This window comes from Rhea pennata, chromosome 4 (genome assembly GCF_028389875.1).
Source record: "Rhea pennata isolate bPtePen1 chromosome 4, bPtePen1.pri, whole genome shotgun sequence".
NCBI lineage: Eukaryota > Metazoa > Chordata > Aves > Rheiformes > Rheidae > Rhea > Rhea pennata.
In genome coordinates, this window is record NC_084666.1 from 8,342,676 (window position 1) to 8,474,072 (window position 131,397).

Here is a 131,397-nt window from a genome sequence, read left to right on the forward strand (position 1 = left end):
GTAGCAAGAATATCAGAATTATCTGCAATAGTGCAGAAAATCAGAAGTGTTCAACAAATATGCCCATTCCCTGTCTCCTGTCTCCTGTCTGGGAGAAAACAAGATATTGTGTCAATATCATAAGGAAAGGATGAATACTTTTTGCTCTAGCCATAACCAAACTGATGTAATATAGCAATTGGTGAAAAACCGCATTTTAATATTAGGACATCCAGATACCTTGCACCAGGATTACTAAAAGAGCTACTTTGGAGACTCTCTCAATGCTGATTTTACTAGAAGCTGCAGAAACATGAAAGAAAGCAAATGTTACGGCAAAGTTTGGACAGGGTAAATGAGATGATCAAATAGGTATTGGTCAGCTGGACATTGGGAGTAAAAACAACAGAAAATTTTATACAAGATTTAAGTGATAAAGAATTCAAGAAGGTACTGTAAATAATAAAATTTTGCAAAATTTATGGAAAATGAAGCTTCTAAAAATAACTTGATATCTTTTTAATGGTCTTTCAAGTTATATCAGTTTGATAAAGTTTCTCAATCAATAAATGCAGAATTTTAAGGTATTTGGCATAACAATCTCTCATAACAATCCATACTGTGATACCTTAGCCTCTACAAAAGACAGAGACAGTTAAGACCCATTACTTCGACTTATGTTTATCTCCAGAAAGAATGAAAATAATAAGCTTTCACCTCCAAATCAGAAAGATTTGGACATTAATAAAGTTGACTCAAAATTCAGGCCTATGTTCCTTGAAAGTACATTTGCTTTCAGACTGAGAAAGATGGATGTGGTCATAATTAGAGATGGTAACATTTGATATTATTTTTCATTGAAAATTACCAATTGTAATCTGTAAACTTTTGCTTAGTGGTGGTGATACAGTAATATTTTTGCCAGTATCATATTTTAGCGGTTGCATAAAGCTTTGCAGCAGTGTGATCCAGAACAGCTGTGGAAACCCAAAGTTGATCTGAGATACTCCTTGCCACTCTACTTTTATGCACACTTAACCTCCAAAATAAATAAAGTATTTGTGAAAAAGTAGAAAATAAACACCCCGTCTCATCTGATTTCTCCTGAAATCAGAAGCAGCCATGAAGCACAGTCTTGGTGAATATCCGAAACATTTTTCAGTCTGTAATTTCTTTGCTGAAATAAGGCGCATTGAATTCCTTGAGGTGAAGAGCCAAATTCCCCTTTTTTTCCTGAACTTTCTGAAATAATCTGAACACATGCTCAGCACGAAGATACTGCCGGCCCAGATGGAGCATGGAACGGCAGGTTACCGAGTTCAGGAAATGACTCGGGTTCATTTTGCCAGTTGCTTTGTGCAGTTATTTCTGCATTTTCCAACAGACCTTTTACCATATGGAGATTAAACTCACTTTCAGTCTTCCAACCCTCACACCTGCTTTAAAATTTGCTGTGATTTAAGGAGTGGGATGGAACCCACAGGTTAGACACATGTATACTTAGATATCCAAATTCCCAGCGTAGTCAGTAGAGACATAGTCAATGCACTCAGTGGGACCTGCTAATTTCACACATAAATCAATGTCTGCTTAATAAACAGTACAGGGAGAAAAAAATACTGACTCTAGCATTTCATCAACAATTAGAAAAAAAACCTGTTAGCGTGTCAACAGTCAGCTATTTCTGTTTGGTGACCATCAAGCACTTCCCGATGAGACGTGTTTGTCAGCTGCTCTCATCTGGGACAAGTGCATGATACAGATGTATATTAATTTTAAAAAACAATCAGATAACTTGACTCGTGGATTAAATTAGAAGGAATCTCATGGTGGATCTCAGACACAAGATTATCTTATTCATACATGCGGTGTGAGCACATTTTCATCTGAGTCAGTGTTTGGATTTTAACGCTAATAAGATTTAGTTAAAGGAGATGAGTACATTTTTAAGTGTGTTGACAGTCTGTTTGCCTTGCTAGCCATGCCAATAGTCAAATACTAGCACCTTACAGTCTTCAGGTCTTCACCCCAGACATTCTTATTCAAAGCACCTATTTCAAATTCTTCAAGTGTTCCTCAGAGCCCTACCTAATCTTTGCATCCGAATGTCATTTGTTCACCTGATGCACACACCAAGTGGGACATTGCTTGTTCACCTGATACACACAGCAAGTGGGACATTGCTAATTGACCTACTTAACAATACAGCATTGCAAGAGCCCAAGATACTTGTTGTCACAATGTTTGATAATATAAATATTCCCTGGAATAAAAATGAAAGCATTTATTTTGTTGCACTGAAATATTGGATCCTTACTGACCTTTTTCTACCCAATAAAAATTATTAAAACTGGAAGTGTAGCATTTTTTAATGACTTTCATAAAAAATATTATCAAACCTAAATATATTACAGAAAGATATTGAGCTGGACGTAGGGTGCAACAAAATCTTATAGTCCTAGCTCCTATATCCGTGTCGGAATTCTTCGGGATTTTGGCAAGAGCCAAGGGGCCTCCAGTTGAATCTCAGTAACCTGAGGCCTGTTATAAACCTGGCCCGAAACCTTTGAACAGCCGAAAGCAGCCTAGACCCTGTTCCCTGGGGTCTTTGCTGGAGCACGATTTGCCCTCAGCCGAGGATGTGTCCTGCTCCACCCCACTGCCGCCAGGCGCAGCTCCACCTTTCAAAGCCAGCCAAGACCACTCGCGTCGCACGCGGCCCCTTGCCCGGGGCTGTCCTTTTTTTTTTTTTGGGGGGGGGGGATGTGCGCCTATTTGGCCAGTGCCCTGGCCCCCTTTCCCCCACGGCCGTGTTAGCACGGTCTGCACATACAGGGACTGCAGCCCGAGCGCTCGTTTGGCACTTCAGACACCCAGCACCTGTTGTGGAGGTTAACAGATAGCGACAGGCATGATCGCAGCCTCGGCAGAAGCCTGAGCCTGCCAGCCAGCCGATTCTGCTATTATTTTCAAGACTTTTTTTTTCCTCACATGCACATACCCCATCGCTTTGCAAGACGGCTCTGCAGACAGCTGCAACCTGCTCCGTTTCGACGAGACGGACACATTTTCTCCTCTCCTTCCCATGGCTCTCCCTGATGCTCCCTGCCAGCTCCTCCGGCCAGTGGTGCTGATCCTCAGTGCAGGAACAGCACCCAGGTACTCCAGCAGCTCTTGTCCACCTGAATTTAATCGGAGGCTGTCGTGCAAGGGGAAGGCACCTCCTCTGGCCTACACGCCACCTTGATGGGCGCTAAGCCCCATGGCCAACAGCACTCCCCTCCACGAGGGCAGGAGGGTGAAGACCACACCATGATGCTGGCTGAAGTGGCCAAGCCTAAATGTTCCCACTACTAGAATGTTCTTCCTAATTTCAGTGCAAACAACTTTTTTATTTTTTGTCCTCCTAATGGAAGCACTTTGATGAAGGTCCTGTTCCCAGACAACCTAGGCCACTCTCTTGTGCAGGACAAGAAAAGGAGCCTCAAGATGTGGTTTAGCACCAGCTGCGGTTGCCCCCAGCCTTTGCTCCCGTCCTTCATGATACACAATTTTCCGGTGTCCTCTTCTACAGCCTCAGCAGGAACACTGTCTCTCGCCATCATGATGTATGCATGAAACCATTGGCCAAAATTTTTATATTTTCAACATTAGACTTCTGAGAACTTCTATCTAGAAGCTCATTTGAATTTTTCAGTGCATCATTCTGATTTCATTTGAGAAAAGAGCACTTGTCCTAACCCTAACCCTCCCCTCCCTGGGGTGAGAGGAGAGGGAGAGGGTTCAAAGACATCCCTGGCACTAAGGGCATTTAAAGTCTCTCTCTACTTCATTATTCTGACCTGAACTAAGTAGCACGGGCACTGAGCTGGAGTCCTCGCCTTGGGGTACTTAGCATATACATTGCAATTGAATTCCCAACATGCAAAAAAGGATTGAGTGTGGTGGGTGCAATCTGGAAGGGGAGGGAGCGGAGGACAAGTTGTTGCTTCATGAAGCAGAGGCGGTCAGCTTTTTAAAAAGATCTTGTTTTTTTCCCCCAACTTAGCTGAAAAAATCAGCAGCTATAAATATTCATTTAAGGGGTCATTAACTCTGCTGCCCAAAATAAAGCGAACATAGCGGCGTTGAAAAGAGCTGTGACGAGCTGACAGAGTCGGCAACGCTCCTCCCCGGTGAAAATGCATTGCTCGCTTCCACCCGGGCCGGCACGCATTTTCCAAACGGTGACACGACGTGGATGCCCCCGTCCCAGCAACCGCCACGCCAGGCACGGCTGCAGCAGCGCAGCACAGCGGCGCGGGCAGGGCTTGCCTCTTCGTGGTGGGAGGACGTGGGCTCAAGATGCAGCTAGAAAACATGGCCCTGCTTCCCACTGCCAATGTACCGGCATTAAAAAAAAAAAAAAAAAAAACTCCTTCAAGATGGGGTAGATGAGGAGGCCGTAAGGCTTTTCTGCTTGCTCCTGGACCCCCGTGCAAGACAGAGTCATGGGGCAGCAGATCAGCCTGACTAGTGGCATCTGCTACCTGTGCATCACATGTGGTGATGGCCCGGATGGGGACACAGGACCCAGTTTGTGACCTTCATGACGAGAAAAGTTAATTTAAAGGGAGTTTGCCTGGGATACGCACCAGCCCGCAGGGCGCAGTGCTCCCTTGGAGGCGAGGTGCCGACAGCCCTGCCAGCAAAGGGGATAGCACGAGGTGAGGAGGTAGGTGCCAAGTTCTCATTAGCCTTTCCCAGCCATAATGCTGCTGCTAAATTTATCCAAAATCTGTTCCCGTCTGTTTTGCACATCACGCTCTTCCCTCTCTCGCAAGGCGAGCTGAACCCGATACATGCTCCAGGCTATTTTTTTAAAAAAAAATTTCCCCTCCTGCAGTCTTTTCACCTGGTGACTACACGTCGCTCCAGAATATGCCCATGACTTCAGAGGACAGACCTGCTGTCGGGCACGGCCGGGGCAGCCGGAGAGAGCCAGCCGTGACTGTGCGTAGCAGAGGCCTGACGGACGCAGGAAAGCTGCTGATGTGGTGCACCAAATGTCTGCAGGAAGTGTAAAAATGTGCATGCTGCACAGCTTTTACATAACACCGGGCAACGTAGCTTTTTCGCTAAAAATAAAAGGCTGTGTTTGAACCAAAACTGTTCCCGGAGAGAGGCTAACTTCACTAATGCAGTTTGCGCGAGAGGTGATAAAATGCCTGTAATGGACTAAATTCACCAAGTCAGGAGGAAAATTAGAGAGTTTCATTTTGTTCAGCACCTCGCTTGGGATGGGGAAACCTGTTCCTCCGCTGCGGCAGGTCTGAATCTGTGTCCTCCACATATTCCCCAAATACTGAATGACAGAGCCACGGCACCAACCGAGATACAAACCTGCGGCAGAAAGATGGGGATCCAGAGAGGACGCCGTCACCTCTGGACCACACAGCCGTCCCTTCGTCTTCCTGCAGTTGTTCTCCGACTGGCCTCCCACCCGGGGAGCCTGGCTGGGGTCCTGTTAAACACACCGGTGCTCAGATGACCACCTACAGCTTCTTCCTGCAGTTCTGACCGAAGACCAGGGCTGGGGACATTGGAAAACGGTATTTCCAACCATCACCACCACCAAAGGATATGGATATATCATCCTTTTCTTTTTTCAGTGTAGTAGGGGAAAGCGAACCCATGCAAAGCAAAGAGATGATCACCTAAGCAATTGCTTTGCCTTTGCCCGAGACTGGAGAGATGAAGAAAAGTTGTCTGCCTAGAGCTGCTGTGGCCTCAGCCATACGACGGGTCGATGAAGAGCAATGAAACACCCCATCAGCTGAGCCCAAACTATTAAAAACAAACCAGTGATGCCATATGAGATTTCCCCATATCACATAATCGAATAAAATCCAAATTTCCATTCCTTTTCAAATGCACTAATGCCATTGCCATGACGCATAGGGGAAGCATCGGGAAAGCTGGTGCAGTAAAATAAGCACCTGGAGTTTAGCTTGCATACCAGTGCGGGCTCCTACACTGCATGGATTGTGGGCTACTATCCATTTCATAATATTTCTTTTTTGTGTATTAGAAGCAGTGCTTTTAGAAGCTTGAGAAACAATATGTTCACATAACGCCTTTAACAAGCACTATTAGTCAAAACATACTACTGCATATTGCTAATGTTATTACACCACCATCATCTAAAAATTACATGGTAAGTCCTTAGCAAAATAAAGAGACAAAATACACCTATATTCCACACTGGCATCCAAAACTTCTCATTTGTCAAAGCCAAAATACTATCATGATCATAAGATTTCTGAATGAAATCTGAGCTGACTGGTTGGGAAAATGCCAGATAATTTTATTTCCTTTCAGAAATTTTTGAGGAAAAAAAAATAATTTATCTTAGAAAGCCTTTCTCACTTAAAAAAAATCTGTTAAAAAATAAAAAAAAAAAAACAATTCAAGCTACATATGACTCTGTCAAAGCAGTTTGTAGAAGGTCTAACCCAAAAGAAAGCAGGGTTAGAACCTGGGTGGCACAGTGCTTATTTAATGAAGGTAATCTGTAATGATGTGAAAGAACCTGCTGCTTTTGCAGGAGTCATTTGTGGCCTGAGCTAGTCCTTTCTTCTTTCCTTTTTTTTTTTTTTTTTTTTTTTTTTTTTTTTTTTCCTGGTTAAGGTAACTCTGTGGTGACTCACATGTTCTCCAAACAAAGCCACATTGGGAGCAGCCCATGCCACTGAGTACGGTTCCTCTGATGTGTCCAACAGCTCCCAAACATCATCCAACCCAGTCCTGTCCACACCGATATCTCCATCCCAGGAGTCCTCTGTTTAACTGCTTACATTTAAAATTAGACAGAGAAGAGAGGAAATCTCCTTTTTCTTTTCTTTTCTTTTCTTTAGAAAGCCTAACAAATATGAAGGGGAATTTTTAAAAACCTCCTCCTGCATGATATTCAGTGTTTGCAAAAGGGAAGGTGAGACTCTTTGGCACTACGCAGGCAAGTTTGTACAGTAACCGCACCGACACCTGGGCCTTTTCTCCGTAACGGCTTAGTACATTAATGCTCAACCACTCACGGTGAACCTGCAAATGATTTAGAGCAGCTGCTCAAGATAAACGACTGAAACCTTCACCCAAGAATAATCTAGAAGAAGGTTCACATTTCTGATTCAAAATCTGTTCTTGCCATAGAGGATAAATGATTTCTGTCATTCAGAGCTAGAGCTAGCTCTGCTTACAATAACCTGTCAACAGGAAAGCAGAGAAAGACAATTGTATTAGTCTTTCAGTCCCTGTGCATAAAAGTGTGGATGGATTTCTGGACGGTTGCTCAAATACCAGCTTGGTACCACATGTGCTTAAGGTGCTAGATAAATAAAGCCACCTACATCACTTATGCGTAAAGGAAAATGGTAGACAGCAAGAAAAACCTCCTTGGACCTTCAGAGGAGGGTCATATCTCAGCTAAAAGCTCTCTGACGTGTGACTGAGAGCACTGCCACACCATTGAGTGGTTTCTCCATCACATTAAGGCTGTGTCCAGCTCTGGTCTGTGCTTGGGAGAGCTCTGTGCAGACAGGCTGATCCCAGCACAGGAGGGAACAGCGAGAGAGCATCTGCTACCTGCACTCTTCCCTACACAGCACTTTACACCTGGAGCACTACAGAGCAGTGCTCGAGGCAACGCTGGCCTTCCCTCGAGGTGGAATATCCTCCTCACTTCTCAGCCATGACTCTGCAATTGGTAGGGCCAGACTTGCCCATGCTCCCAAGGACATTCCATATATATTATTTTTAAATATAGGGAGGTGACCTACTCGTCTGTCATGGTGCAGCTAACTGATGATTAGCCAATTAGATTGATCTGAGTGTCTTAAACAGGATGAAGACAGCATTTAAGTAGATCACAGACAAAAATAGAAAATCAAAAGGACCAGGCAGCTATTTTGATCTAGCCTTTGACTGTAAATGGTGTGGCTGATAGCTGAGACCATTGGCTCCATTACAAGTAAAAGCCCCGTTTGGAGTAAACATATGAACTGACTCAGATAGATTAGTTTCTGTTTTTTCCACCTTTAAAACTGTCTTACTATGAGAAATACTCTTAACAGGGTCTGCATTGCTGTATCCCAAGGTTCCTTACAAGGGAAGCATTTAGCCCCTCCTGCCCACAAATACTTCTCTTTCATGTGTATCCAACTATTGCTGCATCCAAATGTATTCAGATGTTGTTCTTTGACTCAGAACACCAGTATTCATATATGAAAATGCAGCCCATATTTTGTAGCAATGTCACAAGACCAGTTCTCAGCAGATAAGATTCCTGCATTAACCCATATTTTGGAATGCAATGTCCAGCCTCTGACCTCTCTGACTTAATATTTATCTCCCACTACAGCATTTGAGAAATGTTAGTGGCCTCTTTTTTTTTTTTTTTTTTCTCTCTCTTTTCCCCAGCCAACACCTGTGAGAGGGAGGGAGGAAAGTATTACTGTGTCTGTTTAAGAGGGATCACTGTTAGCAGAGACAACCTAAGGTCAAGGTTGTCTGAAATGTCTATGGCCTAGACAGAAATAGTTCTTCTGGGTGCTGCTGAAGTGCTTTAACCACTCACTGAAAGAGGCAGGAAAGTTGGTCACATTTTTTTGAGAAGCTAAACTTCCCCTGGTATAGAAGAACGCTTCACCTAGCAAAAACATCACAAGACCTAGTAGGTGGAAGCTGAAATAAAACTCTGAAATAGACTGTAATTTTCCCAGCTTTGAGGATAACTAAACTTATGGTGATCTTCCAAAGATAGGGTAAACTCTCCATCATTGTGAGTCCTTCAGTCGAGGGCAGATGCCTTGTTCAAACTGATCTGGAAGCTATAAGTTTGATGCAAAATTATATCTCATGGTCTATATTATGTAAGAGGGCAGACTGAAAGATCATCATAACCCCTTCTAGCCTTAAAATTATGACAGATTAGTGTCTTTTATAGGGATAGCTCTTGCTCTGAGCAGATCCTAATTATTTCAGCATTCAAGTGTTTTGCTGCTGGCTCTGATAGTATTTGCTGTTCCTAACATGCTGCCTTTCAGTTCTTTATCTTCAAGAGAATGCCCTGCTGGTAAGGGCTGACATGAACTTTGTTCTCCAGTCACTATTTTATCACAACAAGCATTGGATTCATAAATGGACTGGATACCCAAGATAAGACCATAAGAGCAGAGTATCAGTTTACAGCCTCGTTCTCAAGACAGACACATCCCAGAAACACCAGCAGAATCCATGGAGGAAATGTTTGCAAAGTACTTCCTGTGCTGTTTTGCTCATATTGCTCTGACATGTCAAGGATACTTGGGTACCTGTCTGGGAGATTTCCAAACAGTATCCAGGATGCTGGAACTGGTGCTTTAGTAGATGACGTCTCTTAATATGTCACCTTGGACTGATGTCCCTTGAGGAGAAACCTATTATTAGAGTCCAGCCTAATTACAGAACCATGCAATTATTTAGGTTGAAGGGACCTCTGGAGACCCCTACTCTAACCTCTGCTTGAAACAGGGTCAACTTCAGAGCCGTCTGCTCCAGTTTGCAGTATCTTCAAGGATGGAGAGTCCCTAAACTAAAACTACTTGAAAGAGAACAACAAGGATGGAGGCAGACTCTTCTTGGCAGTACTAAAGGGTAGAACAAGGGGCAGTAATAAAAGGTAGAAGAAGAGGTTCCCAAGTTGCAGCATGATAGATTCAGATCAGCCATTAGTACAAACCTTTTCACGAGGTAGAGGGTTCAGCTATGGGATCCATATTTGGAGGGGAGGAGGAAACTTCACCCTTGGCGATTTTCAAGACTCAGTTAGATAAAAACAGAGTTGGATTGACCTCATGCAGATGACAGCCTTGCTTTGAAAGGCAGGCTGGACTAGAAACCTCCAGAGGTCCCTGCAAACCAGTGTTTCTATGATTATATGAAATCAATAGATCAATGGATTGATCAATCAGCATAGCTTTTGTAGAGGTAAGTCATACCTCACAAATCTGTTAGATATGTTTGAAGGATTATCAGATGTGAAGGTCATAGCAGATCAGTTGATTCACTGCATCTGGGTTTCCAAAAGCTTCATCAGTTGACTTCTCTCTCTCTCCGTAAAGGCTCTTAGATAAATGATAATGTCATGGATTATCATAAACACATATGAGATTAAGGCATAGGTAATTAAAGATAGGCATAAATAATTATATGTATGCACACATACAGATGTGTGCATATGCGTATATGTATGTATACATGAACATACAAACTTATATATACTGACATACATAATAGATTTCCTGGAAAGTCTGCAAAGAACTTGTTCTGGAATCTCAGCTGTTTTTAGTAGAGTCACAATGACCTGGGAAGGGGCGAGCAATGAAATGACCACGTGAACAAGTGCTAAAAATTACCCATGATTTTCAAATATAAACCTGAACATGAATAATTGCTGAAGAGTCTTATAACACTGAGTGACCAGGCAGTGAAACAGCAGGTAAAATTCAGTATCAATAAGCACAAAACAAAGGATGTGAGAGAAATCATGCTAGTAACACACGGGAAAGGGACGAGAGTCATGAACAATTGTGCAAAAATTCCAGCCCAGCAGCTTTGCAAAAGATAGAGACAGTGACAGGCATTATCAGGAAAGCACAGCAAACAAAAGAAAAAAATCTGTTGCACATACACAAATTTTGGGAATTTTGGACAGCCCTGGTCAATCTATCTCAATAAGGAAATAGCAAAACTAGAAAAAGTTAATGTGAAGGGCAACACTGAGCAGAGCTCTGGAATGACATCTGTAGGCCAAACGATGGCATCAGCTCTTTCGCTTGGAAAGAGCTGACGGAGGGATGCGTCTTAGGATGCAACGATATCTGAAACAGCAGGCTGCTGCTCTAAGTCTGTCAATTTGCAGGTTTAATTTCCCCCAGCCCTGACTTAGGGTCCCTACAAAAAGCATGACTATTCAGAATTCTTACCAGCACACTCAGACGTCACCCATAATTTCCGCAGAGGCCAGGGCAACTAGCAGCCCGAAGCCACTTAGATATTTCATTCAGAGATGGCCAAATTATATGTATGTGACAAGCTCTACCAGAAACCCATTTCAACTTGCAGACGTAGACTGAGACAAGCAAAGAGAGCAGAAGACAGAACTCCAACTCACAGGTGCTCGCAGATGATAAGAGTAAACGAGAAACAGTTCAGAACAAACTGGGCCTTTCACACCAGCATGCCCCATAATGTGGCTGTAACAACCGTTTGTTCTTTGAGTGGCGTCAGAAACTGCAGGGATTCCAGTTTAATGCCTTTACTATTTACTTATAAATAGTATCAGTGGGTAGAAACTCCTAGTTCCAGTTTTGTATGGGAACAAAACATTCTAGGAGTCTCCACTCTCTGTGGAAACATCAACACCAGGGGACATGACTGGTTCAGCAGCTTGGAGGATGAAGTCTGGGCACTGAGAGCAGCAGACAGATAAAATATATTTCATGTGCCACATTGGGTCTGGTGCACAAAACGTGTCTCACCTGCAGCCATTTCTAGGTAAAGAGGAAGTAAAAGCAGTCTGCCCCTTGGATCGAAAAAGCCTTGCTCCTGGTCTTGCATTGCTGCAACAGGCAAGGACCTGAATGGCCAGAAGCTTTTGGGATACTTGGGAAAAGTCATTTGTGGATTCCAATGGTAAGTGGACAGAAGACAGTCCTTTCTAGAGAGACATTCATACAAAGTGTTACACACACTGGAAGATGTATGATATAAGCGATAAGAGCTAGCATGCCAACCTAGTTGAGTAAAGTAGCTTCCACCTATATTCAAGCCCAGATTTCCAGACACCAAGAGAAGAAAAGGCCCTTGACCATAGACTTCTTAGTTTGATGAGCATCAGCCAAATGGATTTGGGCTTCTCCTCCTGGTATAATTACTGTTGAAGTCACAGAATAGTGCTTCTCAGCAGCAGTGCTTTACCTTTGGCATCTTACAGAGTAACAAAAAAAGGGTAATTCACAATTATGTGCCCTGCATCACCAAGCAAGCTCTGAAATAACGCTAAAAAACATATTGTTTTTGAGTTTCAGTTGTGCCTGACAGGTTTCAGAAACCAAAACTCAACCACACAAAGCTTTGCAAATAGAGTGACAGGAAAGTTGGCCAGCACCCAAGCCCATCCTGACAGGGGAAACTGGCACAGCTGTTTCTGAAAACACCTACTCAGTTCACCCATGCACTGAGTAGTTTTACAACTTAGTCAGTAACCACCTCGCCCCCACTGAGTTGCACATGGTCTATAATAATCTAATGATGTGGCTATCTTTAGCCAAATGCCTTACAGAAATGCAATGGATCTAAACCCTCACAAACCCCTTTGGGGTCTTATAAAGGAGCAGAAGAAAGGAGCTATGGAAGGAAAACTCCCGTAGCATAGTTTAGTTTTTACAGAGGAGTTACAGTCCTCTGTGTAAGTGGTCCCAAGTGATAAAGGTGAATTACAAAGAGTGAGCTGAAATATTACAATACCTGAAAATAGCTGCTGGAAGCTACATTTTGCAGTACTGCCCACTGGCAGGAGCTCACCCAGGTTGTGAGAAACCAGAGTTCCTCTTTCTTCTGGAAAAGATTCAGATCCCCATGCCTCAAGAAGATGTCTTTAACATTGGGGCACTGGCACATCAAGGCATATCCTGTTGAAGCTGACCCAACAGGTAGCCAAGGCTCATAGACCCAGAAAGATGCCAAGTGGAGAGAAATGAGACCTGGCTCAGCAGAGACCTGGCTCCTTCTCTTGCTCCAGCTGGACATGATATCACTAGACCACATCTCCTGTTTTCAGGACAAACTCTGCATCTCACCACTCATTTCCTAATCCATCCATATTTTTCAGTGGCCTGTTAAATCTTAAACATCCAAGAAAAGATCACTCAAAAGAGTACCAACTCTTCTCTTTGATTAGGAGATCTACTTAGGGCTGCTTGCTGCCGTGGAGCCCCTTGCCCCTTCACAGAGGGACAAGCCTCAGGGCTGGGAACATTAGCACAAGAGAGGATTTCCCCACCACCTTCTGGCACTTCAGCAAGCTTGCAGTGAGCACAGGAGGCTGCAGTGAAAAGCCGGAGAGAACAGCTGAAATTTGATAAACAAGAGCTTTCCCTTTCCCTGACAGCAGTGACATTATGGAAGAAAACAAAGCAAAAATTAAAGTAAGACTGAGACAACACTCTGCCCTCTGGCTAACCCACCTAATAGTGTTCCCTCTGCTCTTCCAGGCTGGGAAAACACCTGGGAAAAACAGTAGGCCCTGAACGCAAAGCCAGGGTCCTTCTCAGAGCAGCTGTGGTTGTACCTATGTTCCTCTCTTACACTGTGTTTTTGCATACGTTTCAGTTGCAATCAGGGAGTGGGTCCGGTAGATGGCATTTGTTCAGCTGCAAACAGGGTCTGGTTACATCTGTACAGCGAGAGGCGAGCTGCAGGCCTCACCAAGGAGTGCCACATGCTCCTGAAGGAAGAAGTTTTACTTCCATCTGGCAGCTCTTGATACAATAAATCAAGCAGTGCATTGTTAGTTTTAAGAAAAAAAAAGAGAGGAAAAGAACAAAAGATCAGAGCCGAACTGATTTCTGTCTTGTCATCCTCCCTGGGGCTCCTTCCTGTTTATGAAAAGTTTGCTGAAGGCCAGAGATGAGCTTCAAGTACAACCTCTGCTCTAAAAGCCTTGAGCACTTGGGAGCAGGAAATAGTTCCAGCTTGGCAGCATGGAGCCCATCCTTGCCTCTACGTCCTTCCACTAGCTTGAGAATAGAAAAAAAAACTCTCAAAGAGGGCGTGTGGAACATTGCTTTTTTGTCACAGCCCTCAAGCTGAAGGCAAATGCATGCTAAAATTGTGGCATCTAAAAAGATGCAGGGAACCCACCATTCTGGTTGAGTCAAGGATGTTGTGGTGTCAATAGCACATCTAGAAATGAGGCTATTTTGCAATGCAGTCACCTAGCTCAGTGCATGGTGAGGAGGCAGCCTGAGAAGCAGTAACCACATGAGAAGTTGCACTGAAGTCCGTGGGGTTTCTTGCATGAGTGACTCGAAGGGAGCAAAGAGGTCACACCTTAAAGCTGCTGAATTCTTTACAGGGCTCACATGTGAACACTTTTGGCCTATGAACCTTGGGTGTACTGCCAAATATTTATGCGAAGGCTCTTCCCTTTCCAGATTGCATTTGCAAGGAAGTAGCATGGCTATGGCACTTGTAGACTCCTGTTCCTGCAATAAAGGTGTTTATGTAGGGTCCTGGTTTCCGATCTTTCTGAAATAGGTGGTAAAATATTGGTTTGAAATAGGTGGCTAAATCTTGGTTTGCAAACACAAGAGGCTACTTTGCCTTCAGAGCAGGCAAATCTGCTTGTAATGTCTTGACTTATGAGCATAAGTGCATACTTTGGCGAATGCAAGGGATCTGGCAGGTGTGTGCAGAGATCCTGTGGGATGAAGGACCTAAGATAAACCCTTCGCAATGTCTCTATAAATCCATAATCGCTTCTGCCAACTTCAGTATCCATATGAAGAGCAGACGTGCCCTGCGATAGGGATGCCTTTGGCACAACCAGGAGCATGATTATCCTGTTACTAATGGCTTTCTAGGCCCTCTACCCATCTGTTCACATGGACCTTGATGGTTTGAAGGCATTGGCTTTAAACACGAACACAACTGCAGCTCCAAACTGCTTGTACAGGAACTCTTTCCTTTTGGAACCCTAGCACATAACTAAAGCCCAGCAAGAGCGGGGGGGGGGACACACTTATCAACCAAATCATTCAGCTGTGGTGTCTCCCTGTCCTCTGCTCCAAGCTGAAGGCTCCAGACTTGGCACAAGGAAGTCTTTTGAGGAATACAGTCTCCTTGACTGCTGGTTCAGCACCGAGGCTGCCAGCCTGCCCAGCTGCTGATATCCACCTCCTCACTCTGCCAGCAGCACTGGCCTGTGCAAGATGCAGGGCTCAAGAAACATGTACCCCTTGGGCTGGACTGTATCTGCCAATGGAGGAAGGGGGCAGCACGTTCCAGTGAGGAATGTTTGCAAACAAGGTTTGTTTGAAGGTGGCACCTCTCGGGGTATCTCTGCCACCTCTTATCCCTGTAACCTCATGTGCTGGCAGAGCTAATGGGGAAAAAGAAGAGGTTAAATAGCTCTGAGGGAAGGAAAAAAAATAAGAGCAAAAAAGCATTTGCCCAAAGGGGAGCTGAAATGGGCCATGGCATTGCCACCATCTCCCAGCTTACCAGTAAAGCTGAAGCTGAAGAGACCCTGAGGACCATCTCTTTCCTCTCTCCCACAACTCCCGTGATAACCGCTGCCCACAAGAGAAGCAAAGACTTTCCCAAAAGAAGCTGGGTGACCCTCATCCTGCCAGAGACCCTTCTGTTCAAAGTGAACAGCTAAACCTGCTCATCGTCATAGGCTTCTGAGGTCCCCGTTGTAAGAGGTGAGTGTAGAAACCAGCCCCCTGATACCATGGGGAGCAAATCTGTGAACAAGCATGGTTCAAAGGTGCTCAGCCGACCAGCAAGACAACACTTTCCTCCTGACTGCCAGCACTGTGAATGCAGCCTGTGGTCTGAAACCCCCACCCAGGTTGGCACCTGCTCTCAGTGTGGTGCCACTTCGGCTGTAGCTATGGCTCAGGGTGGCTGTAGTTCTCCAACACCCCAATACCTACATACATGCATGGGGATATCCAAGCTGAGTCATGAAGCAAAAAGACAACAGCTCAGCTTTCCAATCCCCAAATGGGTCTCCAAGGTCAGCAGTAAACAACCCACCGAGCCTTGTAAACAGAGCTCATGTAACCAGAGAGACGGCAAAGCCACAGAGACATTTTCAGAGGGCTGAAATATTTTGCAAGCCAGGTCTGGTTTGTGCAGCGCTGGTCCCAGGTTTGTGCCTAGGCAAGGCACAAATAGCTACTCTGACCTACCTGCCAAAACCCAACATGTCTTACAAGCTAGGAGAAGGACCCAGAGGAGATCCTGCAGGGTTCAAGCACTCTCTGCTCCCAGAGCTTGCTGCACAGGTGGGACCCAGTGCTACCTGGGTGCCACTGGGATAGGGAAGTACTGCTCAAAAGAGGACTGAGTTACAGCTGCATTACGCGAAAGATTTCCTTTCCCTTTGCTACATTTCAGGCTATTAAACTCCTCATTTAAACTACACATTTACCTATAGACAGGGCCAGGACTGTCATTTTGAAGGTATTTCTTACCACACAGTTAGCCTGGACTTCTCGAGACTCTCTTCACGGTCATGTCTTCTCCGGACAGATGACCAGCAGCGTGCAAGAGACCCCCTGGTCCCTCCGTGCATGGAGCAAGGCTCTGCACAGCCCACAGGAGCAGCCGTGCTTCCCTGCCCGGGGAGATGAGCCTTTCAGCCACAGAAAGGCAGTTTCCATACACAAAGCCCATAATTGGCTGTGCCCCCGTGGGCAGGCTGGTGCTAAAGGACACTCTTGACCTGGGGTGACATGTCCTACCCGGGCAGCGGCCATGCCAGTTCACTACAGGTGGCTGCAGCAACTGCAAGACGTCCTGAAACTGGAGCCTTTACAAATAGTTAGATAACAGATACGGTCCATTAGTTTGGCAGGCCGACAGGCCTCAGTGCCAAAAAGCCCATCTCTGCTCAAAAGGGACACTGTTAACAGTAACTCAAGAGGATGCAACAGAAGAAAATAAACAACAGTTGAGGCAGTTGGTGTAGTTGGCCAGCAGACGAAAAATAAATTTATGCCAGCTTGTGAATACGGCTGCCGAGCATGATTCAGTGCGTAAATCGTGTGGCATAGAACACGGGGCAGGCAGAAATAAAATTAAGAGACAAAGGCCAGTCTGCCTCTCGGAGAATATCGCACCCCACTACAGCCCATTCGTGCCTGTTTGCTTGCACCCGTTCCTTACATCGCTCATGCGCAGGCTTCCCAAACAGCCGTGATGTTTTTCAGGAGGGACATATGCCTGGGCCACTGCTAAAACAAATATCACTCCCTCCTCTGCCAAAAACGCAAGCAGAATTAAAAGAGAAAAATGTTCACAGAAAATCCCAACCATTTCAAGTGTGCTTTGAGCACCATACATGAATAACAATGAGTGAGCCTGCCATTTACTCCTCTGCAGATCACTTTTAAGATTAGCTTTTGTTCTGTGCTTTGTAGAGCAGCTCAAGTCCAATGGGCAAAAATTCCATTCCCAGGAGCACACGAGAGAGAACCAGGAGCCCTAGGCTGCACATTTCACCTTTACTTTTTTATTCCATGCTATAAATGTTCTTCATGGTCTTAATACACTGAGCCAGTATTGCAGTGAGGCCAACGGTTTGGACACTGTGATTCTGCAGAGGCTATCGATGATGTGAATCATCCAGAGAAAAAAGAGACCTCAACCAGCCTGGACAGGACCCTAGGAAATGCTCACGTAACATTGACTTTGCAGATGCTGCAACTGGATCTTACAGGGAACAGAAGAGAAAAATCCCCCCTTTTCCCGTCCTGACCTGGGTATGAATAAGGCAAGTTAGACACCTACTTATCATCCAGTCCACCTGATGGGAGCTCAGTGGTTTGCAGCTATCTCTATGAAATATTGACCTACCCTTGTTTACAGTAAGCTCCAGTTCTTGCTCATGCAAAGGTCGTCCCAGAGGCAGAAGATCCCCAGTACACTTCTCCCATCTTCACAGGGATGTGCGCATTGCTGGTTGAAGCCAACCCTTTGCAGAGAGTTGGGGGCTTCCTTCTTACAGAGAGACCATAGGAGCATTAAGGAGTTCTCAGGAAGACCTGGTTTCCTTGCCTTTTTCTTCAGATGGATGGGATCATTGCTCCCCTCTGGAATCCTAATTTAAATTGTTCTCCTACATTTCTTAAAAATAATTGACTAAATCATAGTGCTAAGCAGTGAGGTCACTGTGGAAGATGTCATCACTGCAAATCTAAATTCCCTCACTCTTCCGCTTGACTATCTTGTTTTCCTTAGCCATGTGGAAAGATGTTCTCATTGCCTTTCAGCAAAATATAGATGTGAGAACTCTCAAGGGCTATGCCTTAGATAGCAAAGACACTAGCATTTCCTTGACAGTTATAGCTCTAAGACTTAGAATTTTCCTTTTTTTAATTATAGAAGAAATATTTGGGCCAGATTTTCAAAGACTAGTTTAAATCCCATTTAGGCACTGCAAATAAATGGCCTGATTTTTACCCAGAACTGAGAAGCAGAGTGCTGAGCTCTTTGAAAAATCAGGTTGTAAGTATCAGAATGGGAGCTGCTGGAGGCAGATGCCTTCCAACAAACCTTGCCCCAAAACAGCCTCCCGGTCCAACAGAATTGTTCTCCTTTAAAGCTTCCAAAAGAGCTTGGGAAATAATGTCACACTGGTAGCATCAGACAGCTGGAGGGGGTGGGGACCACTGAAATTAATGTTGTTAGATATAGCTGGCATATTTAAGAAAATACATTTTCTTGATAGGAGATGACGCACGCATTCATCAGAACTGAGGTCAAGCAGATCCATAGCAGCTATCGAGCCTGGCCTCTTATGGTCAGTACATAAGCCATTGCCTGGGTTGGATACAACAAAAGCATCAGTAGCATGAGCATAAAGTCTCCTAGTACCTAGACGCAAGGCAATTCAGAGTAAGGTTAATTAACAAACAATTGTGTTTCTTATTTGAAGCCATACTGCTTCTTTAGGAAAGTTGTTTATGGACCAGCACGACTGCACACAAGCACGTGCACGCACTCGCTGCTAGGCTACGTCCAACGGTGGAGAGACGCGGAAGCGTAGCCGTGGCGCTTGGACAGCCCCCCGTGCAAAGTCCCCCAACTGTCTTGCAAATGCTAATTGATGACTCACATGTCCGGGACATAGGTAAGTATCTACTCCCCTATTTTATAGACAGGTCAACTGTTGCATAATGCTAGTTTATGTCACTGAGAAATTAGAACTGGAAGATACACAGTCATTTTCTGTTTTAAGCACTATATCCAGCTCCTTGCATTATGTAACATTACTTAATGTAATGCAACCATTTTTATTCTGATGTTTTACATGTGCCTGTCCTAAATTCTGCTGGCTTTGGTAGCTGTTTGTTCTACATCCATAGCTAGGTGTTTTGTTTATTTACTGGAGCTCTCTGTCATCTGGAGGCTTCTGTCATTTTGGGGGGATCCCCAGCAGCCCTCAGTCTCAACAAAGCACCATCAAGCTCCGCACACAGATACCCAAGGGGACTCTCTGGCCTGAGACTTTGAGAGCACAGAGGGTGTCACTGGGGCAAGCCATGATCTGGACACTCAGATTTTGGTGATTGTCCAGACACACTGACCTGAAACTCAGACAGATCAAGCAAGGAAATCAGTGCAGAAAACAGAGTTCACAGGCAAGTCTATCCAGAAAAGAGCACACCTACGCGATCCCTTAGTATTCATTCTCAGTGCTTAACACATAACTTTCTCCTTTGGAGAAACCCCGCTGATCAGAAGATTTCTAATTCAGTAGACCTCCCTGGGGCAGTGAGTGTGTTAAACTGCATCTCAAAAAGTGAGAGAAAAGGTGTGATTTCAGGGCAGACTCTTGTTGGAGTGACACAACCAGCCACGGCACGTATCTCAGCAGTAGTGCAATTTCTGCCCTTATTTTGGGGTATATGCGTTTTGACCCAATCTACCAGTCCACCAGTTGTTATGCTGGTGCCTAAGGCTAAAACATTATTGTCTGTGCAAGTTACCCTGAGCTTCCAAATGGACACTCTTCCACAAGGAAAATATATTGTGTCTGTCCCAGATCTTCCTTCTGCCTATCCTGGTGATGCTGGAAGAGCTCAGAACAGCCCACAGTTCAGTAAGAGCTGCAAAGGTGGAGGATACACACAGCTTACCATAGGTGCCTCCCTGGCCAGCAGTAGCTTGAGTTATGCAGCATCTTCTAGGTTCCCAGAAGGACCATTTTATGTCTAGACTGGCTCTTTATCTTTTTTTTCTTTCTCCTTATGCAGCCCAGAAGGGGAAATATTAGCCTTGCTGATAGAGAAGCGTGTTTCGTGGAGTGAAAAGCCAGCAATACCAAAGAGGAACATAAGCTCAAGAAGGAACTCTGCTCAAACGAATGCCCTATTGTGAGATAAGTTTTTCTTTTAGCGATGAATCAACATAATAATCCATCTGTAACATTAGATGCATCTGCTTGTATTACAGCAAAAGGCCATCTGCCCATCTGCATATATGTTTAAAATGCTGCTGGGACAGTCATGATGGTCTCTTAATGAAAGGCAGGCAGCAATTAGTACTTAAGTGAAAACATACCCACGCGGTTCTGAACCCTCATTTGCCCTTCCCACTTAAATGCAACAAGTGTTTGTAACTTCTTTTTTGTTTTTGTCCCAGTAATTTATTTTTAAGGCAGGTGGGGAGGAGCAAACACGTCCTGATTCCTGCAGCAGCAGGAGCCAAGTGAAGTTGTAATCAACATATGTCCGGTGTAAGCTGGGCAGCCGTGAGTTAGGAGGGCAAACTGCTCGTCGTTTCCAAAATACCCACCTGCTCGGGGGCCCGGCTGCAGCAAAGCCATCGGCTGCGTGCTTCCATCTGTCTTGACAAACAGGCTGAAGATCTGCTGCAAGCTGGATCGTTTTGCCTCTCTTTAATTCCTTTCTTTCCTCTCGCCTTCCCCGCTCCTAATTGGCGCTCGCTTGGGAGGTGCAGACACCCGCAAAAACAAAGCGGCGCAATGAGGCCAGAGCTGACGCTCCTTGAGCTGCTTCAGCCGAAATCCGGGCCATGCTTCGGCCAAGCAGGCGTGAAGGAGACGGACCTTGTCAGCCCCAGCCACCACGGGGAAGGGGAGAGAGGCCTCGATCCGTGCCGTCTGCCCGTATCGTCTCCCGACAGCAGTGTTTTGCCTTCTTCCAACAGGCAGCATAGTGCGGTCTAACCTGGTGGAAAGACACCCTGTTGGGGCCAGCACGTGTTGTCACCCTACTTTACCATATGTTAAACAGGCAGCAACAAGAATGGTGTTAAAGACATTAACTGAGATATGAAACTGTGCAGAAAACCTGTTTCAGGTAAATAGTACTATAGTTATAAAAACAGCAGCCAAGATGCTGACGGTGCTTTGACACATGGGATCAGGGTCCTGCTGGGCCTCCAGAAAACCAGGTGCGAGAAGGTGCCTGATGTCCTGAGGATCAGCTCCCCACCATGGTGGAGCAGGAGGGCAATGCCAAGGTAGAAGTGCAGACGCGAGACTGGGAGGCCGTAGCGTCCATCCACAGCTCTGCTGCTGGTTACCTCATCAGTTTTAAGGTAGATCCCCAAGGACTGGCTCAAGCATGGATGGGACTCATGCACGGGGATCGCAACCCAAAGCTAGGTATGAGAAAGCGGTGGCAGCTGTGTGGTGACATTGTAGTGTTGGACAAGTAATCAAGAAAGCGGGGTCTTTGGGAGGAAGTCATCTGTTGCCATCCACAGCCAGGAATCACAACAGTGGTCCTATTGCTGGTAAAATAAGAATATTTTTTCTCCTACCTCAAAAAAAGTGGTGGCCAGGAGGCTGAATTATTCCTAGTCTGGAAAGCACAGGTGGCTGCATGCAGTCTCTAGGCAGGAACATACTATGGTCATCATTCATTTTCCTCACTGAGTTACTGAAGTTTTTTAGGGAAACCCTGGATTTCTTTTCTAATCAGATCTCTCATTTCACTTACAAAAGACAAAAAGAAGAGAAAAATAATTGTGATTATAAATACATTTTTACCAAAGATATTGAACAACTTTCACTAGACAGTAAAATCACCCTCAGAAAGCACATTATTTTGCTAATAGCCTGGAACATCTCTATAGGAATCTGTCAAATATTTAGACTGGCTGCTTGCAAAAAGCACTAAAATTAGATGGTAAAAACCATTCACAGGGGATTGACAGCAAGAAAAACATGGATTTTCCAGCGAAAGAGAGACAAATGGAGAATGAACCGGTGTTCAAGCACCTGATGGGACAAAAAGCACCTCCCTTTTCTGGGAAGAGAGATCTCCACCCCGCAGGCAAGGGGGCCTCTGGGCTGCCCACGTGGCAGGCTGCTCCCAGCAGCCACCCGAAGGAGCAAGTGGAGAGGACTGAGAGATGTACCAGACTGCTCCAGCACTTTGGAGGGGAAGGAAGTTGGAGAACATCGCTCCCCACACACCTACAAGTGCCTTCACGCAGCCTCTGCTGCTGCCAAGCGCAGTGAATTCTCCTCCAGGTCGCACCCCTCAAATCCCGTTTGATGCCCTAAAAAGCCGCGCTCTTCCATTTATTTCATCCATGAGCTGCTGTTTCCCATTGGCTTTGGAGACCAGTCTACACACACAGCCACCCGGGACAGCCTTGTCCCTGCTGGACATCCATCTGCGGCAAGCACGGCTTCGCGCTCAGCCCCCGCCGCCCTCCCGGCTCTCCGCTGACTCGTCCAGACCACGCGGTTAGACACTTAAGAGCCCGGCGCTGAGGGGACTAATCGCCGTTCAAGGTTTGCACGGGTGGATTGCCACAGGCTGAAGTCACGGCCGCTGCAACGGCACCTCGGCTGCTGCCGGGACAGAGCATCCCGGCCCTCCCGGACCAGGGTCCCCGCCGGCAGCAGCGTTTGATGGCAACGGGCATCCTTTCCAAGAAGATATGTATTTTTTTTCCTTCTCTTTCCCACTCCCTGGGCCGGTGTGCTGCTCCAGGCAGGTTCTGGTGTCAGCGGCCAGCGGTGCCGCCGTGGTGCCGAGACGGCTGGAAATGGCGGGGAGGGAGCAAAGCCGCGGGATGAGCCTCCTCGCCGGGTGAAGCCTGACCACTTATCGCATCTCGATTTTTTTCTTCCCCCCCATCTCTGTGCCCAATTTCAAGCCAACGAGGAGCGGAGGGTTGGCTGGAGGAGGAGCAGGGGGCTGCGGAAGGGGAGTTACGCAGATGCCGTTTTGCAAAGGCCACCGGCACGGACCTTGGGCATTCAGCTTTTTTTGTTGTTGTTTTCTGGTTTGTTTTTAATTCCCCGTAAGCAACGTGCAGCCCCCTCGCGAGGCGGGCCCAAGCCCGGCCGGCTCCCCCCGCCGGGGCGCCCCATTTGCGTGACTATCGGCGGGGCGAGCGGCGGGCGCCCGGGCTGGGGGAGGATGGGTTAGCCGGCCCCGTCGTGCCGCCAAACCGAACCGAACCAACCAGCACTGGGAGTCGGTCCGCTCCCGTCTGGGAGCTGCTAGGGCCAACGCTACCGTTCTTAACAGCTCTTAACACCCAAGAAAGACGCAAGCCTGAAGGAGCTCAAGGTCTAGATAGCTCCGAGCTGCTCCGCGCGGGCACGATCAAGGCTGACGCCCCAAGCCCTTTCCCGCTGACGGATTAAAGCGCATTCCTCTCCTGGAGAGCAATGCTTTGGGGGAACTTTTCTTGGCACCAGCTCAAGGAGGCCGAGACATAAAGGCCATCCCCTGCAGTTCCCGCTGGCCCCGGCGAAGCTCCACCGATACAGACGCCTTCCTTCGGAAAGAATGTATTTTTCAGACTCCAGAAAGTACTGCAGCTTCTATTTCTGCAGTCCCGACACTGTGCTACACGCTTTCTGGTCTAACCAGTGATCTCCTACACTGGACTTTCCCTATTCAAATCCCTCTGTTTCTGTCGATTTCTGTGGTTTTTCTCTTTGTTTCTGTCCCCATTTTCCTCGTTCACCTTAGACAGACTCCAGTATAACGACATCTGAAATCAGAATACGCGCATTAGGCGTTAGGCACATGCGAACGCCTCGTCGGACTAATTGGACAGTCTCACCCTGGCCGAGATGGCTAGAAGAGCCCCAAGACCAGGCTGCCCAACATTTCCCATAACAAGATCCTGGTTTTAGCCCTATTTTCACTGGCTTATAACTTTGCCTACTGAAAGGTGTCCAGGCTGAAGTTTTTCCATGAAGTTTCTCAGATATTTGCTTAATCTGATTTCTTTCATTTGCTGTATATATGTGTGTGTATGTGTATTTATAACTACATAGATACAGATATATATCTCAGCATTCTTCATACAAACATAAGGCAAAAATACTGTTTTGACCAATTAAAAAAGCAAAAAAAAAGACTTCTCAATCGTTTTGCTAGGAAGCTTTAGCATCTATAGGGACTGAATTTTGGCAGAGTTGGTGTGACCATCACAAAGCTCACATCAGAAATATGCACGTGTGGTTCCTGTGAAATTTCATCCAAATTTGACCTTGCTTTAAGGGCTGGAATAAACACGAGTTTGTACACACTTCCCTGAGTTTATGCAGCTCAGCTCTGAAAACGTATCACATGTACTGAGCCAGCGATGCCAGCACCTTGCTGCTGCCTGGTTATTTCCCCTCTGGTGGATCCGTGTTATCAGACAAGAAGCAAAGCAAAACTAACAGGCTAGTCACAGTAAGTCACACTAGCTGGTAACCGAATCCGCAGAAATCAATGCATTCTCACATTTGTATCTTTTTTTCAACATCGGAGTCGTAATGCGTCCCTTCCTGCTTTAAAAATCCGTGTTAGAGACTCGAAAATTGCAAAGTCCTTCAGAATTAGCGAATAAGAAATGTAAGGGCGCCTTTCTAATTTTAATTCGGTCTGATGCACTTTTCTGCATTACACAAGATTTTCCATTCATACGACTGCGTGCTCCATCTGCCGCAGGAAGATGTCTCGTTCTGCGCGTGGAACGAACCATTCGGAGGACGAAGCAGCAAAATCAGGTCGTCGTATGCTGCACTGCAGCCTCGTTAGCTACAAAAATACCTAAAGCTGCAGGCAGCCCAGGGACGCTCCCTGCCTCTCTCTTCCCAGATCTTTCTCTATCTGCCCGAGAAGCACGTGAGAACGGGGTTTGAGGGATGCCTGTCTGCCTGAGGTTGGAGTGATCGGCGGCACTGAATTTTGATGAGCAATCCCATCGCTACGGCACACACGCCACACGCATGGGCTACAGCGCTGGCTTTTCATTGCTGCAGGCGTCTAACCACGAGCCACAGCTCTGATGCTCCCTGGAAACCCATTCAGACAGTGCCTGAGAAATTCCAGCCTGACGCACGGCAGCCACAGCAAGGGATGGAGCAAGGAAGAAAACAAGGAAAAAAAAAGGCAGCTAAGACAGCTGAATGTGTGTCCTGGAGTATTCTCATACTCTGTACTACTGCTGGGAGGAGTTTAGCTAAGCCTGGTTCAGAAAACGAGATGCAAAAATTTTGAACATCTAACAGAATGGTCTCTCTCAAAATCATATCCTCACTCACATCAGGCAAGCGTTACCTGAATCACGACACTGCACGTCTTTGCCCAGAATGAGATGTCAGGAAGCATTTAACCTTACGGTTCAGTTTTCGTTTTAAGGATACAAAAAATAAAATGCAACGGTTCATGTAGCTCTTCCTGGATTCAAATGACTCACGGGACAGACCTGCAATAGCAAAAAGCATACCCAAGCAGTGCTGCTGGATGGCTCCAAGAAGCTGCAGATAGTGAAGGCACCCTCATTTTTCCCTTGTAAATACCAGCTTTCAACATATCTGTGATTATCATGCTGACCAGATGGCAGTGGGAGCAATAGCTTGGATGATGTTAATTACACACAAAATCCAAAACAACCAGTATCAAAACTCTGAAAACACGAATGAGCTGCTAAGCATATGGTAGCAGTGCTTCTCTAAAAACTATTTCTTTTTTTTTTGGGGGGGGGGGTTCTGTTTTTTGCATTTAACAGCTAGCAAAGCTCTCCCAAGGGATCCAATAATAAGCAGCCACAGCAGCATGGTCCCAGATCCTGGATATTTGATGTCATTTCATCCATAATGCTGAGAAGAAGGCACGTGGAGATGTGGAAAACGTAGCCCTCAACTCCTGAACGGGACCCTTTGCAGTGTGAGCATGTGGCAACAAGTGCTGCTAGCCCAGCCTGCTCATCTCCTTCAGGAACAAGGCAGAAGGCTAAAATAAACCCCCCAGGGAGCCTGCTGAGCTGCCCCAGGTAATCTCTAATGAGACTATGAGTACTCCTGTTCAGGTCCACTGGGCCCGAATGTAGATCTATACCCGAGTACCCATAACCGCGTTTTGAAAATTAACTGTGTAGTATGCAAAATGTACACACTGAACAGAGTAAAAAAAACTATTTTGGGGATATCTGCCAGCCACTGATAAAGACTTTGTCAAACTTGTATGTCGTCACGGGTTTCTGCAGAGAATAGCTTCACACCCAACAGCTAATCAACATCTTCATTTGCAATTTAAAAGCAAATGCAACCTCATTAAGGACAAACTTGCCTGTGACTTGTACAGAGGTAAATACCAAGGATTAGGTAGTCATGCAAGCTTTGGATTGCTTGGTGAACCTGGCCCACCCTGTGAAAATAGCCTTGGATGAATCTGAATACATATTTAAGCACTTCAGAAAGGTGATTTTTGGCCAAACCTGCAACACGGACCTGCCTTCTGGCAAGTGGCGACTCTGAATTGGATCGCAGTTAACAAAGAGCTCACCAGAAGCTCCTCCTGCTGCTCTAGAACAAGGACAGTTATGATGATCCTTAAATATAGGAACATCAAGGCAGACAAGATGGAGACTAAAAGAATGCAATTGCTCAGTCAGGTATTTAGCACCATCCCTACAAAGGATCGTCATTAGCAGTTTAGGAATGCCTTGTTTTCCACAGACAAGGAGCCATCTGAAGGGCTCTCCCATTCCAGTTCATTCAGTGCTTGGCATCACATTCACCCCCATTTGTCCTTTTCTACACAAGCAAGTGAAAAATATCCCATTCTATGTATTTTAGAAAGGGAAAGGCAAGGGAAAGCCTGACAGGCAAGGCAGTCGATGACACCAGAAACTGAAACATTTAATGATTGCTCATTGCTAAAGGATTTCATGAGGTCAGGAACTAGCAGGATTCACAAGGAGATCTAGCAAACAACTTTAGACTAGATAGTCCTGGAAAAAGGTATCTCATCTAGATCTCATTCTCAGCAACAGGGATAGCAAGCATTTGCTAACTATTGTTTTCAGTGCCAGATTCACAAATCCCCCTGATTCTTACTTATTTCTTTAGCTGGGACCTGTACTCAATATAGAAAATGTGCTGTTCCCAGGATGCTCTCATCATATTCCTGCATACTAGGCACACTAATTTCACAGCTGCAGCAGACAAAATTAACTATTTACTGAATTACACCCGGGACCATGCAGTTAAGAGTTCACCCCACATGTCATCAGCACACATCTTTTGCCCATTTCCCACCTAGCTGAACAACTGACAGCCTGTTTGCTGGGGCCTCCATAGGCCCAACCTCCTTTCCGAGCAAGGAAACGACATCATCTTCATTAGCTCTTTTAGGCTTTTTTGCCCTGGCACAGGCACTCTCCACCCAATGCACCCACAGGCTGTAGGTGATGCCAGCCAACATGCCTGTACCCTCTGCTGCCAACACTGCTCCCGACGTGGGGAAATCGGCAGGACTCTCAAGCCAGGTGCTCACTTTTCAGAGGGCTTAGAGCTTCTCTCATCAGTCAGAGTTTTATATTTCACCTCTAGGATTATTTTCTCCTGACCCTTTTGGAAGTCTAGCTCTACACTATCCCCTTGGTGTCACCCCGTCTTCATTCACACCGACTGCCCTTCCTGGTGCTTTCCTTGCCATGCTGTATTCAACTCTTCGTCCTCCAGAACTTATTTACCTTTTAACGTCTAGGCTTGCTTGGAGATGCAAGTCATATAGAACTGTAGAAAAATAGGGTGGGAAAGGACTGTGGTAAGTTAGCTCACCTTTTCCCTTGTCTCCAAACATCAAATGTAGCTATCACTTCTGACAGGTGGTTGCTCTTAATTTGTAGAACAGCTACCATCTCTTCATGCATTTTTTCAGTGATTCTCTACCCTTGTTTTTGTATTAGGCCTTAGGAGAAACTTTCTCTCATTCTAGCTGCAATTTAAGACCAGTCTACTATGTAGTTTCAAACTCATATTCTTTCACTGCTCCCTTACAGTTTCCCACATTTTCAGGATGTCAGTCATGCTGCTCTCCGCTGGACAACGCAGTCATAATGACCATCTCAAGTACTTCTAGGTATTCCTGTGAAACATGGGATTATCTCATGCGCTTTGCCACATATAATCTCATTCCTAAAGTGTTGCCTGAAGCTTGCCTTTCTTCTAACAGCAGGACTGTCTCCTAGATCCCTTTTCTAAAGGAATGTCAACCAGCTGTGCCCCACTCTACATTTGTGTAGTTTAACACTCTCTGCATTCAGCACTTGACTGAAAAGGATCTTGCCTTTCCCCACCATCTCCTCCCTGTCACACCACTAAACAAGTTTCCAAGATTATTTTGAATACTATCTTATCTTTCACATCTCTCCAGCTTCCTGTTGACCACAAATTTAACAAGCATACTGCTTTGTTACCAAGGTTGCTAATAAAAATGAAAGATAAGTGACCTGGAGTAACTCTCACACAGCCCCACGTAGTAGTCTTCTGTTTTGACATGAGGTGAAAGATGGAAGGAAACCACTCCCAGATCAGAGCTGCTTGCAGAGTTGCTCAACCCACTGCCAAATACAATTCAATCTCTAAATATGTTTTCTCTTTTTGAAAACTGCCTTGTATATTTGCCTAAAACAGCCCCTGCGGATTTCATCCTATAATTGACTGTAATAAAGATGCCAAGATTGTCATCTAAAAATCTCTTTTGGGGCAAGTCTTCATGTCTTATGCATGATGCAAAGCCAAAGCCTGCCCGTGTGAAACAAGTTTTAACCAGTAAATCCTTTTATTCGCAGTTCTCATATGGGATTGTATCAAGACCTGCAGATAAAGTGCAGACTTCTTTTAGCAGATTTCTTCATTTGCCAGTGTTACTGCACAGCTGTTCAACTGCTTATTTTGCTGCTCAATCACTAAGAGGCTAAACTAGACAATTGTTACTTCATACTTTCCTGAAACTTGTTCTTTACTACCTAAAACCACTCCTCCTTCCACCTTCTCCCCCGCCACAAAAAGGCTACTAAGAGCTGGTTACCAGAAGGAGATCAGAGTTCTGTGTTGCTATAAGCAGTTACATCTACACCTTAAATAGGAACGCTCTTCCTAGCCTATCCATCTTCCGGCTTCATATTGAATAAAAGTAATACTACAGAAGGGAGCTAGAAAACTTTGCCTTTGAGGCTAGATAATTCAGTTTCTCAGGACCACAACCAGACCATATTTCAGAGGTAGAATAAAAATTATGTGGTTTTCCATTCTTGCCTTAGAATTTATTATTGCTACCCTTAATAAAATCTAAACCTGTTAGCAAAGATAAGTATTTTTTTTTCTTGACAAAGCACTTCTTACCTCCTTTATTCATACCCTACGAAGCACTTTCTTTTTTACTTTTTCCAGGAACTCATCTTTTAGGGGGAAAGGAAGAGCAAAATAGATTGCCACATCAGCTTTCTCATTGCCATTACAGCTTTTAACAGCAACACTTTCAAACAAGTAGATTAGCTTAAGTGATCCCAGTTGTAATATTGGCCTTTGCTACATCCCTGCATTAAAGTTGACTCAGGTTTACTCACCTCTGTTGCTTAATTAAGAATAGACAAAGAGAATTGTTCTGCAACTAGTAATTTCAATCCAGGAGGCAGCTTGGTTGTTCTATTACTCACCACAACTGATCACCACATTAGAGTACCTGGCCCATCTGTGCATACAGGACCTCATTCATGAGCTGTACCTCACTTGCTACTTCTTGAAACCTAATCAGATCTTTACAGTACAGGAAGTGATTCTCAGCTGCCTACAATTTTTCAGATAACTCTGTGCATCTGCATCCCACCACCTGCATGCTCCCTACTACATAGGAGAAGATATCCGGGTAATGAGACCCACTATTAATAGGAGCTTCTGAAAGAGCTGAGGGTCCTGGCTCCAGTAACAGCTCCTTTATTTACTCAATTAGGAAAAAGGGGAATGATTTTTCCGCACAGCAAGTGGAAGGAAGCGAAAGCTTCACTTTCTCCCACACAATATGCATTAACACATCAAGAACTCAACAAGTCTCTTCAGTGCTCTTATACCGTAGTACAGCTGTAAACCAGTATCTATTATGGCTAAAAGCAACAATGATCTGATATGCAGTATGAATAAAAAAAAAACAAAAACAAAAAAGAGCTATTTACTTACTAAGAGAGCTACTCAGGGTTTTCAAATTTTATAAAGATACTAAAATATGTAAGCTGGTTCAGTAAATCAAGGCCAATTCTCATTAGGATCAAAGGTTGGCCCAGATCACAGGGCAAGAGCTGTCATACCTTCTCCAGCCATTTGTCATTTGCTTTAAGACACTCTGTTTTACCTGATTTAAAATATATTAAAATATTTTGGTTTTATGGCACAAGTTACAGTATGAGCTGGCTCATTTAAGCAGACTAATGTGATACTATGATTTAAGCATCCCCATTTCTACCCAATTTAAAACCATTTTCAGATTAATTTCTCCCTTGTAGCTGAACTAACAAAATAAGTGCGTGTTGCAATAGTCTGTAATGAATACAGTATTACATTTGAGATGACTGCAGTGTATGTAATCATGCCTTTGGGATCTGGGGTGAGTTATTCTCCAACTCCCCAAACTAACTTGACTTCAACTTTTTCTTTTCAGATGACCAAAAGTCTGCCCTCCCCCTCCACCCAACACTACACATACACTGTGCTACAGAATCTGCTGCAGACTGTTCATTTTAATTAGTAAAATTCATAAGCAGACACAAATGCAAAGCAAAATGTCATTTTATTTAATTCAAGGACTAGTTTCCTTCTAGTATTGCTGAAGGGATCACCTCCTGGGGAATTGATCATTACAAAGTCCCTGTCTAAAAGTTCAAGTGCTCTTGTACATTCTTTTGAACCACAGAAAACATAATGACCAAGTAGGTGGGCAGCTCCTTGCAGTTTTATCCCACCTAAATTAGCATCGCTTCAGGCTAGAAAACAATTCAAGTAGTAAAATCATGGAAAATGTTAACCTTTAAGGTCACTACCATATTTTGATCAAAGAGTCTTGAATGTATGAAAAGAACATTTGTACATGTTACGAAGTTTTTCAACCAGACGCTGTCAAAGATGGCAGTTAAGTATTTTGGACCAGTTGTCAACCAAATATTTAAGAGTTCTATCTGAAGGTTTATTACTAATTTCATTATGCAATTCACTTTTCACATTAAGCTCTTTAACAAAAGAAACATATACCCGCACCAGAATCACTGTAGACAGATTTAGTTTTATAGAATGCCCTTCTGAAAATTCATTTCAAAATAGAGATGCTTTTTCTCCAGAACTGTAAAAGCCATAAAAATGCAAAATATTTGTTAGGAAATTTTTTAATCAAAATTATTCCTTAATGTTCAAAATAACATTTAACCTCCTACTTTTTTTGTTGTTGTTGTCATCCACATATTGATCAATAGACTAAACAGGTAACAATGGTTCATGTTTTTCCCCCACCTGAAGCATTTCTTCTAACACAAGCCCAAGACAGGCAATACAGAGATTCAGGGACATGGATTATGCATGGCAAAGGTAATCCTCTATCATTTTAATTTAGAACTCTGATTCTAGCACACATTTCTGAGACTCAGTTGTTTTCAATCTGCTCCAGGTCCAAGTCCCCACAGTCTAGAGGAAAGATGCCCTCTTCAGTGCTTTCACAATCACTTGTGTCCTCATCACTTTCACATACTGCAGCTGCTTTCTTATAATCCCTTGCTTTGAAGCTACCTTGGCATGACCCACGATGCCTCACTTCATCCAGCTGTTCTTTCATCGGACTGGAACCAGGGGTGATGATGTTCATGAGATCATTTGAGTCACATGGGGATGACACAATTGTCTTCATTTGTGTGTCATCGTCATCATCTTCATAATCAAGGGAGCAAAGACTTTTGGAATTTTTTAAAGTCTGCAATTGAAAAAAATACATGTTTATATTAACCATGACTGTACAGGAGGAGCAGAATAAATTCCATGAATTCTTGAACAGGTTGACAGTATGTACTCAGAATCAATGTATTATGTATGTTTAAAGTAATCTTGGAAACAGTATGGGGCATGAAGAAACAAGGAAGTAAGAAGGAGTAGTATTTACTTACTTCACCATCTGTTTTTGCAGATATGCAGCATATGTGGATTCTAGTTAGTGGGATTAACTAGCAGTCCCATGTTTATGCAAAAAGGCCTAAAATTTAGTTGATTAAAGCCAAAATAAGAAACTCCAAGTGTCCAATTTGATATCTGAGCTTTCTGGAAAAACTAGAGCACAGTATTTGGTAACATCATTTAGGTCAAACAATTCATTCCTGGTGTCAAGAATTAGCTTCAAGTTCCCAAGAGTGCAGCAGATAAGCTCTCAGGCCTCAACTTGTAGATGGTTAGTCTGTAGTACAGCAACTGGCACTTTTGGATTACCTCAAAGAGGAAAAAGCCACTTCCACCTGAAGTAGCTTGCTCCAATGCCAGACAGCTTAGTTTGTCTTACACTTCAGTACCATTTGGACAAGCGTTCAGGAATTTGAAAACTCAGTCTAAACAAAGTACCTTAAAAAAAGAGAGGCTCTCACAGCTTTGCTTAGGCAAAGGGGAAAAAAACATAATCCATGTGCCACCTCTGCCTCTTAGATACAGGAACGAAATGAGTGTGCTCCCCACGTAACTGCAAGGGAGCTTTGACTAATTAGAATCCCAAAGAAATACTTAAGACATTAGAAGTTAGACTTTACAAATGAGACACTTCTAAATTTCATCTCTTACAAACAGACAGCAAAAGGAAAGGGTGAAGCTGTCAGGGTTTCTCTCAGGGAGAGGAAGAGCCAAGAGAACAGAACTGTGGCTTTCAATATCTTACTGGTTAAGTTACCCCAGTCTCACATACACAAGGCAATTGTTTATTACAGGCAAATTCAGAGGGAAAAAAGATCAACTCACAATTTCACACCTGTTTTCAGCTTTTTCCTCATAATTTGTCATCTCTTCACTAGCGTTTGACATTTGTAGATATAGTCATATGAAATAGGAACATTGCAACATTCACAGTACATTATTCCAGATGTTCTGGATAATCTTTCTACCACTTCACACTAGCAGCCACATAAGCAGCCTACCAATATCTGTTAAATGGCTTTTAAATAACATTTCAAAAATTCAGAGAAATTGGAAATTAGCCAGCCTTGCTTGCATACAACTAGATGGAGAGGGGAGCGAGGAAGCAGGGGTGAAGTGATCTGCCCAACCCACGTGTCAGTGGTATGTGGGACATCTTGCAAACAACCCTACACAGGCACTCTGGAAGTTCATACATCAGATCTACGCAGAAAAATTATTCATTTGAGAAAAGCCTCAGGCAGAGATGAAAAAGCAAGACAAAAAAAGGTGAAAAGCAAAACACACATAGGAGCTTTGGAATTCAGTCATGGCACAGCTATGCTGAGGAGTCATCAGCAGCACTGGAAGGTGAGGGTGGTTCATCAACACTTTTATCTCACCATACCTAGAGAATACTGTTGCAATGCCTTAAGTCAGCATAAAATGAAAACATTTCAGTGCAGATTCTTCATTATTGATCAGAGGAGCCATTTGTTATGCCCATGATGTGCATGGTTCTTCTCTCCAAAGAGTTCTGATATCATTAACTACTCTTATGTTGAAATTAATGGAGTGTTCGCTTATAATATACACTAGATCATTAGCTAGCAATTCATAGATTAAAGGCCAGTACGATCTGAAGGATAACCCAGTTTGCTTGGACAGACATGATCAAGATTTTCTTCAGGAGTTTACTTTATGGAACTCCAAGACTTGTGTCCAAACACCAGCTTTCAGGAAAAAAAGAGAAGAAAGAGTTTGTGACCATAGTTGTATCAGGGAGACGGGGGGAAGCACTAAATTCTTTGTTAGCTAGCCTTAGTTAAAACTCACATCTTATTCTGAATGTGAATAGCTTCAGAACTTGATGACATTGAGTAATCAAAAAGCTGTATCATCAAATTTCTCTTCCCATGAGAAAGACCAGTTCTGATATTAAAAAAAATTCCTGTTTCCACACCACATTTCTACATAGCTCACTTAGAAGTAATGCAAATACAAACAGTTGAGCCCCTTTGTATGACTAAGAGGTGTGAATTTGTCTCATACTTACTCAAAAGCTAAAAAGTATATTTTGAAGTAGAAAGTGTTAAATATTTGAATCCTAATTGTATCAGACTGCTTTGAAAAGAATGCATTTCCTGTTGTGCATCTGTGCATCACATAAAGGACAATATTTTCAGTCCTTTAAATCTTATAGTAGACACTGGAAAGGAGAGAGAACAAATAAAGGAAAGCTTTGAAAGTTCTGCTTTCAATGTTTTAGAAAGGAATTCCCAAGTTCCCCTCCAAAATATCTTTTATTCAATTTGCCGCTAGAAATTAATCCAACCACACAGCTGTCTTTCTGGAAGGTCTGTGTACATAAATGGAAAATTGCCTGTTAGCTGTACTGTGCTGAAACCTCTTGAATAGGAACTTTTAGCTGGTTTCGACACAACAGCAAGCGCATTCAACTGGCTCTTTGTTCACCCACTTGTCACAACCGCACCAAACTAAAAATAGGTGGATTTATTATCTCGTAGCACAATCCCACTTCTTTCACAAGCCAAAGGTAGAAACTGCAATGCATTCAAGCCCTCCAAACAGCAGCTTTACATGTTACGCTGGTACAGTACCACACCTTTCAAGCACAATCGGGCTCAGTGGGGAGCCCACTTGCTCAATGGTGCTCAGTTTATAAAGGATGCTGGATGAACAAGACAAAAGAATCTGCAGTTGGCAATGGATAGAACTCAATCAGCTAAAAGTATTCTTTTGTGCAATAGAAAAAAAAGAAACTCAGTTTTAAAAGAAGTGGGGTGATAGAATGTCTGAATATTAAGGAAAAAAACTTTGTACAGAAGACAATGGTAGAGAAGGAAATAAAAGAAATCTCTCTAGACCCTTGCTATACAAAGCACACAAGAAAGGCCTAAAGTAGCTTGAAAGGATGCTAATGTCTGTACTCTACCAAACCTCTAGTTGAAAAAGCTGCAATACATCACTTTGCAGATATAAAAAGCAATAAAAAGGTTGTTTTTGTTTTCCTAACAAGACTAGAGCATTTGCTACAGTAGTCAAGGGAAAACAGTCACTTGTGTGTTAAAACCTAGCGTATAATGGGGGCAGCAGTTCTCATGCTTCCTCCCCATACCCTCATCATACACCCATCTTCCCGGTCAGCTTGGGAAGGGAAGGGAAGACACAGCTGCGCTGGGGAGGCACAGCTACAGCAGCTGGCACACAGGACAGAGGACAACAGGAGCCACCAGAAGCTCAGCAGTAGTCACCAAGTCACAACAAGCTCCCTAGAGCCACAGGCTTGGGAGGGAAGGGAACTGAGCAGACAAACGAGACTGGACGAAGTCTGACTAGTTATTTGGCTTGCTCTGTCCATCCTAGGACTTTTGCCTGTGACTGCACAACACAAGAGATACTGCTTCAAGAGATCCTACTACGCAGGGATCCTTGGCCATTAAAGTCCTGTATGGATGCAAAGCAGTGGTTGATGTGGCATTCCTCATGCCAAGCAGACTCTTCGCTTTATGAAGCTAGAGGGAGACTTCTAAGGAAGGACTTTAAGAACAAACTTCCACAGAAAACTGGCCTTAAACAGCACACTGAAGCATGCCCTAAACATACCATCATGTGACTGATGTCACATCCTACCACTAAAAGATGTGAGCAGAGGGGTATCATTCCCAATAAACTGAATTTTCTTTATGCATCTAATTATTTGTTTGAATTGTCACAGGTTGTACTGGAAAGATGTACAGTTGCTGTCATAAATCACTACAAATCTCAGCTGGCTGTGCACATTAAAAGATTCTACCAGTCCTAATTCCTGCATCTTCTACTATGCATAAATAAAACAATAGTAAGAAAAAAGTTTGTTATGTAACAGCAGCAAATTAAAGGGGTTTTACAAAAATCTCTGTACATTGGCTTGATTCTCCATTTGTACACTTAAAGCCTACGGAACTGCATTGCCATAAATCTCATTGTGGAGTAAGACTTTTGCCATTTGACTTGTCTTTTACAGCACTGAGCATTTTGTGAACACTTCAGTCTTTCAGCTTTAAGTAGCTTGTAGTCAGGAAGAACTAGAGGCTCAGTGTGAAGTACAGATGACAAGAGGAAAACAATATAGTATTCTTCATACTGTTCTGTGCTTGGAACTTGCTAATATACTCTAAAGCTTTGTTATAGCTTTAAACTCAAAGTAAAGTTGACCAGGAGAGAACTCTTCCCTCCTCAAATGAGGAAGCAGACTTCAAGATGCATGAAGTTCTTAAATTAAAATATCTAAGAAAATTATTTAAATGCAAAACCATTATGCATCTGGAAACTAGATATTTGAAATGAAATCAAAATTTATTTCCTTCTGTCAAGTCACAAAACAAAGCAGTTAACATAAACCTTTATTTATTTATATATTCCATAGAAATAAATTGAAATTCCATAAAATTCCTGAAACCTTCACAGATTAGATTTAGTTTTCCTTTGAATTCACTTTGGGGGATGAACACTGTTTACTTTTCATAGCTTTAAAGTTCTAATTTTTCTGAAAATTTGATTTGTATTTTTAAATTCAAAAAACGTAATTTTTACGTCACCTTTCATGGGATAGGAAATAGGAAAACTGTGGAATCCCAAATATGAATGTGGAAGAGCAAATACAACAGATTTTGCTGTGCAACTAGACATTTAATTGTAATAATCTTTCTTTTCCTCAGAGATAAGATTACTGCTGTAATTTTTACAGTCAGAAAAGAGATATCATATTTGGAAAGCCAAGGACCTAGTTAAAAAAAATCAATACAGGCTGACATACAACAGTATGGCCATGACTTGAAATGGAAGTTGTTCAGCACTTTGTCTCTGCTATATCTTCAAAGGTAATTTTAATTTTTTAGATGTAGATGCCCAGGAAGAGAAGTAAACTGACATCAACTCATTTCACATCAGTTGCTGAACAGCAGAGTAACAGGCTTTCATCTCCCACTAGCCAGACTGTTCTAGATTTAAATATGCAGTTTTCTGGCATAGTCTACCAAGAAAGTTGATCTATTTATTGGCCTAGATTTTTATGCTTATATTCTAACATGTGCCACAGAATCCTTATAAGCTTTGTTTATGAGCTGTAAGAACTTGTGATTTAGCTCAGTTTTTTATTTAGTGCTATTTGGAAAAAAAAATTGTCCTAAGATAGAAATACTTAAGTGAAATGCTAAAGTGGCTAATTATACTCACACCTGCCAGAGCTTCTGAAAGACTTCTAATGAAGTCAGAGAAAAAGATAACAAAGATGCTAGTTAGCATATTAAAGAACAATAAATTGTTCCAGAAATAGTTTGCTCTTGCCATTTAAGTCTTTTTTAAAAAAAACAGTTTGTTCATGCTCTCCACAGAATTTCAATTTAACTATGTATTTTTCTATTCCTTCCCCTCAAACCTACAGCACAGATAAACCTGGTTTGTCCAAAAACCAGCACAGGGGGTTCACGTGACAGCATGTTAACCTTTCTAGAACCAACAGCATTGCTGTCAATCCGGGAGCCCTCGTCAGCGCCCCGTGATTTGTAATCTCTTGAATAACAAGTAGAGACAAGGATATTCGGCATATCAAAAAACTGACAGAAACTACTGGAATAATTTCTTTTAAAGATCCTAAAAAGAGAAACAAAATGGACAAAGATGAGAAGTAGGGGAGAGAGTTTCACCATTTTTCCTGTCATTGGCTTATTGAGTGGTTCACCAGAACTAGCATAAAAATCTGACATCTGTCTTTTATTTTTTTTTTTACCCTCCAAAATACCTGAAAACCTGCAGGCAAGCATAAAAATCTTGGCCTCTTACTCAGAGGCACTAAGTACCAGCCTGACTTTTGTTGTCAAATATAAAACAACGAAGATAAAAGGAGTGTGCGCTACTTAAGTATGAGCTGCTTTTAGCAATGACCTGAAAGTCCTCAATACAGTTGATGACATGTGTCTTTCACAAGAAACGCAAAACAGTGCTTGGAAAGATTATAAACAGGGTATAGAAAAAAGAGATTTTATTTAAGAGGAAAGACTGCAGGAATTCTAGACAATGTGTTCAAGTTAAATTACTTTAAATACAAACTTATGACTTAAACTCTAGCCTTGTGTTACATGGTTCTGTGCTTACTACATCATCATGACTACCACACATACCCATTTGTCAAGCTAAATACTCTACTTCATTAGTGCTCAAGGAGAGAGAAGTTAAAAACAAATCGCCTTCAGTAAGCACCAAGATGCTTACTTTGTTTTCAAGAGGTTTGCACAGACACAACCAATTCTACAGTCCTGGACAGCACAGAGAGCAGATACATCAGGAATATCTTGATAGACTTTGGAGCATTGACTCTCTGAGGACACACGGCAAGAAAAACATGGACATCATGCAAGAGGTTGTACGCAAACAAGCACGTGTCATCCTGTAACAGTGTTTACTGAACTAAAGGATGCAAGGAACTGAAACTCCCATTCAATAGGTTTTGCATCCCTTATTTCTTCATATATAGAGCTGAGGCAAAGAAAGACCAAGTGCCTTGCCTGTGGTCAAACAGGAGGTCTGATACAACAGGGAACTAAACAGTCTTCAGCCAGTGCTCTAGCAACCAGGTAACCACTCCTACAACCAAGTCTGCCACATTTAGAAAGGACAGTGCCTATAATAGAAAGCTTTAAAAATACTGGATTTCTAATAAGATAGCAATGCTGAAGCTTAGTTATACATATCACAAACTCAAAAAGAGTCATGGAAAGGTAGCATCTATCATAAGAGACTGCAGGCCACAATAACTGATTATCTACATTGGCTAGTGAGTTTTAGGGTCAGATTAATGTGCAGCAGCCTTTGGAATAGTACAACATCCTACTCATTTAGCTGGGAAACTTCGTGAAATTCAATTAAACCACACCTATTGCTTTTGTTGCATTTCATCTTGCCAAAGGCACTGAACTCTAAATAGCCACATGTGAAGTTGCAAGCATGGCAGATACAAATACAGCAGGATTAAAACTACTATGGATTCTGTTCAGCCTAAACACCCTATTTCCTCCCCACTCCCACCTAAAGACATAAAAAGTGACCATGACAGGCATTCCACATACAGAAACGAATTCTACATTCAAACCAGGCATCTTCTTCACATCTTGTTCTTGTAGTTGCTTGCAAAGATCACCCAAACAACTAAGGGGAAAACTTGCAGGCCCATCAGATTTCTTACTAACTCTCTCTCACCCCATGCGGTATTGTGCACTAAATGTTAAGTAACATACATAAGAAACTAAGCAATTTAAGTAGATTGAAGTATAGTTTGAGTATCTCAAAGTATTTCTCTACACTGAATATAAGCAGACAAAAAACTATTACATTTGACATTCACTCCTTTCAATGCAAGTTTTAGTAAGTTATGGTAGTTTAGTAAAGGACTAAGACACTTGCGGAAATTGCTCAACCCCTGGCATCTGGGTTTCTAGTAAGTCCAGGATTATTCATCATAGGGGTTAGGATTTTTCTTCTTCTTTAAGATGAAAATCGGAAGCTAAGAAATGAGATAACTACTTAATGTAATACAGCCAAGAATATGATTCAATACAATAGCAGTTCACAAAGGGGGTGAATACATACGGCAATACTTCCTTTATATGTAACCTGGACCAATGTTAAAATGCATTTTAAAAGTTTAGAATATGGAATTCTAATTAAGATGTTGGCACCTTACATTTTCAATTCTTTGGATCTGTGAGCTGCAACCTCTTACATTTACTGTTTCAATAAATATAAATCATGCAACTTTTTACTGTGGGAATATGTGGAATTGTATTACAAAAATACCAGGCTGATTTCACCTGCTTGTAATTAAGTGAAAATAGTACCACTCTAGGAAGAATACATACCTACAGATGCTACGAATTACTCCATTAGATGAAGCAGAAGAGGCAGATTTAGCTGTTCAAAACTGGCAGATGATCAATATAGTGTCAAATAAAGTTTGATAATATTCGCTTTCTGCAACTTAATACAGTGAAAGATTGTGGCCAGGGCAAAGAGGACTAAGCTGAACAAGACTAGTAGACACACCAGCAGCGTTCATCTGAAATGCACAGATCCATTAGACCAGAGCTTTCCCCCAGAGGGAGAAGTACCATCATAAGGAAGAAACGCAAAAGGGTGTTGAAAGAGCAGGAAGAGTGGTGCAGGAAAAGGGCTCTAGCTCTGTTCTTCCTCAGGCAGCAGCTGCAATCTGAGGTCTCTCCTAGTATCACAGCAATTGCCCTGCCTTAAGGCGAACAACTGTCTTTGCACATCTTCACCTCTCCTGTCTGACCCTGCGTACACTCCCAATGTTAGTCCTCAAACCTCTTGGAGAAACTGAAGAGCTAGAAGAGTCTGAACTGGGTCCACTACTGCGCTTGAACTGCACAAACCTCAGAGGCTTCAGCCTGGCAAGTTTTCATGAGCGAGGTGAACTAGTAAGTAATGGTGTGATGAACAAACAGCTGCATCATTTGTCTTCATTACAAAGATGATGAATAAGCCTGTTTTTGCAGTAGAATGGCGTAAAGGGAAATAACGTAACCGCTCTGCCAGCATTGGTCCATCTTTTCCAATTAAGAAGTTTTAAACCTGTCTTTTCAGGAAAGAAACTCAGGCTCTGGAAACAACAATGGACTTCGAGTGCATGTTATTAGCTTCACCAATATGAAAGAATGACATTGCAGAGACTTGGTTTCAATAATGTCTAATCCATATAGATTTTAGAGATATATCTAATTTTGCTACATTTTAAACTAGGAAGTAAGAGCACACACTCACATTATTCAGCATAAAGCAGCTACACACACATACAACCCCCCTCATCCAAAGAGATTAACATATTCCATAGTTGCTCAAAATGTGTCTCTCTCTGAACAGGACATGAACACTGTTTTAATGAGAAGATGGTGGCTTGCAGAACTGCCTATCAGCACTGGGGGATCCAAAAACCAAATTCACCTTAGGTTTGAACTGAAGGAGAATTTTATGCCTCTGATCAAGTGGCCAAAGTTACCTGTGTAGGTACCTACACCTTATACACATACCTGTGCAAACCATATTATTCCTCTGACACAAACTACAATAAACTCGAGTAACTAATCAACCCTGGAACAAAGTTTACATACACACAAAAAAACTCCAGGAGTTTTGCTAGATTTCTAACTAGTTGGTTTTACAGAAGGGAATGTTGTAATTTTACTTCCACAAAACTCCTAATGATCAACCACATTTTGAAGTTCACTTTACCATGCCAAATTCTGCTCTCGAGTGAGTAACACAGTTAAAGTCCGTGCTTATGCATCAGTGTAACACAGGACAGGATCTGACCCTTGTGGCTTCAGAATATGATCATACCAGCTTCGTTTCCTGTTTCATCTATTTTTGTAGAGAACTTTGATTCCTGAGCAGTTTAGCCAGGGTCTTACTCCTTCATGACTTTACTAAGAATTGTGGACAATTACTTTCATAACCAAATCACATACTTGCTGATTTTTGCATAGTTTACCCTTGTACCATCTCATCTTAAAATTCTAGAATGTTTTTTTTTCCCCAAGTTACATGTTAACTCAACACAATAAGTCAATTTTCTAAGAAATTAGAAAAGTAAATTTCAAATCCTGATCTTAATGCTGCCCTCATTAGTTACTGACACATGTCAGCCTCACCTATGTTATTGGGTTATGCTGGCACTCTATCATAACTAGCATTTTAAGGGATCCCATAATTGGACCATAAAGTTCATTCTGCCAGGGAAGAGGAAGGAAGAGAAAGGGAAACACGACCTTGGCTTGGAAAACAGTTCCCCCTTCCTCCAACCAGCTTTCCACTAGAGAAACACTTGATCAAGACAAAAATCTTGTCATCCAAATACACAGATATGCATGCACATACATGTACAAAGTTCAAGTGGTGTTAGGAATCTTCTGCTCAATTCAACAAAACACTTGCATTTTTATAATAAATTCTTGTAGGAGTATTAATTCAAATTGTAGGTGGACTCTAGCTGCTAATTATTTCCAGAGACAAGCTAAGTTGAGCACAACACATTTAAGAACAGAATCAATGTTGTTCATCTTCAATCTCTTTAATATAGGTACTGTATTTTTCTAACTTTGTATCCAATCTCACAGATTTTGAGCACTTCTGAAACTGTATAGCTCAAAAAGTGCTCTTGATATGAAATGACAAGTCTGCTACAGATGCTTAATACTAAGTCAACCAGTGTTACACTTTGATATTTGAACCAATAAACTAACTTCTCCAAATTGTATGCACTTTTAATCAGAGCTGAAAGTGTAACACTTCTGCATTAGATCCTTAATACAGTTTCTACAAAGGAAACATGTATGTAGAGTACTTTATCCTTCAGTCACACTGAAAAATATCAATTTTTGTTTTAAAATACACTCTAGTAAGTCAGAAGACAAGCAAGTTGTAAGCAAGTCAGAGAGAACACTCAAAAATATTAGAGCATTTATAACAGTAAAACTGAACTAAATCCTCTTATTGCATGTCTGACTTCAGTTTCTTGTTCTCTAACATAATCAGTCTGCTTAAAAAAGCTAGGCATTCAAGTATTACACATATCTTGTTTTTAAAAAAGTCGAATTAGTTTATATTATCAACCTGTAAGCTTGCTAGCACAGCATGAAAGCCTTTTAGGTTTAAGTTAGTTACTACTGTAACAAAAACTGAAAGAAAAATATTCAGAAGTCCCATTTATTTAAAATACAATTTCTGACAATACTGAAGTTCTCTGCAGAAGAACTTCTCACCATCATTATACACACAAATGAGTATTTTCACATACACGAATTGCAGTTAATCAAAAAGCTGATCATTCAACACTGAACAATCACCTCTCAGATCACTTATCCAGTGGACACAGGCTTATATAACTGTACTCTATTAAAGGTTGCTTCTAGTAGCCTAAAAAGCATCTCTTAGGTTTGCATATTTTTGAAAAAGAAAAAAAATTTCCCCATCTTAAAAATCCAACAGAAGAACAAATTAACATCCCCAACAGTGCTGATGAATTCATGTCAGTTCACCATCCTCACCCATTTGAGATGAATTTTGCTTTTATTGCACCTGTGTGAGCACACATGCAGCAAGAACTAATCTGTATAACGCAAGACTAGCAAAAAGATGAAGTGACAGTTAAGACTTTCCAAAATGATTACAGAACACCTCACTGCAGAGAAAAACCTCAGGTGATTCAGTTTGTTTCAAGTCTCTCAGAAAACCATGCACCAAGTCAGAAAGTGACTGTCAAAAGCAAGGGAAGCACATCTATCTTACCACGAAGTTTCACAACAGATAATACTCAGTGTACTGGACACCAGAGCCTAGTTTCAAAATGTTTCAAAATGATTTCTTCCATTCTGGTATACAAAGATTCACTGCTTTATCACTCCGATTACCATGTTATCACAAGAGTACTGGATGTTAAGATGATCCCCTCTCCCAAAAGAGGGAAACTTGAAACGGTGTAACTCATTTTCTCATAAATTAAGAAAAATAGTGGGGTTTCATTTTTGCTAAGAGGTCTGGGGTGGGGGGGGGAAGAGGGAAAATCCTTGATTAATGATGAAATATCACTAAATCCTCCTCTGCTAGCCACCATCTCCCGCAATTTAAAGCGAGGAAAAAAAAAAAAAAAAAAAAAAAAAAATCAATTCCTTCCCTGCCACCTGCCTAAACCCAGATGGTAAAACCTGAGAAAAAAGTGCTGTCTCCCTGCTCTACAAACCCTCTGGTGCAGCTTAGATACATTAACTGTAAGTACCCTATATATAACGTTAAACCATAGCTCTCAACTCAATATTACATTGTACTCCAAACAATATCACCAATAATTCCCACAAAATCCAATTTTATCACAGACTGAGTAATAATTAGAAAAAGAAAATACCCACAGCTGGCTGAAACCTTGCTCATGAGTTAATAGATGGCCCCTTTTCGCATAATGTCAAACGCAGCTGGTCTGGTACTCATTAGCTCTTTCAATAATGAATTCTTACATGTACATACAGCAACTCGCCAAAAAGGAAAAGCAAATCTGCAGCAGATACTAAGCTGCCTCCTCCTCTCATTAGCACACTGCTTACAGGAAAAAGTACTGTAAAGAAAAAGACCCCACAAAACTAGTCTCAGGTTGGATGCAGAGCAAGATGGTGCTGAACACTAAGATCAGCTCTGTAAAACGTTTGTTATAGAAAGTCATTAAAAAAAGTGGTAGTGAGGAAAAAGCTCAAAAACCTTACCCCAATGAGATTTTTTTTCCTCTACTACCCCCAAGGCTTACATTTGTGGACTTGCCTCTACCATCAGAGCAGAGGGAATGCCCAGCGCAGGGGCTCGCTTCATTCAAGGCCATTCTGGGCCTCGCTTTGCTTCACGTTGTGACCCGCTCTGCAGAGGCGAAGCGAGCAGAGAGCCGGCTGCTCTCTGCTGCCTGCTACCTCAGTAGCACTTTTCATTCATGACTCCTAAAAACCACGGAGCGCCCATTCAAAACCAAGTACCCCCAAGGCCGGGCTCTCCTGTCAGAGGACAAAGTGCTGGCTTGTCTTCAGCTCACGTTTGATGCTCGACTATCATTTCCTAGCCCGGCCTACAGCTATCTCCTTTCCTTCTTCCCAAGCCGGCTGGAATTTGAACTTTAAATGGATGCCCTCCGTGGCAACAATAGATAAAAAAGGAGCCTTTGATTGCTCATGCGTTGCTGAAAAAGAAAAGAGGAGATTCATCCTGGCTGCGACCCTAGCAGGAACTCATCAAGCCCGGCTCCCTTTCCATTCCAATGGGATGCCTTCGCCTGTAGCTACTCATTCAAGCTCGCTGTGTCTATATTTCCATTCAAAGAGGATGAATTCTTCAGGTTCTCCCCCCCCTCCTCCAAGAAATTAAATGTTGATCCTATGAATGAAGGGCAACACCGAGCTTGGAAAGCTGCCAAAGGGTTCTGTAACGCTCAGCGGTTTGGAGTTAATTCAGTACTTATTGGTATCTAGCAGGATTTATAGCTGCATTATTTATAAAGCAAAAGAAATTGCAAAGCCATATTTAGAGCTTGGTAATAAACTATTTTTAGCACCATCTGTTTTTCTAGTTTGTTCCCTTGTTTAGGCAAGGGTGTACTTCTACCCAGTCCCCTCTTCCCTATCCTTTTAAAATGAGTCCACAGCACCAGCAAGGCTCACATTGAATATTTACTCTATAGCAATTCTCCTAATCATCATTTGGAAATTAAAGCTGCTGACTGAAAACAGTCTCAAGCTAATGCAACATACACACTGCCTTCAGTAACAAAACTGAACAGGTTCTTTTTAATGCAAGGGGCAATATATTTTATATAAAGAATGTTACTATCTGAAAAGCAATAACTGATCATTAACTACATTAAGTCATCTGAAAAGTGTTCATAACCCTGGCAATGTTTTTTCTGGGCAAGAGTTGCCAAGTTTCACCCTCATTAAAGCCACGGATATTTTGTAACAAGTACTTTCTGTCAGGCCGCACTGCTGTTAGAGGGGGAAATGGAAAGCACAAGCAGCTGCTGCAGGCTCCTTGCCTCAGCAGGGATGAGGTGTTTCAAGCTCCAGCTGTCACCCAGGCAAGAGCTCCCCAAAAACCTCAAGTTAACTCTTCAAGCTCACATTTATATTCTGGTCTCAGTGTGGGACAACACCGGTGGCCTCCATGGCATGGTAAGAGGGATGAAAGTGAAGGGGTTGCAATTCCCTGAGTTCTGGTTGAATCAGTACGCAAACATCCAGAGCACTGCTTAAGTTCTCAGAAATGCATTTGATAACAGCAATACATTCACTGCACCCTCATGACTCATGCAAGTTTCCTTTCTAATCAAAGCACTAGTACAAAATATTTGATAGCTTTACTGTTAATTAGATTAAGAAATTCTATTTTGGAGAAAGGCAGAACACTCATCTAAAATATGTACTAATTACCTGTTGTGAAGGGTAATAACATTAAAGGTTACCGAAGCTTGCTTATTAGTTTTTGCAGCACAACTGAAACATTCCTAGAAAGTAGGACAGATGCCACAAAATGAAGAATAAATCCCAGCACGTAGCACAGGTCAAAATTAAACTCTACAAATGCATAATATGCAAGCATACAGATTCTTTAATGTGCTCTAAAAAATACAGCTGAAGATTTCAAAATACTTTCAAGCAGTCCAAATAATGGCTTTGGCATTATGTGACATGTGATTTTATAGTGTGAAGAAAAAAACAACATAAATGCTGTCCAACCAGTAGCTGCTGAGAGACTTCCTTCTAGTTTACCACTTTTTTCACTGGAGAAAGGAGCACTGCACTTCTATCAGTAAATGCTACAAACTGCCAGGTAGGTGGAGAGGCTACTTGGCTACATGATTAAAAAGAAAAAAAAAAAAAAAAAAAAAAGAAAAGAAAAAGAAAAGAAAAAGAAAAAAAATAAAAGGAAGAAGAAAAAAATGCCAGGGCCAGGATGAGAGCCAGAGGCTGAAGTCTGCTCCTGGTGAGAAGCACTTCCACACTCCCTAGCAGCGACCATTGCATCCCATCTGCCAGGCAGAGCTCAGAGGCTGCCAATGCTACCGGATGTGCCTAGAGTGGTCTGTCACCCTCAAGAGCAAAAGCTCCAAAATCAAAGCTATTTTAACATTGTACATTCCAACTGATAGTCCACGTCAACTGAGAGAAGTTCAATAAAAACCATTAACAAAGAACAGCAGCACTATCTGCAGTATTTTTGGTGTCCATATGAACTACGAGGACAAGAGCCAGCATATATTGCAACTATTGCAGTAAATTTAAGACTGATTGCCAAGCATGTTTAAGAATAAAAGCTAAGAGCTTGCAACTTGTACTTCAGTTCCCTAAGGCCACTGCTTAGCCTGCGAACAGGGTACAACATGAGAACATATTAATGCTGGTGATGAACTAGGAGTATAACAGGAAGACCTGGAAGTCTTCAAAATGCAGTTTGTTGCAGGCATTGTACCAGAGCACCCAACTTCCACGTGCACAAGGATGCTCACTTGTTTTTCCCTTTGCACTCAATACCCATTTCAGATATAACCACGTGTTTTTACATAAACTTGGAAGGTGTAGCCTACCTCACTCCTTTTACAGAATTTATACCTTATTAGCTAGCACAGGCGTGCTTAAGTATGATTGAAGCAGGACTACTGAGACGCAGAAGAATTATGCAGTCTCAGAACACAAGTGGAAAAGACTGAGTGCAAAAAGAGCCAGAATAAGGCTCGTTCGGCTCTTCCCATCTACATCTGCCTTACAGGCCAGATGGCCAGTAGAAAGAAGAGTTCTGTCCTTAACTGTTGTTTACAGCTCCGTAAGACAGTTATGAGAAAGAAAAAAAAAACTGTGACTAACACTTAAGTTATACTTATTTGAGAGATAGTTGAATGCTAGCAAAAGGAAAGGTAGCAAGTCACTGAAGTTTATGCAAATTCCTTTTATTTTCTAATGCATACCGGGATCTCTCCACTCCAGTCCTTGGGAAGGGGAGGTCTAAGCAACTGCAATCCACAACTCCAATACTGAAACCCTTTCTCAGCAAATGTCCTTGCCTGATAAGCTTCTATTAAAGTGGTCTAAGTCTGGTTATAGCTATACCAGACCATATCTTGGCAAAATCAAAAGCTAAAGAGATTTGCAACTTAGCCTAGTTAAGTAGCTAATATTCTGCAAGTGAGCTCTGAATTCACCTCAACTGTTTGATTTTAAAGTTCCAAGAGCATCAAGGTAGTGTTAACTACCTTGCACGACTTAAAAAAAGGGCTCCACAATAGAAATAGTTTTTGCTTCAGTAAGATCACTACCCCTAAGCACTTAGCACAATATTAGTTCAGTCATCACAGTTCAGCAACCTGTTTCTGTATTGGTCACCAATAGTAGGGCACGAAGGAAAGCATAGAAAGGCCGTAAATTTGTATGCTCTTTCAACAGCCACACACACAACTGTCTCCTGAAGTCAGTTAAACTGAACATACGAGTTCTAGCTGACAAGGTCACCTACGTTAACTTATTCAGCGTTAACTCCTCCTGATTTGGAGTGGTGTCAGTCCAGAGAAAATGCTTTTTTGCAAGCATATCACTTTGACAGACTTCCCTGACAGCTTCCAATAATTTCTCACTTTCTATACTTGCTGTATTTTCAGAAACATTCTTGTTTTAGTCCACTGCAAACATTTGGAAATAGGTATTATACTGTTCTTCAGCTAAAAGTAGGATTCAAAGCCTTTAGTTGATAAGATTTAAAATGTAGATGCATATGCCAGGCATTGCAAGTATTCTTTTACATAAGATTTTTTGTGCACTTTTTTTGCACACAGTCAAGAGGATGACATTCCCACCAGATCTGAATCTGTCTTAAAATTTAAGATCAATTTTGAATCAGACTGTATCCCTACAGGATGCAAGAGGAGGAAAAAAAAAAAAGTGTTAGTGTTTACTGCCAGGTCCTGATGGCTTGAGTTCAGTTCTGCAAGAATCCCTAGGTACCCTGAAACAGGAACAACCTTTTTTTTTCCAGTGATAAGGCAACAACCAAATAATTTGGATCTCTGTGAAGAATTTAGTAGCTCTTCGAAAGACTAAGATCATTTTAATGCTTTTTGGTTTTCTCAAGCCACTTAAGTCCATTAATTGCTATTGAATTACTCAGGGTCTATGCTGTCTGCAGTTCAAATAGTTTGGGCTTGGCAAAAGAGGAAAATTCTCACTACCTCACTGAGGTGCTTGAATGCTACAGGAGGAGTTCCCAGTCTACAGGTGTGGGTTGGAGGAAGGAATTCACTTGTTCCAAAGCGTGAAAGGCAGAATATAGTATTTTTAATAAAGTGTACATGTTATAAATTTGAGGTAAGTTTAGAACTTAAAAAGTTAAAGATACTCCATTGCAAAGTTCAGGTAGTTGATATTTATATATACACTAAACCCAATTAATCCATTCCTATTCACTTGATCTAATACACAATGCATGTACAAAGTACTTTCATTTAAAAAGCTTAGAGCCATTTGCCACTATAGCTGCACACTTGCATGCCCCCAAAATACATCTTTCTAGGCCAACTACAAGAGCTTTCCAAGACGAACACTTTTGCTTTGATACATGCAAATTGAACAAGCCTTGTAAATTCACACTTTAAGCTTCTGATTCTAAAGTAATCAGAAGGGCTACTCACTCCACCTTATATATTTATATATATAAAAACAAAAGGTGTACAACAGAATGAACACTATGCACTAAACAAAACAGTACACAATCACTTTGAAATCTTAAAGTCCACCTTGCAATTCAGATAAGCATCTATAAAACAAGCATGGTGAATGACATTCTCATAACTTAACTGCTTTGGCAACCTTCTACACAGAACTAATCTCTGTACTTAGAGAAGTTGAAAGAGAAGGGAAAAAGCACAGACTTAAAGTTTTAAAGGTGTAGAGTACATCAGGAGTCTACCAGCCTCTGGATCAATTTTATTGTCCAGTAATGGAGAATTTCCAGCGAGGCTCTCAACTGTTGACTGTGCTTTAAGAACATCTGATTTCAGCCACTCTGAGCAGATACCACAGCAGTTAAGAGGAACCTTGAAACTCTGCCAAATAGCACATGGCAGTTAAACCTTGTGACAGGTGCTTTGTGGCTTATAAGATCTTATTTAAGATCTTTCATAGTATTTGTGAATCAGAATCCTACTTCATATCATTTCATTTTTTTAACCTACTATTTCAATCTCTTAAAAAAAAATCATACCTTTTAAAAACAAGTTGAAATGCCAAGTATTACATGAAGTTTAGAAAATGTTGTTTCTTGATAAGTTATGTCACAGTATTCTTGTTCTAATACTGCAGCAATCTCCTACCTTTTACTATAAATATGCATTAGTCTAGAAGAAGAAAGGTGCATAAGACAAGTCCAGTATCAACAACTCAACCTCAAGAATATCTGGAATCTGTAAAACCCTTTCCCAGAAGGAAAGTTGAGTGCCTTTATGGTGCTTAACCTGCTTGTCCCCTTATTTTAACCTGTCCCCTCACTATTAAATCCTTTGTAATCCTTATTAAATCCATGTAAAACCTACATAAATAAAATGTGTAAGTGCATACCATCACATCTACATTTTGAGCTATGACAAACTTGTCTCCCTCTTGAATGAGAAAATGGATAGTATAAGGTAGGCATCTTCCACAGTTATACCAGTGAATTCACTCAAGTGCTACAGCATCCAAGTGAGGAGACACTAAACCAAGCCCGATACTTATGGGGACCTGACTCTCTACTGAAGTGCAAGATCTATCACTTCCTCCTGGTAGGTTGACATGTGAGGCATATTCTTTATCTACTACACTGAATCCTCCACAAGAAGCATCACGTCCTTGTGGAAATAAAGCAAAAACTAATCCCTTCTGCTGATAAGGACAACTGATGACAAACTTAAGATGCTAAACTTCCTCCCCCTCTGCTTCTAGTGGCAGGCTGATTTTTAGAGACTGTGGCAGTTTCTCTCACAGCAGGCTTGGTGTGCTGTCCAGGTTATGTGTAGTAGGGCGAGGGCATCAAGCCACAACTACTCTGATAAATATGAAACACATAAGTATCCCTAGTTCATCTTCATAGATTTTCTAACATTGTTTCTGTGCATGAGGCAATTTTGAGTTTATGTGCCTACTGGTCAAAAATGCATGTTCAATTATGACTAAGAAAAACAGACACAATTTGTCCCTATAAAAGGTAAACAATATTAATAGTTTTCAGAGGTTAACAGCTGTAGCGCTTATGTTATACTCCTTCACTTCTCAAGAGTCAATTATAAGGAAGTTATTCAAGACCAGTATGTTCAAGTGTTTCTGCCTACACCTTTTATAATTTTATCTTAGGGATATAGTAGCATTAAGAAAGCCCACCCCTAAAATATGCACATTACAGTAGACAGTATGTGAACTTTCTACTCCTTGATATTTTTAATCAGGGAAAACTATGTAATGACAACTGGAGTGCTAGGTACTCTAAATGCTGAAAGTAGCTACCAATTTTGAAAAATCCTGCAAAATTTTTTACTTGGAATTTTATATTTTAGTCCCTTTCCTACTCTTCATTGCATCACAAAAACTATGAACACAACCCTTGCAACAGAGATGCTTCACCTTCAAATATTCAACTGAAGTGACTAAAAGGCACCTTTTCGCAAGCCTTCCCCAATACTAAGACATCTCCTTCAAAAAAAATTTTTTTTGAGGAAAATGGATTTACTAAGGGCTTACCTATACAGAAAAAGAACAGAACTGTTGACTAAAAAAAGGCACCAAGAAGAGTATCTGCACGCACAGTTATTCTGTAATAGTCATTGTGCTTCAAAACTCACACCCTCCCTCACTTGATAACACTGCTGCACAGGCAAGCCTTGACTTACTCTTATAAACACGGGGGCCTTGCTAAGACATGTCCACTTAAAATACGGAGTTCTCAAATTGACAACATGATTTAAAAAGGCATTTTTAAAGAACTTTTTATCTAGTGGTATTGCAAAGTCATTCATGTAAAAGAATATTAGTACTGTTCTAAAATAAAACTAGAGGGTGTTTCCCCATTACAGAGAAAGAAGGCTTGATAGGTCTAAAGATGCACTTTGTAAAATTGTCCTATATAGCTTGCATTAATTAAGCAGAATCCAATTAAACTAGCTCAGTTCAGATGAGTTCACTGGCACTCATCCAGGTGGAAGCAATGGTCCTAGATCAGAGAAAGACCAAGAGAAGTTGCAAAAAGTGAAGTAGATTGATCCTTGCTCCTTTCCTACTTGAAGATTTCTGTTCTTCCTATCTTCCCTCTTTCAAGTGCCCAGAAGAGATTTCAGATAAAAAATTCATAAACTGGCAACAAAGTTAGCTCTAAAATATTTAGTTACATTTAACATGAAGCTCTCACTGAAATCAGTTTATAGTTTAGATCTGTTTCAGAGTTTATATATAGTTTCTGAACACTTCATACTCCAAAACACTTGAGCAAAGCTTACAAACTTGCCACATTAATGATGAATTATCAGCACAACCTGAACATTGAAATGAACCTTTTTAGCTTACAGTACTGAAAATGTCTCTGTTGTGCTCTCAAAGCTACTTAGAGGTACTTAAAAAAAATGAACATACAAATAGGAGCATACAGGCTGATAGAAGAGTCATTTCAAAGGGCACTAAATGAAACAGTATGCTTCTTTTCTTTAATTACAGCAGAAAGTTCAAGATTCTTAAAACAAAAAAGCTGTAGGTAGATTAAATGGAAGTGTGTCATACCAGTATTGCAATTTTAAAAAAACCTAACAGAAAGCCATCTCAGCTTATGTTTCATAAGTTTTGCAGCTGAGACTACAATAAAACCCGAGCTAAGAAATAAGCTCCTCACAACTTTGCAGTTTTACTGTTGAAAGTCAAAGCACTATTTTAGTCATGACAGAATTGTCACCACAAATACACGGTCAGGCAGATGTGTGCTTTGACCTAGGAAGACTAAACTTAATACAGAGAGACTACTATTTACCCTACTGATTTTTCTTTTCTAGCAATTATATTTCAGCTCAGACTACCTTCCACTGCACTTCAGAGTAAAGAAGGATTTTAAGAGCTGCACTTCATTCTCCACCACCTTGTTATAACAACAAACCTAATCTCCAAGGTACTTTCTTATTTGATGGTTAATGCAAATGTTTACTTGAACTATTTAACTGCATATGAAAACTAGACAGGTGAAACCCGATCAAAGTATTTTCCTGAGTCAGTCGCACAACACAGCAGATATATTCACATGGCAAAGCAACCCCATATGATCTAAGGTGGGATCTCCAATATCAGGAGCAGCACAGAGCAGCTGTAACCATGACAACAGCTGGTCACCTAGAAAGCAGCTACAACACCTACTGGTACCAAAATCCCATGTTCGAGTCTGCACTTAATCCTGTGTTGCCCAGCTACAGGCTGCGCCCCTCTCCAACTAATACCTTTAATCTCATAATCTCTGAAGAGCAGGTTTGGAATTGGCTCGTTTTCCCTTGCTCTCATGTAGAAAACGAGCAAGTGCCTTCAATGAAATGTCAATGCTCTTATTTGCTACAATTGCTTTAATAAGAGAAACCACCCATTTAACTGAGGTGCACTACCATGGAAAACATTCAAATTCTATGCAGGATCTAGAAATAACATTTCTTTCACTCCCTGAACAAAGTGGCTCAGTTATCAACCAGCTACTGACACAGTTAAGAAAAAAGATAAAGAAAGAAAGAAAAAAGAAAATCTCAAAAGCAAGGAGATTCTCGGATTGTTATTGTAATGTTGAAAATAATTTCCCCAAATTTCCATGGCCAGCAGACCATTGCAATGGGGAGTAGTTCATGCATTTCTGTAGTGTTTTCATTTCAAAGTCTGATAATCACACAAGCAACCATATGGGAAATGTTAACACTTGAAAAGTCAGTTCTTAAACTTTCTAGACAAATTAACTACTTCTGTAAATAAAGGCTCCCCCTTTTTCCCATAAGTTAGTTCAGTACGCATACACAGATTGGTTCTCAGGGTTTTAAGAGTGGTTCATTCTCCTTCACTTCACATACTGATCTTTGAGAACATCATCCATCACTCACTGAAGTCAAACAACTAACACAGATTTTTTTTGGACAAGATCACTGCCACAGATGCTACATAGCGTCCTTTACAATCCAAGAAAAGTTTTACAGCTACAAATTTAAAGCATCATTTTTTAAAATCATGTATGAGATAATAGTTAAACTTAGTTAAAATTAAGTTTTCCCCGTGAGCAGGACAAATCAGAGGAAAGGACAAGTCTAAAATTAAGACATTAAGATATACTTACAGACTGATCTTTTCTATGTCTTTTTGCTACATTCAAGATTAAAAAGAAAGAAATCCATCACCTCCTTCTACCACAAAGACAACATAGCAAAGGATCACAGCTACCTCCTGGCTGGTAAACCCACTAGTACCTGATTGATAGATTCTACCATAGATCCAATAAGGTATTTGCCAGATACTATTACAAGCTTTGGATTTGTTTCTCCCCAATTCAAAAAGTGTACAAGAAAATTACTCAGAGTAAGCTTCCAGGAAACTGGAAACTAATGTTTCTCTTAAAACAACCTAAAACAATACAAGGCCTTCATGTTTCATGCTCTCAGAGTAGGCTGTTTCTCAACTCCTTCCTCTATACATACATAGAAAGGAAACAGATGAGAGAATTACTCAAGAACTAAGAAAACCAGAGATTACAGGACCTTCAGAAAAGCACTCTGAAGCTAGTTTTCAGCCTCCACTCTTACAAGAAGGGGGCTATTCCTACAATCTATCCTACTATCTCACTAGTTGAATATTTCTAAAAAAAAAAAAAAAAAAAAAAAAGCACTTTAACTTAACTTACAGGATTGACTTCTGCCTAAAGACTTTCTTTTTTAAGAAAGAGATTACTGAATTTTAATTAAAAAAAATGCAAAACAAGATTGATATTTGATTACAGTAAAGTCCTGCACATTGCTCTTTTTCTGGAATCAAATCCTAATCAAAGGACTACAGACTTAGTGTCCTTCCTCTCCTCTCCCAACGCACCAAAGAACAAGAAAGTTTTAGAGACCTTCCTGACAGTCAATACCAGGTTATTTTTCTAAAACACTGAAGATTTCCCTTTGCTTTTTGCAAACTTTAAACTATTTTCTGTTTAAAATGGAAATTTTGTTCCATACCCAACTCTCCCCCCACCCTGTAATTTCAGTAACATAAAAACAACTTCTTAAGATTGCAGCTGCGTTTTTATACATTCGTTCTATTGATTTCTATTCTTTCACCAAAAAGATCCCCAGAAATCATTCATAGTGAAGTAGGCTTACAGATAAAAGTCTGAAGCTATTTTCTGATATGTGTTTAAATACTGTTTTGAGCTCAAGAAGTCTGCTTTTTAATCAAAAGATGAGTTTTCTTGACTACTCTAAAATCTAGGACCTCCTTTTCTTCTTTATGCATGTATCGATCTCACAAGAAGTTACTTGGGTGGAGACTTAGAACAGCTTTGAAAAGACTCCAAATGTTGACATAATCAAAGATTTCCCATAGCAAGATATGCAACAGAGCTAAATAACTGGACTTCAGTCAAAGGAGAGTGGTAGGTCCATAACAACTGCATGACTCAACTAGTCTCAGAAGTTACACCTTATGCCTAAACAAAAAGTTAGTTCTTCAAAATTGTACTATGACAGATCATTTCATGCAAGAAAGTTAAGACAATCTGTGCTGAAAATCCCTAACAGCAACTAATTTGAGCTTCCCCTGCAAACAAAGTATTTGAACTTTTGTGCAATAAGCTAAAACAAGTCCCGAGCAGAAAACTTTTTTATATATATATATATAGATATAGATATACACACACACACACCCCCCTCCTTAATATCCAGTGGCCACCACAATCAAGCAGTTTTATAAGAACTATAGATGTTCTAGTTTCATGCACTTAACAGCACTGGCACATTTATCTCAAGTGTAGCACACAAACCTGCTCTCAATTCTTTTATACTATCTACCTCAATATAAAGCAAAAAGCTCATACATTGTAGCAAATATATGCTGTGGCATTACCTAGATAACTGCATAAAAATGAGGTGAGTATTCACAGATTATGCATCTGAAAACAGGTTAAAATGGTGGTGGTGGGGGAAAGGGGGAATATGCCAAAAGACCAAGTTGCATTAACATAGTTCACTATAATTGAGAGGCATCAGCCATATAATTAAAAATTATAAATATATCTGCAATTAAGAACTTGGTTGAAGCTGAAGTGATATCATGAGTTATATTTATAGAAGAGTGCAAGGTCTTACTATCATAATGCAGTCTGAGGAATTCTTCACTTGGAAGGGTCACAGCTGGACAAAAATGCAAGTAGCTACAGCCACTCATTTGATAGAGCTGTAGAAGATAGGTCAAAGTAAAAGCAGACCCAAGGCAGACGTTACAGCATTTCAAGAAAGGAATTTGAGGTATGACAGGTTCACAGAAAGACTACTTCAGGGAAGTCCAGCAAAAATAAAGGCAATCAGCAACCCAGCTGATCCTTTAACATCTCTACAGGAGAGTAATGAACTGGAAAGAAAGAGATAGAACTAGCACTAGAGAATACACTGACCTAAGTGCAGACAATCTGAGCAGTCATGAATAAGTTTAATAGATTGCTCTCACAACCTTATTCTTTTCAATCAGAAGCCAACCATGTTGGGAATGAACACTAAGATCCAGTTTCAGTTGGAACGCATATTAGCTGCTGCTCATGCACTAGTCAGAGGAAAGTCATCAACCTCTGCCTTGTACACTTGCCTTTTGCACTGTGTTGCTGGACATACACCTGACAGCTTTTACTTTTTGGAAATCCTGATGCTGCTAAAGCATTTAAATCTAACCAAGACTGTTGTGGAAGAAACGTGGTGGTAGTGCTGGGGAAGAACATGCGTATCAAATACATTTTGAACGTAAGTTGGTCAGTGAAGGGTAAAAGCAGCCTAGCACAAAATAAAGTATTCAGATATCTGTATTATAAAAAGTTAAAAAAAAATTAAAAAACAAAACAAAAAGAAACGAACATTTAAACAGTCTTTGTAACAGAGTAGCATCTCCAGGCAAGATTTCTTGTGAAAAAAAGAAAAGTGCATGGAGACATTTATGAAAAGAACCTGTTCCACATTCTCAAAAGTGAAGCTTCAAGTGTCTCTTATCATTTCCCTCATAAAAAAAAAAAAAAAAAAAAAAAAGGATAAAACCTAAAATTTACTAATTCCTAGTCATTTCATTTATGTTAATTTAGTTCATGACTTACTGGAAATTGCACTGAACCCGTTTTTCAAAGGAAACTGAAAACACACATTAAAACCAGAAGATAAAAGTGGAGAAAAGACATAGTTAATATTCATTCATGCATACTCTACTGAGAACAGTCCAGAGAGTCTTGCTTAGTGATTTTCAGGCTTGTAACGTTTAAAACTTAAATTAGAGAAATCTTAAAAAACCACCCAATATCACCATACACACACCAGACAAATCTAGTATATAAAAAAATCTTGCAACAGAATTAGTGATACTCAAGTCCTTTACCTCACTTTTTTGGAGAAAGGAACATCAACTGCCTCAATTCTATTACAAAAAGCTTCTTCAAGAGGCAATCAAAACGGATGTGACCACATTGAAGAATTTAAATATGACTGATCTTTTCCCTTATATGCATCAATTCTCGCTTTAATATCAAGAGAATTGAGTACATCATTCGTAGTTTGCTAACAGTTCCATTTAAACTGTTTCTTATGCATTAGACCTTATTACAGATGTGACTGTTCACTAAGAAAGCATTTCAACATCTTGCTATTCCTTTCCATTTTCTTTCCTGCAACCTTTGGTTTTACAGTTTCCAAGCATGAACTTCACATGCTAGTTATTTCTGCCATCATTTAGAGGTATAGCACCACTAATACCCATTACAGACTATTTTCATTACAAAAATCAGACTTGAATCCCACTCTGGAAAAGCACCAAGTGATCCCCATGAAATGCATAACGTGAAGTCTGTTTCATAACAAGGGAAAGATTACCACAACTAAGGAAAAAGAAACCCAAGTATGACAGCAACTAGGGAAAAAAAAAAAAAAAAAAAGCTAAAGCAGAGTGTTTGCATTATTTCCTGTAAGAGATCTCAAAGCAAAAAAAAGTAGTTTTTAGAGGCAGGAGAAATTCAAAGCGTCCCAAACCTGTCACTCGTTACGCTCTGCAGACAATATGCTGTAGCACTAGTTTGAATCTCTTTCCTATTTAGGTCACAATTCCTGCTACTCGAGCAAGTTGCCATGGCGTCTGTCACACAGAGAAACACTTCAAATTGCCACTATTAGTTGAAGTGAATATGTCAATTTATTGATTTTGGCTTTGCATGACTGACAGCTGCTTTCATTACTACTTAAAAGAACAAAAGCCTACACTGAACTTTTCATGGGTGTGTGATAAGCTCCCTTAGACTCAATGTAGAGAAACAAGCATGTATCAGCAAACTTGTACCTAAAGAAGAAATACTATTCATGCTTTAAAAAGTCATTTGAAGCTAAAGGTTGTCTCAAGAGGAGTTTCATAAACAGCACTGCCTGGGGAAATAAGCAGGAGTGACAGGCACTGAGATCTATCCCTAGACAAGGAGGAGAAAGTAAAATGCTGCAGAGGGTAATAGCCCACCCTACCTGCACACTCCAACACCTCTTCCTGATTTTTCTTTTTTTTTTTTTTTTTTTTTTTAAAAAAACTCACGTGTAAAAACCTATGGCTTGAGGACACTAACTTCCAGGAGGAAAAAAAGTTATTCTCAAGTTCTGTTTGGGAATAGAACTTTTGGAAAAATTGTTTGGGGAAATCCTTGTACCATTCTGCCACCATCATCTCATCGATGACTGTGCCATACATCCTACCTGTGAGACTAGCATCATGGCTCTCCGGAGGGGTTCTCTATTTTTCAGAGTTTGGGCTACAACAGAAAAAAGGCAGAACAACGCCAAACTGATTACAATTTAATATAGTAATATTACAAGATAAACAATTATTCCTGAAATAGTTTTAGTTAAAAACTCTCCCTAACTAATGCCGTTTCAACCAATGGTAAAGACCATCACATTTTAGACCATCTGTGTAGCAGGAGGAGGACCCGTCTGTTACAACAGGATTCTAGGGATGGAGGAATACAGAAATTAATCCAAAAATGTGGGGGGTTCCCCACAGACTAATACTCTCAGGCCTCAAGGGTGCTAGAGCCACTTTCCACACAACATATGTCAAGGACACTATGTCCCAAGTCTACCTAGTCTGGTAATATTTCAGTGAATTGCATTAGGCAGCTTCTTCAGTGGAGAAAATAAACTCAGTAAGTTCCTCTGTGTGCATATGAACTATGGATACTACTATATGCTGGTCATGCCACCACACAAAGGAAGATTGGAGAGAACAAGCCCTTCTAGTAGAAGGCAAAGGGTATTTCTTATTGCCCCGATGAAAGTGAGCATGACTAGATCCTATTCCAATATTCTTGTTTTTAAGGAGGCACAGCCAGTTTTCTGGGCACTCATTTGCTACAAGAGAATCTAAACAGAGCCTTGACACCAGACCAAAGAATTTTAGAATCCCAAACGGAAAGGAAACCAGCAGAGCCAGGCAGAGCTTTGTGTACAACTCTCACAAAATAAAGCCAAAAGGGAATTTCAGAACAGTAACGTAAAGAAGCCGAACCTGATGGGTGGCAAGCTGTGTAAACAGCTTAATTCAACACATGCCCTCATCTCACACAGTAATACAAACAGAATTACCCCCTGCTCTCAAAATTCAGTTCTGTTGTGCCTCCTCTTAGGTAGGAGGACTTACAAAAGCCAAAATAGGACATAACTTTCTTACAAAGCACACAGCGCATGCAGGCATGTACAGATCCAGTAATGGGAAAGTAAACTGGCAACACTCGAGTGGAAAAAGTTTTTAAGACCGTGCGGAATTAGTCATGAGACATCATATTAGCCTCCCAGTTTCTATCAGACACGTATTTTGTAAGGATGCTTGACTGCCATTTGACAAAAATGTTGATTACCAGTAGAACAGCTGCACACTTTAGACCAGAACTGTTTAAGATTCATTCTAGAAGAAAAAGCCTTAGGTACCCATAGGAAGGTTTGTTTGCTCAAAGCCTGTTGCTTTAATAAACTTTTCAATTCCAAGTACCTAAGTTTCCCCCCATACAAGAACACAGCTGGGTAGAACAGCATCCAGATGCAACAGTAACGTAGAGGCATCAACTCTTCTGACGTTTTCCAACTTGTGTGACAAATTAGACTATTCCCTTCAGGCAACAATGTGCAAGGTAAGAAAAACAATCTATCTTTGGAAAATAACTAGGTCAAGAAAATGTTCTGCTATGGTTAGAAACCACAAGGCCACTTCTTAACAAACTTTATGACCTGCTCAACTTCGCCAGTTTGGAATGCAGTTCAAAGTTATGCTGCAGTATGAAAGCCTTAAAATTAAATCTGTTCCTGACAGCAAGATCATTAAGGCATAAGATAGAAGGAAAAAACCTCCCCTCTAATACTGCTCTACCTAAAATACATACATATATTTTAATATATGTTACATAAGGATTTCATTAATTAGAAATTAGAGCCATAAGCAAAGAAGCTTTTTTCACAATAAGACCTGGATTACATTCTAGATGCGTTGAAGCTTTGGTAAGCCTGAATGGATGCATTCCTCCCTCCTGTCCCTTCTCATCTACTCACCTTTTATTTTATTTTTTAAAAGAAACTTAGGTCACTCATTTTAATCTTCACAGCAAAAGGTGAAAGCGTTACTCAATTTAAAACTTGAAAACTTGGAGCATCTCTAAGCACTTTGGAAATCTGGGCAGACTCAAAAGAACATGTACATTTAGTTCAGTCACGAAGTGTTACAGGCCAGACTCACTTTCATTTTAACAGAAAGAGTGAGCTCCAATGATTTAAGCACCCCCAGATTTTTCAATAGAAAATCACTGCCAGATGGAGACTTCCTAGCTTGATAAAATAAATACCTGTAATGCTTTTAAACCAAGCTGAAGTTGCATGAAGTTCATTAAATGACCCTAATTTTACTTCAAATTTCAAGTAATTCTTAATAGAGCATGGATACTTCTGTTGCTCATCTATATAAAATACGAAACTAGAGAAGCTAGAGTTTAATTTCTGCTGCCTGAGCTTATTGCTCACAAGAACAAAAATGCAAAAGAGCATTTTTTGCTCACAAGAGCAAAAAGCCCCCAAAAGGTAACTAAGTAATTCACATTACTTTTGTATCACAATACAAGAGTTGTCATTTAAGACTTCAAATATTAGGCCAAATTATAAATTGGGTACAAAAAGTTTTTATAATCCATTCTAAAAAAAGGTAAAATACCTGTCAGTTACTAAACCTCAGTGGGAGCAGGATATTAATTATCCACTATTCATTAGCAGTCCTGCAAATCTGTTATTGTTTCCTCTTATGGAAAGTTCTTCAGGACTGTCATATTCTCAAGCTTGGCAGTCAGAAGATGACTCACTTGCTTTGAGACAAAGAGTTATTAGTAAAATATAATGGCCATTTCATACAGAGGTTGTAGTCACCATTGTATTTGAAAAAGAAAAACAAGGAAAAGGAATTCAGCTTCCCTTCCTTTGAGTCCCCATCATACAAAACTCAAACCACAGGGGTGGTAGGGGGAGGAGGTAGGAAGAGGGAAAACAAATGCTTCCTAAAGTGGTATCTACAACAATAAAAATCCTTAATTTTAGATCAGATTGGATGACTGCCGAACATCAACATGCTACAAGATGATCACATGAAGGCACAGCTTCAGAAAAGGTAAAATGTACCATCATCAATGCCTACTTGGCAAAAATGACACTATCGCTCCTCTAAAAAGAAATTACTATTTCACTAAGGGTACTGCTATGAAAAAATGCAATGCTCTACAGCAACTGAGATGGGCCAAAAGCATCCAAAAATTTAAACACTTTCAGAATTACAGAGAAGATATTAGCAAACATTTCATGGCATCCAAAAAACCCCCAAGGCTGTCAGTCAATTAGTGCAATTGAGTAATCTGCAGCAAAAGGCTGCATTTTGGCATTTGCCTAAAAATACCATGAAAATACCAACATAAGAATTCAAGCGTTCTGAGAACCTGAATTAAGAATTTCACAAGAGCGCAAGTGAAAAGAACAAAGTTTTGCAGTTAACACGTTGTTATTACATCTTCATTTCAGTAAGAAGAAAGATGAAGGACAAGAAAAACCTTAAGAGAGTAATGAAGGAGGGTTCATAGTTCAGAAGAGAAACACAGTTGCAGAGCTCTTCTCTATAGAATTGACGGGGAACTTTAATTTACTTTTTCAACAAGAATTTTGTTGAACTGGGCGGTAGTGGGAGGAATTCAATTTCAATTAAATCCTAGAGTCAAAAAAAAGTATTTGGACAAAGCTTACAAGCATTGAAGTTTTAATATCTCATTTGGGTAGTTTAAGATAAGAATGTTCCACTTCAACTGTGGAACTTTGTGAACAATTTAGATACCCTTACCTTCTCTCAGGGGAAAGAGAAATGCTGAAAATCTAGGAACACAGACATCCTTCCCAGTTTAGTTTTAGTTGGACTCAGCATGTATCATGAAGCAAAGAGTATCCAACCCTGTCATCCCAATTTACTGCTTAACAAGGTCTCTTCCATCTTGCTTTTGTAATAGCTGCACTCTAAAGTTAGCATTGCTCTGACAGGAAAACCTTACAGCTTACACAATCACACCACATTTATTGCAAGTGTAAAGATTCATGAAGACTTAAAAGCTCACGTTTCCTCCCTCCTCCCCAATTAAAATTAGTCATGGCACAAAGGTCATTTAGTCAATGCTGCTACACATTTTGGTGAAAGATTCAGCTATTTATACAGCCGTAATTGTGATTCTGCTTGGTACAGTGCTTAAATACATTCGTTATTGAAAGAGGTTAATTTAGCTATTATATCACTATTAAAATAATTATATTACTCTACGAGTTACTGTGTGTAAAAAACAGATAACTCCTGCCCCAAGTTTTTCAGACATCTCATATAAACCATCTGAAAGGGCATGCAGGAACCTTGCTTATAAGAACTTTAACATATCAGTTTTCAAACATTATAGTGCTATAAAGAACAAGAGCTACATATAATTATGGGTCAGTCTTAATTGATATTTTGTTCACACAGTCACTTTGAAATGGAAATTTAGAGCCCTCTCCTGCATTCAGTGCTTCCACGCAGCAGACATACAGCCCCTTCGTTTAGGTTTAGAAGGATGGAAGAAAAGCACGCAGCTAAGACTACAGTGACAAAATTCACACTCGTAACCGAACAAATTATTACCAGATAATAGCACAAAGCCCAGTGGGAAAGAGATTTCCAAGTTAATGAAATATCTTAAAATGTAACTGTATTATTTAGTTTAAAGCCACAAATGCAAACTTCACAAGAGTAGTCTAACACCTCCCTTAAGACTAAACCTCCTCTAAAACTACCGCTCCTCTACTGCTATTTAAAATATTGCTCGTGCAATGGACACAGCAAGAGACAGACACCAGAAGCATTACTAAAGTGGTTTAGAGGAACAGGAACAGCTAAGGTATGTTTAAGCTACATGAACTGTAAATACAGGAGCAAACTCAAAGTTCAATAGTTTCAAAAGCAGCACACTCAAAGTGGAAGCATCACGTTCTCAGAGAGAAAGGCTTTCTTTCTTTCTCTCTTTCCTCCTTTCCAATCAACAGTAGTTTTTCTGCGTCAAGTTACTGCTGGTTTCCCTTGAATAGAAAGAAACCATCGGAACTAAACGTCTCTGTTTTAAAAGCTTAAAATTAAAGGGAGAAGGAGGGTGCTTGTTTTTGTAATTTTAGAGCTTAAGTCCATTTTTTAGTTTTGTGCACCTTCACTACAGATCACAGAAAGAGATTTTTGTTCCAATGCAATAAAGGTTATGGAATAATTTTTAGTAAGTTTTGAAGATGGCTGTTATTTACAACTTGGAACTTTAACATAGAAAGAACTATCTGTATAACACTTTACAAAAGTAAACAAAGCTTTAACAACTGAAAAAGTATATCACCTTCCATAAGAGATTAATTTTGATTAACCTATTTCACTGCAGAACTTTAATTTAAATTCTCAAATGAGATAAATAATAGCAGAAGAAATGAATTCAAGTATTTGATTAGAGAGGGAGGTCTGAACACTTTAGTCTATGCAGGTCCTCAGACATGTCTGCAAGAAGTCCCATTACAGTTCCTGTCCTTGACTATTTCTTACAGCAAAAGCTACTGCTCAAGTGTATCTCCTTTCTAAAACTCATGACAAAGATCTCAGGCAAGAGAAAGTCTATTTGTACACAATGTTTGTTCAAAAAGAAAACAATAACTGGACATAGGCTCCTAATCGCTAGCTGTCGTATTTAGTATCTGCTATCCTTCCTCCTACTCCTGCAGAAGCTGCTTTCAAAGACAGAATGTAAGAGTTCTCTTATGATTTTATTAATCAGAGGACTAGTGATTTAAGTTTTATTGCCACAAAAATTATTTATTATCATGTCAGTAAGAAGATCCAAAAATAGATGCCACTATCTAAAGTAAGCCTGAATAAACTTTATGGCTTAAGCAAAACTGCCTTTGCTTCCCACAAAAGACTATCTGCTAAGGAAACCACATCCCTGGAGGCATTTAAAGGGGTACAGTGGACAAAATACTAGAAAAAGCATGTAACACACACACACACCCCGTGGGAAGTAATTGTGTATCAACAGGGAATTAGACAGGATGATTTAAAACATCTTTCCTCAACTGTGATTTCCACAATTGGTTTTTACAGATTTATAGAAAGCCAAATGTAAATAGTCACCCACACAAACTTCATAACAACATTCAATTCAGACTAAATTCAGACTATTGTATTTTATTTTTAGTTTAATTTGAGGATATGGGAGACAATCATACTACATAGTGGATGCATATTGCTCAGCTCTGAAGGAGCCAATTTAACCTACAGTCCAATTCAAAATACTTGAGCTATACCAGATGTTGCTATCTAAATACTAATATTAAAGGGTCTAGAGTATCTGCACTGTTTCTCAAAAGGGAATGGTGCTGGGACTGTCACTGGCCAGGGGTCTCTCCTGCCATAGGAGAACAGCCATCCAGAGGAAACTCTTCAACCTTCTACCTCTTTTTGAAGGAAACACAGGTCTTCCCCTTTTAACTTACTCTCTCACTTCTGAACTCATCCTCTGGAATAGATGTCACAGCATGGCAGAGCCCTAAAAGAATGAAGATGACTTGCATTTTATTATTTGAAATCCTGCAGGCCTGTTTTCACATAGTAGAACCTTACTAAACCTACAAGCAGTTTATTGTACCTGTTTTCATTCAGACATTTGTCTTACAGCTCAAAGTTGCCTTTAAAGAAAAAAGAAAAATAGACTTTACAAATGCTGAAGTCCTTGGTACCCTAAACTTAGAGGAATGTTGCTCATGCAAACAGTAGAAGGACACTTTCCCCTAAGGCTCATTGCTGAATTTTTCTTTCAGCTGTAAGTTGATTAAGTTTATATCTACAATCATAAAAAGTGGATTTTAAACCGCTGATTTTACTTACCTGAACAGTTTTGAAAACTAGCCCCCTTCCACTGAACAAGATCAATGATCTTAAATTGTTTTATGATTAAAGGAGCCTTTAAAGGAGTTAAAGGCTCCTCTAAGAATAGAAATTAAGTCTTCAGACAAGAACCAAGATTTTGTCCCTGGCTCAATTGCTTCATTTACAGCTGTTCTTTTCTGTCCTTAATCTTACTTTAAATTACTGAGAAATTACACATTAACATTTGCTACATTTTATTGATCCCAATCAACCCCAGTTGCTCGTTTGTATTACAGTTTCCACAAATCATAATCCAGAAAGCAAGCATATCAAGAGTGCAGAAGATGTACTGCATACAGTTGAAGGACACCAACCAATTATTTTATCCCAGAAACGGCAGTTTTCTATCAATGCATCACTGAAATGCAAAGTGTTGTCTCTAGGTGGAACAAATCAGATCTGATTTCTGACCAAGAGATGCTGTACAACACCTTCTTACAGTAGTACTGTTAGAGTTTAAATGAATGGGAATTACAGGTGTATTCCCTAGTGTCTTCTCCAAATTTTACTATATGGAAGCGGTGTACCAGGCAGCGAACAAGCTATGCTGACTCTACAGTAACCATGAGCAGCAAATACTTCTACCTCAAATAACCTGTTTGTTCCCATTTTGACAGGAGGCTAGAAGAGACAAGCTTTACATAAGCAACTAAAACTATTTAAAGCAACATGCTTACTATTTAGAGAACACAATCCGAATGAACTTCATAAGCCAATACTTAACCTACTTTAGCCAATCCAGGCTTGACTCATAGGGTATCCTGCTAGCATTGTAAGGGATTCATTGATATTTTTTATCTGGCACATACTAGGACAGCAGTCTTGCAGAAAGTCTAATGTAAGCAAGGCCAACGAGGAAAAAAGAGCAACTACTTCACTACACTATTCACGCGTACATTTTCTACATTCATGTTTGAGCTATCTACAGCAGTGACACTGCTTGTGCAACATGTGAACATAGAATATATACTTTAACAGTTCACTTTCATCCACTTTACCTGTGCTGAACAGGCCACATCTGAAAATTTCCTACACAATAAGAAACCAAAGAATCAAGGAGAATGCTTCAGAGATTATTTTCATTAAACTGTATGAGGCCTCAGTACAGCTAATGCATCCACCTGTGCAGTGATCACTGCAGTAACTTTAGAGCCTAATAGCCTTCGAATGGCTGACAACAGTATATTCTTACTCTAGTTTAGATGGTTAAACAAAATTGGCATGACATCTCACCCTAATACCTATTCAGATTAGCTTCTGTAACCTAGCCCGCATAAAGTAAAAGAGTTGATGCAAAGGTTCAGCAAGAGAGCAGAAGTCATCTTCTGTAATCTAAACTCAGTCACAGCATTTTTGATATGTTTTACTCTTTATAAAAGTACTCCCACTTCCCTTACATCCTTTAAGGGAACTTATCCCCCCCACACACACCTCCTCACCATTCATCCCTACTCTGTGCACAGAGTTAAACTGGTATAGAAATCACTACTGACTAGTGCCCCCCCCCAACCCTCACATTGCTATTCCATAAGCAACACTAGTCTTGTTGCTTTGGCAAAAGCATTCAAATCTTTACATCTTTGAAGCTATCTTCTATAATGAGCCCTTCTTGCCAAGCAGATCCACAAAGCCACTATGTCACCGTAAGGCCTGAAGCACAAAGTCAGTAAGGGTAAAGCAGAGATTATCAAGTTCAACATCCTGTTAAGGACCAGAAGTTAAAGTGTTTTGCTAATTCAAGACCTTAAACTAAAAATACATTCTCAGGCATTTGGAGAAGTAGAATACGAACAGATTTAAAACATTACGGAACTGTCATAGGGTATTGTGGAGGTCTAGAAATATAAGCGGTTAAAAATAGATTCATCAGCTAGTAGATCCATTAGTAGTTAGGAGAGTCTGAACTACTGATGCACCCTTCAGAGTCCCTAAGCCACACTGGTGGAAGCAAGGCCAGCATGCCAGAGGAAGCATCATGTTGGGTATGCATTGTTCCTGCACGCTCCTCAAAGCATCTGTTATCTGCCAGGCAGGATGCCAGGCTACACAGTTTGGTCTGACTCTGGGTGGCACTTGGATGTTGAAGTATTAAGAAAATTCACTAGTATAAAATTCAGGCCCCTTCAATGCTTCCCTAAGGCAGCAAACACACCTAATGACAGAAAATCTAAAGCCGCTTCAAGTCCTTCATTCCTTCACTGATTAGAGATCCTTAATTTTCAATATGTCTTAATCTTTTCTACTCTTTTTTTTAACCTTTATATATTCAAATTGGCATTGCTCTTCGCAGAAAAGTACACTGAAGTAGCCTAGCAGCAGTTTTGCTGACAACAGTCTCTAATAAAGCACAACGCATTTTTGGCACTGCTGCTGAAAAGCAAATTTATTAAACACCTTATTTGTTAAACGTTAGAGTTATACAAATGTCTTTGCACACATGAAGTAGGTCAGGCCCTCTGAGATAAGAATACAAAGAGGCATAAGTGTCTGAAGTCTTACTAAGAATGAAACTTGCTTCTAATCAATTTGGGTCTATACCTTGATTTGACAATTTAAAATCCTAACAGCTAGTGATGAACATGAAAGACATTTCAATAGCCCTATCATTTAAAGGTTATAATAATTTGAGCTTGAAAACATTAAAAAAACCAACTTTGACTGACTGACAGAATATGCTGGAGAGAGCAACATTTATTAACTTGACTGCAGATAAACATACTGCAACTTCTATTTTTTATTTCTTAAAAGCATTCAGTGTTAACGCACCAGAAACCCTATCACTGGATATTTGAAACTATTCCTTACTTTGATAAAACCAGCTATTTTGCGTTAACTGTTTAAACAGACTGAAGATCACTTCAGAAATGTTAAAAACAAAAAAAGTTTCTTTTAAAGTATGATACTGAGATTTTTTTTACAGCTCTGTGCCAGAGGGTTTTGCAGGGTGAAGTGTTAAAACAGCAGCAAGATTTCAGACTACAGTGTATTGTTAGTCCAGATTTGAAGAACAATTTGATCTGGAACATTGAATAAACTTGCGCCTTGGCAATTAAACATGCTTACGCACTGAAGAATGCATGTAACCTGGTCAGCTGCTCTTTACTTGCTGCACCTATTTTCCATTACTGCCAAAAGGATCGACTGACAATTCGACAAAGCAGAACACACACACACCCAACCCACCCCCTCGCACTCCAGAACAAAACCACCCACGCTCAAGAACTCAGTTCTTCTAGGGTGGAAGAACTTTTCAGCGAAGAAGGGTTTATATCCTCCTCCTTCAGGCACCATTCTAAATGCCACCGACACATATTCTCAACCATCTTCTGTAATAGAGCTTGTTAACTGCAGGACTACGGAAGTCTGAAGAGTCTCTCCTCTGCCACACACGTGTGTCTTGATGGGTGATCAGATGCCTGTCTCATTTAAGGAGCACCAATACTCCTCACCACAGCCAACTTCTTGCTCATAAGCTTGTGAGCAAATGCTAAGTAGGCCCAGATACTGTTTGCATTTGTTCTACAACCCACACAGCTACTCTAACACACAAAACTGAGCAGAGAAAGTTATTTCAAGTCCTTAGGGCCTGAAGAGAGCTATTACATTTTGTTACTGCTTACTATAACCTTTTCTGCTTGTTTCTACAGCTGTCTTCACATTCTGGAGAGGTGGATGTTGTGTAAGTGTGTATTTTCAGCTTGAAGTCCAGAAAAAGATCATTCCAGAATTTAACACTATGTTAGAGCAAGACAATCATATAGAGCAGTCTGCCTGATCACTTCACTCTATTTCTAAATAGACAAATTATTTTACTTCGAAATTAATGCAGGCTTACTGATTTTTGACAATTCATATTTAGGAAATCAGTAGGGTCTGAAGCAGTATCAACCTGGGGAAGAACAACTGCTAAAAAACTAACAGAGATAACTAATTCAAAAGATTTTCACCTCCTTTTCCTTTAAGTTTCACTTGAACATACAGCTATTCAAGAACTTCATGCACACACAACTGCACTTGCTTCAGACTGAAGTCACTTAGTTTTGATAAATACTGATTTGAGAGAATTACTAGCTGAGAAACCTTAAACAACTTTTGCAGGCGTTTCAGAGCAGAGCCCTTGGAATTCCAGCCTATTGGGAGAAATTGCTGCAAGCAGACCAGATCCAAGACAGTCTCCTCTTTTGCAGTTGTTGTGGCTCAAATACAACACTGCCAGATAAAGCAAGAACTCCCTTTTCTGTACCTTCAAATCTACTGCAAGGTGAGTCAGCTATGACTTAAGCTATTCACAACCAATGTTAATTATCTAATTACTGACCTGCTTTAAGGCACATGCTTCACAAGTTCCAAGGTTCAGGAACACTTGAGGACATCAAAACATTTGCAGTAAGCTTGCAGCAAATATCCTTGAACATTTGTTTTCACATAGGCCTTTCATAAACTGACTTAGAAGTGAATTTTAAATCACAGGAGATTTATTTTCAGAAACAATAAGGAGCCTTCAAAATACATGAAAGAGAGGTCTTACTGAACTTCCCCTTATTGTAATCCTGATCTTCAGTGAGCTATGCAGATATAGGACACATCTACAGCTCACTGCATGACACTTCAAAACAAGTCTTCTGTAGTATTAGCTTATAATATTTTGCACAGCAGTACAAGATACTCTCAAAAAAATATTTCAGACCACAATATTACACATTTCAAAGCATATGCATTTGCCAAGATTTGGGTGCAAGGAGAGGTAGGCTAAAAAAACTAACAGAATGTGAGAGGTTAGTAAAGTGCCATTTTCTAAACAAAACACAACTCTCCACCTCCCAGCATTTCCTGAAAACTTGATTCAACTTTTCTTAAGTATTTAAGAAAAATAGGCAGTATTTTTAAGTAACAGCTATATTTTCATTAAAGATCAGCTTGTTTAAAAGATAATGCATTTCCAAACCATGCTTTGTGCCTTTGATTAAATACACATTAGCATCTTCCCAGGAAGGTTCTAACGGAAGAGCAGAAACAGTTTCATCAGGCCTCAACACTGCAGAAAGAGCTTTGTTGCATGAACTACTCAGCTTACCATGAAAATGGTTTTCAGAATAGGTCTCTCAGAAAACAATTAACAATGCCCAAATATTACAGTCTGATGTACTGTTTAATGCAGCAGCAAATCTAAAAAGCGAGGAAACGTTTCTATAGACATGAGGCTATATCGAGTCTTCTCCAGGCACAGCACACTTAATGGTTTAGTTAGATCTGAGCTGAACAACTGAAAAAATTCATTCAGTCTAAAATACTGCATCATTAAAGCTTGGAGAATGCAAGCAGCAACGTAGCCAAGAAAGCAGAAACTTCCACATTTTACATTCAGTTTAAACAACAAAAACCTGCGTTAGAACACTAACGGTTGGAAGACAAATCCACTAATATTTCTTGAATACATTTAGCAAACTAATCTTAGCAGTGATTAACATGGAGGAACAGGTAAAAATCTGATTAACTAACCAGTAAATATGCATTTTAAACCAAGACCCAGGACAGTATCCAGTCATATCCAGAATAAATTCTGTTACCAAGCTTGTCAGTAAGCAAGTAAATCACTATGTATGGCTTGTCACCTAATTACCTATCCTAGAGTCTCTTTAATGAGGGGAATACTATAGGACTTAAGTAAATTGTCTTAGAAAGCTACAAGACAGAGGTTATCATACAGAATTTTGGCTAAGAAAAGTAGAAGTAATCAAGTGAGCTCAATAATTATCCCTACAGTAGACAGTCAGTTCCAGTATTTTACTAGATTTTCCTCCATACATCCCTAGGTATAAGCTAACAATAACCAGTTATCCAAGACTAGAAATTTCAGCTAGAGTCTTACTCCACTCAACTTTTCTTCTGCATAGTGTATCAGATGTGAGGACATTGTGCAACTGTGTATTTCACTTTTTACTACTACTTCTGCAAACTGTCTCCTTCCTACCATGGTAGAGCTATCTTAAGGGAACTATTTACACAACCCTCAAGTCTGGTTCCTACTGAAGATGTGGAGGGCAGCATAAGACTGGGAGTTATGTTCTCACAAGTCCACAGCGTTCTCCAATTTGGTTTTACTTCTACAGAAACTAAACAAGCAGCTTCAATTTTCAGTTGTAGCAGTTACCTTCATCAATACTGAAACTTCGAAAAGCAAGCTACGTACTATCACATGCAAAGTACAAACATGAATTAAAATTAAGAATTAGTTTTAAAATCAGCATCTTTACTTTCAACTGATGAGAGAGGTGGAATTCTGATTAGCTAGAGTAAAATGTCCCCCTTGAACTGCAACACCTAGAGTTGCTGTATTAGAAAAACATTTCCATTACTGACAGCTTATCAGCAGGTTATTTGCATACACTTATGTAGGGTTCTGCTTGCTCTTCAGCTTTATAGACACTTAACCAAACAGATTTGCACCACGATTAAAAAAAAAAAAAAAAAAATCACTGCACAGTGTTCCTAGTTAACTCACTAGCATCAACTTTCTTTGCTACCCAGTCTGCCCCTCTCTCTGTGCTTTACTGCATTTTAAAAACAAGCCATTTTTTTGGCCTCCACTTAAAGCACCTTTTCCCAGCTTTTTGTGCTTTATCAAGTAGATTGTTCTTCACAAACTAGCATGTAAATAAGCTGCTGTAGGGCATGGCTTTGACAAGTACGAGAAGCCCTGCTGCACTGCTGAAGATATAAAAGCCAGTACTAGAACACAAGCAAAGCCATAACAACTACAAATTAACCTGTCTCACCTAGAAACCACCTTTCTGCAATAGTTCTTTTCACACACTGAGGAAAGTAAAAATCTCACCCGTGTCATTTTAAAAAAGTCTAACGATGGCCTGTTCCATCGTACATCCTCCTCCCGTCTGCGCTTTAGCCGGCTTTTCTTTTCGTTCAGAACGCAAGGCTGCGAGCGGCATCTCAACAAGCCTTGACGCCGACTGAGCTCGGGTGTGGAGGTGGGAGTGCTGCTCGCTGAAGGCAAGAGATTTCCTGTCTCGGTGATGTGCTCCTGGGAGAGGGAGAGGCGCCGCCTTGGGTTAAAGTCACAAGGCCCTCCAGAATTCCAGCGGGTGCTCGAACTCGTGCTTCCCTCGCTACTGTCCACAAACCCACTGCTTGCTGAGGAAGGTCTGGGTACTGGTGACGTATTGAAGCTGGTGACAGTGAAGACGTTATTTAACGACAGTATGTTTTGTGGCAGACTGATGCTTGTGCTTCTCTGTAAGGTCGCACTTCCATGACTGTTGCAGCGTTGCAAAGTAGCGCTACCACCGCTGTTACACCGCCTCTTTGACACAGGAGTCCACACTTTCGAACTGCCAGGTTTCCACGGGGAGCGACAGCGAGCCAGCTCATCTGGCTCAGAGAGGGACCTACAATGGCGTTTCGTTGGTGGTGCCAACGGCTGACTTGAATTTTCATTAAGGTTTAATTCACTTATCCATCCTGACACCATGGATGTACTGGAAGATTCCTGCTGCCACTGCAGACCCCCATTATTGACAGGGCCCGTACTGAACGGGCACACTGGGAAAGGGTAAGCTGAATTCCGTGTCGAGTCAGTCTGGATTGGGCAACCCCCATTCAAAGCTTTCCAAGGACTGTCTTCTAAAAACAAAAGAAAAATAGAGTGAAAGATAGGAAGGAAAAAGACAATTTGTTTTAAACCTAGTTTAATGTAAAAAAAAAATAAAAAAAAAAAAAAAAAAAAAAAAAAGAAACACAAATCAAAAGTTTAGAAGTGTTAGCCATGAATACCCAGCTCTCAGAGTTTCACAACGTAACTGCAAATTCATTTTAAAGAAAGAGTTCCAAAAATGAAGATGGAACTATTTCAGGAGCCAGTCCAGGCATTCTAGTACACATTCCAGTACTTTGTTAATGCTTTTGCCCATATGTTGAAAGATTATATCACTATTCTCTTAGTGAGCAGTAGGAAAGGAACTGCTTCCTTACCTGATTCTCTAGAGACCACCATGTATCACAATTAAAACCTGTAATGCTGAACAGCCTGAGGTACAACTAAAGTAGATTAACAAACATTGAGAACCCACAAGGGACTTTTTAATACATGAGCAGAATAATCTGTTTATAGATTGCTGTCCTTTTGCCTATCATGCTTTTTATTTAGAACACTATTAGAGAAATTGAAGTTTTTTAAAAAAAGATAGCCATTATGTTCTACAGTGTGAAAAATGTTTAAATTGGAAACAATCTCCAGTCTGAAATAACTCTTATATTGTTTCCTTTTTTTGCTCATACCCACTAAGTATCTGAAAAATCCTAATTTAATGTGAAAAATAAATTGTTGGATGGTATTAACGGGTAACTGAATTCAGACATAGCCCACAGTGCACAACTCAGCTGAAGGGGCAATGCTAGACTAAAAAAAGATCTGCCAGCCAAGCCTCTCAACCCTTTGTAAAGCTTTTCTTTGAGAACATTTTTGCACATTTTACAGCTGTTCCTCCACATTATACAATAAAATGTGAGAGGAACTACAACGGATCTTGGATTTGCAAGTTGAAAAGCAGCGTAAGTGTCGGCCAGTTACAGTACTTCATGCTTGGTTAGAAAATTTTCTAATTGAAACCAAATAGCTAAGTAAGTTTCAGTTATCTTAGGCTTAAGGGAAGATCTGAAAACACCAAATTTTTCCTAAGTATATTTTAGGAATCTAGAATACGATATAAAATTTAATATTTGTATTTTCTTACAGTTAGCTGAACAAGCTTAGAGTTTGAGAATAATCAACGTAAAGATTTGCTGAGTAGCTTCAAAAGTCACAAACCCAAATAGTTGTACATGCTCCATGGCGAGCAAAGTATGTCATGGATTATCCTGTTTATTTGGATCTTATTTAAAGAACACCCTATTGTCTCAAAATCATTTAACTGTGCAGACAGCTGGCCTATTCAAACAACATGTTTTATTAGAATTCCTCTGTCCTTCCTCCTCCATTCTTTCAGATGGGTACAACCACATACTGTGCTTTGCCTTAAGCATGTAAGCTCTTCAAGGCAGGGACCATCCATAATTCAATACAAGTAAAATAACCAACACAATAGGATCCAGATACTGTGTGAAACTTCTACTATCTACTGTCAGAACAGTTAGCTTGGATTGGCCTCATTTTTGAAATCCATAGGAAGCTTTCTCATAGGTTGGCGGAATAGATTTCAAATTTACATTAAAAAAAAAGTTTTATGCAAGTGTTATAATTGTTTACATATTATTTAAAACTGTATTAAGACAAGATATTATTTTTACTCAGGAACCTCACACAAAAGATTTTAAAGGCATCTCATTGAGCAAGTAAAAATCTACTATGCTTAAAGACAAAAAAAAGCAAAGCTTTAAATCCATCCCTTAATCATACAGTACAAAAAGTCTTTACATATCAATAAGTGGCATTCTTATTTTTTCTAAATATACTCTTTTTCTAACAGGACTGAGAGGGGAAAAAAAAAAAAGCTTTGACACTTGTGTCAAAACACTGGACTTCAACTTAGGATTTGCATCACGCAGGATATTCTGTTTGGCAAAGCATACAAAAAGGTGTGTAAAGAGGTTAGAGTGCTCTGCTAGTAGAGGTTTGCAAAAAGATGTTTAGCATGAAAAACAGCAATTGCTCTGCATCTGTACACCACAGTTGATACTGAACAAAAAACATTACAAGGCCCTTTACTATGCAAAGCAGATCACAAGCACAAAACTAACAACCAGCTATTCCCAGTATTGTTCAAAGACCAGCTTAAACCAGCAGGCTCTACAACAGCGCGCTCCACCCCCCGCACCTTATTTACAACAGAAAGGCTGCTCGCTCCACCGATTACCTCAGTGAAACGGGTCGGAGGTTTCTGAAGAACTTACCGTTGATTTCGAAAGGGAACAAGCTGCCACTTTTGTTCAACTTCTCAGATGAGTACTGAAATCAGAGAGAGAAAAAAAAAAAGTCTTAACTGTGTGAAAGAATGACAGCATGTACCTCTAGGAATATTACGTGCAGTTTTCCGTTTCCCTGTATCTAACAGCTGCCTTAAATGACTGGGTATCTCAAAGTTGCTTCTAAACAGCTAGTCTTTAAAAATAGACTTCAAAGGTTTTATTTAAAACATTTTCTGGATATATCACTACATATAACAGCAGCCCACAAAGAATTAAGAGAAATAATTCACTCTTAATGAAATAGCTTTGATCCAATTCTCATTCCACTGGAGAAAATTAAAATCTGACAACTGGATTTTACATTTTCAATGTCAGAAAAGGGAGCAGAATACCTTAAAGTAAAAGGCAGAAATAGCTTTAACTAAATTTAATATACAAATTGTTGAAGGCCCCATACAGAACTGTGTCCAAAGCAAACTTGATTATCATTCTGTATTTTTAATTAAGAAATAAAATGTTTCGATATTATGCTGAAAGTTCAACAGCCATAAAAGACAGCCTCCCTACTCACGAAATTCGTACTTGCAGAACATGAGACAGTCTTAGAAATCACACTAGTTTATTAGTAATGTCTTACTAATGAGAAACAATGTAGAGGCCATACTTAGAACAAAGTATGTACATGAGGGCCTGCAGAATGTAAGATTAAACCTGGTCAGTAGCTCCTCCTATAACTACTTTAGAGATGTAAGGCCCTATCAGAGCCCAAGGACTGAGGACTCTTTATTCCTCATCAGCATCTCAGGATGGGGAAGAAGATCGCTAAAAAACAAGAACAAACTTGTTTTCTGCGCATAGCCCAAAAGAGGCAGCACATACACTTCCTTTCTAGATACTAGTTCACTTTTTAAACAAGCATCCTTGGCCTACAAAGCTTTTTCTTTTATGCTACATAGGAACACACAAAGTGCAAGTAACAACTTTAAATCCTTCATTGAACTCCACACCTAGGACATAAAGTGCTAATCTATAGCAACATTACCTTGGTGTGTTTGTTTTGGGATAGGGAATGAGGGGACTGACGAAAGGACAGGACAGCAACCAGATTTTTATCTTACTTCTTATCAAAGTCTGCATATACAAGACTGATTTGTGCTTTATGTTTGCAACTGTGGATGCATTTATAGCTTCTTAAGAAAGCTGTTTGTTTAAGTAAACAGCAGAAAAACAGTGTTTTAAAAAGGGCTAACAGATTACAAATCCCACCGACATTAAAAGATCTGAAGTATGAAATCTGACTATGAGAGTAGGAACAGCACTCACTTTTACTAGATTCCCTTTTATAACTGCAGTTGCTAATTATATAGTATACTCGTATTAATAAAGCTAGTATTGATAGTTTACTCAAACAAGCTAGTAGAACATACTGAGATAAAACAGCAACAGTTAATTTCAGCTTTCCCTGAAGGACAAGCAGACTGACAGATTTAAGAGACTCAGCAGGTTATTCAAGGGATCCTCCTCGCTCCTAATTTATTCCCAAATTAAGGCTGCACCAGTCTATTCAACTATCAGACAATAGTTAAGAAAAATGCATTTTTGGAACAGAATACTATGTCAGTAATTTTTATAAAGTGATGCATCTTAAATCATACCAAAAAAAGACAGTAAGAATGACTTAAAAGAATTCTTAGGCTTGGTTAGAGACTATTCATACAGGTTAAGATCTCACACATTTAGAAGTAACAAAATCTTGAGAGCAATCCCACATGGCCATCGTTAGATAGATACTTAAGACATTTGTAAAGAGGGCCTGATAAAAGATCCATTCAGTTTGAAGTCTTCATAGGAAAAAAAAAGTGTCATTTGATTACCTACATTCTAACCATATGTTAAAAAAGCCTCACCCATCAACTGCAGACTAAACTATCAGATCTAACAGTTACAGACTAAAGAAAGCCTTTCTAAAGGAGATGAGGGGGGAACAACATGCATTCAGATCTTATCTCTACTACACAGAATGACTTCCATGTTCAGCAGCCATCCTGTCCTTACAGCCACATTAGATCTGCTTGTAACGAAGTCAGTACTCAGTTCTACAGAAAAGTAGCCAAAACAATTTGTAGAACAAAAAGTAGAACAATTACAATTTGTTCTCATAAGCGAGCAAAGGTACAGGATCCTGTTGAATTACAAATGCTAATTCTTTGGAGACTGAGTCCAAAAATTGGTCTTTAATTACCAATTAGTAATTAAATAAGTATCGTATATGACAACACATTCAGAAGAGGAAGATGCATGACTTCCAGCAGGAGCTTGAAGAACATAAGGGAAGAATCTCTCCATTACATCCACTGGGCTTTCTAAAACTGAAACTAAGACTGCTTGGAAACATGTGATAGTGTACGCTAATGCTATCTTAAAGTCCGAAGTTGAGTAGGAACTATTAAGTTGTAAATTGTTTGAGATGGATTATCTTTATATCTATATAGAACACAGCAGCACTTATAGGGGCCATTAGATATTACTGTAAACTGGCACTGAACTCAGTTTACCAGCTGTCCTGGATTGGCTAGACACCACCTGCCCCATTCACTCCTTTCTGTGTTAAGGTCTACCTGAAGTTTCCTGAATGGAGACCTTCTCCTCTCCCCTCCCCCCCCTTTTTATTATGCTTATGTTTTCTCAAGTTTAAAAGCGTTCACAAAACTATTACTAAGAACCTTGATGGCGAAGTCTGCTACCCTCTGTTGAAAGAAAGCTTCTTTCATACAAGGTCAAGTTATTAAACCAGGTAATTTTCCAGAAGAATAAACTCAGCAGGTTATGAATGTCAGTTTACCAGCTACTGCTTTTTCAATTGATTTAGATCTTGACCTGATGCACCTTGAAAGCTTTTCAGAAAACAAACAAACAAAACAAAACAAAAACAAAAAAAAAAAAACAAAAACAAAAACCACCAGGTCTTAAAAAAGTTGCAGGCACTACATGAAACTTGTGGTTTCATAGTGTAAGGTTAGAATTTGAATTCCTTTAGGCAAGAAGGTGAGTCTATTTTTAGTGCTCTTTCAAAAGTAAGATCTTTTCAGTGTTTGGAGAGATTATGCTCAAGAGTAGTCAGATTTTGTGGAATGACCTATGAGACAGAGCTGCAAGTTTCATCTGGTCAAAGTATTCACCCAAAAGGGCACTCAGTCTTGAGCTAGGCAAGTGGAAGAAGCCCACAACTTTGACCTACAATATATTGTCTTATTATAGTGTGTAATGCATAATTATAACCTACATCATCAATATTTTTAAGTGTTCTTTGTTAGCTGTTAACTGTAAGAAAAATAATTTAGGCTATTTTTGCACACACACTCCTACTACTACACTAGAAACTTAACAGTGAGTACTCTTTCATTATCTGCAGAATAAGTTCAAGTAGTCATTTGACTTCATGTATCTTCAAAAATCTAAAGATTTAATTTCTTATATCTTTCATTTCATTTCAAGGCTTTTTCTCCAATTCTCAAATACATTCTGAATTCCTCCTCAATTTCTCTGCATTCTTCCCAACCTGTGGGCAAAGGCAAAGTTACTATTCAAGTACTGAATCTACCACTACTACACAGATGTGACTTTCATTGTCTGAATAGGTGCGAATTCGAGACCCTTAGTTCTCTACCAGATATCCTCCAGATATAACAAGAGAGGAAGCAGTGAAGAGAGTAGCTGGGTATACAACCCTTTCCATCATCTGGAGAAGTGATAAATCAAGTTGCAACTTAAATTCAGCCCTCATGTCTTTCTACCAGTGGGTTTGCATGCAAGCAAATCACCCCAATTTTAAACCTTTTAACACAAGTCAGCTTAATAATAAAAAACAGAGGATTTAAGAGCTTCTTCCTTCCACAGATGCTTTGACAAGAGACATTCGCATTTCCTTTTTAATACCACAGATCTTGCATCTTGCTTCCCTTTGCTTCACAAATCAACATCAGCTTCAAGAACACCACAATCTTAGAGTATAAAAGAAAAATTTAAATATGATTCAATGGATCTATGTTCAAGGAAACAGATCAACTGTTTAACCTAGCCACGCTGTCAACTCATGAAAACCATAATATGCTTGCAGAATGTCTTACTGTTGCAAGATAAAAAGCAAGTCAGAGACATTATTCCACCTGGTTTCAGCAATAATGCTGCTTTTACAGGAAGAACCCCAAAATTTTGGCTGCTTTTTTCGTAACTAGGTGCAGCACAAGACCATGCAACATCAATTGAACGCACACTGGAGAGATCCTTTACACTGGTTTTAAAAATTAACATGTTGCTTAACATAGCAGTAGGAGAAACTACATCCAGGATTTTGTGATGCACTCAGGCAACAGAAAAGAAAGATACTTGGTCATCATACAAATTACACAATGAAAGACCACAAGAACAGAGGATAAAATACATTTTTTATATAGACATAAAATTATATAAGGGCTTCACGGTAGGTAAATGGTCTTGAAAGAGCTGTTTGTTCTTTTATAACCCTCATTTATGGGCTATGTTACATTTCCTTTTCCCTGCTGGCTGAATGCAAACAGGTTTGCTCTTCACACAGGCAGATACACAGGAAAGGCAAGCAGCTTTTTACATTCTCAGCATGAACAAAAAAAAAGTGTACAATTAGAAGAGAATTCTTTGATCTCGAAGATTTGACTCATAATACAAACTAATCTATACCAGTATCTTTATTTCAGCACAAAAATATATAGGAAGAGAAAAAACTTCTTTAGAGTCTGAGAAGTCTACCTGATCACAACTAATCAGAATATAAACCAATCCTGCTCTTTTCCTCCAACACATGCTCCATACCTCCACCCAAGGTTAAAAACCAAACACCTCCACCCCTCCCCTCTTGGTTTCATACATAAAGAATTGGATGCTAAATGCCAAGAACAATCAGTTTTCCATATCACCTCCCAGCTCACCAATTTAAATTCACCGAGTAGTATCAGTCCAAGCCATGACAGACTTCAGATCAGCTCTCTAGAGACCAGCAATTATTTATTGGGGGAAATTGTTATTTTTTTAAAGTAATTTTTCCATCAACTCCATCAAGAGAAAAATAACCAGCAAAAATTACTCTTGAGAGAAGATCTGTGGCAAAAAGAATAATTGAGGAGTTCAAATAACAGAAGTGAAAGGGCCCTTTAGAATGCTTCTTCCACACAGCTGCAGGGCTCAAAACACTTCATCAAGGACATTTTACTGAGGGGGGATCTTATCAATGTGTACAAGTACCTGAAGAGAGGGTGTCAAGGGGACAGGGACAAACTCTTTCCAGTTGACCCATGCGACAGGACAAGAGGCAACAGGCAGAAATTGAAGCACAGGAAGTTCCGCCTGACTGTGAGGGGGAATTTCTTCCCTGTGAGAGTGAGGGAGCACTGGACCAGGTTGCCCAGAGAGGTGGTGCAGTCTCCTTCTCTGGAGATCAAGGCCTGCCTGGATGCAACCCTGTCTAACATGCTCTAGGTGACCCTGCTGAGCAGGGAGGTTGGACTAGATGATCTCCAGAGGTCCCTTCCAACCTTACTGATTCTATGATTTTCATGACGACTAAGCTGACTTCAATTTGCATTTTCATTCAGGTAAAATCAAACTCAGAAGTCAGAAAAATACTCTTTTCCCCAAATAGCTTCTGGTAGGACAAGCTACCAGAACAACTTCTCTCCTGAGTTTATGTTAAAAAAAAAAAAAAAAAAAAAAAAAAAAATCTGAGGTCTTCTGGGGGTATTGAGAAGCATTTGAGTGCACCACAAGCTAACTGAAAGAATCCAAGTAGGCTCCTGAACTCTAAGGCACGCCAGTCTAGCCCTGGTCTCAGGGTCATTCCAAGTAAGCATAAGCCAGCATTATCAATTTTTCCCCTTTTCCTCAACTATTTTATCTGCTTCTGCTAAGACATGCACTTGTGCAACCATACTCTGAAAGGGATCATGAAGCTGATAAGAGTTAACATTAACTCAAGGAAAGAGAGGTTAGTCTTAATCTTGTATCAGTTAATGAGATGATTCACTGCAAGGTCCTACAGAACTTTGTGCTAGCACAATCAATGAAAAGTGCAGGCAAGACAATTTTGAAATTGCTCTGAATTATTGTTGCTATTAAAAAAAGCTATAACATTAGCCACAACTTCTTACCAAAAAAAATCTAGACTTGCTGTAGGTGATTCAGGACCCCTCATATTACTAAATCTTTTGTCTTTATTAAAATTAAGTCGTGCTCTTGAATAAAACCTAAGATAATAAAAAGTACACTTTTTTCCCACCAGTTAATAAGCCATCATTTGCTCCTGAAAATCCTTTTTAGTAAGAAAGGACTTAGCTGCACACCTTCATTCACACTCAGATCTGCATTTCTACACTTCACTTCATGATTTCCACACTTTTTCAAGCTGCCACTTGTGTATAAGATAAAACCTGCTCCCAGCCTCAGGACTCATTTTCTTCAAGAACTAAAGCATTTGCAAAAAAAGTACTTGATGCATTAAGGGTCAGGAGGACTATACATCGTTTGTCATCTTCCACTCCCATCTACCCATCTGCTCATTCTTCTCCCTGCCACATTCTGAAGCAGGGATAAGGACAGGAATTAAAAAACAAACAAACAAACAAACAAAAAAAACCACTCTCCACATTACAGCATGCCATTAGACTAAACTAAACAAAGAATATTGATATTTAGGGTCACAAGTCTACAGAGATTCCAAACATCATGAAAGCAGGATGTTTTTGCTCTTACAACTCTCTGCCCACAAACCTACAGTAAATATCAGTGAAGGGATGCCTCAGTGTCCAAATTTATAAAGTTTGGGACAGATTTGTATAAGTTGCAAGTTGATGCTACACTTTTAGAGAGGCAACCACTACTAGCTACAGGTCAACATCTACTCACAATTAGGCCTAGAATTTAACTAGAAGTGCCATCAGCTCAAGAATATAGCAGATTCCCTTTCTATCTGCACTTAATTTGGTTTTACCAGCCTAGTTCAATAAAATACAAGCTGAGAGCATGCATTTCTATATTAGGGAAGCTATCATCTTTCCAAGATCTTATATATGCCTTTCAAAAAGAGCACATACTTAAGGTAAAGACAATAGAAACATGCAAATTATTAGAAATGCTCTTAACAGAACTGTTTCAGTTTTAAAAAACCTTCCAATTAATATCTCATATCAAATATCCTTACTTTTGTGCCAAGTTGCACATGTGTGCATAGAAAATATCAGTGCTTTTCTTTAATATGCACAAGGAGTCAAACACTTCACAAGAATTAAGAGATATTTGTGCATAATCTCTACCTCATTCAGTATGTGTTTGACTTGGTCCAGGCTTGTGGAGTAAAATAAGGAAACTGTTACTTAAGTAAAGCTTATAAAGGAGGCTGTTTACTCTAAAGTAGCTGAGCAGACCCCATTAATGCTAGCGCTACTTAGTATTTAAAAAAAAAAGAAAAAAACAGAGTTGAAGAATACTTTGACATATCAAACACATTTCTCATTTTTTTAAATATCTCAGTGATACCCTAAAGTTTGATTTGCAGAAGAATGGAGCATTTTCATTTGCTATCACAATTAAAGTCAATGAAACTAAGTTGTTAGGCTAGCATGGTGCTACAGTACTTCACATTACACAAAGAAATACAGTCTAAGGCTTCTCAGAATAAGCAGCCAAAATTAAGGAGAGTATCTTGTGTCTTTGTTTGCTCACTCTGAAGCAGAGACAATACTGCTTACTTCACAAGTGAGGTGTGAAAAGCTGCACAATAGGAGAAGAAAAATAGATTCCGCAGTCAGGGTCTGAATACCATGCCTGAACTGGGTCACAGACCCACAGATTAAACCAGCAGGAAACAGTAAATATTACAAAACTATTCAAGAGCACCAGCCATCTTACACAGATGAGCAAGGATGTACTGCTGTCAATATGCTGGTAGTCAGGAACCTGACTTTCAGTTCAACTGAACATATTTACTGGAAGATCTGTGCTCCTTTTGAACAGTGCAGAAAATCCACATGGTGGTCACCAGCATAAGTAAATAGTGTGGTCAGACATAAAGCACTTCCCTACCTAAGTGAAGAAGTTTACCCAAATACTAGTATCTTGTTTGTGCCAGGAATCAGGAATCTTGAGAAGATATGACAACTCTTCTTGATCTTCAAAATAGTTTGCCTCCCACGAAGAGAGCAGGCTTTCCACTACTTATTTAAAATTAAGCTCTGTACATTTAAAGATCATTAGAACACTTTAAAGATCATTAGAATACAAAAGCATCTCCTCAAATAGCAGGACCTTTCACTGAAGTTTCACATTTTCCCTTAACAACCCTTACCCACATTGCAAAACCATCCTAGTTTCAGTGACTTAGTTCTGGTTCATTTACATTCTTGAATTTGGTGTGTATGTTTGAGTTTCTTGATCTACCCTGCATTTCACATTTATATGTTATTTTGGCACATCCTTACCAGATTAATATTGTACGTTTTACATGTCAGATCATCCAAGCTCTGGTTCTGCAGCTTTTCTGTTATTAGTGTTACCATGGTAGATGTTCCTTTTCCACTGCTCACACTGAAGTGTTGGAGGCTCTTCGGTGTCTTGTTTCAATAAGCATGAGCCATTTCTGTTTTGGTTTATGCTTCCATCTTACTGCCAAAGTCTATTTCCAAATGCTGTCAATGTATCATGTCTGCTTTTCTGTAAAATTGGGGCAGAAAAAGAAAGTCAGAAACATTCCTGCATACATCACAATTGCAGTGTTGTAATAACTGGACCATTCATGCATACCCATGTGTGCAAATACAACACTCAGAACATGACCAGTGTTGCTTAGCATTTCAGATTACAAGTCTCCTTTCACGAAGCAATATTCCTAGTGAAACTTCACTGATTCACAACTGTTTAAAAACCGTGGTGAGAATCATATTTATGCAGTAAAGATGACATTTTCTGCTTTCCTACAATTAGGCTGATTCTCCCTAGGAACTTTATCCAATGCAAAGGAAAGATGCAAGTTTTCTCCCTCATTTAAGCTACTGGTAACCTCTTCGCTCAGTGAACTAAAACAGCCTATGAAGCATGCGAATAGTTACCATACTGTTTCTGTATGGTTAGCACTGTTTGCCATTCTAAGAGAGATTCTGCCCTTTTGTTTTGTCACTAGACCTTTCTCAAGAGAAGTAGAGCAGTACGTAGCCTAAGTGCTATACCCACTCTCCAAGTCTTTAACTTTTATAATATATAGCTTATATATATATATAAAAAACAAAAAACCACACACACACACACACACACACACACACACTGGGAATAGAATTGCTACCTGCCAGCAAACATCTGATCTTGAACTTGTAAGCAAGACAAATTGACACACAAACACATCACTCACAAAGGCTTAAATATCTTTATTCTGGGAGCAGTCATTTGAATCAAAAGCATAAGGTTCACTAGTTACCTCTTCCTGTCCTAAACATCCTCTATATAGATTTCTTTCTCTCCCTCAGTACCCTCAGCATCAGTAATCCTTCATTATTACAGTATTAGTCCTCACTGCCTGCTAAAAAACAAACACCTGCCCCCCAAAAGACCCCTCTCCCCACACACATTATGTTACTTTTAGTACAGCAAATGTTCTTCCTTATTTTCCTAAACTCCAACTCATTTCTCTCAGTTCTTGAAAATAAATAAAAATTAACTGCCAGTTTTCAAAGCCAAATTTACATTAATAGCACATTATTAATTACTACATTAATAATTATTACATTATTAATGGTAACTTCTTCACACCACTTTCAAAAATACTCCTCTTCCCATACTTTGCTGTCCCCAGCTCATGCTGACCAGAGGTACATCATTTTTGTTTATAGCTTAAATTGGTCAAGTTTATTCAGTGACTGCACCTATCTTCATAGAACAAAAAATAAGTAACAGCAACAAAAAGACATCCAGATGCATCTGAAGTTAAACAAAACAATGAGATCCTAGGGAAAAAAACATCTGATGCTAGCAACAAAAGTTTTTTTTTCATTTGATAGGATTTAGAGTCTGCAGTTAAAAAAAAAAATACAGAAAATAACTGAAATGAATGAAAATATTGCTGCTTTTACACACTGCTACTAATCAGCTGTAGTAAAGTCACTTGGGTCCACGGCCCAAGTTAATATCTTTCTTTTAGATGGGTTTAGTGGTATTAGTGGCAATGTCAGATTATCTTCTAAACCTGGTGCCTCTGAGTACATCCTCAAATATGATTTCATACGCTAACCCTATACTATTTCACCTTCACACAGATCTTTTATATAACAGCCTCCAGTAACCCAAGAGTGCTCAGAATCATAACTTCTGCCCACTTTTGTCCTCATTTGGGTATCTAGGTTCATTGGTACAAGACACGATGCTCACAAATGGTCGACTACCATATAAATAAGGCTACCTAGACAGGTGGAGACTTTATTGGCCTGTTTCTATTGATTGTATCACATCTTCCAGAAAAGCAGCTAAAGATTTCAAAAAATATATATATTTCAACTTAGATCAACTCACCAAGTCAGATGTAAAAAACATTGAATTTCCATACACTCACTGCTAAAAATTTAAATACACCCTTTTCAATGTAAGCATCTGCCATGGCAAAACACAATTCATGAAATGCTATGCTTGTTTAAGGGCAAGTCCGCTATTTAAAGTAGCACAACCAATATGTATTGCATATGTAAAGGGACTTCCATGTCTTAAACCTGGTGAAGTTTGAACCAGATCTAGAAATCAAAAGAAATGCTGACTGGGGGTGAGCAATTGTACATATACTGACGGCAGACTGAAGATACACTGAAACTGAATAAACTTGGTAGACAGACTTTCAGATTATTTTAAGATTTCTGTGACTAAAAGACAAGTATCAACTCTGCTGATCTTTCAGCTGTTTTTTTTTTTTTTTTTTTTTTTTACTTCTTTTTGCATAGAAGGGACACAAGAATTTGACTGTTTCTCTACAAATAAAATAAGCAAATCCAATAAAAATATTAACGAGAGGGAGGAAGAAACTTTGGTCTGTGAAGGGACTACTATAATGTATTTATATTTTCCTAGTTTCACTGAAAAATTTGAAATCTGAATTATATGAACAAGAATAAAGAGAATAAAGAAGGATACTAGTCTTTCATTAATGAAGCAAACATTCAGTTGCATGAGAGGGTAAAGGGAAGGGAAGACTTTACAATCATAACAACATGGAACTTTCAAAATCAAATTGATATGTACAACGATCATCCACATACACATACTGTATTAGATACTGAAAAATATTAGAGTTATAACCATCTTGGCTTTTTCTGACAGTGCGTAATCCAATCTCTTCTGGAACACAAAAATAGATTCCAAGTAATTTGCTTCTCATTTTAGAAGCTAACATTTACCAACATCGTTGTTCTTTCTTCCTAATGAGACACACTCCATCAAGAAAGGATTTTTTTAAATGCATGTACTTAAGGGTTACATGGGACAGAGCAAATACAACAAGGATGAAAAAGTTGTGTTACCTAGACAAGCCTTCCCGTCAGCTTGTTACCACTCATCTGATGAGGAATTTCCATTTTTCCATACCAGGCACAAAGTCTAAAGTACGAGTTATAACTCAGATCAGAATCGTGGTTTGGAACTGAACTCCCCTCCTCATCCTTCCTTAATGTGCTTTGGTTCACATCATGGTCTGGTCTCATCCAAAAGGAATCTGCTGTGAAACTAAACCAGAAGGTGCACTCCAGACACCGTTAGGTGTCCAGCACACAGCCCTTGACTAATGCCAGTCTGAAGCAAGCTACCACGACCACAATGTGCCTATGCTGCTGGCATCAGTACTGTTTTACTCTACAAATTTGTTTCTACCAGGCTATGCCTCTTACTAATAATGACACAATCAATGATGTTTATATCATTTAAACAGATGTTTATAAATGAAGGTTATTCTAGGTTGCGGTTTGGTATGTCTCAGCTGCCATCATTCTGCCATGCTCAACTGCCAACACATGTTCTTGTTTTCTTCTCCGGCTGTTTATTACCCTCTGTGGTATGCCAGCACAAGTATTTGTGCTACTACACAAAGAAATTAGATCAAAGAATTTTTCTAGTTGGAAAACAACACAACACATTTACTTTTGTTTTTAGTAAAGGTTGTTTTCCAGCTGGATCAGTTCCCCAGTCTGGTTCGCCATGAAGAAATGAACACAAACATTTATGCAGGGACACTGTGGGAGGCTGGAGCTGCTGACTGAAGTCCCCGTCTAACTATAGCTTCAAAAAGAAAAAAGCCACACAACAAAGCTATCCGATACAAGCATTCCTCACGCTGAGCCAAGCAGATTCTCCTATAATTAGGAATTAGATCTTCCATTCCAAAGCACGTTTTGTTCCTATTATCCCTTTTCAGTTCACGCTTTGCCTAGTCAGACTGCTACAAGTTCATATGGATCTGCAATCTCCACTGCAGCCTCAGCACCTTTCCTCCCAGTGACAAAAGTTTCACTCACTCCAATTCACTCACTTAATACTCTCCAAGAAATTGCTTCTCATCTTTATTAATATTGGTTTTTAGGACACAAGAGATTCACTCATGTGAATATTCACTCACATACTGTTAAGCCTTAGAAGCTCTTGGCCCTCAACATCCAACCGCAAGTTCCATTCATAACAGAAAATTCCTCACAGTAGCTTCATTCTTTGTTGTTGTTTCAAGAGCCACTGCTGCAGTTTTATCTAATGTAGCCATAGAAATGGTAAGCTCTTCATTTTATGTACTTTTTCCATCAGGAGCTCTTCTTGGAATTGGTTAAAGGCAACCAACATTCTTTTTCAATTTCTCCTTATCATGCAATTTATACATACCAGGCTGAATCTCTCTCAAACTGCTTGGCACTTCAAACTAATTGCATTTTCAATAATAGGCAATTTGACCATTCTTGCTAGGGCAATGAGGATCCTGCTGAATTTGCTTTTCTTCAGCAACCCCACAGCATGGCTCTTAGTGCAACTGAATTGTGCCTTCAAGTCCAACTTGATCCCCACTTCCTCTACAACCTATAATATAAGCGTAACCCAGGGATGCCCGTCTTAGCTGTCACCAAGACTCTACACAGTTGTAAGCAGGTGAACTGGCACACAAGCTCAAACACTAAGACCCTCCACGTCTTCAGGTAACACCACCACCTCTTTAAAAGAGAGCTGGACAAGGTCCAGGAAGATTAGGGCCATCTCTTCCTTAGCACATCATCCATTATGGAGCCTGATTAGGTTAAAAAAAAGTGAGAAAGCTGAGCTACCCAAGATAAACATGCATAACAGATGACCTTAGTCTCTCTCTGTGTTCTGGGAGAGACTTAATCTAATAAGGATCCTATAAACTGTGTGTGTTGAGGAAAACTATTTTTAACTGCTGGAAGACAGGTTAGAAGTTAATCTGAAAGAATAAAAGAAATTGAATACATAGGAAAGCCTCCAAATGCAACCGCAAGCAAAAGTTAACACTTTTCAGTTTGAGAATGAGCTCTGATGGTGATGCTGATTCCTTCATTTCTGATTTAAAGCTTTATTCTACAACAAATATTCTGAAATCTGAAGGTTAGATTTATTACTCCATCTCTGTAGTACTACTAAAGAAATGACGTTTTATTTCTTAACGTACAGTTAGAAGTTGTAATGGCTTAAAAATTTCCACAAAGAGCAGGAGGGGGAAAGAGAGAATTTGTGACATGTTTCTTTTATCTTCTTGGTGATGTCTTTTTTTTTTGGGGGGGGGGGGGGGGGGGGGGGAGGAAGACTACTGAAAATAAAGAAAACCCAATCAGTTAAAGGATGGCAGGGACTGCATCTGACTGATGATGAGTTCTGATAAAGAATATAAAGCCAATTCAAAAGCTTCTGCTTGGCTTTAAAAGAACAAGGCAGCCAGAATCATTTCCAGCCCACTCCTCCTCCCCTGCATATTGCAGGACAAAATGTTCCATCAATAGTTCATCTCACTGGGAAAAAAAAATACATTTGTTTGAATTACTTCAAACAATTTCTCCTCAGTTTCTGGAAGTTTCATCTTAGATAAAGATGAAAAGATTAAAATATTTCAAACGATTTCCCATAAGATAAACGTAAAAGGGTTTCTTGATGAAACAAACTCCATAGTTTGACCTAACAGACTAATATTACCCAGTAGAATCATAGAATCAGTAGGGTTGGAAGGGACCTCTGGAGATCATCTAGTCCAACCTCCCTGCTCAACAGGGTCACCTAGAGCATGGTAGACAGGGTTGCATCCAGGCAGGCCTTGAACATCTCCAGAGAAGGAGACTCCACCACCTCTCTGGGCAACCTGGTCCAGTGCTCCCTCACTCTCAGTGAAGAAATTCCCCCTCACGGTCAGGCAGAACTTCCTGTGCTTCAATTTCTGCCCATTGCCTCTTGTCCTGTCGCATGGGTCAACTGAAGAGAGTTTGGCCCTGTCCCCTTGACACCCTCCCTTCAGGTACTTATACACATTGATCAGATCCCCCCTCAGTCTTCTCTTCCCCAGACTGAAGAGGCCCAGCTCTCACAGCCGTTCCTCCTAGGGCAGATGCTCCAGCCCTCTGATGATCTTCATAGCCCTATGTTGGACTCTGTCCAGTAGCTTCATGTCTCTCTTGTACTGGGGAGCCCAGAACTGGGCACAGTACTGGAGATGAGGCCTCTCCAGGGCTGAGCAGAGGGGCAGCATCACCTCCCTCGACCTGCTGGCAACAGTCTTCCTAATGCACCCCAGTAGACCATTGGCCTTCCTGGCCACAAGGGCACATTGCTGGCTCAAAACCAGTTGGTTATTACCTCCAGTAATAACAAGGAGGTCGCTCTTCCCCACTTCTTCACATTATTTCCTACTTTTCATTTAGAGAGATGTACAGAACCCCTATCACCAACAATCCTGTAAAGACTTACTTAGCCAGATTCCAAAAGAGAAGGATTAGCTAGAGTTAAAATTCCTATTCAGATAAGTAGGTCCTTTAAAATATTATCTCTGCTTCAGCAAGCCAAAGTGCTAATCACTCCAGCAGTACTAATTCCAGATCCAGATAAATTTTGCTACTAGACTCTAAATGGAAGACACGTTGATTTTTTGTTTCCTGGCGTTTTCTGCAGCATCCATGAAGCATTTCAAAAAGTATGTGAAATATCACAGAAAGCTGTTCAAGTTAACATATTTTTTGCCTGTCCCATCTCAGCTTAGTCTTGCCTCAATTACAACTAGAAGACCAGCTTTCTACAAACTGTAAAATTAACATTTTATGCCATCTGAGAACTATACATTTCTACTTCCATTTGGAAACTAAAATTTTGCATATTTTACTTATAGAACTACCCATCTATTTACCATAATGCTAGTAAGTTCTGAGGGGCTAAGCATTTCTCACAATATAAATCTATTAGCAGCAATTTTGAGCCCAGGAAGTTCTTGATAGCAAGCATTTGAAGAGACTTAACGGTTGTTGGCACTAATAGAGAGGTTTTCTTCCTTCAGTCTTCCAAAATGGCAGCTGAAGTCTAACAATTAGAGGGTCTCCTGCAACTACAGAATTGTCCATCAATGGTCTGGAGGACAGGTACTAGAAAAACACTACTGATAGCAGAACACTTCTGTTTCCAGCTCATTAGAGTATCTTATACTTCAGGGATCCTCACTTAACACAATTAACTAGCATCCTGTTATGCTGATGTTTAAGTTCTCTACAGAAAAGTCAGGCTTATATATTAGACTGATAGAATTAATTTGTTATCCAAAGGTGGAGAAAAAAGGGTATTTTTCCTTCCACAGAATTAGTTTCACGAGTGTCTAGTAAAACCTGTTTAAATAGTAGATCCTGTCCATGAAGAGTGCATGTAACACACAAAATAAGGTAAGGTTTGACAACACTCCCTAAACATGCTAGAACAAAAATGAAACCAAAGAAGTTAGTTCCAACATCTGCAGTTCAGAGGTTCTTTTAAAGGCTAAGAAGATATTTCTTGAACTACAGAATCATCTTTCAGCTCCTCCACACATAGCTTTCATAAGCCATTTTTTATTAGAAGGAAACTTCAATATTATGAAGTCTTCAAGCTTGGATTAAGGTTGCCACAACATCAGCAAAGAACTGCAGAAGGGGCAAGAAAAAAAAAATACACTGGAAGGCATCCTTTATATTAAGGGATAGATACCAGAGTTAAATTCCTCAGATATTCCACAGGCTCAGGAAGCATAAGCAATATCAAGAGCTCAGAAGCGTCCACTGAAGAACAAGCCTCACTTATTGTGCAAGACAGGATTATATTTCACTATTCTAATGCTGGCAAGCAAGGATTTGGCTTGTTATTACCTCCAGTGATAGAACAGGATGAATACTGGTCTGCTTGCCTTAGCTAAATGCAGAAAATCAGCATGGAACCCAGAACTTTGCTGCATGACCCTAAAGCACCGTAATTTTAACAACAACTGCAACTGGTCACTGAGACCACTATGACAAAACACAAACCAGTACCAAAAATAAGACTGCATCCTACACATGCATTAGCACTCCTCTCCCACACTTCTGCTGTGAGTACCTGTGAGAAGGGAGCAAAGCCTAAACCACTAAATATAGCATTCGGACCCTGTTTTACTTGACAAAAATGCAATGCATTATGGAAAACTGTTTGAATTCATGAAGTAACATACAGTACTCAGTTTTCTGATTGGAAAACAGACTTTGTTTCCCAAAGTTTTTCCTCCTGTGTGAGATGGAGAAAACCTGCAAGCAGAAGCACCAGATGTAATTTGGGTAAACATCTGGCTTAAGATGGTGGTTTCCTGTTTGCAAAATTCCCAGCCAGATGTTGGGCTGGAAGAAGGTTAAAGGTAATATGGAGGAGATTTTAGTTTTTCAGATATAGAATCCATCCAGCGTGTCTGAGAAACAAATACAAAGAGACTTAAAATTGTTTTATAAAATTTTAATAGAAACTGAACCTTTAACTCTGTTACACAATGAACTGTTCGCAAGAAATACTATCCTTTATTTCTCAAGTTACTGTCAGGTGGTATAGTTTGGTTCTGTTTTTACACCAGGAAGAAAATCTCCTTCCAGAAAGCAGAAGCAAGCATGAAATAAGAGATGTTAGGCCTTCACCCCAATTTATAAAGTGTATTTCTCATAGCAATGGAATTAGTAGTAGTGAAGTATGCTGGAGATACGTATGAATGGAAAAAGTAATTCCCTTAAGAGAGAAATTGTACGACCACACAAACTATGGATAAGAATGTAACCCACCTCCAGAGGTTACAGCTTTTCATACTCATACAAGATAGCAATATTAAGCTCTAGCAATCTCCCAGGTTTTAGGCTCCTCTTTAATAACTTAGGAAGATGTACCATTTGGATCACGGACAAATCATCCTGCACCTTTCCAAGTACCTTTGTCAGAGAGGACAACAGATGAGCCGTGTCTCGTGCCTGATCCAAGATTTGTCACTTACATTCTCTGCCTTAAAAGAATCCAGTCCTATTTAAACAACAGACAAAGATTTTATCAATTTTGTTGAAGGATATTTACATCTACTGTACCTGGAGCTCCATTTGTACCAGCTATCAGCATTAGCCTGTGACCACTCAGCTTCCCACAATGCGCAAGTCAAATTCTTTTTCTCTCTCTTCTCAGCATTAGAGCAGAAAGCACAAAGCTATTTTTGTACTGGGTTGAGGTACAGGAAATCTGGTCTACTGAGGCTTTTCTACATGGATTCCAAGCCCCTTGCTTTTACTGTAATTATGAACTTAATGTGTTAACAGTCATTATTAATTCAAACTAAATATTATTGTCTTTGTTCCGAGTTACTTATCCAGGCAGGCACCAGTTCAGAGTATTTCCGCAGATTTCAGTCCATGACATTAGGAGAACAAGTTTATTTGGATCTTAGGCTGTTCTCATATACAGATTATTTCCAGCTCCATATACTGTTCTTATAAACATTCCAGTTAAACTCAAAGGAAGTATATAAATGCTTAGTATACAAAGCCTCTAAGATAAAAAGTTGCTCAGATTCACTGGAAATAATTTACATGCATATCGGTGTTTGAAAAGATACACATACCACCAAATTAAATCTACCATGCTCCCACTAAAGCATATCATCCAGGTTATATAAGGTCCACAAGATTTTATTTTACTCTGAGGCTTGTGGTGGGGCCCTGAAGGAGAATACAAAGGTAAAGATTAGTGGGCTTTACCACTATGGTATTTGCTTCACTCCATCAGTCAGAAAAAAAAGACAGCGGAAAAAAAAGGGGGGGGGGAGAACTAATTTTAATGGCAAAACACCTACAAAAAAAGTAGGTGGTGTTAGAATAGACATGAGCACATACACATCCTTAAAAAATAAACTCTGGTCTGACAGCATATAGCAGAGAGCCCTAAACTGTAGAATAGCAACAGTGATGTATACCGCATCACACTCCCATGAAAAATTCAAGTATCAGTACTAAAGTACTGCTTTGTTACTAAACCCTATGGGCTTTGAGTTGAGGAATTATGCAAGTCTCCTACATACCTCCTGCTCCCAAAACACACACACAGGTAATAAACCTCCTCCCATTTCCCTTCAGGTTTACACTGAAGAGTTTTAGACATCTGGTTGACTTGTTTAAAATAAAAAGTTTAACTAGTAAGTTTGTTTTTATGATCCTAGAGCATGGAATGTTCTTGCTGGAGGCCTCAGGCCAGGTGAAAAACATTTGTGTTAAGATGCTCTTCCTGGCATTGCTGGGACCTAATGAGCTGTATAATCTGCACACAGGGAAGTCTCCATAACATTAGGTTGTGACTACTATGAATTTTAAAAACAAAGAGCCTATGGTAGTCTAAGTATTTTTCAGTATAGAATAGCTGGGATTTAAAGATAGTGCTAAATTTAGATGAACTCACATGTCTATAAGCCTTAAATGTATGTTATTAGTAGCATTCTGTAAATATGCAGGTACGTTTCCCCCCCCCCCAAAACACCTCCACCTCTTCACTGGCCTAATGCTTCAGATTAAAATCAGCGTTTCCCTCTCCTGGTACAAAGTCCTATACCCAACTTAATGTAGTAAGAGAAGTTTCAAGTTTGATGCCTCAGAATTATAGCTCTCCGGAAGTTCATTGTGTAACTGTACCGAATAGCACATATCGACTATGTAGTGTGTATTCTTGTTTTAGCAACTTCAAACAGATGCATTATTTACATATTTTTATATAAAATCCAGAAGGAGTCTAACAAAACAAAGTAAATTACAGCAAGATCTATGCAAAGTAAGATAGCGTACAAGTTTGCATGCAGTAGTTAAAGCTTTCTGCTATATCATCTATCTTGAAAAAGCATGGAAGTGCACTGTACTGATATGAGATATCACGCTCAACAGACAAGTCAAGTTCCCTTTCCTGGCCTAAACTTATTCTCAATCATAGCTGAACATCTGTAATCTGTCACTCAAGAAAGCTTCAAGAAAAACAGTAATAATTATTATTCATCTGGCAGGCGACAACACTTCAAGACCCCAGGGAGAGATACAGTCAGGAATCAAATTTTAAAACATCATTCTAGTTACATGATCCATTAGAATGCAAATTTTAAAGAGTGCACATTGTTATTAAAAAAAAAAAAAAAAGCTCGATACTTAAACCATCTCAGACATTCACACTATGAATACCAGAAAAAAAAAATAAAACAGAATGGTAATTTGAAAGAGTTGTTGCTGATGCTCCTTAGTGACTTATCTTTGGTGTGCTAAACTACACTTTATTGCAACTTACTGTATGTTGGCTTCCAACTTTTGCTTTGCACATCTCTAGAAGCCTTCTCATGGTAAAAATCTTTGAAGAGGTCCACATTACATATGTACTACTCTACCACACAAACCTGTTTTTCTTTTTGTCATCTTTCATGAACTCTCAGAAAGAAATCAAATATGCTCAAAGTATGAGCAGACCAGAAAGCAAAATCCACAACCGTAAGAGAATGAACTACAAAGAAGAAAGTACATGTGTTGATACTGCGTGCACTTTCAGCATTCATTTCAGATGTTGCCTGAAGTGTCATCACGGACATCGCTCTTACGAGGGTTAGGCTACTTCAGTAAAAATAAATTCAGTTGAGCTATGTAGCTTAAGACTTGCAAGGTCATTAGACCATTCCAAAAGCAAAGTAACTGCTTTCTTTGTCTATGTATTTAGCCTTTAATAGCACACTGAACAGCTGGATTCAGGAAATGCTATGTTAGAGGTCAATACACAAACTAAAGGGTGCAGAATTGCAGTAGGTATTTAGGGAAAACATTTGTAACAATTACATGAAGAAACCTCACAAGAAAAATGAAGTTACATCACTTAAGACAACATTTATGCTAAGTCAAGAAAGAATAGTTTAAAATTAACTGTTTCAAATACATCATTTTTAAGCACTGAAAGTAGTAAATTTCAGACTTTCTTGCTTGATGAAAGAGATCAGTTCTTTCATTTTGCACTACCTCAACACTATCAGTTGTTTAACGAATGAGTCACTAGTTCTACAAGCAAGTTCTATGGATAGATCCACTACCAAAGTGGATTCAAAGTAGTCACTAGTACTGCAGATCATGGAATCTACTCGCAATAGAGCATATAAAGCCTTAATGCCAAAAAAAAAAAAAAAAAAAAAAAAAAAAAAAAAACCCCTCCCGTATGAGATGCAAGTGTACACAAGGTGCTGATCAGGACACAAATATTGTGGACTGTACTTCAAGTCTGAACATGGCAGAAAAAAATGATTTATTAGTTGAGTCAAAAACACAAAATATGTCACCTCTGTGCAAATGGGGGTGGGAGCTGTTTTAGTCTTCACTCATGTAGACAGAAGTTTGGCAGTTTTAAACAGGTGAAGTCACTTGGCTAGTAAGTCAAACATATATCTGCAGGCAACACAGTGCAAAAGAAGACAGGACTACGTGCATTTAGAAAGGAAATGTGTCCTCCCAATTGCACGCTTATGTTTACAGATCACTGCAAGATCAGCTTCTGTTAACCAAGCTGCAGGACAAAACAGTAAAGATTTATCTGATAAAGTCAACAGTAAGAGATACAAGTTTGTCCTTTCAGCTCTTCACCTGAAAACTCTCAGTCTTCCAAATGATCTTCCAACACTGCTGAGAAGTATGCTTTATTTAGACACACTTTAAAATAAGCCTCTGAAATTACATCTGGGATTCTGACTGCTTCAGTCATGCCAAGATTTAGGTATACTAGTCTGTATAAAACAGTAAAATGTTTTCTGAACTTTTGAAAAGCCAAACCACTGAGTTAAGGAAGTCATCGGCTGAGCACCTGGACTCAAAGAGCATTGCAATGATAACCAGCTTTTGGCAGCTGCAGTCTTTTCTACAGGTGCAGAAAGCATTTTCTTCATTTCAGTTCAGCTCAGTTTAACAGTTACTTCAGTAATTGGTTCAGAATTCAGAAACAGATTTGGTTTTATTTGATCTTCTCAGACCTCACATTCAACCAAGAAGTGAGGGAGGGGGAAGAGAAGGCTTCCCCCACCTGCTTAGTAGTTCCAAAGCCCTCATGGAAACCGTGATCACATAGTTGGGATCATTAGGGTCAAATATTATTTTGCTTTCAATTAAATTCATCTGAAATGCAAAAGCTGTTTGGAATATTTCTTCAATTATTCTAGTTCATTTAATATAGTTTTAATTTAATAAAGATTTTGATTAACAGCAGGTACATAAGTTTAGTCTCAGGTTCCACCCAAAAGCAGCTAGTTTCATGCTTTATTATGTTAGAAACTGGTGAAGCTTGATTAGATATTCTCAATATACAGATATATGTTTAATCAATTAAGAAATCACTGACTGTTGGATGCATCTAGCTAAACAAACATCAACTGCATCCTAAAAGCAAAATCCCCATCATTTCTTCTGATCATTAAAGGAGCTATCAGAAGCTAAGCAAAGAAATTCTATCCTGAGTATCTAACCTGAAGGTAGGAATCACACCCCCATTCCACATCAGTCACCACCTCCTCAGCGAGACAGGGAGCTTCTTCTCAGACCCACCATTCCACAGATAAAAGTAGTTTCATACTAGATCTTTTTTATCTTAAACTTGCAGAACTACCATGCAACTCTTTTTTTTAATATATAAAGATACAGCATTACACAAATACCAGCAAAAAAGAATCCCTCTACATTTTTTGTACAGTTAAAAATAAGCAACTATACTTCCTCTCATACAAAAATGCAAACAAGTGCTAATGTTCAAAGCCATGCTCAATACACATTTTACCATTCATGTCACCTCTAACGCCTCAATTCCAATAGATGTTGCCTTACTTTTTTGGAAACGCATTGTAGATTAAAATGACTTAAGCAATCTTAACTACAGTCCTGCAACAAGCATTAGGCAGTTTTGGAAAAGGGTTATCAGACTAAACTCCCACTGAACTGCAGCATGATTTTGAAAAACAGATGTCCGTCTCTTTAGAGCACATAATGAAAAGCCTAAGAATGGTTGTAAGAGAAGGTACTACAACTTGTAGGTAGTTGTATCAAAACTGGAAAGGAACTTGTTCTAGAGGCACTGCAGTGCTTAACTGCACTTAAATGTATCTCAGTGAGAAGGATAAACTCCTGCATATGTAGGCACTAGTCAGTGCTATGATCAGAGTGAGACTTGAGGAAATTACCAGAAGGTGAAGATGTGAATACTTTGAATACTTTGAAACTTTACACAGACAGAAGCTGGAGGAGCAACAAGTGAAAAGTATTTACACAACTTGACAGAAACAGGGCTCAAGGAAACCCTTCTCTGTGAAGGGCAAGTTTTAATGTAGTGTAGTAAGGGAGAAGTCATGAGAAACAAGTTTTCAGCAGAGTGTTGCTACTACAGAAGGCTCAGCAAAAAATTAATGGAAGAAGTATCCTAAAAAAATAAAAGTTATATTCCCATTCCTAGCTTGCAATGTAAAAGAAATATTATCATAAGAAGGGAGAGCTTAAAATAACCCACACTTCACAATAACTACTGATGGCTTCAGAGTGACTCCATAACACTGGGAAGTATTTGCAAGATACCATATTTAGGCTACAATATCATAAATTTGAATAGAGTCAGTTTTTTTTTTAAATGTTTTTGGACATCACTTTCAGAAGTTAAATCTGCCTTCACTCCAGGTGTGCCTTCAGAACAAGTAAAAAGTCAAATTCATTTTACTTGCCTGCAGTCCCCCCAGATTTCAGCAGAATTCTGAGAAGAAAAAGACAATATGCACACAAACTGTTTTAAGAATTAAAGTTAACAAGGAGGTAAGTAGCATCCAGCAGGCTCATCAGGGATCACATATCAAAGCAAAACCTGTTACTCTAATGTCAAATAAGAACTTTAGAGATAGGACAGAACTTACTGAATTCACACATCTGGACTTTCAAAACACTTCTGATGTAAGCAGAGCAATCTACAGTGAATGCAAAACTTGTCAGATAACTGCACCAAGAGAGCAGTTATTGAGGGCTCAGCCAGCATGTGAGAATGCACCAAACAGGAGCCCAGTTCCAGTCACTGATTTCATTACCAGCAACAGATGGTGGGAAACAAGAGTAGGCTTGTCATACAGTGGACAACGGTAGGAAGAACTGTAAGACAGAATTAATTTTCTGCATAATTCTGACAAATTGTAAATCTGTTCTGAAATGTAAGATACAATTCAATAGGGACAGGTAAGAAGAAAAAAAAAGAAAGTACTCAGATTGAAATAATCTACTGAGCAAATAGCAAGATGAGTCCTTCAGAAGAAAGCTGTTGGTTACACTGGATCAACAAGCTGATCTTGAAACAAGTGTTAAGCTGTTGTAAGGAAGTCAAATGTATGGGGATGCATAAACAGCAATGTCAGCTCCAGGGCACGTGAAACAGTTTCTCTGCTTCGCTCACAGGAAAGCCTCAGCTGGAGGACAAAGCTGGGCTTTAAGAACCACACTTAAATACCAATGTGAACTAACTGTAGAGTTTGGAAAAGAACAAGAATGATCAGAGCTGAAAAACCCATGACCTCCCAGGAAGAACTGAACACACTACATTTATTCAGGCCAAAAGTACCACAAGGCTCTATGTTTGGAGGGGGGAAAACAGAACATGCAGGAAACAGAAACATGACAAATACCAGTTCAAATATTTTTAAAAGAATACCCCAGGGAAAAAAAGAATAGCTATCCTTCACATACATGCGGGATTGGGGAGTAAACTTCAAATACAAGGGAAGTGTCGAGTTTCACATTCACAAAAATTCTAATGCTGAGCTAAGTGTTGGAGTGTGGAGGAACTTGAAAACTACTCAAACATCTTTTAGGAATCACATTAAATACATGTGATTCCATCATGGAGCAGGGAACCCACCTAACCTACACACTTTTCAGCTCTACTTTTCTTAAGACTATCTCAGTTTCAAGCTATTATGTCTTTGCCTATCCTCTTACTGGATAGGCACATTCTGAATGAGTCAGAAGTTGGCCTTTTGATTGTTCAAATTGCAACTTCAAGATTCCTAGCCCAGCATTTGCACATTCCAGTTACTTTACAACAAAAGGAAAAAAGTCACAGCTGCCACACATTTTCTTTATACAGAAATAAATCAACCCAAGTCATCTCTCATGGTAGTAAGTAATTTTCTAGCACCACTGTGGTACATTTCCCCTCGCACCAACAGGCACCAGAATCATCAGGCTGCACACACATGCACACACATCTTCCTGAGCATCTCCAAGAGGCTAGAACAGGCATTTCTGCAAGTGATAAAATAGTTTTCACTGATGCAGTGTCACATATCCTCACAAAAATATATTCATCCTTCACTACAATTACAGCCTTCAGTTAAGACTCCCCATGTATGTAAACTAAATCCTCCAAAATGAAAACTAACATATTCTAGATTTTACAGATGGGGAGTTGAAGCAGAGAGCACTAGCTACAGCCAATCACAAAGAAATCTGTGGCTGAGAAAAGTTGCATGTTCACATTTAAGCTGTAAAAATCCAGAGTCACCAAAATGCAGAACGAACTCTAAGTAACAGTTTAAGCACAAAACAATCACACAACAGTTAGATACAAGCTGCTAGAAAGAAAGGAAAAAAAAAACTTAGTATTTTCAGCACTAGATATAGTTTTCCAGGGACCTCTCTAATTTGTTATAATGTCATCTTTCTGAACAGACTTGTGAAACAAGAGAATAAAAATAGCATAGCCCATGCTACCCTCCAACAGTTCAACTGTATCTTATTCAAATATTCAAGCAAACAGGTCTGCTCAGGATGTAGTGCTAATGAACAGCTATGAAATAAGCAAGCACACACGTAGCCAGCTCCAGTGCACTACCACACGCCCCCCTGGAGAAGCAAACAAGCTAAACTTCATCCATATGTTCCAGCAAGAGCAGTATCCTCTTCCAAACAGTAACTCTGTCACTGTATCTTATCTTTCAACAGCCCCTTACAGTAAGGTACAGCACTTAAACTTAAGCCCCCAAGATAGGTAGGCTTCTCAAACTCATCAAACCTCAAACGATGACAAAAATAAAACAATAATGGGAAGATAAGGTTTAGGTTCCCACTCCTTTCCCTCCTCCACAAGAACAAATAAGTCACATACTTTAGTCAATTTATGTTTCTCCTTTCTCACTAAATGCTGCATCAAACTGAACTCTGGAGCATAGCAGTAGTCCTAAGGCAAGTTTATATACTACTACATTCAATTCACTCAATTCCAAATAAGACATAATGAACAATAATTAAGCTAGTCTAACAGTAGTTAGAAATAAAGCCAAAAGGTTTCTAGTTCAGGACTGTATTATTTAACTGTCACTTCATCAAAAGACTACTTAGCCATACAAACAGATTCTAGGTGCCTAAACACATATCATCACTTAAAAAAAAAAACACACACCCCAAAGTGTAGAACAGAAGTCTCCTATATTATGAAAGCAAAGCTGGTTCATACAAAAGCGATATAAAGGGCACCTGCAACCTCTGCAACCATCCATGTGTTGTATAACAAACACTGAGCTGCAAAGGAGATAGAAACCAGCAAACCTGGATCCATTCGGCCTGGAGCATATTTGCACAACTCTGCATTGATTCACATTCTAGATCATGCCTAAGCCTCTAAATTAAAAACACAGAAAAACCCTTTTCATGCTGTGCGTGCTAAGGACATTTTTGGACTCAACGTTGACAAAGCAACAGGGTTTGACTGATCTGAAGGTCTTGGGGTTTTTCTGCCACTTGCATGCTTCTTTAACAAGTATGCTGTACTTCCACACCTCTAAAACAGAAAGAGGTCAAATCAACAAAAAACATGAGCAAAGACAGACCAGTAAATTTTTCAGTAGGAAGGGAGAGAGAATTAATGACAGTAGTATCTTTAAAAGAAGGATTTGCCCTATAAGCAAACTTTGAATGACAAAAATGGAATGGAAGAAGTCAAACCATGCAGTATCTACTAGTAACCACTGTGTATAAAATGAAAGCAAATCAGGAATACTTTCCTACTACAAAACGTGCAGCTACAGTGAAGGTGATGCACATAATCTATGTGTTCAGTAATAAAGGCATGATTTAGTACTATTTGCATCACCACAAAATATACAGCAAAAATTTAAGATGTTGAAATAATAATTTGAATTACCCAATTAGGGTAAAAACCACATTTACCCTAGAAATTAAGGATTTTTCTCCCTCTAAACTCCTTGAAGGCATTAATGCTGCTGAAAGTTATCCGAGATGGAAATAATAGACCTGAATTTAATTAACACTAGCAGAAGTTTCTATTATTCTCATTAATGTCACCAGTCTTGTCTGAGGTTTAGGACAGTAAAGCATGTGCATGTGCATTTTTAAAGTTGGTCCACCCAAACTTTAAAACAGAAATCACTATATTGCAAATGTGATCTTTCTTAAGCCCATGAGACATGTATTAACAAATCAACACCAAAGCAATTGCCTAGGATGGTGGGTGTTAAAGAAAAATATCCTTCAGATAAGAGCGCAGACCCTGTCTTCCAGCACTACACATCTCAAACAGTCCAAAGCACAAAAGTAAAGGTACAGACAACGCTGTAACAATGCTCATCAAACCCTTCTAGGCCAGCTGCGGTCTAATAACTAAAGCTGAGCAAATGGAGAAACAGCTTTCTCCCTTCTCAAATGCTTTTTCCAGTGACATACGTCTCAGTATACAGAGAGTTTTGCAAATGACACTTCTCCCATTAAACAATACTTTTGCCTAGAGCTAATTTCACACTCCTAGTTCTATCTGTACAGACTTTCACATGTTGAAGAGCAATTACTGTTACTGGCACTGAGCAAGGGTCTTTGAGTAGGTCGAAAGCTCTAGCCCTATAATTTGACCAATTACTGAAAGTATTTTTCCAGTACTTAACTACACTAGAGTTTATTTTTTCCACAGAAACTTGAAGCGTAGCAATGCCAAATCAGAGGAATAGTGCTAATATTGGCTAATCATAAACCTTGCTCTTATTACTAACACACAGCAACCATAAAATAAATGATACTCTGTTTCAATAAGATTAATCAAGTTCAAAGAGAGGAAAGCCAATTAGTTTTTATAACCCAATGATTTTTTTTTTACATTTAAAATAATTTAAATGTTTCGTATTTTAAAAACATTAGTTTCAACTATTTACATAAAAAAATATTGGTATCAGTAACCTAACAGTCATAACCTAAATAATGCATTTAGTAACAACCCTGCGTACTTCCCACTCCCCCAACCTAAAAATTAGTAGAAATAAGGCCTTCAGAAGTTATTCCTGCCTACTGCAAAAAATATTAATAGTTTAGGAGTTTCTTGACAGCTTACTGATGACATTATTTCCCCAAACTGAACAAACACAAAAGTCAAACCAGCCCAAAAGGTAACAAAGGCAATATTTAAGAGCTGATTTTCAATCCTTGATTTCAGATTCCTCTATAATCATATAATGCTGCAATATCCAGTTTGATTAGTACAGATCATGTGTAAAACAAAAAGTCTGCTGAGGTGTTAAAAATATGGTTTTTTTTTTAATTGAGGTTTTAAAGAATATCCTTAAAGCAAATCATTTTCTGAAAAATGTGACTGCCTCAATCTCTCTAGCAGAGTGTTTGCAGTTAGGAAACAGCAAAACTTGATTTTTGTTTCAGCTCCTTCATCACTGGATTACAGTAGTTCATTGACAGTCAAGATACTATTAACCACAAAAACTTCATGATACATCAAAAATAAGTTGTCAGCATAAAGGGCTACTTTTCAGCTATATGCAGTCAGACTAAAACAGGTTGCCTACCAAAAAGATTCCAGCCATTGAACTACAATGAGTTTAGATAGCTTAGATAGTTGTTTTCCTATCCTATCCTTGAATTTCTTTCCTAGAATCAGTGAAACAGGACTCCCTTTGTTCATTAACCTTTTCTCCTCCATAAATGCTCATATAGCACTTCACACATTCGGTTTGCGCTCCCCTTCTTCCCCCCACACCCCGACTATCATTAAGTTTATGCTTCTTATAGAATCTACATGAAAACAACAGATGTTTCTGAAGAACAGAAGAGTTCAAATAACTTAAGAAGGAACAGTAGACAGGAGCCTCTTACATGTCCTTCCACAGTATATTTCAAAATTTTTAAATTTTAGATACTGATGCAGTAAGACTAAAGAAAAATTAAGGTTTTATTAACATTTACCCATAAGATCATTCTTACACAAATATCAGATCTCAAAAATGTAGTGATCTAAAAACAGACCAATAGGTTTATTTTAAAGAAATAAAAATTAAAAATTGACAGTAAACAGAGGATTTTTTAAAAAAAACACACACACACACCAGTGCCTGCACATTTGCTGGGGAGAAGGAAACTCACTATTGCCAAAAGGCAAATTTGCTGTGCATATTATCACCTCCAAAATATGCAAAAAGAAATGTTAGTCAAGACAAATACTAACACTTTCCATTAAAAGTTTAACAAGACTTCTTACTAAACTAAGAAAATTCAAAACACAAAACAAAAAGGACAATTTCTTAGAACAAAACTCAAAAATAGCATCATAAATTCAGGGGAAAAAGAATCATGTTTGGAAAGTTTTAAGTACAAATGTTTCCAAAGGGAATAATCTATCAAACCACAGGAGGTGACTAGAACTGCCATCATCACTGTTAACACAAAGGAATGTAGATAGGGGGGCACAGCATTAGAGGAAGGGGGTGAAAAAAGAGAGAAGGGAAAATGAGAAAGAACCAAAAAAAGGGGGGGGGGGGGGGGAAAGAGAGCTGCAATAATGGCTACCAGACTCTGGAGGAATTTCTGTAAGAAAGAATAAATCTTACAGAGCAGTTTTTTTTTTTTTAAAAAAAGTCATATGTAATAAATTGAAAATAGTATCTCAGTGTCAAGCTTTCTGACCATCTATCACGTAGATTTTCATAAACATAGCTTTATGACCTATCCTAAGCCTCCAAACTTTAATTCAAATGGTTGGGAATACAAACAGATAACTCTTTTCAAACCATACAGGAGAAGTTCTACTATACCAGCTTTAAAATATTCAGTTATTCAATTGGCTTTACATTCTCAAGACAGAACACAGTAACTGTACATTACAAATTGTCTGGTAGAGGCCTTTAGGGGACAGTCAGAGCACGGCAACACGGAATATCTTAAAAGGATATCATTAGAGGGGTGATCTTGCAGATCAGTATTTTAGATTCATGTCTAATAGCTAGTATGTACTACCATATGATGGAAGAGTAGAATCCTGTTACTGACAAAAAAAAGACCATTGAAAAGTATCACATTAATGCAGATAGTATTTCCCAGAAACTTGAAATAAATACATATTAAAAATTTTTTTTAATCAAGAGTACCACATCAACAATATAAAGTTCAGCCTATTTTAAGTTACTTGGAATTCCACATGTAGGGAACTAAAAAGTCTCTCGCCTCTGAGTGCAAATCTCCAGGAAATTTCAAAATCTTTGCAATAATTACAAAAGTACAAGCCCTCTGGCTTGATCATGGACACTGTATCAGTAATAAAGCCAGATCTCAAACCACATTTCACTAGGAAAGTTTTTACTGTTCAGTGAACACTGTACTCCAGATTTCATAAGCCTGATTCAAAGCAAACAGATAATTCACAACTAAAATATATCCAAAAAACGTTTTAGCTTGCCACACCACACAAACTTACTGGTTCTTGCCAAAAATGGCTTTGACAAAAACATTTTACTGCAGTAAGGCATATGAATTGGAGGCAACATAACAGTAAAGACCGTAATAACTGTTCTCAGGAGCTAATTTTAATGTAAGCACAGTGAACCAGAAAATAGATTTGACCAGCTGGCTCAACTCATCCTGAGGCCTAGAACTCAGCATGCACATTAAAAGCCCATCTCTTATCTGGGCTGACTCACCAAGCCACTCTCAGCTGAGCAACCCAAAAGTTCTAACACTACTACAAGGCACTATTTATGTAACAGCTATTTTCTGAATAGTTATGATGGCTACATGATTTAACTAAAGAGAAAATGGCTTAACTTTCAGATCTCCGCCAGAAGAGTCAGGATAACTGACGCAATGCTAAATGAGAGGATCATCTACAACAGCCGTCTCATGAGACCTAAACTGACCTCTTTAAAAGCATCCAAAATTTCAAGTACACAGTTTTATTTAGCCTTCATGCAGGCTGCACAGGAAAGGAGACCTTTAACAAGTCAAATATTCAGAACAAAGCCATGTTACTGCTCTTAGAAAAGCTAGAATAACACAACCTAACAGCATATTTACTCTTAAATCTCAAACTTCCTTTTTTGAACCTAACAGGTCTTCATACTTCTAAGCCTTAAATAAGAAATTGACTTTCATAATGAAAAAAAAAAAAAAAAAAGCTTATTACCAGGAATCATAAGAACACTTGCAGTAGTTTGCAGCTATTGTTGAGAGCATGTACCTACTCTGACGTAACTCTATCCCTGAGCAACAGAAGGAAGAATTGTCTCCGAACACTTTGATATGTATATGTATACATGCAAATATCTCACAAAAGGCTGCCTGCACGGGGCTCGTGTCTCCATGAACGCCAGAGCCCCTTCCCTCCCCGGAACGTGCTGGGCAGGCCAGAACCCTCGCCTGGAGCGGCACCTCCTTCTGCAGTGCACAGCACTCAAAAGCAGCAAACCTGATTTCCATCCCGAGCAGCGATTATTAACACTAATAAGTTTTCCTTCCACTAGAGCATTAGGCAGCTCCCGTTTTGCGTTTATCAGACTCTTCAACTAATGGGAGGGCAAAATGGAGCTAACCTTTACCTCGAGCCTCTGCGGAAGGATCACGTCTCCCTAGACTTCACGGCAAAAATAAACACACGCACACATACAGCGAGGCAGATGGGTATCGGAGCCAGCAGCTTCAGGCCCCCATGGGGTGCTGCTGGGGGGTGACAGCCTCCCCAGCCCGCTCCAGCACGCCCCCGCAGCCCCCCGCCGGCCCCGGCCCACCCCACGCGGGGGGCCGCCCCACTCCCTCGGCCCGGCGCTCACGAAGGGGCCTGGCCTCGCTCCCCCCTCCCGCCGCGCCTCGAGCGTGCGTGGCGCACTCACCCCCGCGGCCGTTAGCGGCCACCCCTTCCCGCCGCATAACGGCCGCCGGCTGCGGCCGCGCTCGCGCTCCCCCTCCCCCGCAGGGCGCCCGCAGCCGGTACCTGCGCCCGGCCGCGCCGCGCCGCCTCCCCTCCGCATATGAACAACGCTTCTCAATGGCAATCGAACAAAACACAGCAGGCTCCGCCCCCTCCCGCCACCGCCCGCTCCCATTGGCCGGGCCGCCCGCCCGCTGCCCTTTGACCCGCGCTGTCATTGGACAGCCTGAGCGCTGGCCCGGCCCACAAGGGGCGGGGGACGGGGGGCGGGGGACGGGCCCGCTGCAAACGGGGACGCGTAGCTGTGACGCCGCGGGGGCGGGGAGGGCTCTTCGGACTACAGCTCCCACAAGGCGCTGCGGCAGGGAGGCGCCCTTCTCTCATTGGCTACATGCAGAGCATGCGGAGACGGGCTCGCGAGGGGCGCGGAAGCTACGCGCCTTGCCCGCGGCGATGATATCACCACGTCCCCGGATGGAGCCGCAAGGAGGAGGCGCGTGGCGCGGGGCTGCACGGAGCGGCCCGGCGGCGCACGCATGCGCGGTGCAGCCCAGCCCGGCGGCGCACGCATGCGCAGTGCGGCGGCCGGGGCGCCTCAGGAGGGCGGGAGGCGCTTGTTGACCCCTCGCGCCTCGCCGCGGCGGTTGGGCCGCCGAGGCCGCGCCGGGGCGGCGGGGCAGCTCGGGGGCGGCAGCCGGGGCAGGCGCACCGCTCCTGTGGCCGTTCCACAGCAGGTTCCCCCCGGGGACCTCGTCCTGCCCGCGGCGGGAGTCGCCAGCCTGCAGCGCCCGCCAGGTCCCCGCGGGAGCTGGAGCTGGTGCCATTTTCTTTTTTCCTTGCAAAATGGAGGCCAGAAGAAAACACATCTGCTTCTTATTCCGCAAGAAATGTTCCTATGGGAGTTTTTGAAAAGCAGTTATGAGTCAGCTGTAGTGAGGAAGTGGGATGTGTTTGGACAGCAGTTACGTTGTACACTTGTCCGGGCAGAGGCTGCTTTATGTGGATGCATAATCCCCGTCATGAGAAACCAGGCCCTGATTTACGGTTGCCTACAGGCTTGACGTTATGGGTATTTTTTATTAATGGTAACTCTTAACAAGCTCTTTGCATCCCTTTAACAAGCATCTGTTATTTTGGCCTTCTGCAACCTGTTCTTTAGTGTTTGCACATGGAGTCACAGAGTGCTCTACTTCATTCCCTCTCCTTTTCTTTCACCCAGACATTTTTTCGTTGGCTGTATGTCGTTACCCTGTAGGTTTCCGATGAATTACGAGACTGTGCTGCATTAAGTTAACACTGCGGTGCAGAGTCCAAATCATAACTTTGTTCCTGGAATATCTTCAGTTTGCTTATGTTACAGGCTTTCAAATTTTAACCTGTTTCATAAGGAGTCTGGTAACTTAAAACTAATTATATTCCAAACTGTGTGTTTGCATTACCAGGTTTTGCTCCGTGTTCTTCATCACTCTGATCACAGTCTTTGTATCTTATACAAAGCCTACAATACCCTGTTTCTTGAAACCATTTGCATATTTATTTTCTTCTGTAAACCTTAGGCTGAAATCTTTTCAAATAGTTTTCCAAGATAACTTTCTGAAATTGTACAATGAATATTTAAATTAGCGGACTAGTTCTCTGGAAGATCAACACCTACCTCTCATTAGAAAGATCGTGGAAGTGATTAAAAGATCACAGACAAAAGTACACAGCTGTCTCCCATAGTTCAGTCCTGGCTCTTGAAATACTTTCTGGTTGTGCTCATTTTGCTTCTGGCCTTATTGTGAATTCTAGTACATGGGAAATTGTAGTTCAGCTGCTTTCATGATCCTATCCACATCTTTGGCAGGGATTTGGCTTCATCCTGTAATCAGTTTTGTACACAGAATTCCCCACTGAAGCAACTTATCCCTGAAGCATTTTGTAGCTAAATTATTATCCAAACTTAGAATTAACCATTTAGTAAAAACAAGAAAAAGCCGTAATGTAATTTAATGTTTCACGGCCATTATATCTAAGTGTTCTACCCACTGGAGTTTAACAGACTAGGTGAGACGTTTTAATACAAAATTGGATTTGCCCTTACCTACAACTTTAGCTTTTCCAAATCATATTCATTATGTTGAAACATGAATGTTTCCTTGAAGCCACAGTACTTTTGTCCACTATTTCTGTTTCTGCTGCAAGTAAGGTAAAACCAGAGGGAACTTCATGGTTCTAAAACTGCTTCTGCATTGCAACTGTTTACTTCACAGCCACTGCTGCAACAACGGAGGAGGCATGTGGAAAGGACTACAGCCTCGCTCCCATAGCAGTCTGTGCCCCTGCTCTCAAGTTCCACGGTCTGAATACTACAAATAAAGTAAAAACTTTGCAGTAACTAAATTATCTTATGGATTAGATAACACTAAAGTCTTCTTTCTCCTCTTCTGTTGCTCTCAGATCTTCCTCCCCTCATCTCCTTTTATCACCTTTCTTTTCTCCAACTTTATCAGCCTTTTTCCGTTGCAGCAATGGCTGATACTCTGTTCTCATGAGGTGGAGCTGCTTTCAACCATTTGAAGGCCTAAAATAGATGAGGGGCGGCCGAGTCCTAAACTAGTGATGTTGCAGAGGTGGCATCTCCTCTGGTCAGCTCATTAAATTTCACTATTTATCACATGGGCAAGCCACATACAACTGCTGTGATACACAAAAGCTAGGGGTAAACAGTCATCTCTGAGATAGGATAGGTGGTAGCTTTAATAAACAGCATTCAGGACTCAACCATAGTATTATTTTATACCGAAGAGTAAAACTCTGGCAGGGATGCAATTTATAATTCAGGTCTTGGTAGACAGACACAAGTTTCCCCCATGACATGGTTCAATAGTAATTGTCTAGCACTTTAAATATCTAATTACAAACATGCTACCACATGTTAAAGTAACTGGTGTCTGTTCACTCAACTGTGTGTCTCCAGGAAGAGCCATCTGTTTCCAACAAAACAGTGAGACATGAATGTAGACAGGTTTCTAAATGAAAAAAAAATATAGAGAGCTAGTAACACAAACTGTCTTCACAATAAAGCACAGGCAGAAATAAGTGCAATGAAACAATCAGAATAACATTCAGCAGAAAATTTTCACCTAGGGGAAATCATGCTCATGTATGGCGTGATTGCTCTAAGATACAATTTGTGCGATGTTTTAGGTACCCAAAGCAAAGCAGTAAGTGTATACATATCTTCGCTACATATATGTATGATAGGATTAGTTCGGTCCAGCTTCACCTCAATTTACATCTAGAAACAGCAGTTCCTCTTACACCCCATCTCAAGATTCCTAGCTCCAGTTTTTCAGGAAACAAAGGGAATGTTTGTCTCTCCTTAGTGAGAACATGGTGGATGGACATGAATGACATGTTGGCTTTGCAAAGTCAACAGATAAACCTTAACACTACGTGTGTGGTACTAAGCTGCTGCCAATCTAGGTCAATTACCACGTAAGATCAAAAAGGGAAAAGAGGAGACTATGCAACTCAGTTCTTCTTTTATTATTATTACTGTTTGTAGATAAGGAACCCAGCAGGTATTTGATCCAATTATTGCTTTAAAAAATTAAAGTGCAAAGATCATTTAGACACTCTAAAGTGCAGAGTTGCTCATAAGGTTCAGATGTGCTTTTCCAATGCATTACTTCAGATTGGTCAGAAAAGTATTTTACTTTTGTGTACAAATCATTTTTAGCTAATATTACGAAACCAAATGCTTACTACATACATTTGCTACATACAATGGTCATTTCTAACGAGTAAGAGAAACAACATAGGTTAGTGTGTAAAGATGTTGATAGCAAGTCTCAGCTGAATTTACCCCAAATCATGGTATTTCTCTTTGTGTAGCAATCATTATAGTCATTCATCTGTTTCACCATAAAATATGTAAATAGGAAATAGGGCCTCTGCTTCAGAAGACAAGCTAAATTTTTGAAGGCCTGTCAGAAAGATTCCAGAACAAATAAAGCCTTTGCTGATCCTGTTACCTTAGGGTTAATTAGCAGTGCCCCTAGGAAGCAAGTGGGCAATCTGGCTTCCATCTCCTGACCCATGGGGTCTTCATGCTGCTGAGTGAAGAAAGAGAACCTGAACTGACTTTGGAGTCCGATGTAGAGCAGGTAAAAGAGACGTGGCTTATGTATTCAGGGGTCCTATGATAACCTGCCTGTTTTCAGGGGGTGTTTGAACATAGTGAGCCTCATCAAAGACACTTCTCCATTCTCTGTGTGTAGCAGTTTCACAGCTGAGCACACAGCTTCTGAGCATAAAAGGAAGTTCTGCCACTAACAGTGTTTATCAGTCAGTGGTTTTAATGTTAACCTTGCTCTGACTGCTCAAGCAGATTTGTTTTCTTTATGAGGTGCTTTTCCTTACTTATGTTCAAGGGTTTGTAACAAGATAAAGCAGTAAGAATGCTAAATAAATAGCCTGGAATTGAGAAGCAAAGCAGTGTTCAGCATCTAAATCTGGAACAGGGGGCCAACATCCTGGGATGTTAGAGTCAGGGGTCTTTCGTATACCACTACAAGTTGGCTGGACATTATGTTCTTTGTGAACTCTTAAAAGGATGTTGAAAAAGTTGAGTTAATCACAACCAGATCAGTTTTTACTGAATTTTGTGGAAGGGTGACTCCATCCTGTGCCCCTTGTACACAGCTGACTTTTCCTACACCCATTTCACTTCCATTACCTGCTACTCCTGCTACACAGTTGCCTGCTTCTTAAAATGCCATCTGGCCAGGATGTACTTCATTTTTTCAGGGTACAAATTAGCCACAAGATTTTTAAAAGGGCAAATCAAGCTCCATGTACTGAGCCAATACAGCATTGTTCTGCTTTTCACTGCAGTCCCCTAGGAACAGTCCCACTCATGAGAACTCTAAATTGCTAAGAGTTCAGCCAAAGCATCTTCTGCCTACTCAAGTTTCTAGTCCCTCCTACATATGTTTCCAAGTGCCTTGTTCTTTTTGCAGAACACCAATACACAGCACTTCCTCCATAGACCTTCCTTGCTTTGCATAGTGACTTAATCACCTCATAACTGAGCCTTTTCTCAGGCCCAAACTCTTCCCCAGCTCTACTTTCACTGAAAAGAGCCTGGGACAGCAAAGGGGCATCACTTACCTGTATCAAACCTTGAGGGCTACTTGAGTTCTCAAGTTCCTATATTTTCTGCCAGGACAGGGCTTACACAAAGCTTATAAACTTCTCTAGTGATTTCTGAGAGGAGACATAGGAAACAGTTAACAAGAAATAAGTTTAATTAGCAGGCACTGGTACTTAAAGTGGACTGTGTGCAATATATTACACTTGATATGTTTTGCTGTTCTTAAATAGTATTTCCATATAAGCCATTTCAGCTACTGCTCTCTCTCTCTCTCTCTCTCTCTCTCTCTCTCTTTTTTTTTTTTTTTTTTTAAGGGGATAATAGTTATCACCCTTCTGGTACTTTTCTGTCATCACTTTTCTAGAAATCTGAGGGAGCAAAACCCAGCCTAGCTTATATTCATAGTCTAGCGGAAATAATCCTGGGTAAGTAAAGCACTTTCCTAGTGTAAGAATTGTTTATACTTTCACAGATACGATTTTCTTTTATTCTACCTCAAAATCTGCTGAGAAGTGGTATACAAGATCTGCAGTAGGCAGAGGTATCGTATGAGGCCTCAATACCTTTTACCAGTTTGTAGGAAACAAAGTTCTTTCTTTGAAACATTAAACTCTAATGGAAAATGAAGTATTTTTGTGAACAAATGTTACAAACCAATAATCTGCTTATTTTATTTGATCTCATTCCTAAATTTGCTGTGGTTAGATAAAGGAGGAACTATTTTAACAATCACATCCAAATTTAGGGCAAAATTTTCATGTACATTTCAACTAAGCAGAATGGTATATACCCAAAATTTTAGACATGAATTCTTAACATAAATTTGTGCATGCTAATCATCAGGTATATTCCTGTATTGAAGGTTTTTCTTTTACATATTATATTTCTAGATAATTTTCCCTGCAGATGGAAATTCAAATGCCACGTTTCTACTCATACTCCCAGACCTGCCTCCTCTGCTTAAACTAAAATTGTAGCCTGTCTCTCTGAAATCCCATTCCAGATACATAACTGACAGATCGAGCCCAGTGTGACTTAAATAGAACTTCTAATTTTCTCTCCCTTTTTTTCCTTGACTAATATAATCTTATCTCACTCATACCTATTCAACGTTCTGCTGCAGCAATGGTTGTTCTAGGCATGTCCTTCAGCCACATCAACTCTCCACTGGCTTCATTTTTCCTGTTGTATCAAATTCATGCTCTCTTCCTTCAAAACTCTTTATGGCCTGTTCCATTTCTGTTTACCTTTTCACTAAAGCAGAGGTAGCTTTAGTTTAGTGTAATGTTGTGGAACTGCACTGTGAGATCACCTGAGCTTTACTCACTTTAGGCATTTACATTTAGCAATGGTGCTTATATATTAAGCCCACAGGTTTCAATTAAACTAAAGCATTTTAGTTCTGAAGAGGCTAACCTGTGTTCTACAAAGAGAAAAGAGTGATCACCGTTGCCTGAGGCTTTTACCATAGCCCAGATGATTCAGGAGGTCAACGAGGCCTTTGGCTGAAGAGGAAGGGGGTGAAAAAAGACAAACGAACTTTCTTGTCCCAGATCCCCTGACTGGGAAGGAAATTTCTTCCTGACCCCTAATCAACCCTGTGGCAGGGAGCAAGATACGTCAATCAGTCCTGTAGAAAGAGGTTTCCTCATCACTGCAAAGCACTTGCTTAAACTATTCTGTAGCTCAAGCTTTGAGCAATCCACAATACCTCTGAAGAAGAGAGAAGATAATATTTGAGTGAATAAATTAAAGAAATCTGTTTTAATGAATGTCTTTTGGATGTGTTTCCAGGCTGACTGACTAAGATCCAAGTCCTGACTGGAGCTTTTTCTGCAGCTGACATAGGTGCAAGGCCTCAGGTTTTTTTTTCTGTATTCTCTGGTGTCTGATATCAGGAGCCGATTAACTAGCTCTGCCTTCTGTGGAAGCACTTACGGAGTCTCTTCTATCCAGTTGGCTACTTCCATAAATCGTATATGACCTTAATCACGTTTGAGGCCTCTAAACCTTCCAAATTCAGCTGAAGTTGTCCAGCTGGTTTAAAATGTATTACAGTGAGTACAGACAGGCATGGACAGACACAGGAAAGATGCACTGGTAACTGTGTTGGGAAAAGGAAAGTGGAGGAGTGATAATCTTTTCCTCATCTCTGAGACTATTGGCTAGAGACATGATATTTGATTACAGCCATTACCTTAATACTGAACCAGGAGTGTTGAAAGTGTGGTGAAGGCCATGCACAAAGTTTTATCCCTAAAAAGAAAGGACTGAGCAGGAAGACTGATACAGATACCAGGTTCAGTAAGAACTAGTGAGACCCTCCAGCCCAAATATACATACATGGAGGCTCCCGTTTCCTCTTAAAGCTAATGAACCATCTCATGAGTTTGTTTGCATAAAGGCAAGTGCAGTGCACTGCTCAGGAAGCAGCAGGGTATATTTACAATCACAACTAAAAGTGCCTCTGATTTCAAGCTGTAATATACGTAATAAACAGAGAGCCACCAGAATCTGTAGCGAAGATCAGTCACTGAACTTCTGTTTCTTGCTTATCAAACTACCGACACAGACCTCTTGGCTTTCTCTTGTGCCAGTCCTCACAGAGTATTCTCTAAATACCTGTAAGGCTATATAGTTAGCTCCTCTCATTTCTCCTCACAAGCTCTTATTTTGCTCTGAGATCTACAGAAGCTTCACAAAGCCTGCAACGAGTGTGCTGAGGCCACTGCTAACCATGCTTCGTAACTCTCTTCCATGAATACTGCAGGCTGCCTATTTCCCTCTTATCATTATTTTGGCAATTCTTCAGGCAGTTCTTGTTCTGTGTTTGTACAGTGCCTAGCATAACAGGGTCCTGGAGCATCACTAGAGTTCTGAGCTGCTTTAGGTAGATGTATGAATAATAATGGTAATATACATGCAAGAAATTGCTTTGTTTTATTTGTGAAGGGGAGGTCTGTAAACCAAGAATTTTTCACTTGTAAAAAAAAAAAAAAATCAGTTAAAATATCGTGCAAACAGAACCACAGATCCCAAATGCAGAGAGGCCACTGTAAACATCTAAAAGAATTTCCCTTCACTCAAGAGAGCTATCATCATATATGTTCTTTGAGGAAAAGAAACTGTAATTTTTGACTATGTTTCCCATTTCAGATAATTTTGAATGTTCTATAGCCAACAAATATTTATGACAAGAAAAGTATTTCAAAGCTTGTCATTAACATAGCTGTTTTAATTTTTTTACAAGCAGTACATTTTTAAACTCTATATATGTGTATTCATATGCATATATGTATGTCTATATGCTAAGGCCTTATGTGAAAAAAAAAAAAAGGCAAACTTCAGAACAGCAATGTAAGGCTCTGCCTGCTTCTTTTTTTCTGGTTACCAACCTTGTACAAATTAAAAACACATTAGCCACTTTGAAAATAAATCTGATGGCAATTCAACCTCTTCTCTTTGGAGTTTTAGTTTGCAGATAGCAGTGGCATTCCACTGGCTAAGCCACTTGAGTGAATTTCCTGATTTTGCTTGGTCGCTTAATTTCCTGTTGGGCTCACATTTTGCCTAATTCAAGACAAAAAGACCCCTATAAATGGGATGAATGATTGAAATTGCAGAGCTGGACATAGTAATTTGATTGCAGTTCAGTATGTGCCTCTCTGAACAGAGGTAGAATTTCTGAGACATGCATATAACTCTAAAAATGCCTTTAATTCAGCATTTTCTCCCCTTATTGAATTACGGCTATATGCATCCATATATCTGTAATTAAAGGTCTTCTCTTTGTGTTCAGATTTTAATGTGTGTCGATGACAAATTTTCCCCTATTATGACATCAGTTTTCAGTTTCTAAAGCAGGACAAAAATAAAATGTTAGGAAGTCCTACGGTCTGTTTTTCATAAAAGCTCACTAGCAGTACTTAGGAATACATTCGAAGCAGATCTTCTCTGCATCGTTTTTCCAGTGATAGCTTTACATTCAACTTTTAAATACTCAGGACCGTGAATGAGATTAAATAATGCTTTATCGGAAGCTAACAAATAATGGATTCATAATACAGACAATTTAGGTCTCTAACCTCATTGTTCCACACATCTTATAGCTTTATATATTTTCTATCACAATACCTACATGCTGTACAAAATTACTGAAGTATAACATCTTAAAATAAAATTGTGGGCTCTTTTCTTGTATTCCTTCCTCAATGAAGAACACCGCACTGTCTGTGTAGGCTTTATTTATAGGTCAGCTCAGTAGAAGACTTTCTGAATTAAAAGATGATTTGCAGTTTTATGTCAACACCACGAGCCAGGGCTCAGCCTGCTCTTCTCTTGGAAGGATTTCCATGGCATCTGTGAGAACGCAGTCTTTCACCAACACTAGCAATGGTCCCAGCAGCAGGATCAGGACTTCAAACTTTGCATGGACTGAGACTAATCTGAAAACTAAACCCATGATGACACCTTGTTAGAAGGTCCATTTCTGGAATATCAATTATTCAAGTCCCTTTTCAGTCAAGTGCTTGCTGGTGGAAAGGGAACCAAACTGTTAATAAAGGTGAACTGAACACATGTTAAAATGCAATGTCACCCTGGCTGTAGATGCTTGGGCCATGATTCTGAAAGGCTTGTTGTGAACCATGTTTCCAGCAGCCTGGTTGGTGCCTTCTTCCCTGAAAAAATATTGTTATTAAGCATTATTCTCAAGTGTGTCTTTTTTTCGGATGGACTGCTAGTGGCAGGTCTTGCTTAGTTGTACATCTGGTTAATGGCCTAGAAGATCATCACTGAGATCAAAGGTCAAGTTAATGTAAGAAAGAAAAAATGAAAGATGACTCAGTCCTCTGTTAGGAAGGACTATATTCTACCCTTTGAGAGCCTAATCTGGTATTTTTCCAACTGACTACTATAAGCCAGCTCCTGTGATCTTTGTATTGACAAGCTGTGTATTTAAAACTACATCAATAAGATCACATTTAATTTGGGCACACTTTTAGAACACTGCCTTTTTGATTCTTTAAAAATCCATTTTGTACAGCAAAGGCTTTAAGGCAAAAGTATTGTGCCTAGGCATCCTTATGGTCATGAATCCAATGTACTGACTTTTTCATGATTATGGACCTTATCTAAAGCTTACATCACCTTTTGGGTTCTTGCAAGTAGAAAAATACAGGCTGAGACAGGAAAAATATTCTTCAGAAGAGCCACATAGACATGGATCTAACAGGCTCTTGAAACCTTACAGACTAGGTAGCTCTGACAATGGTCTTCAAATTTCTGTTTATATAGCAGCAAATTTAAAAATGAACAGGACCAAGTTATTATGACTTTTACGGGTGCTTCTATTTTTATTTTCTTTTTAAGCTAGCTAGCTAGCTAGCTAAGTGTAGCTGTGGTGCAAATTAAACCCATTCTTCCACATAATTGAAGAGGGATTTACAAAAGATGCAGACACTTTTCACACCAAATGTTGTGCATGTGCAGAGTGAGAACCCACAATTACAATTAATTTCAGAGCCCATATTCAGCACCAAGGAAGCAGCAGTGTATATCCTTATTACCACACATGGACAGGGGAAAGGTTTTTGTAGGGCTTTGTATGCATTTTTTTCAATGATGCCACAACTTGAAATTTGTGGAATAACTTAGATCTCCTGTACGTGCATTTGCCCGGGCTGGCAAGAGGCTGCACTGCTCTAGCAAAGCCCGCAGTCTGGGACAGCGAAAGGTCGGGCCACAGTTGAGAGCTTTAACTGAAGGTTACAGCAGACAAAAGCGGCGACTGTTGCATTCCACCTGTTATCTGCGGGAGTCAGCAGTGCTGCCTTCCCCCTCCAGCTTCCCTACAAGTCCTGGCAGCTCTGAGATAACGTTTCATTTCAGATCTGCTCAGGCCAGGTTATCGATAAAGTTGCGAGAACGAATACCTTGAGGGAGCAGGACTAGATTTTCAGTTTGCTTAATTTATGGGCCAAGTCTAGCCTGGCACAATGAAAGTCCAGCTGTCAGTGTTCTTTGTCATCCGGCTTTTAGAGGATGTCGTTTTGCTGGAGCAGCACATAAAAGAGGGTTTTAAAAACACTTTGCAGTCAAGTAATTGTGGCTGACTACTGTGTTCTCTGGTTACAATTAACAGCACAGTCTAACCAAATCTGTCTGATTCTGTTTGTTCACAGGCCTGGGGCAACTGGAATCTTTCACTTTTGTCCCACGCTCCTTCATCACCGTGGCAACAAACAGGAAAATATTATAAATAAATTTTTTTTTTGCAAGTCAGCTGGTAAGTTTTCAATATCACACACACACACACAAACACACAGAGTACAGGTAGTTCAAACTTGGGAATTAGCACATTAAAACCATGGGCTTAACCAGTAAGCTTGGCCATGGCCCTGTTTCATTCCAATGTCCATTACAATATATCCCAGCAAAATCACATATCACATCTGTGACTATGCATATATGTGGGTAGTGCCAAAGCCAACCTACAGCTATTGTCCCCAGCAATTAAAAGGAAGACGAGGTCCTCTCCAGGACCACCCTGGTCTCATCCTAGTTGTGCCGCCAGTGGAAACAAAGTTTGGCTCTTGTACAGGGGTTTAAAAGTGGAACTTACCAGCTTGTTAGCGACAGTCACCTAATTACTGTGGCCCAGGAAGCAGGGCTTTCCGACCACTCTGATAAACTCTGGCCTCAAATGGAAGGGCAAAAGCACCAACATCAGTAGCTCATCTGATGCAGAGAATGGAGGGAGGGGATTCACCTCCTGTGACTGCTCTGGGCAGGTAGAAACTCTCCTGTCACTGAGAGCCCTGGTGGGCAATGCTCTGCCTGTGCAGCAATGACAGCGTCAGGGCTACAGACAAACATGGACATCCAGTTTCTGGTTCAGAAGCTGAGAAGAAATCCTCGCCAGCTGCAGCTGCTGGAAGGTGCAGCGCCTTGGCATGGTCATTAGAGTGGTGGCTGATCTGGCGGCAGACCCTAGGAAGCTTACAGAGCACTCTCATCTGTTGTCTCTGGATCCAGAAGCTAGCCAGAAGGCCTTCAGTTTTTCCTTAACCTACAGTCCATTAGACACCCTGAAACCTCTATCACTAGATTATTTCATGGGAAAGTTTGCTTTTTGTTGGTTACCTGTTGCAGCTTGCATTTGTGTTTCTTCCTCCTATCTATACCATCTATTCTTTTCAAGTGACAGATACTAAATAAGCTGTAAAAACATGTACTACCAGAGTTATAAAGAAAATCTCTTGGGAGACAGTAAAACAGACTGACTACCAAACACCCTCCCCTTGCCCGCGTTGCCAAATCACCTCCTCTTCTACCTCCCTGCCAACAACTCCTTCCACAATACCCACAGGGAGGGAGGTGGTAACAGATTAAAAAGTCAGAATGCCAGGTTACTCCCTCCGTGAGTTTTCCCACCACGGCCTCGGGAACATGGGGGAAGGGGAGAGGAAAGGCAGTCCTTTGCGGAGCCAAGCAAGCATTCAGCTTTATAAAATATATTAAATTCCAATCTCTCTGGAGCCAGTATTGAAAGATTTCAGCAAGGCCAACACTTGACCTTTAGCAGACAATGGCCGTGGCCCTAATTGGCAACTGCTCATTGTGTGTTTTCATGTGTTTTTGAACAGGCGGGTTTCATGCTCATTCTGCTGTACGCTCAGGTCTGAGGCTTTAAGTGGGAAGCAGCAAAGGTTTGGTGATTTCTGATTGTTCTATAATGCCACCTGCTGACTCGAGGGCGACAGTAGCTAGTGTATCAAAAGTCCTTTCACAGAGCCCTGCTTTTAACTTTAGTGCTATTTATATTAATGGGATCATTCAATGCATTTCACTCACGTTCTGATTTAAAGTCCGAGGACAAACTGAAGTTACAAATCCTAAGTGATCACCGTAAGCTACAGTAGACATTAACTATACCATCTTATTGTGCTTCAGTGGATCACAACTGCAAAATATAATGAGGAGGTAATTTAAAAGTCTTGGTGCTCAAAATAATAAAACGTTGGGTTTATAGTGTGCTGTGCTTTTTCCATGACTGATCCAAGCTGCAAGCATTTGTGCATCATTGCTACGATGCAACTTCTCTCTTAAAAAAAAAAAAAAAAAAAAAAAGGGAGGGAAGAGTAAAGCATAAGTAGCTACTTTACTTCTATAGAGAGGCCCAGAGCTTACTCCCTTTGAAAGCAAGGGCTGTGCACTCGCAGACTGCATCATCCATGGCAATTCATGTTCTGTGCAGAGATGCATGGAAAAGCCAAGAGATCCCCATGCAGGAGAAGACTCCAAATCATCTTCTACCTTGCTAGGCCTGGCAAAGTTCAAACACACATCTAGAATGAATGTCACAGCACCAAGCTAAGCTTTCAAATTTTTAGCAAAGTTTTTTTTTTTGTTTGTTTGTTTAAAAAAGGCTTTACTGCTGCTCTGTCCACATTCCTATTGGCCCCTTCACATCCTTTCAGGTTCTCTTTCCCTTAGCTCTGGTTCGTGCTGCTTTTTTTGTTTGTTTGTTTTTTTCCTCCTGGCACTAACATTATTTGTCAGTTCCACCAGCACCTGGCGCAAATCTTTATGTCTGGGTTATGAGTTCCACACTGACATTCAGAGTCCATTTTTCAAAGGGCCTCTGGCACAGGCAGTTTGATACTCTCTACTGCAGTGGAGACAGGCACTGCAAAGCCCATGCACCACTCTCCTCCTTTTGGCACCTTAATGGGGTCTAATTTTTGTGCTGGCCTCCCACACATTTAATAAAAGACGTACATTCAGGCAGGCTTTGTGCCCAGAATGCAATTATGCATCCAACTGTCCGATCTGTGTGGCCAAATCCTCGGTGTTCCCGGGGGGTTCTCAGGTGCAGGTTCACACTGGTTCATCAGGTTTCCATGGTGGTGGTGAGGGAAAATGTAATTTAGCTCTTTCAGTCTTAGTTATTGAAAATAAAAGGGGAGTAAGTGGAGCTTGTCTTTGGCGGTAGGAATGGCAAACAAACCAGGCGTGATTCTTTATCTTAAAGTGAAATTTGCAAGTGAACAAGGCCTTATAATTGATGCAGATTTAAAGATATAAGGTGAGGCTATTCTATGTTTAGGTTTAAATGACAAACCTTATCTCGTTTTTCCCATCCCCTCCCTTTTTCTTCCCTTGCACAGCAGAATGCTTAACAATACTTTCTTCAGACTCAATTCTCAAACCTACCAGTCCCCACAACTCCAGTGAACTTCAGAGCAGCGAGAGATATTTAGCAACCTTGAAAATATTCCACTCCCTCATCAAGCCTTTCTTTCAACACAAACAGACCACAGAAAAGTCGTAATACCCGAGACAAGCAGTTTTGTTACATGCTCTGGTCATTCTGTGGCACTAACATATTATATGTGATGAAGGCAACTTAAAGACGACTGATGCATCAGCCCGCATGAACATGTGGAGGGATACAAAGTCTGCTCGAGTGTTACAAAGAAATACATACTGATACCAGGTATATCAGGTCTGCTGAATTGTCCTTGTTCTCTGATGCTTGATTAGCCCAAAGACGACTGTAGTGCAATGCAGTGCAGATGTAGCCAGGCTGTGTCACTTTTTGGGGGTACCAGCTCCCGTTTTATTTAGAAGCTTAGATGTTACCGTATGCATACTAAGCAGAGAAATATTTTCCACCTCCTAGAACTTACCAGAGAGCAAAGCCTTAAATTCTGCCATGAGTGTAAACCTAACTCTGAAATGCTAAGAAACGCCATGGAAAACTTGGTCTCTTCACTTTTTTTAAGGTAAAAAGAACAGGTAGATCATAACACCACCGAGAATGGCTGATGCCAGCAAAATAGTCTAGGATGAATAGAAAAGAAAATCTATTTGATAATTTTATTAAATGTCAGAGAGCCATTACTATATTTGCCTACTTACAACGTGAGGGAGGATCTTAGTCCACCCAGAGATAGATCCATTTAGCGATAGATCTTGACCTTTATCTCTAATCACCCCAGCTTCCTTTGCATGTGGTTGGACATTTCGTTGACAGCAAAATTTTGCCCCTCATTTACAAATTAAATGTGGAAACAAAGTGAAGGAATAAAAGCTGCAAAAACACTCGAACTTCAATGCAAAGCAAGGTAACACAGAAGCTATAGCTTCTTGTAATGGTTCTTGTGATCACTAAATCATTAGATTTTGATTTGCGTTTCCAACTATTGCAGAGGACCTTGAAAATATTCTATCATTTAATATCTTTGAGTATGAAGAGAGGCAGATGATGCTGTAATGAGTTAGCCAAGATTTGAAAGAGGTGAACAAAGAAGGAAGCAACATACTGGAGAACAAATGGAAGCATTGCACACCTTGGTATCCTGATCCATAGTTTTTGTTTTGATTATAAGTAGGAACTGATGAAATTGCTCCAGAATTGTTCTGTTGTATTTAGTAAAAGGAATTCATCAATAGCTGAGTGGGTCAACCTTGTTAGGTTACAAACTTCAAGAACAAGAAGAGCCTGAGTCAGTGTGGGATAGCAAGATTTAAAATAGAGATATATAACAAAATTGCTTATTTCTGGTCAGTGCTGTCTGTGAGAAGCCATTCCTGTTGTACAAAAGCAGAAGGAGGTGGAAGTGAAAAGCAGCCAGATAATGAAGAAAGAGTGTTTCAGGATCACACAGTGATGTTCATTAGATTAGCATTTCTCCACAGCTATTCTGGGCTCTGTTCTTAATGCTACTAGACTTGTGTAGGAAAAAAAGATCTTTCCTTCCTATCCCCTCCTCTCCAGACAGAGTTCACCAAAATCGAATCCAGCTCTTCTTATGCTAGGAGTGACATGGTTTTATGGTGAGCTGCCTGGAGGCACTCCCTCCTTTGGGTCAGGGGACTGCATCCGAGTTACAATCCTCCCCACTTCTCCCCAACATACTGTGGTCCTTTCCCTGAATATGCTTGGAGCAGAGAGCAGGAACCAATGTTATCCTCACGGTGGGGCTGCTCTGGGATAGGAACAGTCAACTTTTCCCGAGTCAGCTTTAAGCACACCACTACCAGGATCACCAGGCTGGACAGCAGTGGTAGGGGTGGGCTCCACTTTATTCTTTCACTCCTCCGTGCATGCTGTCCTGCCTCGCTGCCTTTCCAGCCTTTTATATCTTTTTGTACTTGCCACCTGCCCCAGGCTGATCTGACATACAGGAAAACCTGTGAATCTTTCTTCCCAAACCCCGAAACAAGGCACACCTCCTTTTTCTTTCCTCGATATTTATAAATCACAATTCTCTCTCCAGAGAAGATGAAAGATTCAGTAAAAGGGGAACCACCACCATCTCCTTTAAGAGTAGCAGCCACTGCACGTGCTCCTAGGAGCTGCACCCACCACTATTTCACCAACTTGCAGTCTTCCAAGTGACTGTCACCTTTCTCTGCCCTGCTCACTGTGGCTCCCATGAACATCCCTGCTGCCCCACTCTTTCGCTTGAACCAGAAGCACCATTAACAGATCATTTATCCACTCTTCTACCTCCTTAATAACACTGCTAAATAAACCAAATAAACCAAATGCAGTATCTTATTGATAGGAGCTATGAAATGCCAAGCCTGGTTGTCTGAAGCGTTGTTTCCTACAGGACCATTATCTCCACATAGGAATCTAACTCCTTTTCTGTGTTCTCAGATCCTTTTCCAAGATAGCCAGCCCCGAATGTAGCACTAGCACTTTTGCCTCTACAGAAACTAGACTAAAAAAAAGCAAAAAATGGCAGAATTAGATCTCAGCTCTGTGAGGTGACATGTGATTCCTGCTGCAAATAGAAAGAGGTGAAAGTATTTGATATTTTAAAATAACCAGCCATTAGCCTCTTCAATCATCTAAGCTGGATTTAACCTAGTGACCCACAGGTGAAGCGTTCAAACCTCACCCAGTGTTCCTCTTAATCTCTTGATCTGTCAGATATTTATTCTGTGTTTAACCATTTCAAGAAATGCAATCTCAAATTCTCCCCATCAGCTCTAGCTGGATATTTTTACAGGTTATTCAGTTCCCCAAAGCTTGAGAGGCAACAGTTGAGGACTCCGTAGCTGAGAGCCCACCATCAGAGGAGAGAGACCCTTTATGTCTCCACTCTTTACCCTCTGATTCTGCATTTAGCTCATTTCTGAGCTAACTGCTCCATTCTAAGTACCTTTACAGGTCTTTAGGGATCATGGGAGAAAGGTGCTGCAGAAAGGTAAAACAGCACAATTAAAGTCACATCGAAAGGATCTGTGGACTGAACAGAAAGAGGGGCATTTCTGCAGCCACTAGTTTTTGGTATCATTTTGTCAAATGCCCTAATTGTCTCCTACTTCACTTGTAATTTATGTTACACAAGACAAAGCAAAAACCGAAAAAAGTCTGTGCAGTTTGGATAGGTCTGCTAAAAGACTGATGGATTTAACAATTTCTTGGACAACTGACTAAGAGCTATTAGACATAATAGGAAAAGAAACATAGTTTTATATCAAACAATAGAGCCATTGGGAAGTTTTTAACTTGACTCCACTGAAAAAATTGCTGTTCTTTGCCAATAATTGGCAAAATACAGAAAAGCAAAATGCCTGTCTTTCAAACCACATCATAATACTGAATGATGCATTTTTTGTTGATGGGAATAATTAATGCAGGGTTTGCCAGAGAGACTGAAAGGACAGCAGCTTCCGAGTTTGAAGATAAGTTTGTGTGAAATAGCATCTCCTATTTACTGAACCCACCAGATAGTTCAGATACCACAGGCATTGCCTTGGCATGAATGTTGATTAGTAGAGCTACGAGATAGTGCCACGTTTCAGTACGTGCTGTGATAGTTCCTCTCACTAATACTGGGACAGGTCACTGCTTCTCAACTGTAGAGCCACAAGGCAGAGAAGAGCTGAGTTCAAAATAGCTGCTGTGTGCTCAGATTTATTTGAAGCGTGCTGTAGTGGGAAAGACTTCTTGGCAGTCTCCTCATCACTTTCCAGCCCTGGCTCTTACCTCTTTGGGTCTCCAGCTGGAGGACAAGTCCTTGAATGCTTCAGATGGCTGTGAAACCCTCTAATGAGGGAGACTGAGGAAAGCGAGCAGAGCAATGCTGTAGAACTGCTGATGGAAGTAAAGTCTGCAGAAATGCCTTTGTACAAAGGAAGACACGAAAACAGAGAAGTGAGTGACTTCAGCTACAGCCTGGTATAAGGCCAAACAGCCGTTCTCCATGCTGTAGTGCCATCATAGCTCTTCGCTCTCCAAGGTGATCTTCTGGTTACCACACTGTCGTATGATACTGTTATCTTTAATGGTATCATCTAGATTATAGCAAAATTGCTTCTTCAAATCACACCTCTCTTGGTTTCAGCCTTCTTTTTAAAAAGATTGTACACACATACCTGTTACTAAGGTCTGCTTTCTGTCCTGCATCCAAGATCCCAAGCTCAGGAGTTAGACCCTACTTGGGTGGAACTGGCAAATTGATCTAGTTTTTCCTCTTAGTGAATAAAGGACTCAGGTCTCAGCCTGAAGTTCTTGATTTTCAGACAAACACACCAAAAGAGGTTTCCAGATAAAACAGGTGACAATTGTTCCTCTACTCCACCAGGACCATTATGAGAAATGAAGGGCTAAATAAGCCCTTTGCTGAGATCTTGCTAGATTCAAGAAGTATGTTATGCTAAAAATCACATGCTCAGTTTTCTCTTCTGTCACATGGGTATCCAAGCAATTTTTGTGGCAAATCTCTGCCAGGTTGCTCATGAACATCAGAGCCAAACTGAGAAGAAACTCTTCTCTGACTTGCATCTAACCAAAAAATATAGGGCTGGCCTAGGTGGGAGATTAGAACAGAAACCAAGATGGGAGTTCTTACCACAAATCCTGCCCCTCTCACAAATTGACTGAATACTCATTCAAAGAGAGATTTGGATCTCCTGGTCAAAGTTGAGACTCATACCCTCTGTCTTCCTTTGTCATATTGGAGATCTTGGTGGAGGAAATATGAAGTGTAAAACTAAAGTTTCTTTTTGCCTACTTAAGCTCCCCAAATTTGGGGTATTCAAGCAGTACTATTGACAAGTAAAAGCAACATACTTAAGGCAGTTGCCTCTATCTAAAATTATATGTATACTGCATATGTAATTTGTATATATAGCTGACCACAGTATAGCTGAACTAACAGACTGAGCTGGCATAAAGAGCTCTAGTGCCAAAACAAGGAGTCCTGTCCTTCCCCGGCCACTGCCCCCATCAACAGGAAGCAAAGGTTTGTCAACAGGAATTGCGGACTTAGCACCATGCTGAGTTTGCCTCGTGCAGCATCCCCTAATATCTGCAAGTATCAAGTGCTTCAGAATAGCAGACAAGAAACCAGGGATGATGAGTATAACACAACCAAAGGAGATGTTCATTTACAAACATTAGATTTATATCTCCTTTAAATTAAGGATATCAGCCACCTAGACCAGCAAAATGAGACAGTATTAGCCTCGCAGAGTATTCACAACCAGTCTTGCTTGATTTCCTTTTTATAAAGAGCGTTTCAAATGCAGTACTGGCTAGAGCTCAAAAGAACTCTAAAAACACCCTTGTATCTGGATATTATTTAACAAGGCTATGAACAACTGAACCATACTGATGCTTTATCTTCAGTTTCTTCAACTATCTTTAAGTGTTACCTGAAATACTTCCCAGATGGTTGGATTCCTGAAAACAGACGTATTAGGGCGATTCATTATAATCCCCCATTGCAACACAAATAGCAAGGAAAAAAGAAAAAGTTTCAGCCATTCCAGATCCACACTGTTTACACCTGATAGAGAAAAAACAAATTGGCCTGTGGGTACAAGTTAAAATTCCTTTTGATTAACACTGTGGCATTTTTTAAAAAAAGCAGCTGCATTAGTTGAATATTTACTTAGTGCCTGAAGCAAGAGGTCAGTTTTGTCTTATAAAGGACAAATCAGGACTGAAGCATGGGAAATTGCCCATGCTATGCCTCTATCATCCTATGTGACATTGGACAAGTGATTTCCCTTCTGTACTTCAGTTTCCCCAACTATAATAGGAGCTGATGTTAGCTACCTTGTTGGGAGAAGCACTGGTGTGTAAAAAGCCATGTATGATTGTCATGTGCATTTCCTCTGTACAGGACAAGTTTCTAAATCACTCCATATGACTGACTAGATTTAGCTTCCCCAAACACCTTCCCAAAGAAGGGGCCTTTGCACAATACACTCCCACATTCCTGCTCATTATACAGGTAACTCAGTCTGTTACTTTCTGCTACCCTGGGATGCTGAAATCTTGCACCACACATTACGCTTTGATGTGGCATTGGCACAAAGAGGATGTTCCCCTGCAGCAGCAGAGTGCACACGGTGAAGCTGTGATGTGAAATGCCCAGTCCAGGCAGGGTCAGGATGGATTCCACAGCTTTTGTGTTGCCTGCTCTTCAGTTTTCCCTTCCCGTAGAAATTATTGCTCATCAGCACAGATTAACAATTGCACAAGCAAACTTTAGAACAAATGAATTCAGGGCCAAGGGCCAATCTTAGTCAGTTGAGTTTTGCCACTGACTGTAAATGGGACTGGGATTTAGCCCTGCAGCTCTTCCTTGTACTTCCTCTTTTCACCTATCCATATGCTGCACATCTGTAGCTTGCTGGCAGCTCCCCAGTCTTTGGGAAAAGGCATTCCCAGGTACAAACTCCAAAAGCTGCATTCATAACCTCCTGGTATTCTTTTCCACCCACTCTCTGGCCCTGTCTGCTAAGGGTCACGCTAGCCATTTTATAGTTTCTTTTAAAAGGCAGGAAAATAAAAACAAGAATAGATCTCAATTCATTCCTAAAGGTTATGGGCTATGAAGAACTTAAAGGTCCTCTCACCTCATCTCTTGTTTATCTAGTAGCCTCAAGCGTTGTCTACATGAAAGAATTGCACCAATATAACTAGATGTTAATTTAAACCAATTCATTACACTAATAAAAATCCTAGAGGAAGAGGAGGAATGAATGTTATTGCAGCGTGTTAAAACCAGATTCCTATCAGTTTGCTTATTTTGGTTTAGTTTCTCACCAAATTAAAGGAGCACCCATGGACAAGTTTGCTCTGGTTTTACTGAACATATGAAAAAGAGCAATGCAAACCACACCAGGGAGTTCTCACTCAGCAGAGCTCTGCTTCTCATTTGCCTGCAGGGACTAAGCTATGACTTGAAATGTCTTCCACTCCAACCCAGTAGTCTTGGGTGCAAGACTTTTGCTTTGCTTTCTTGTAGAAGAAAACTAATCTGTCTGTTTTAATCCTTTAGAGAGGATTCTTTGAGGCATTGAGATAAATCCACTATGGGCACTACAGAACCACAGTTAGATCGTAACAGCCTAGACAACCCAAACCGGGGTTTTGACAGACAAGTTCTGGCAGATCTAACTGCACTGCTAAATCTAAAATGCTACTGCTCCCAGCTGCCTGCTCCACCCCGGCAGCTAGCACATCTGCAGGAGAAACACATGTCCTGAGCTGCTCTGCTTAACAGTCCAGTGCCTTCATGCATGCTGGCATGGATGGGATGGGATCTAAGGCATCAGGTTTTGCACCAGCTTGGTTGAGAAGTCAGCGTGCTTCCCTTTCAACACCTCTGCTGGATGTGCAATAACCTTCTGCACAAATGGAGAGCAGACAAACGGGGAGTGGAAGCTTCCTATGCCACCCAGGCAAAATTCATCAGCTAATCTGTCAGTGCCCTAATCCTGGGCTCAAACTCTACTCTTTAACAGCACTCTGGAACTAATGAAAAATGGCCAGGACATTCAACATAATGGGAAGCCTTGCCAATGCCATTAGAGCCTTCAAAGGGAAGAGGATTGCATAAAAATTTTAACAGCTCTGGACCCTAAGTTAAAGTGTCTTTCTGCTTACATTTGCCAGAGTGGTGATGTGGCTTTATCACTTCCATGCTGCATGTAGCTGCCATATGCATGTCTTCTGCACTGGAGTGCAGAGGTCTCATACCTCTTATCCAACACAGAGGCTCTGCTTCATGGCCAGTATCACTGCAAGTGGTAATAAAGCAAATAAACACTGTTTCCATAGTAATGCAGACTAAATAATAAGCCATGTAGAACATAGCTTACCTGAAGAAACTGAAATGTCTGCAGGGCCCTCCAAAAATGAAAAGTGCAAGGAATACCACCTCAAAGTCCCAAGTGATGAAAACAAGCCCAAAAAGAATGGATAGGCATGTTCTACTTAGCAGCTCTGCCCTCTCCTCGATGGATGAAAAGGACTGAATGGTCTGTTGTCACTATCGAATGAGGTTTATAGAGAAGATGAAGCCAAACTATTCTCATTAGCGCATAGTGAGGAGGAAAGACAACGGATGCAAGTAAATTCCAATTGGATATTAGGAGAAAAAAGTTCCCAATGATGGAGTTATTCAAAATGCAACTGGACAAGACCCTGAGCACCCTGATTTAATGTTGAGGTTAGCCTTGCTTTGAGCAAGGAGGAGGTGTGACCTGATGGTTTCCTGAAGTCCCTGCTGACCTAAATTATTCTGTTTTATTCAAGGAAAATAAGGCAGAAATTGCTTATCTGAGACTAAGTTTGCCCTGGTTCCAGGATTGTCACACAACTAGTAAATTTGCCTATTACCCAGATATTTAGACAGTCATCCTGAAAAGGAAGGGCAAATGGAAGGACAAGAGACTTGAGTGACTGCAGAATGGTGCCAATCACTGCAGTGTAAGTCTATAAAGCATAATTCTAAAAATTTTCCACAGAACATTTTCTATCAGGAAAGCCCTTTGGAACTAGAAAGCCTAAAGTGAAAATTCCTCAGCAAGCGCCTACCTGCTCAGAGGATCACAATGAGATGTCTCAAGTCCAGATGCCCTGCCTAGGCTAAGGAAGCTTGCTGAAGTGTTTCCTGCTGTAGGTAATATCAGTTAGCTTTCCCCTGCATTGGTAACCACTAGGAGTCTTAGTATAGGTAGCTGCTGGCTGATTTTGGCACTTCAAGACTGTGTCAGTGGGACACATTCTGAACAGCATTATACAACATTGCATAGACCTCTAATAGCGGTGAGTGAGTGCTAGATTTCAAGCATAGCTAGTATTCAAGGCAGGAAGAGAATCAAAGAGTATTAATATGGGGGGAATGATCCTTAGTATGCATAAGGAAAGCATAAATATAACAAGATTCTCCTTAGTTAAGGAGAAGAAAAAAGGAGGAATTTATTTTGCAAAAAGTATATGGATTTTATCAATATTTGAACATTTTTTAATTTTTGATTTTTTAGGAAAAATACTTGAAACTTTTTATAACATGATGAAAGCTTCCTATAAATAATACGTATGTTTTCTACTAGATCTGTTTTTACACTATTATGGTTCTTTTTATCCAAGGATATCAAACTATCTTGCCAATGTTTTCATGGATTCAAAGCCACGATTAAATAAATTCACAGGAGAAAAGTCTGCCAAGGGCTACAAAACACAAAAGCCTTTAAGCTACAGATAGCTGCAAGCTCGGAGAGTGTACCAGGGAACTCTCAGAAGATACTTCCGTGCTTACCTTCTTTGCTTGCCCCCAACAGGATACTATCCAGGTGCTGTGTTCATGTTCTGATGTCGTATGTCACTTCCCTCTAGACAACCGTTAAGCGCAGGCCTGCTAAAATGGAGCAGTGAGCTAACTGCACAGGTGTGTCTACTGTCTTGGGGTGTCTTGTGCCAAGTGATATTCATGACAACATGCGTTTGGTTAGCCTGCGCGGTGTGTCAAACCTTTGTGGTATCTATACTGCATAGCACCTTCAACTCCCACAGACTGAGGGTACAATCCCCCCTTCTTCCCCACCAACTCCTCATACTGGCCCTTTGCTGAGCTTACAGCTTGGTATGACAACTACAAGAGAGGTTACAAAACAAGTGGCAGGAGCATATGGTTGGTTGGAGATGGGGAGGAAGTAGGAAAAAACAGAGTTCTTTTTCAGGAGCAGTG

The 131,397-nt window shown here is 40.3% G+C and overlaps 1 protein-coding gene across 3 annotated transcripts; it reads right to left on the reverse strand.

The window, feature by feature from the left end:
- Positions 1 to 30,832: 30,832 nt before the first annotated feature.
- FAM53A (family with sequence similarity 53 member A) lies at positions 30,833 to 107,365 on the reverse strand. Of its 3 annotated transcripts, none has more exons than XM_062574535.1 (5): positions 107,311 to 107,365; positions 83,988 to 84,219; positions 75,469 to 75,523; positions 72,401 to 73,203; positions 30,833 to 32,018 (listed from the first exon to the last, which is right to left on the reverse strand). In XM_062574535.1, the coding sequence occupies exons 2-5, from the start codon at positions 84,063 to 84,065 to the stop codon at positions 31,695 to 31,697; spliced, it is 1,260 nt and encodes a 419-aa protein (XP_062430519.1). In that variant the 5' UTR covers positions 84,066 to 84,219; positions 107,311 to 107,365; the 3' UTR covers positions 30,833 to 31,694. The 3 variants fall into 3 exon arrangements, with proteins under 3 accessions (XP_062430519.1, XP_062430520.1, XP_062430521.1); XM_062574536.1 differs by lacking the exon at positions 107,311 to 107,365 and adding an exon at positions 107,210 to 107,299; XM_062574537.1 differs by lacking the exon at positions 107,311 to 107,365 and adding an exon at positions 97,544 to 97,565.
- Positions 107,366 to 131,397: the final 24,032 nt, after the last annotated feature.

Bases quoted from the DNA above. Each gene is read 5' to 3' on its own strand.
- FAM53A (XM_062574535.1), bottom strand. From the start codon at position 84,065: ATGGTAACACTAATAACAGAAAAGCTGCAGAACCAGAGCTTGGATGAT. The intron at 75,524-83,987 runs GTAAGGATGTGC...CTCTGATTTCAG, and splicing joins AAACGTACAATATTAATCTG to TACTCATCTGAGAAGTTGAA. The intron at 32,019-72,400 runs GTGAGATTTTTA...TTTCAATTGCAG, and splicing joins ACTTTTTTAAAATGACACGG to ACTTTAAAAAATTCCAAAAG.